The sequence below is a fragment of the Sparus aurata genome, chromosome 16, assembly GCF_900880675.1.
Source record: "Sparus aurata chromosome 16, fSpaAur1.1, whole genome shotgun sequence".
Lineage (NCBI taxonomy): Eukaryota > Metazoa > Chordata > Actinopteri > Spariformes > Sparidae > Sparus > Sparus aurata.
In genome coordinates this window covers 13,697,866-13,842,044 of record NC_044202.1, presented here as the reverse complement: position 1 = coordinate 13,842,044, position 144,179 = coordinate 13,697,866, and the positions used below count along the sequence as shown (strand labels likewise).

The 144,179-nt window shown below is 44.4% G+C and overlaps 3 protein-coding genes and 2 long non-coding RNA genes across 10 annotated transcripts; 2 read left to right on the top strand and 3 right to left on the bottom strand.

The window, feature by feature from the left end:
* Positions 1–43,002: 43,002 nt before the first annotated feature.
* On the bottom strand, positions 43,003–110,812 carry kif26ab (kinesin family member 26Ab). 4 transcript variants are annotated; one of them, XM_030391609.1, is made up of 16 exons: positions 110,308–110,812; positions 108,059–108,277; positions 82,403–82,876; positions 76,250–76,443; positions 58,926–59,109; positions 55,995–56,207; positions 54,919–55,012; positions 54,059–54,321; positions 52,960–53,143; positions 52,026–52,185; positions 51,514–51,676; positions 47,410–50,662; positions 46,611–46,804; positions 45,673–45,696; positions 45,191–45,341; positions 43,003–45,099 (listed from the first exon to the last, which is right to left on the bottom strand). In XM_030391609.1, exons 1-16 carry the CDS (start codon positions 110,440–110,442, stop codon positions 44,918–44,920), a joined length of 6,087 nt encoding a protein of 2,028 aa, XP_030247469.1. In that variant the 5' UTR covers positions 110,443–110,812; the 3' UTR covers positions 43,003–44,917. The 4 variants fall into 4 exon arrangements, with proteins under 4 accessions (XP_030247469.1, XP_030247470.1, XP_030247471.1 ...); XM_030391610.1 differs by lacking the exon at positions 110,308–110,812 and adding an exon at positions 108,491–108,759; XM_030391611.1 differs by lacking the exons at positions 76,250–76,443; positions 82,403–82,876; positions 108,059–108,277; positions 110,308–110,812 and adding an exon at positions 72,043–72,200.
* A 3,327-nt stretch (positions 110,813–114,139) lies between these two features.
* Positions 114,140–114,894, bottom strand: LOC115565990 (uncharacterized). The gene is made up of 2 exons (XR_003980930.1): positions 114,852–114,894; positions 114,140–114,689 (listed from the first exon to the last, which is right to left on the bottom strand). It is a non-coding gene; the product is annotated as an uncharacterized LOC115565990 (long non-coding RNA).
* Positions 114,895–115,479: 585 nt separating this feature from the next.
* On the bottom strand, positions 115,480–132,259 carry aspg (asparaginase homolog (S. cerevisiae)). Of its 3 annotated transcripts, XM_030443498.1 has the most exons (18): positions 131,653–132,259; positions 128,976–129,102; positions 127,996–128,031; positions 125,699–125,810; positions 125,478–125,603; positions 125,316–125,399; positions 124,639–124,765; positions 124,442–124,554; positions 123,069–123,254; positions 122,872–122,985; positions 122,654–122,773; positions 122,462–122,557; positions 121,263–121,426; positions 119,843–119,929; positions 118,969–119,068; positions 118,808–118,873; positions 118,626–118,676; positions 115,480–116,654 (listed from the first exon to the last, which is right to left on the bottom strand). In XM_030443498.1, the coding sequence occupies exons 1-18, from the start codon at positions 131,891–131,893 to the stop codon at positions 116,613–116,615; spliced, it is 1,992 nt and encodes a 663-aa protein (XP_030299358.1). In that variant the 5' UTR covers positions 131,894–132,259; the 3' UTR covers positions 115,480–116,612. The 3 variants fall into 3 exon arrangements, with proteins under 3 accessions (XP_030299358.1, XP_030299360.1, XP_030299359.1); XM_030443500.1 differs by lacking the exon at positions 118,626–118,676; XM_030443499.1 differs by lacking the exon at positions 127,996–128,031 and having other exon boundaries at positions 131,653–131,893.
* A 6-nt stretch (positions 132,260–132,265) lies between these two features.
* LOC115597516 (uncharacterized) lies at positions 132,266–134,313 on the top strand. The gene is made up of 2 exons (XR_003987114.1): positions 132,266–132,492; positions 133,823–134,313. It is a non-coding gene; the product is annotated as an uncharacterized LOC115597516 (long non-coding RNA).
* Positions 134,314–136,093: 1,780 nt separating this feature from the next.
* On the top strand, positions 136,094–138,715 carry arf6b (ADP-ribosylation factor 6b). The gene is made up of 2 exons (XM_030443501.1): positions 136,094–136,242; positions 136,488–138,715. Exon 2 carries the CDS (start codon positions 137,163–137,165, stop codon positions 137,688–137,690), a length of 528 nt encoding a protein of 175 aa, XP_030299361.1. The 5' UTR covers positions 136,094–136,242; positions 136,488–137,162; the 3' UTR covers positions 137,691–138,715.
* Positions 138,716–144,179: the final 5,464 nt, after the last annotated feature.

Here is a 144,179-nt window from a genome sequence, read left to right as displayed (position 1 = left end):
GAGAATGACAGAGGCCCAGCGTGGTGACCAAATTCACTGCGATGTTCCCGCTTCATTCCAGAGAGCTGCAACAATAGATAAGTACGGAGAGATAAAGAGGGAGACAGTGATACAGTGTATTCGCCTTAGGTGAGACACCTGTTACTGTCTTGACATGACAGAGAAAACAGAGATCAGAGAGGATGCTCAGGAGAATGGGCTTGTGCTCTGTGTGTGCATAGCTGAGCTTCCATTGCCGACACAGTTCGTCAGATATCGCCTCTGTTATTCCATGCACACACAAAAACAGTCAAGCAGATGCATGTGATCGCGCTTGCACAATACACACTCCTACACACACACACAGCGCCAGGGATGATCAGAAGCGTGGGCAAAGGTGCCTTTCACATCTCCTCTTGTGTAAATCGATAGGTTTACAAACAGCAGACAGAACACTCCTCATTTTTCCCTCCCGATCTTTCATTGATACAAGTGTTTCTATGGATGTCAGCTACTGCAAATAACAGAAACAGAAGAACCTGCTTGACACACAACCGAATCCTTGAGAGCGGGTAAATCAATGCTGGCAGCGATGGTAGAGTGAGCAGACATAGAATAGCGTCAGTGTCAGCTCGCTTCCATGTTTTGGTAAGACAATCCGTCTGACAAAGCACACTGATATCTGTAACACAAGTACACACGGACAAAATTTAATTGGCGCCTGTTGTCGGGGCGGAGTCGGTGCATGAATGGATGTTGTGATGGGCATACGCGTCCACTCCTACAGGGGATAGGGAGCAGAGAGTCAAAGAGCACACGTTTATGTGTGAGTGCATGGAGGTGGAGGGGATTAGCCTGACAACCTGATTAGCATGCAGGTGGAGTAGCGGCTTCAATGAATGCAGCAATATTTTGCAGCTACCCTCTGACAAGCAGGTGCCACTCAATCATGTGAGCCGATGCAATCCCTTTTACCCAAAGCACAGATGGTGCACCGCTGAAAAACGACTCCACCGCTGTTACACTAACAAAAAATCCACACAAACGCAGAACGGCGTATCTCATTCATTAAAGACAGGAGCTCACATCCGGCCTGGTAAAACAGTAAACCGCTCTGCACTGACATTAATAATGACATAAAACAGTAAGTAAACGAGTCCCCATGAAATTATATGTGTGTGAGAGTGTCCTATCAGCAGTTCTTAAGCTGCAGTAGTGTCCCCCATGCACCAGCACCTGATCTCTATGCTGCTGTTGCGTTGTGCCTTCAGGGGAGTTTTTTTTTTTTCGAGGGGTAGCCTTCATTCCCACCCTGCGGTCACACTCAATACGGTGACACCGAATGTGTCAGACTCTACTATCAAACTCCGGATAATTGTGTGGGCTCATGGAGAGCCAGCGCACGGAGTTTAAACTTGCCCACAGCACTGTCAGAACCAAAGTGGCAGAAAAAGAAGAGAAAAAGAGTGAAGACACTGAGTTTGCTGCCCTCAGGGAGTGGTATAAGGTTGCCTAATAGGTCCCTTGTTGAAGAGTATTTGATGGATTTTCTAGGGGTTTTATGATGTAGCATACAGCAGGAAGTCTGATGAACAAAATCACCTCTGCTTTGACAGTCTGGATCTGTTCTTTATGGTGCAGAGATCTGTAATGTGTTTCAGTAATGGGAAACACACAACAGACCATCTGAAAGTGACTCATGTTTGAGATTTATTTTGAAATGCTTGTGTATTTGTATCAGAGGCTTTTTTTTTTTGTGACCGCTTCCTAGATTGCAAACTGACACATCTCCCGACGCGCCGGCACAATCGAACACCTTCAGATGTCCTTTAATCCAGTTTATCATTATCGCCCCTCTCCCCTTTCTTTTCCTCTCCTTCACTCGTTTCCTGTCTCATCTCATCTGTGCCCAGAGCATGAAGTGACACCTGACCCGGCTGGTCCCCGAGGTTAACACCAAGCCTAATGACTTAGAAAAAAACTGACAGTACAATTCCAACCAATAAAAAACGGTGGAACGGGGGACGGTAATTGAAATTTCTAAAACAGAACGGGATCAGCAAAACGGAGGAAAAGACATTAAACACGGCACTCTTTTACTACGTGACAGAGAGTTTCTATCAGCAGCACTGCATCTGGCTGTCACGCAGTATTTACCGAAGAACCAATGACTGATCGGCTGTGCTGAGTCAAAACACACCATGCTGATGTGCGTTTCCATTACAAGTTTAATGGCGCTGAGATGCCCGCACCCAAGGTAGACCCTCTCCAGAGAGAGACGAAGCAGGTTGCAATGACATCCCGCAACCATGATGAAGTTCGATCTCTCTCTCAAAAAAGGGTGTTTTTAAGGTTTAAAGTTTAGTTTGCCTTTACCTGAATTTGCTTCTTCATAATGAAACATTTTAAATAATACAATTACTGGCAATCTTTATTGTAAAGAATTTTCATTAAACTAAATTAGTTTTTTGTTAGCAGCTATTCTTCGCTAACACTGCAGGGAGAAAGAGTATTTACAGCGTCCCCTTTGACCACTAGTCACAGCCGTGGACTGCTGCTGCTAACTCGAAACAGTCACATCGTTAGTTGGAGGAACACCTTCAACAGGCTGCTGTAATGGAGATGCAAATCCCTCGCGCAGAGCTGACGTGCCAAGTCAAAACAAGTCAAGCCAGCAGCGCATGTGTATGGAACAAGCCCCACAACTGTAAAGAGGCTGTGGTGCATCGTGAGAGAGCGATTTGCTTCCTTACTTGTCGCCTCCCAAACAACCAGGACACAGAAAAAAACAAAAATGTGCTTGCATTAAAGTCGAGCCAATGCTCTATACAGCTGTAGATAATTGGATATCATGACACAGCTTCAGCTTAGGTGTTGCAGGCTTTTGAGGCTGCATAAGGGACAGAAAAGGAGTGCTTCGTCTTACTGAGGGGAAAGAGGTCGAAACTCCAGCAACACTTGTATGATGCCAGAAACCTCTTCCCTGCTTCTACAGTGCCGATCATTATTGTCACGTTGATAATGATTTTTGACATCAGAAACATCTTCAGAAACTCTATAACACCATCACATTACACTGATATACGCTGCATTGAATTGATACACATTGTTACTGAAGTATCTGGTCAACACTAACCAAAATAACATCACATAATATAATATTCTGTCGATGTTTCCCAGCCCTACACTTTATTTCCTGATATTCTTACAATTGCAACACAGTTTCAAATTAAACCTCTCTGGATGGGAAGGGATTCGCCGTCTTGTCGCGGAGTAACTGCTTTAGTTTATAGTCCTGCCAGTATTTTTCGGATCCTGGGGGGCTCGCAGTAACATGCTGACACCATTTTATCCATTTAGTTGAAAATGAGAGGAGAGTGCCTTGCAGTTTTATGATCTTATCCCACTTGGCGAGATTTCTGTCGCTCCTGGTATGTCTAATGCCCAGGGCATGGAAAATAGAAAATATGCTCTGTGTGCTTTCCCTCGCTCTCTGTCTCACTCTCTCTCTGTGTGTATGTGTGTGTGCATGTGTGTTACAGTAACAAACACCTACACACTGAAATATTTGTCTGCACACTAAAATATTTGCGCGTGGGTGTTTGTAACCCCTGAGTGCTCGCCCTTTGCTTAGAAAAAAAAAAAAAAATAGCAAAGCTTCTGTGCTTGCCGTTCCTGTCATCCCGAGCCTCTCAGCTACGTTGTTTACCTCTTCCTGGTTTCTCTCTCCCTCCTGGACTGAACGGTCCGCTTTGTGCAGAGTGAGTCAGCAGGATCATAGGAAAAGGCAGGCTCCGGGTTGAGTGCTGGCTGCGTTTAGAGTCGGAGCCAAACCACGGCTCTATGATGAGTGACCTGTAAAGAGGAGATGACAGTCAGACACACATACAACCTACAGTCGCATACAAGCACACCGAAACCTTTCTGCCCTCATGTACCAGAACTCCAGCGGTAGTAAAAGCAGAAATATTTTGGAAAAAGTCATCCAAGGGTGTAGATACAATAGGTGTAGCAACAATCACGCCACTGGCATTAAACAAACATCTGTTTTAATTAATCTCCACTTTGTAGACCTTTCTGTGACCCTTAACATAAAAGAAATCCAGTCTTTTGTTTGTGTTTCTTAACAAGACTGGAATTAAACAGTAAAATTAGTATCAACCTATGTAACCAGACATCGTGAAAGGTACTACAAGTCAGTAGTGATGCAATGTAACAAAAGTAACTCAAGTACTTAAAGCGACGTTATGTAGAAGTTGGCATTGTGTGCAATCTGGAGCCCACCACAGTTCATAAAATCATAAAAATAGGTCAAAATGAGCTTCAACGCAAAAACTACAACTATAAAATCTATGATACATGATGCTAGTCAGTAGTAATAATATGACAGCCTCATGTAACACTTTCTGCACTGACTACTTGAACATTTCATGGTTTAAGCACATTTTGTTGATTATCCTAAGTGTTGCAGTAGTGCCTTGAATGAAGTAAAGGACCTGAATACTTCCTCCACTGCAAGTCACTGAATTGAATAAAAACTCAACAATCATGTGGAAGCTGTGTAAAGATCTGTCTTTACACAGCGCTCTGAAAAACTCATCCACAAGCGCAATTTGAAAGATGGGTGGTTGACGAGTCGCATTCCAAGGTTGTCACATACTAATGCTCTGGGTTGGCGGCTGGCCTGACCTACAAAACTCACCGCGTCAGTATTTTACGACCTTTTGAATTAAGCTCAACAATCAACTATCTTTCTCCAGAATCCCCCCCCCTTTATTTTTTTTTTGCACGCCTAAATGCAGTAATTATGGCAGCTTTTGTAGCTTTTTTCAGCATTTGTTACGGGAGTTAGGAAGAGAAAAAGCATTACCAGCTGTTAAAACCCCTCTAGTTAGCAGAATATGTGCTGCCTCTGGGTTTTACCGTAAACACGCACATCTGGAACCCCTTGGGTTCTTCTATACCATCGCACATATAACGACAGCCACACAAATGGGCACATAAACCGGTTGAGGCAAATTCGTTCATAGCATTAAACAAAAGGCCTCCGAAAGCTGCAGATAAACCGTATAGCCATGGGGTGGGAGATTGGGAGGGTGGTGGTGCTAAGAAAACAGCAGCGAGACAAAGAGAGGAGCAACACCAAAAGGCTCTGTGATTACATGTCATAACACACCATGCTGAAGACTGCGGGTGTCCTGCCAGAGTGTAAATCACTGCCTGTGCTCCCTTGGGCTTTCTCAAAGGTGACAGCTCCAGACCTTGTCTCACCCACTCCACCCCCCCACCCCCCCCATACACAGAAGTAGCCAAAATATAAACACTCTGAATAATAAATACAGAGGCAGGATGACAGTTACTGTAATCTCATACCTGTGCTGGCAGTTAATCAAAACTTCTCGCATATCATCATCACGCTGGAGGAGAGGAGGCTGTTTGAGGTGAACATATTACAGCCTCTCCGGGGTTTCTCACTGACAGTAATAATAACACACCCATCATGGAGTAAATTTGTTGATTTGAGTCTAATCTCTGCATTTGGCCTTTCACACCATGCACATGCTGCACTGGCAAGTCCGCGATGACAAACACAATAACGCGATTCAGCCGAAGGATCAGCAAGAAGAAAATCAAAGGGCACAGATAGTTTTCTGCCTTAGCGGGTCAAATGAACAACGTCAAAGGGCTGTGGTGAAGATTTTTTCTATTTTTCAAAACGAGGCAGATGCACAAAGCCACCACGAGACCCCCGAGACAACAGGCTCCGAATCCCTACTTCGCCACAATCATTTACTGCTGCGAGTGACAGTTCTGCTTTGTAACAGAAATGTATGTGCCTGTTTATCCTCCATCTGTGGTGGCATCTGTTTCATATTGTGCTCGCTCCTCTGTCTGCCAACGTTTGGCATCGACTCATTTCAAATGTTATTTTTATCTGAACACACAACGAGAATTAGGCGAGGCAGCCTATTTCTGTAGAACCAGATACATTTACACCGAAATTAGCGCCTACACATATGCAGGTTTTATTTTTTTAAATGCAGGTAAAAATAGGCAGCCGAGTCCTTTCCTATTGCCAGTAGACTGCTTTGTTTACTGGTGTTTCACATGAGCGTCATGAATGTGCCAGAAAAAGGAAACAGTGGGATTTTTTTTTGTGGCTCCTTTTTTTATTCTTCTTCAAAGCAGGTTACAGCAAAACACTGGAGAACACTGCATAAATATTAGCACTTCTGTTATAGCCGGCCGAAGTGGGAGCCGATAAACATCCATCAAAAAAGGGAAAGAATGTTTTTTGTACACTTTCCATCTAAAGACAATAGCCACATGTAAGTATGTGTTAGTGGGATTTTATATGTCAGAGTGTCTTGATAGCCACAGGTACTTACTGGCTCTGGCTCAAATGAGCAGGAAACTTAACACCTTGGTGAACACACACATATCCCCTAACTTTTAGTCAGCGTTGAGTTTGAAAGAGTCTGAAGTAAAAGATACTAAAAGTGTAACTGGCCTCCACCAGATGATTGCCAGCTTCCCAATTCGAAGGACAACTCTCATGGCTCACTCGTAATCTACCTCCATCATCAGCTCCAGAAAGAAAATATGCATTACACACCAGACAAGAAACAGAAAAGGCACACTTATTCACCGGCGAGGAAAAAAATAGTCTCCCTATTTTTAGCAGCTTTAACAGCCTTTTAAAAAAGCTTTGTGCAAAACTGTAATTACTTGACAAACTTTAATTATATTTATTAAAACGAAAGGTGAGGTTGACTGTCAGATACATGGCAAGCATGTGTTTGATCCGAGAGTTAATGAATGCCCTGTTCATCTCATTATTGAGTGTTTCTCTCAAAAGAAAAGAAAAGGACCGTCTTCATCTGTCAGTGTCAAGTGGAAGTGCACATGAAAATCACTTGTGCTAAAAGCCAGGGTCAGTGTGGACCTTATGTCTTCCACGTTCCATCTTCCACAAGGTCGAGATCCTGTCAAGTTCAGCGACCTCGGTCGAGGGTCAAGATTACGGTCACGGGATGCACAATGTGTCTTGGATGGATCTCCATCTGTGGACTGGATGTGAGAGGTCATGGACGAGACACTTTAGGTTTAATTTGATAATATTGTGCTTCTCTATGTGCAGCTTTCATTCAACTAGTTGCCTTGGATTGCAGCGTGGCAGGTCATGCGGTCATAAATTTCAATTCAAGACATAAACCTGTCCCATCAAGACCTTATGACTACTGTGTAGAGGTTATTTTTTTCCCCTCCTCTGCCTTCAAATTTCAACATAATTACATTTTAAATTCACTTTTTATTAAATGCAAATTGTTTATTTTATGCTTTACATATTTTACTAGGTTCAAAGCCGCACACCTTATTTCACCTGCTATCCCCAAGGCCCTGTTCACTCAAACATAAACATAGTAAAAAATCATTTTCTTTGATATGATGGCAGTCCTCTACATACATTCTGCCTTTAAGCATGGTCCAGATTGAAGAGTAATGGAGCCTATGAAATCAAAAGGTGTGCCAGCCATGCTAAAAGAATAAGAAGTGGGATTCACCACACACCATTTCACACATGGACCCCGAGCAGCTGGAGAATGAATGTCAGAGGTATGTGCTGTTCAAGAAAACCTATGCATTTATACGGGCTTAACCCTCGCTCAATACAGAGGGGGATGGTGCACTGTGCCAACCATGAAATTAACTATTTCTGAGACATATCGGCTTCACACCGATGGAGCTCTACACACCTGTGAGGCATCACAATCCAGCTGCATGAAAGCCCAATGTAAACAGACAGATCGTGGCAACAGTAGAGGTTAATCGATTTCAGATACAGCAAAGAGGGCAACCTCAAACATAGTTCATTCATTCATTCTAACTGAGCACAATCCATCCTTACGTGCACCAACCAGTGATATAAGCTGATTTTGTGGCATCTAAATGAAACCAATCAACTGGATCATCCCTTACAGCTTTCTTGCCACGGTAATGTAAATGTCACTTAAGTCTTCAAAAACAAATGCAGAAAATAGAGCATCCTGAATGAAATACATCCTGGATCATAAATGAGAGGTTATGAGTCTAGATTGTGATGGGTGTTAATATATAAATACAGCCTGAGGAATTATTCAACATTTTGGGAAAGGTCTGGGAGCTGGGTTTGCTGGCTTGTTTAGCTAGCTTATTATAAACACTGGAAACAGGGTTAAGCAGCTGGCCTTGTCCATCCAAAGGAACCAAATTTACCTAAAACCACCTCTATGAATGAGCCTGTTTGTTAAAGGGGGGGTACTGTCAGACTATTTCTTGGCTGGCATTTCCTGGTGTTTCAGCAGGTGCATGAAATGTAACAGACGGCTGGCCGTAGCTTAATATTTACGTACATGCATGAGCGGCCCAAACTTCTCATCCGACCCTGCAATCTATTGCAAGTTGGAAGTCGATCGTTCATAATAGGTACCCCTGACTTCCAGTCTTAATGCATCCGAGTGCATCTGCTCGGAAAAACTGATGCAGCAAACTGATGTTTGTATGGCAAGTCGCTCGGCTTGATCAGCACACTTTAAAAGAGGCAGGAAGAATAGGCTAGAACTGTATGCTCACAAAGACTTCTATCTAGCACAAATGGAAATGTAAACGGTGACTGCAATGTTGTTAACATCAGCAGCCAAAAGCTATATTGGATCAAAAGGTATTTCGCTTTCTTTCACTGTGTGGACTGCCATATTACCATGACGTCACATGTGCTTAAGTCAGTGAACTTGGGCATTGGTGGATCCCAAAATGTAAACCTATACCTTAAAAAGTATAGTGAGGCCTGTAGAATCAATAAGCTACAGTACAGTTTGCTGAAACAGTGGAAACTAGCCTTTCATCAAATTTTTTCCCCTCCCCTCCAATTTTTGGAGAGAGCCTGTGCTGACTCGCTGATGAAAATGAATTGTGAAGTGATGAAAATGAGAATCTGTAGTGAGTTTTTCAAACCTGTGCCGCGGGTCAAACAAAGGCCACATCACTGCAAACTCAATAACGAATGCTCTGATTTAAATAGATGCGCAGCACCAATTAACCAGAAAGTTTTCCTGTAACACAGAGGAAGTGACAGGAATGAGCCGGGCTTAGCTGCTCAGCCTTCCCCCTCATCTGTCACGCAGTCCTGCTGTGTGTTGCTGTTGTAGCACTTGATGTCATTACACTGCCGACAGAGTAAAGAGATGTGAAGCGGTCGGTTTTTACTATGCAAAGCTGTAAACCTATTTATGGTGACTTTCATGAGGCTCTTGCGACCCTGTCACTCTTTATCTGCTCGGCAGCCGACAGACCACAGCTCCGGCGCGACCTCTGATCTCCCTCATATTTGCTATTCCCAACCTTGTCTTTGAATTTTAAGTCCGGCTGGTGTCCAGGAAGTTGAGCGTTAGGTCTTTGAAGTTGGGGTTTAACTAATGCACAATAACAACCCTACTTCACTTTCAACTAATCATGCTCATTGTGGCCCAATTTTTCTATTAAGCTTTTGCACTACGGCCAGCAGACTGAGCTGGCTTCATTTGATAGCGTTCTGAAAGAAGCTACTCATTTATTTGGCCGTATCCTTGCAAATTTATAGACCGTAGCTGCAATGGTGTTATTGCTTACAAAGGTGACTAATGAGCATGGGGTGAGAAGTGAAACTTGTCATTAGAGTGAAGAATATGAGACGGGCACGCTAAGAGGGTCAAGCCTTGTGTGAAAGGAAACGGGGATGGTGATTGAAACTGCTGAGTAAAACTTGAGCTATGGGGTTGTGATTAAACTGAAAGGACAGACATTATGGCCCTCCTGTCATTTAACACCTTGATTGCATGTCTGCCATGTCCCTGTCAGACTGACTGCTCCATCAGAGGTCTTTGTCTGGTGAGAGCTCTCTTCCCTGGAGACCACAGAGGACAGGGGAAAAAAATTGGCCCATAAAAAATGTACAAAAAATATAATACCTCCATTCTGAGTTATTCCATAACCCTGTGAGCTTAAGTGACAGAGCCTGAATGTGACTGAAATCTTGATAGCTACTCCGATTATAAATCGCTTTATTACAGTTAATGTAGACTCTTGCAGATTTATTGAGTACATGTTACATTACATGGAAAAAATACATAAAAATGAATGTTTTGCATTAGCATGATCTATTTTATGATTCATTGCAGTGTTGCTTGTGTATGTATAGCACGTCAGTAGAATTTACGTTTTGTTCAGAAAGATAATCAAATGAACACAACACCACTCATGTTTGTAACCACCTTTTTAAATACACATGAAAGCTGCAAAATTCACATAATTCAAAAAACCTGTTGACTTTGAGGCAAGAGAAACAAAAGTGCAAATATGCAAAATTACCTCCAGGCTTGAGGACACGTTCCTGCAGCACTCCATTGGTTGAACAGTCTACCGCTCTGGTCCATCAGATACCACAATAACTAGAGGATGGATTGCCATAACGTTTCTTACAGACATTCATGCTCCCCAGAGAATGAATCCAAAAGACATCAATAAATGTCCAATACAAATACCTTCAAAACTATTGAAACACTTTCAGCCTTTGCTTGTTTTGTGCTAGTTAGCAAAGTTAGCATGCTAACATGCTATACTTCAATGTTAGTAATGGTAAACATTACTGTTAAACACGCATGCTTATTCAGCCTTGTGAGCATGTTAGCATGCTGATGTTAGCATGTTGTTTAAGCAGGGTGTACGGTGCTACTAGCTTGGGCTTTGAAGCCAATTAGACACACCGGCAAACCATGTAATTAAAACATAGTGTGTTGCACAGGGGTGCAAAAACTACCTTTCCGATTAGCTACTATTGAACTTGTTTCACTATCAGTATTTAATCCACTCTGTCCATTAACATTTGGAAAGTCTAGAAAAGCCACAGGTTCGAATATATTATGCCTATTGAAGTTAACAGAATGCTTAACTGGATTTTAGCTCTAGCCTGCATGCTCCATGCAGAACACACAATGTAGAAGATCTGGTTAATTTTATGCCTGGGAGGTTAAACTTTTTTGGCTTCATGCGACTCTGAGACACTTTCAAAAGGCATGAATGATGCTGTACCCAGTTGTCATTAAACATCCGTGGGCTTCGCTCACCATTAAGGATCAGAGTGCACAGATGTTTTTCCACCAGCAGTTGAGGCCTGACCAGAACAGAGGCTGAACTGATACAAAAATTACAGTTTTTGGTAAAGTATTCATGTACGATGGAGATTAAAAGCCCATTTTGAATTGAGTCAGGGAGCAAATTATGCCCAAATTGCTTCTCTTCGTAGTGCTTTCAATAAAATGCCTCACAAATTGGTAAAGGGTTATGGGGTGCCACATCAAAATGACAGAATAATTATGGCAAGGGCTATTTCATTGGTATAAAAAAGGACTCTGACTAGACAGAGGCCACACTCTCTGTGTGATGCAGCAGTTTCTATATTTTATAATGCATTCTCTCAAAATAATTGAGTATATAACAGCCTTTTTGAACATTTAAAAAACATTACAACCATAATTTATTGTACACTTTTGGGCTATATCTTCATTCTCTTTATCGTGAGTGTTCATAAAGCTCAGAAACCCCATTCTGGCCCCCGCCCAGGAGGTCTGGCCCATCCAGTGACCCCAGTGTTTCCCCCGTCAGACTAAACAATGATGCTGGGTCAGCTCCTCATGGCCCAAGACAGATGGCTGGCTCCTCTCTGTGGTCGCCACCATGGCCAAGGTCACCTCCCCTGCTTTCTGTGCACCTGCACCCTAACACTCCCATCATCTTTATTCCCGCAACACCTAGCACGCGCCGCTGCGCAAAAAACCCTTCCCCCAACCCCCCCTCCCATGTTAACAGAGGAGAAAATGAACCATTTAGATTCTGCTGATGTGTGTCACACCATGCTGAGGACTACATCCCACCTGCAAAAAATACCTGATATACAATGATGGAAATGGAAAAAAATACTCAGGTTAAAGACAATTTCATTCATTTTTTTAAGAGTTTATCAGCTGATTAATCTATGTTAACAGTTATTACTGAAGAGCTGCTTGCATTAATGAGGATATGATGCAGGATTGGCAAAAGAAGATAAAAGAGTGAAAGTGCAATGAAATCACACTGAAATAACACTAAATCACGACAAATGCCTCTCTTCAGCAGCCCAAATCAATTGGCACCTGTGCCATTCTAGAAAATGCTCCACAGCAGACCACTAGAGAGGGGGAGTGGTATTGATGAGAGGCTGTGATCCATGAGACAGGCTACCTGTCACCATCACAGGAGTCCCTCCCTCACCCATTCAATACAGCAGACCATCAGATCAATGTCCAGACACAGTCCTCCCCCCTGCAAAACTAATTATCTGAGCATTTTATACCACCAAGTCCCCTCCGCGCTTTGTTTATGCAGGGCTGCAATTAGTGAAATAGTCAATAAAAATCTGGGGGAGGTACCAGTGAGGGAGGAACAATAGCAGAAGGTGAGTGGGGGAGTTTCAGGAGAGCTGTCACTGCAAAAGCAGGACGCACCAAGGCAGGACGGAGTGTGTGTTGGGGCAGACGGTATACTTTGAATTTCACAACACGATCACGATCCAACACGGACTGTTCCTGTGAGTTTCTCACGAGTCCAAGTCCAAGTGAGGCGCCAAGCACTGTAGCATCGATTCCTCCAGAAGCATGATGCTGCTGGGTCTTTATATCACTCCAGCACGCACAATTAAGTTGCTGTGAATATTTATGACAGGTTTAAAGACATCTTTCTCAGTCCCCCAGGTGTCACAAAGAGGCTGTAATCAGAATTCAGAGGAGTCTCCTGCTCTCTGTCGATAGCCTGCTTGTCTACTGAGAGCTATAAAATCCACTCTGCTTCAAAAGGTCTGGTTAAGCAGCAGAGAGCCATGTTACAGCTGCAGCTCAGGTTATCACACCGCTAGTGCCACCAGTAACGCTGGATATACAAATAAAAAGTGTAGTTTTTCAAGTTGTTCAAAATGGTCGTTATTTCATGTTTTCTGTGCAATATAAGGTGCAACGTTTGATTGTAATTAGTAGCATTTATGTAAAACTTATATTGTTAAATACGGTCACAGATATCTTACATATCTATTTCTAGAGGCCAATTTTATCTATAAATATACATCCATATATAATTGTCACATATAATTAACTGCTCGTTTTATATTTTAATACTTGAGTATAATTATAGTCTCATGTCTTTCGATCAAACTGAAGTCTCCAGTTAATAGAAAAATGAGGGACAGTTGATCTGAATTCAACCAAAAAGACACACCCTTGCTTACTAAGTTTAGTTCAGTGCCAGTGTACAGCCTCCCTGTCCCAGAAGCAGCAATGTGCAACCAAATGAAGCACAAAGTCGACAACATCAAACTGCTGTTTCTTCAGACTGTTAATAACATTTGTTCATCTTTGAAACCTTTCAAACTAAAATTCTGGCCATATCCTATTTACTGGCCCTTTAATGTAAAGTGGTTGTCAGCAATTCTCAATTTACTATGAAGATGCATTTCATACCATCACAACTGTGTTGAACAAAATTGCTATTTATTATCTGTTTATACACCAACCCTCAATTGTGGGCAAATTGTAGTTGTTGACAAATACATCCATAAACACATATATCTGCTTATTTACTCCGTTATGAACCATTTATTAAATATTTCTAGACTTTTTATGAATGCTAAATAAGGGGACTTAACGAAAAGTGTTACCAAAACCATTTGGAGACATTAAGGGACATGAAACAGTCCATCCGAACACTAACATGACAGCGAGTTTTGCCTCCTCCGTGTGCCTGTGTGTGTGTGCGTTTTTGTATTTGTGTAACGCAGCAGGAGGGGGATAGCAAAAAGATTCAAATTGGACTTTTTTTCCACGGGGATACAATGATTGTTTCTGTTCACTGCAGGTCTAACGCCTACCATCTGTCAATAGAGCTATTCTGAGTCCGTCTGAAGCTCGCCCATGTGCTTGAAATTCTGGAGGCAGATTAACGTAGGGGAAACAGATCTGCTGCAGTCTCACCACAAATCCCGATTAGTATGTTCATCTGATAATTCAACGACAGTTGGCGTGTCACTGAACACCGTAATGCTTGTGCACGGTGAAACTGGAACTCTACTACGTGACGAAGCCAATAGATTTCCATGTTAACACTGGAGCAGTCAGCGTTTAATTTTCCTCCAGAGAGCTGCCAAGCAAGGGCCACCAGCTTGTAAAACCTAAAGGCCTGCACAACGCATATCTTTGAGCGCACTCTTATCTTTAATTAGATTAAGAACCTTGATTTCCCTCCGCTGAGCGTTGATTTCCTCCTGGTGCAATTAAGCCGGTCAAACGTGTGCACTGATGTGTTTGGTCACTGGCAGATGATCTATCCAGAGAGCATTGATCCCTGGCCATTGCGGCCAAGAGCATTCATCACCTCCATCAGAGGAGGGAAAACTCTTTAGATGATGCTAAAGTAATATTTACCAATACGGTGTGTTTATTGATGCTAATGATAAGAGTTCAATCTATGAGAATTGATAATTTGATTTCAGTTTCAGCCAAATCATGTAATTAGATTTGGATTTTTTCTCAATTAACATATTTGATGACCAGTTCCAGCCCTCATCCCTGTGGAAATAACCAACCTGCACCTGCAACTAAGATGCTGTGTCTACACAATTAAGACACACAACAATGAATACTTTGTTTTTTCGACTAGTCCTATCCACAAATGCAGAGTGGTGCTATTGATTCCCAGGAAATTTTGTGCATGGTTGGTGAACATTATAACTGCTCATGTAAGCATGTTAGTATTGTCACTGTGTGCATGATAGCTTGCTGATGTTAGCATTTAACTCATAGCACTACTGTGGCTTGGTACAGCCAGGCGGAGCTGCTAACATGGGACTGTGGGAGTGTGGTGGCTGTGGGCCTTATCTGTAACAGAGGTTATGTTGACTTAAATTTGAACTGCACTTGAGGGACAAGAATTTTTCTGATTATGTCCCTGGTTGACCAACAAAAAAGCTTCTTAATCTTCTATGAGCCTCTATGATATACAACAAGGTGTTTCGTGTGACAATGACCAGTGGTTTGATGCTTTAAAGGAATAGATATTTGAATCTATCTCATTGGCATTTAGAACTGGGAGAGGTGCCATGTTATAACAACCAAAAGACCTTTATACTGGTTTCTTTAATACTCTTGCGGTTATCCCACAACACTTTTAATTACAAAGCTTGCTTTCTTCTTGTAAGTAAAGCAAACAATCGGCCACACGCCAATCGCAATTTTCCAAAACAAAAACTTTGATCCCCCTCCCCCCATTTTTAATTGTTTCCTTTCATACATAGCGGGTAAACAGTGTGTGGCTAGCTGACTAACTTCCACCACCCTACAGGTATGCAGACAATTAGCAAAGCCTCTCTCTTTGGTATTATTCCCTGCAGCTGTTCTGCTGAGGGCAGGAGAGTGGCGGTGCCTTTTAATCAGCGCCGACGTAGGAAGCTCCCATGTGTGACCAAAGCCCCCCAGACAATCTGAAATGAGTCAAGAAAAATAAGAGTTTGTCCCATACTCTCCCACAATCCCTCTGCTCTCCTTCTCGTGCTTTCCCCCCACATTTCTCAGCCGTCCTCCAATTGCTCTGTGGCATTAGGTTGGCAACTCTCGCCTCAGCGTTATCTCCAGACAGCAGCCTTGGCAGCCAGAGCCCAAGTGTGGGAAACTCAAGATCCTGTCTCAAATGCAACCCTGGAACTGAGCCTTATCAAATGCCAGGTATGCCTCAGATGCCTCAAATAGGTTCAAAAACATCAAAACTCCCATACGAGTGCTTTAGACATCTGTGAGCAACTATCTTCTCATCCATCCATTTATCCCATCTTATTCACAGCCAGGATCATCAGGGCTGGAGCCTTTCCCGGCATAAACTGTGGGGAAAAGGCTGGTAAACAATCTGCGCAGGTCACTAGACCATCACAGCGACAACAAGTGCTACGTGTTTCCGTATTTGGTCGGGATTCACTTGCTCAAATTAGGATCCACAGAACAAATCGCAACAATAGTCTGGGTGTTTTTTTTTTCTTCTGTAATTTGTTTTGAAACCAAAACAAAGGGTTCCCCGGCTCAAACGGTTTCCTGACGTCCTCAGCACAGCAGAAGGATGCATCCTCCTCCCCTTATCTTAGAGGAAGATGCTCTTTGTTCTGAACACGGTGGTGAGAATCTTTGACAACATCAAAGACTTGCGGAGCGTTTCTCCAACCGGAGCGCTAATGAGAGACGACCATCCTGCACGGGTGTGATTATAGCAGCTTCATTAAGGGGTGAACTGATACCGTGCGCTCAGCTCTGGAACTGCCGCCTTTGGGAGCCTCTTTTCTTCCACACAACTCACATTCACTGAAGATCAGGTCTGTCAGCGATGAGTGACTGGGTTAAAACACTCCTCTGATGACTTTTGATCTTGTGAAGAAAACAATAATGAGTGGCTGCCATTGTAAAATCTTGAGACGATATGCAAGGGTGTTCAAAGAAGATTACATGTAAAATCAGTATCCTGCCAGAGCTGACAGAAACTTCCCGGTGCAAAAAAAAATTCTCCTCTGGGGTGAAAAGAGCCGGCGTGTGCAGCAGAGCTGTTTATCATTGCCTCGAGAGCCGCGGAGCTATTCACTCAAAACAGGGAGGAAGGGGAAAAACAAAAGAGACTCGGTTAGCATTACGTGACACAAAACATAAACCCCGACAAATCACCAGAAAACCAACTGAGAGCGAGAAAGAGGGGAAATGAGAACAACTTGACCCTGGAATTCACTCCTTCACCGAGGGACGCCAGCCAGAGTTTATTTCAGCAGCCACGTGTCACAGCACCTAGCCGCTGTATTTACAGCCCGGCCAACCTGCACTGATATTGTTATGGATTATTCTGTAAAATTGGTCTTTGTAATTTATCGTGGTTTATGGTTGGATTAATTGCTTGACCTTTTTGCTGTGTGTGTGGGAGTCGGTGTGTGAGAGAGAGAAGGGAAAAATGAAAAACTGGACATATTCATTCGGCAAATTGTGCCATTTCTACAAATCTAATCAGAAACAACCAGAAAATAGAATCTACAACAGACTCACTGACCCATATTGCCTGCTATACGGGCCCTCAGTAGAATCAGTTTAACAGATCTGACTCCACCTTTTGAAACACGAACCTCGATCTCCTCCCTCCTCTCTTGCTCTAAATGGGGGTGAATGGTTTAAAGCCTCCCTCCTCTTCTCCACCCTCTTCCAACCGTCACATAATTATTTGAGTTGCATTAGGTCTCCCATTAAAATTAGCAATGTTTTATGGTAATTCATCTCGGAAAAAACCCTGTTGCTTAGGGAGATAATTATCTCGATTATTCAGGCTCTCGTACCCAAGATGCATAGGGCACAGCCTTCCGTTTGCTCAGGGCGTTCTCACCCACAAGTGGAAATAATTGAAATGTGGCAGATGTTTAATTATTGCTATTTTAAATGCAGTAGATCTTAATGAAGAGTGTATCGTTTCGAACATTACCAAGTAAGATAATCACACATTACGTACATGCTGAGCGTAATTATTTTTTGTAGTAATCTAAACGTAGAACTGGTGAAATGATTATCAAGGAAAAAGGGTTCCTGTAAAGAGCAAAGAGAAAAAAGGGGGGGGGGGACATTAGCTTTACAAAGACAAAACCAAATATTACAGTAGCATAAAATACACAATATCATATGTGATGATGTATGGCATTTGCAACACCAAGGCAACATGATGGATCAGTGGGCAGCTCGGACCCCAAAGGAAACGTGCTGGCCCGATATGATCTGGGATTCTCTTAATAATGAGGGTAGGCACAAGGGCACCGGTCTCAAAGGACATCATCCATTATTCATCTGAAGATCTCATGAATTAACAATGAGATAATCTCACCATATATGTTTTACATCATAAACAGGAAAAACACTATTATCACCAATATTGTCTTATTTCCTCGCACGATTCCAATTCTAAATTGACAAGTACATGCCGCACAAAGGCAATATTAATATTTGATTTGATTGAGAAGCGGAGGGAAAGTCTTGTCAGATCAAATCAGTCATTTGAAATTAGAGATTAATTTGTACGACTGATTGTGATTGAAGAGGCAGAGAGGCTGCCCTCAGACGACAAAAACATCACCATTTTAAACACTAATTGACTCAAAACTACATCGCAGCTGGAGTCCTCAGAGGCAGATTTGTCTCAGGAATAAGTAACTAACGCCCATCACACGCTGAAAGGATAATCATCATAAGACCATAACCAACAATAAATTGATCCCACTAACAAGTACTGTCTGTGTAGACAAGGCGTAATATGGTTTATATCTCAAAAAGACATCACTGAGCCACACTGTATCTTGTTGGGGTTTTGGTTTTAGTTGTTTCCTGTTTTATTTTGGAAGATTTATCCACACGTGTGTTGTTGTGACTTTCCACTTCCTTTCTTTGTCCTTTTCCTGCCCTTTTTCTATACACTCCTCCTGTTTTTGTTTGTATTCATTAGCCCATTTGTGTATTTAGTCTTTCTTTTTTTTTCTTTCTGTTGGTTCGTCTGTTTTGTTCGTGTATCTCTTGCGTTTCTCGTCTGTTCCCTGCCAAGTCTTATCCTGTTTTGTCCGTGTTGGCTGCCTGTGTCCTTATGTTATCCTTGTTTGTACTTAGTTTAGTTGATCAGCTCTTGAGTTACTCCTGTTTTGTTATCGGCTCTTCTTGCCTGCCTTTTGTGACTTGTGCTTTGAATTTATGGACTACTTCTTCTCTTCATTAGAATCAGAATCAGTAATCCTTTAATGTCCCACAAACGGGGAATTAGTGCTTGACCGGTCTGCCTCTATTTTGTCTGCATTTGGACACTCAACTTTGTTTGCCACACCTTAACACACTGTACTGATGTGTTCCATTGTCAGACTGAATGTGGTTCTACAACCAGGATCCTGCTGCTGAAAATACCTGCGAGAACATCAAATGTGTACTCATCCGCTGCTGAAAATAGTCCCAGCCCCCACAATTTTCTCCCGCTTTACTAACATTTGCTGAAGACTACAATGCCCAGCTGTTTTCCGAAAAATGTTGTAGTCTGAAAATAAAAAACTTACATACTTGACCTGTTTTGTCTGTGGGAATAAAAGGGCTTTGTGCCGGTCAAAGTATTGAGACGTGTGCTGACACATTGTTGGTTTTGGACTTATTATGTGATTCGTTGAAAAGATGAATGATAGACGGAAGGGATATCTCCAGACCTTTACTTTAATCTCAGTTTTTAATACACGCATACTTCAGGTCACTAATAAAACAATCTCATCTTCATATTAATTAGCATTAAAGGACCCCACAAAGGTGTCCATCTGTCTTTGTGGTTGTGAGGGCAGATTGTTCTCACCCTATGGTCCACCTCTCACCCTCTGAGCCTCCCTCCTCTGAAGCGGGTCTTTTAATTAAAACATCGTAGTCGGACTGTACCATGTGTCCAACAGCCCCTCCTTCCCTCGCGAGCCCAGCATTGAGCCGAAGAGGATGCACAGGGCCTGCCCGGACAGAGATGTGATAAGAGTGGACATGATACAAGCCCATCACTGCAGGGTGGAGCGAGGACATGGAGATATGGCCGCGGTCCAGCTGTCCCTCCCTTAATGCCAGAAACACAGTCAGCACACAAGCAAACAAATAGGACATTTGACTAATTGCCGAATATTCATTGCAAGAGTCTAGGATGTAAGTTAGGAAAAATCTACACTATGGTAAGAAAATGTATCTTACTTTGACCAGCATAGATTTGTGCAGACTTTGCCACCGCTGCTCACTCGTCAGCCCATGAACAGGCGGAAGAACACAGCACCACTCATGTTTTACTGACATTTCAAATGGAGAGAGAGTGACAGCCACATGTGTGTGTGTGTGCGCCCTGCGGCTCTGTGAAACCTCTCGTGAAGAGGCAGCGCCCTGAATCAGTCACAAAAACAGCTTTAGTGCACATCTGTACGCTCTTGGTGTAAACATTTATAACAAGCTATCTGTGCAGTTATAGTGTTACATAATTCTTATCATGAATTTCAATTGGAGTTAATTAAGTCCTTAATCAAGGCCTTATTAGACAAGTCAATCCACAACCTGGGCCTATACTGGAGAGCCTGATGTTGTCATCAGTGGTGGAGGAAGTACTCAGATATGTAATCAGTCACATGCACTTCCCATGCGATAGACACATTCTCATGTTTGACATTCTATGGTTGTTAATACTAAAATAATGTTCTGTTAGTCCAGTAGTCCAGTGGTTGCCAGCCTACACAGTCACCAGAAAACTCTGGTGAAAACGATGGTGCCTTAGATGATTAATGGGAGAGAAAAAACAAAGTCCTGCTTTACAAATCTGTCTTCATTATTCTGACTTTTTCCTCTGCTCCGAGGGGAAACGTCTCTTTGGTGGAACTAACAACTCACAGACATCTGAAACATGCCAAGGGACCCCAACTACATCCTGTTTTATTGTAAGAGGTCACAAGCCAAAACTAATCTGGCTTCTTCTTGAACAATATTTTTTTAAGCTTATTGACGATTTTCGTTTTATGATTTGACTGTAAACTATAGCTATAGAAGGACCAGAAGTATAACGTGGCATAAAATGGAAATACAATTTTGAGGTATTTTCCTTAAGCGCACAGCACTTCAGTTAATGTAGTCAGGTACTTTCCACCACTGGCTTTCGACAGGGCTCGCAGTAACAGAATGAAAGTGCTTTTAAACAAACAGGTTTTCATACTAGGAGAGAGCAAACATCTCACTTGAAGGAAAGCAATCCAATGTTTCAATTAGTGCGCTGGGCCGAAGCCAAGAAATCTGGGAAGTCACCGAACGAGTGAGCTGGATGACATCATGATACTGGCATAACTGTGGTCGGTGCCGTTTAAGTGTGTTACAGGCAGGATCTCTCGCCTGGTGTGAATGTCCGCAATCCCTGAGCAAACCACTTCCCGACATGTGTCATTTCATTCCGCCAAATTACAGGAAGATTGGCATTTACATATAGTTGCTCAAATGCAAATTGTGCAGATAACTTCCACATATGTGTAAGCGTTACATGGCAAGTGCATACGGGACAAGATTTGTGTTCAGGTTTTTTCCCCGGAGAATGCAATTACCAACCAATTTACAACCCCCAGTTTCTCTATGCTGCATTTATCTTTAGCAAGGTGCACTTGTGTTGAAATGAAGCATGGCAATGGTCTCTGTTTATGAACACTATCAAAACACAGTGGAATTGTCTGCCATATGCTCCGACGTGCTCAGGTTGCCCATCAATATGACTTCAAATTAGAGAGAATTCATCCCTCGTGTTCCTGTTTGATTTGGGCTTTCACTCCGAGTCCACTTAGCTTCGACAGATTACGGCTAATTGGTGTTTTTTTTTCTTGCCGGGATGCTCGCCACATTGCCCGAGCATCTCTTATGCCTTGTTGTTTGAATGTCGACGAGACGTGCTTCCGTTCAGCTGTTAACATGCACACACGGCACTATGCTTAACACCAGGGCCCGTGGAATTGTTTTCCACTAATGCTTCTTTGGATGAGTAACCGAAGAGCAAGTGTAAATCTCCCGAAGTGGTGATATGTCTACAAACACTATTTAACAAAGCCTGATGAATATTCAGAGTTCTTTTGCCCAGGCGGGAAATCCCTATCAGCCATTTTACAAAGTATAGCACATAATTATGCCACCTCTAAAATGGAGATCTAACGCCCAGTCTTGTCTAATGCCCCCAAGCTTTTAATTAACTAAATTACTGCATACTTCTCCCTGCATTGATTACTGCTATGGGGATTGATTATTTCCACATACACACATTCGCAGAGCTGCTGCAGGTGTGAAAACTAGATCTAATGAGAAGAATCGTTGAAAATCATGACAAAATGAAAGTAAAATATAGACATTGTGCAGGCTGTGGGTTTCACCCGACTGCTTGACCTCATTTGCAAATGAAACGTATTACAGATTTTGCTGGTGGGGGCATAAATGTCCTCTAAGCGCAGACAGAGGACAGATGTCCGGCTGTAACCACAGCCCCTCTCCCTGATCGCTGTGGGGTAACACGCAGCCACAGATTACCTGTTTCTGACTGCAGCCACGGGGAGGAAAGCACGTTCACCCGACCTGTGCAGCTATTTCACTTGACACGTGTGAGAAGATGGGCAGGAGCCGCATCTGCAGTCCCTTTTATAAAGACGGACATTTTGAACCGGAGCGAAATTGCGAGGTTAAATCGAGTACGACTGTTTGCTTGGCAGCGTGCGGTGTGAGTGTGATCGTTCAGCAGCGTTTCTCCTAAATGTGGAGTTACTGATCAGACTGGTTCTTGTTTCAGCCTCACCTTGTTAAAATCCTTTACGGTTACTAGCATTTCTATGAGCTGAGTAATTTATCTCAGCCTTCAACCACACCTTAATTGAAAGGTAGTGATTAGACGGCAATTAATCAAATAGTCAGAGTGTTTCAGACTCAGGCTCGGAGGAAAAACATGTCAAGAGCAGATAATTTACACAAAGTAACGTGAATTTGATGGTTGCAGTTCCAATAAATGGATACCGTGAGGTTAATGTTTACTTCATGGTTTTCAAGGATTCAGATTATCATACAATATGAGACTCTGCCTGAGGCTTCCCTCGAGCGGGCTGCAGGGCCGGTGCTCTCTGAATTACTGTAACCGCATAAACGCACTTAAAGGCTAATTTTAAGACAAGCCCAAATAACAATTCAAAACCTGAATACATACAGGCACATACATGTTTGGTTTTTTTTTTTTCCCCCAACTGTAAAACTCCCACGAACCTACTGACTTTCCTCTTGCATCAGATGCTGGCACATCTATCCAGAAGCTTGCTGGCCATTCTTATTTTCACCCGCCAGAGCAAAAGTCACAGCTGTATCCGTGTGGCACCTTCGTGACATTAAGAAGAGGTGATTTGCAATCTCTCCACCACACTGACATTCAACAACATGGGCTCCATGTTATGATAGGATCTTTCTCTCTCTCTTTTTTTCCCTCTCCACCCCCCCTGCTTCCCCTCTTGGGCTCTCAGAGAGATGGTGCAGGCTGCGGCTGCCACAGCCCTGCTGTCAGACTGCCATAGCAGCATCTCTCTCCCCCTCTCAGCCCATGGGGTACAGCTGACAACACATGATCCTCTGAGCCAGACAGCCAGCTCGAGCACAGCAAGAGAGCCTTCAGCTAGTGCTGACATATTCCAGAGCCCATTTCAACAGATGGAGTTTTCACAGGTACCATTTGGGGTAAAATACCTCGCTTCAGGGTACAGCATCTGGTCCATCACAAATTGGATAGTGTACCCCGCCTAACCCCCCTTCTGCCACACATCTTCAACCCTTATCACCCAGTCCTTCCTTGCCTTTCTACTTCTCCATTATACATGATAGGTACTGTCCATCAGAACAAACACAGCACTCTTGTAGCCTTGCTGTGGAGAACACACACTGGTGAAGCATCCCTTTTCTGATTCATTTTCAGTCCACTTTCAGTCCTTAATCCCTCAATATTTAATGCACTAAGCATATCAAGCATTGCATCAACAGATACAATTCAGCCCCACTCTGATTTTTTTTTCTTCCCCAGCTAAGGTCTATGACATGAGTCAGTGTTAAATCTCATTTCCGCAGCAACTTGAGCCTCGTGGACCACTCCAAGTCTCCATCACTCACGCCGCGCTCAATAACCTTGGACTCATATTTCTCTGGCAGTGATTTAACGACTTGCAAAATTACATTGCGGTCGGGCGAGCCTGTGTTGATGTTGATATCTCTACTCTTTACTGTCCTGTGTCCTGTCAGTCCACTCCTGTTATTTATTGGGACTCACGCCATGACACACGAGCAACGCCCAATCGGCCATTCATCTCCCTGTTAAATAATACGTGCCAGGCCGGGTCCGGATCAGAGGAGCAAGGTGAACTATGAGGTTTTGAAAACTGCAGCGGATGAGTTACAGCTGTCGAGGAGTTCCTCTGAAGTTGTGCCACGGCGCGTCTTGCTAAGGCCTGACAGGCTGTAAAAAGAAATTTACACATGCGAGGCAGTTACTGTGGTTAGATTAGTGAGCTGCTTAATCCTGCTAGGTGGAATTTATGTGTTTTGTGTCACAGAACGCCACAGAATTACCGTCGTGTGTTGTAGGAACTGATGCAAATCCTGAGCTCAAGTATGAGAAAGCGCAGGAAGACAAGAGACAGACTTAATACTGTAGCCTAACTACCTTTTCACATTCTTTGTCTCATATGTCACAGAGAGGGCTAAATCGGAGGTTCTCTGAATAAAAACACAATTGTAGAGCGGGAGAAAATCAATATTTGAAGAGTCTCAGTCTGTGCATTTTAAGTAGCCTATGAGAGACGAAGCATGCATATTCCACTATGTCTGAATTATTAACAATTCTATGGTTTGCCTCCGTATTGTAGGAGAATTAAGTCAAGAATGTGAGCACTCATTCATATATGTTTGTTATTCATTTTATATGCTTGTTTACTTGCAGCTGGGACTGTATTGGCAAGACATCCTGGAGATATTTTACACAGCCAGAATAAACACGTGAATGAAAGCATACTCTTTGCTTATCTGAGAACAACAGTTGGGTTTACTGTAAATGTCAGCTACTCTGGGTGGATTCCTTCCAGTTGATCTCCCCAGTGACTCTTTATTTATTTACTCCTGCTAATCGTAATTCAGTCCACGCCACTCCTTCGCGGTAATTGCTACATACCGCACATTGCCGGTAATTAATTCGCAAAAAATGTGGTGGAGCAGCAAGAACACATTGCGGTATAGGTTACATAAATACTGCATGCACGCAATGATGCGTGTTTACACAGCGACATGCTGTGTGGGGGCCATTTTGAAGGACCCACCTTGCTGCAAACGCAGTTCCAGAGGAAAATCATTGCCCCCATCACGGGAGTTTCACTAGGGCCTGTAAAACCTCTCTTTTACAAAAATCGAATTTTACCATTCATTTAAATGGAGACTCGTAGCAAAATGCATCAACAATAAGTCGCTAAAGCCACTGAAGAGCTACAAAACTGAATTTCCTTCTTTTACTGAACATTGTTGAATGTGGATGTGTTATTTTGAGGTATGTGCCATGGGTGTGAATTAAACCTTGCAAAGAGGATAAAAGATGAGGCTGACAAAGCAGACTACCTTAATGGAAGTCACGATGGCACATTAGATTGGGCTTAAATGGGAATATGTGACAAAGAAAATCCCAGTATCACCACAAAATGGCCCTTGCTTTCTTTGTCACATCTGATGAACTTTTGATGGACAGCGGCAACAACGAGATTAACACTGATATGACAGCAAGACAATCATGGCAGACAAATGGCCAGTAATTCAATCACTGGTGCAGGGCATGTCATGTCAGCCAGTCTATTGACTCTGACAAGCTGCACGAGGTGCTGGCAGACTTATATTGACCCGAGGCACACAAAGTGCTGATGCATCGTTGTGTAAATTAGAATGAGACTGGTCTCCGTCACCTTTGACCAACAGCTTAGGAGAGGGGGACCTTAAAAGTCAAAGGAGGAGACGCTTAAGTAAAAGATTGTGCCACAACGAGAGTATATTTGTCACAGGCAGTCATGGTTTCTTCTTGGTTGCCAACGGTAACGGCAAAAAATGTAATTTCTTACACAAAAGCAAATGGCACAATGACTCATAATAGCACTATTCTGATACCTAGAGGAAGGGTTTAATTAAATAGGAGCTGAAAAAGGTTCCTGGACTAGAGGTGTTTGTGTTCTATAACTGCTGGATAATGCATCAGCCGAAGCCTCAAAATATTAAGGAGATGAGCAAGAATTATGTCCCACGTCCCTTCAGTTCCCATTCCCATCACAGCTCGGATGCATGCACAGCCGCACATCCAGATCCTATTCATTAAATAATTTGCGTCCGGCCGTGATGGACTTTGATTGAATTGATCCGGACGAGCCCGGTGGAGGAGAAAGACGATGGGCCGCAAGGTTTGGATCCGCTTCCACGCTGCGAGAGAATCTGTGTGTCCGGAGGATTTATCGAACACATTACAGCAGGAAGCAGAAACAAGCCTCCCTCAGCAGCATGACTAATGCCATTACAGAACAAAAACCCTAGTTTGTGTTTGGGTAATTACTGTTCGGACACAGTGATGGACAGAGTAAACACTGTTGATGAACGCCCACGCCCGTCCACCACGATGTGAATAAAACACACAGTGTCACTCAGGCTATTAATTTTAATGCCATCCAAGCCCTGTTGGTAATTAAAACATGTTTGTCATTTTTGTCTTCTTTTCCAGGGGCACAGTTGAGTCTGATATGCAAAGGTGCCCAAAAGGGATGCTCATCTCACACATACAATGTGTGTGAGTGTGTGCGTGAGTGTGTGCATAGGTGTGTGTGTGTGTGTGTGTGTGTGTGTATTATGGAGGGGAGGTGGGAGGGTAGGACTTAATCATGGAGAACTCTTAATTCCGTTTTCATACCTTTGTTCAAAGGCACAATCACAGACAGAATGGGAACTAACAAAGAAGAGTAAAGGGTGGGCGGGTACAAGAAGTGACAGACTGCACAATAAGCAGGGGGGCAGATGAAGATGGGTGAAGGTAGGTGGTGCTACCTGTGCCATGACACCTCCGCTGCACAGCTTGCATGAGGCAGGTGTTGGCAGCCTCAGGGGTTTGGACCGTCTTTCACCTTACTGTACATGATATTATTCCACCGCCCCGATGCATGCACAACTACGCAAACACCGCGCGCACAAACACGGGGCAAACAAGCGTACGCACACAAAGAACAGAGAGGTGGATGGGGGTGGAGGCACAGGCAGGGCGAGCCAAAGGAGAAGGCACGGCACAAAAAAGAAAAAAAAAAGCTGCTGCTGCTTGTGTAAATTGGCTGATGCTGCCTCCTCTTTGCCAGATTAACTCCACAGGGCAAGGAAGGGAAGGAGGGAGGGGAAGAGTGTGAGCGGGGGGCTGGGTTCAGTCCTTTCATCAAAGGCCCTTTCTCCCCCACCACTTCTCTTTCTTTCTCTGTGTGAGGGAGTGCCAACTCCAGAGTGGGCAATCCATTTTGCCATTGCGTGTCAAGAAGTAAAAAGTACATTGTCTTAGCTGGAAATCACACCTGGCAGAAATAACAAGCTCTGCCTCGAAACTCTTGCAAAACATTATGCATCAAGCACACACTTCCACATTCACATTTGTGCTTCGGTTTGGTCCAACGAAAACAGGCTGCAGAAATTTGCAACCCAGTGGATGCTCATGGAATAACAATGAATTAAATGCATCATCCTCTCCGCGCATTATTCTAATTCCAGCTTGTGTGTCCTGCGTTTGAGAGTGCTGTTTCCAGGCCCTACGGCCAGGATGTTTTAATCTCTTGTGCCTGGCCCGAGGCCATGAGGCCGACCCTCAACCCTGAGAGACAGGTCTGCTGACACTCCTCTGCTCTCTATTGTGAGGCTGTCACATCCCTCTCTCAAATCCTCAGCCCACTTCTGTCTTCTTCTCTCCCCAGAGTGGGTGTAATTACATTAAGGAGTCAATCCGTGCTCAACCTTCCTACACCAACATCTCCGTCCCGCTGCATATCTTAGCATTAGCTTTGCCATAATCCTAACCTAGGGCAATAATAATGACCTGTGTCCAAGGGGCCGCAGCGCATTAGCTCCGAAACAAGACTTCTTTCACCTCGTCCTGGAATAACACTTCGCTTCTGAAAAGATGCACTGATAAACTAAACTTGTCATGTTTTCTTCTCTTTCTTTAATCTGATTCAGCTTGTTGTCTGACCAAATATCTGCTAGAAATCAGTGTTTCTAGTTTCGTGAAAAGAAGAAGAGCTGCAGTATAATTCACAGCACGACATATAGCCTGGCAGGCAAAGTTATGACAAAGGCAGGTTTAAGTGGATGTCACTGAAAGATCTGAATATTAATCTTACTGTAAAAGACAAGTCAAAGGCAAAGAGAGGTGCACGCCTGCTCTTTATGGATAAATTATATCTTCATTCAATCCGGAGGGGTTGAAGTTCATCGAGCTAATCAGATTCGGGAATATTCACTCAGCTTCATAATTGCTTTAGCACCAAACCTGTAGTTGTAATCACATCAGTTGGTTAATATCAGCATTTGGCTACAGTTAATCCAATTCCATGTGAAGTGGGAAAGCATTGCTCCCAAAGTTGTCGTAATTGAGTTACGGGCTATCGTTTTCAGGAAAATTCATCCGGATTTCCACGGCTCTAAATGGGTGATTTGCTGGTGTGCAGAGTCCCTGAGGAAATCAGAGGACTGATCAGACATGAAACCGAAGTGACAAAAGAATTGCTGCACCAAAATAAAACATCAATCATGGTTTTTACAGCTGCCTTACAATGGAATATGTAGCATTAATCGGCTCTTCGTCGACGCTTCATTACAGAGGGGGCAGCTCGACAGAATATTTTAAGGAAAACAACGATAATACAACATTTGAAGTTAAATGAATTTTACATCTCAGCATCAATACTCATTTTGAAAAATTGGACGACAAAATTGGAATCCAATTCAGTCGTTCTCGCAGCTCTGATGTTTGAGGGAGGATCGTAGATCAGTCCCATACCTGTCCCTGTTTGAGTCTTGAGTGATGTTTTAATTTACGATGTTATAGATCAGGAAAAAAGGTTTCAAATCCATCACATTTTTCACTTCTCAAAGTGAAAATGCCCATTTTCAATGCAAAGCGAGGGCAGCTGAGGAAATACTGCTGTAACTGCTTCCACTTGTATGAATTATCTCCTGAAAGATCAAAGTGCTCCAGCCACATGTTCAATCATGTACAACCCCACTGAATAATTCTCCATAACTCCCATTGATTAGGAAGGAGAGATCAGTGCAGTGTACAGCGCCTTGCACTGCTACCGGAGAGCGAGAGAGGCTCCAGCACAGAGCTACAGTGTAGGGCACAATTCCGCTCTCCTCCTTACACATATGCATCAAAAGTATTTATCCACCCTCCGCCATTGCACGGGTGAAAACAATGAATTTTGCATGGCTTCCCCTCCAAAGACAAAAGTGCCAGGTTTGTGAAGAAGGCTGGTATTGTGGTGCCCCCCAGAATCCACTCCAGACCCCCCGCGTGGAACCCCCCGTCTGAAGTTACTTCGAGCAGAGAGGAGATGCCTGCCTGCCTCATCGAGGACCTGCTACTCCATATTCATGTGTGGATTTCAGGGGAAGACTCACTCATCAAACACAGCAAAAAGTCAAACTCAAAGCACCTCCTTTTTTGGATATGGGGGCCCGTTTGATGTTTGCAGGGGTGCACTGTCATGAAAAAAAAGAAAAGAAAACAGGCACAGCACTGTATTCTCTTTTGTGGTGCAGAGAATGAATCCCCCTGCAGTTAGTCCCTAATGTCCATACAAAAAAAAAGCAATTCAAGCACATAAAGGATCAGTGCGCTATATTTTTTATCCGTATGATTTTTGGTTATAGTTTTGCCAAATGCACAATACAAAAGGCAAGATAAGTGGCACACTGTAGTCTAGAGAAACAAACAATCCATTCTTCAAAGTTCCCCCAACAAAAACACAGTAGGGGTTAGGGTTAGTGACTGTGATACGAGGGGCCAATTCATTGGTTGCAATCTGTAACCTCACCACTGCATGCCATTAAATCCACCACACTGGACCTTTAAACAAAGGGCCCCGACACACATGACACCCTGCTGTTGGTGAGCGTCTGTGGCCCCAGTTGTCGCAGTGTGTCCGGCGCTGTTTGCACCAGTCCACCCTTGTTGCTTTTTTTGTTGACCAACACAGTGAAACGGCAGCGGATCTTGTGAGAGAAATCACACCGATTGGCTGTTCAGTTAAGTGAACCAGCACACGAGAAAAGACACAGAATAAGATTGGGGAAATGTCACCGTCGTGTCCATGATTTCACCCATTTACGCGTTTTCTCACCTCCGCCTCCTCACCAGTTCCATTTGCAACTTTTTTTTATCAGATATGTTCTCGGTCAAGAGTGGCTACATTAGCAAGAGGAGTGTGAAAATGATGATTGACTGAATTGCTCACGCTTCTTTATCATAATGGCTTGTATATCCGCCGTCTTGAGTCCTCCATTATTCCTTTTTGATTGAAGTGTAGTCTTTGTGATGCGTTCAGGTGCAGCCTTTTTTGGCAGAGACAAGGGAGACCTGAGGCGATGCAACTGTCGACCTTTGTTGTCGCTAGTTCTTTGATGACAGGTTGGTGTGTTGGTGTGTTTAAAGCCCCTGTACAGACTTTTCATTTAGTGTTGATTTTGGCGGCCCCGCTGGACGAAAGCGGTAGTGTTTTGCCGGAATGAAAACTGCATTTCCCATGAGCTCTAGCGCCCACTGTCGTGAAGACGTTTGTCTGGCCGGCGCGTGTAGATTTGTTTTGGAAACGTCGGAAAGACGACGTGACTTGCTTTGAAAACTTTTTTTTTTTAGCAGCTATCTGCAGCGTGCATATGGACGAGGTACTGTGTCTATTTGTATTTCTACTTAATATAAAATGCCGCCGGTGAAACAAAGTAATGCTGCTGTTGCACTGCAATTTCCCAGCTATATATATTACCCACGGTGCTACAGAGCTAGCGTTACAGCAAAGTCACAGTGATTGTGATGGATGTTTTGTTCTAAGTAAGAAACTGAATCATTTATAATGACAGAGGATATTACCGATGCATCGTTGCAGGTTGGCTGGGCTGATACACACAGCTGAAATGGATGCGTGATCTAAGACGTTTGTTGTCGTTTTCACGAGTGTAGTATCTAGAGCTAATCTAGTGGTAACGTTAGCCAGCTTTGCTGTAACAACATGAATTCATGTATTGCTGTAAACTACGTCCCGCATTACATTTCATAAATGAAATAAAATTTACAAACCTGTCTAGGAGGAATCGGGCAAATTCTGGATCCGACCCTCCCTTCAAGCCCCGCAACTCTCTCCATCTCTGGAAGGAATCGCCAATGTTTATCCGTGTTTAGCCCTAGCTCGATCGGATTCCCTCTTGGCCTTTCGTTGGTCTTCGGTTCGAATTCTTTTTCTTTTCTTTGTCTCATTATCAGCCATGACAAAAGTTTTAGCTCGGTTAGCACTGGCTAGCGTAGCAACAAAACAGCTATGCCGTATCCTGAATGTCGTCAGTTCCGGTCTGACTGCCGTAAATCTTTTCGTCAGTGGTCCGACCCGACCAGTGCCTTTCAGAGGTATAGAATTAGACTACTTAGAAAAAGCGTATCTTCACGCTGATGGGCTCATTTGCTGTTGTAGGTAACAGAGACACATCAGCAGAAAGCAGAGGCTTTTCTATATCCAGTTAAAAACTCCGTACAGGGGCTTTAAACCAATAAGAGCACAAAAAAAAAAAAAACACAAGGCACTGTGTAGATTTGGGAGATTTGGGTCGCTGTACATTGTGCAATGACAATAAAAAGGATTCTGATTCTGATAAACTAAAAAGTCCAGTTCATCAGATGGCAGGACACCTTGCAGCAGTTTATACTCATCTAAAATTAGACGCTAACCCCAAATTTGCTTTAAAGGGCTTTGTAATCTCTATACAATGCTACAATTGGCACATCTGCGGGGTACTATACATAGACAGGTTGGATGATGTTGCACTGCAGTGTTGCAAAGTTGAGCCAAGAGCAACTTTCTGATGGACAACCATTGTTTGTTTTTTTTCCCCCCAGCCCTCAGCGGCAGCTACCCCAGTCTCCTTGAAATAGAATGAGCCCGTGTTGCTTTTTTGACGCAGTGCCACTGTCGTTCCGAACGTGGCCTACGGATACGCAGGGTGTGCTCAAGTGAAAGACAAACCAAAGAAAACTACAGATGGTAAGAAGGTCTTTTAACGGGCAACAATAAGCATCGAGCATTTGTGTGTTTCGTGGCTGTGTGTGTGGTTTTGTCAGAAAGGGCGAGAGAGGACGAGGCCGGCTGCCAACAGCTTGTCAAAATGCCCTCAGTGCAGAGTCCAGCTGCTGATTGTGCCATTTACATCTATTTTGCTTTTACCCCAGCATGCTTTCCACAGAGAGAAGCTTTCTTTTCATGTAAAGAAATAGCTAGTCAAATGAGTTAGAACAAGGACATACGAATGTTCAGATGAATGCAAAGTATGCAGGCAAGGGACAAGATTTTGGTATCAGATGCATACGTTTATAGTCTGTTTAGAATTGGCCAGTCACATTAAACCGGAATTGTACGCAGGTAAACAGTCCCTTTGGCAAGCATAACAGATGGAACAAAGAGCCCATCAGCTATCATCTGATGATAATTTAGTGTTTGTGAAACAATCTGGACAGGGACATCGTCTTTCAACTCCAGTCTTGTGCCTCAAACTGCTTAACCTGCGATCCATAAAGTGCAGTAGTTTAACAAAAGTGGCTACTGATACTGGTTGAATATGTGCCCTCATTCTTTGCACAGAAAAGATGTCAGATCTTTTCTTCCCCGCGCTGAGAAAGGAGAGTCTTCTATGTCTATTGCAGCTGTGCATGAGTGCCTGTCAACATCTGAGCCAAGACAAACTGTGTGTGCATGCAACTGCACCCCGGCCCTGTCACATGAGAGGTTTGAGGCTGTTAACACTACCACACAACTGCAGAGTAATATAGCACGCAGTCAAATAGCCAAACAAGCAACTAACCAGGAACCCGGTGTTTCTCTCCCCGAGAATTGTTTGTCTTCTTGACTTCTGCCGGTTGTTATCGTGTTACATTCTTCGTCCGAGCATTTGGAGGTTTTATGGTGATGTGATTTATATGGGCTTGTGGCACGTTAATGATGCCAGGGAGCCTTGCCTGACATCCATATTCATGAACAACTGTGTTAGGGGAGCTGTGGAGATGGGAGGAGGAGGAGGGACCGCCGCACGTCCGCCAAAAGTCTCCCGAGCACAAAGTCTGGATGGTGGAGCTGCCGAGGCCTTGAGTTCACATGCCTGTAGGCACTGGCCCACCTGTTCATCCAGACTAGTCGCATTCCCAGAGAGAAGATCAATGCTTTTGGAGGAACAAAGAAACAACATGCTGAGATCTGGATATTTAATGTGCAGCTGCCAAACTTTAACCTCACACTGTGGCTGCTGGTATACAGATTACAGATTACAGAACAGTTGACAAAATCGTCGGCTCCAAATTATCAATGTAAGTGAAAATAGAGATAAACCTGGACTGTGGATGATCCATCGTTTAGATTACTGCTATTATTTAGATGGATTCTGGCACCAAATCACGGCTAATATGTATTTTCCCCGTTTGGCAGCAGTTCTTGTCACAAGAGGATCCGGCTTGCTGTATGCTGCGTTGAACAGGGCAGCAGGAAGCACAATGTGTGTGGATAAAAAAAGCCTTTCTGCTCCTTTTCCGACTGGCAATCCAGTCAGTTTGGCAGCCTAGCACCAGCTCTGTCTGCTTTCATGTTTCTAGTATAGACTAAATGTTTGAATCTGTTGTAGTGATTTGCAACTGTGAGGAAAACGTATCCAATGATCCAGTTCTCTTTGCAACAGCAGTGGCAACATTAATATCAACTGGAAAAGCTACAGCAGTAAAAGTCGTCCGTTGCCACTATAAATACTTAAATTTTTTTGCTATTTTATACTTCAGCTGCACTACATTTTAGAGGCAAATACTCTTTTACTCCATTACATTTATTTGATACTGTCACTCTTGTTACTACGTAGCTCGGGACTGTAATTGGATATAGAAACAAAAGAAAACATCCAATCCAATATTCAGTGCGGCCGATAATCTATCAACCCACAGTTTGGAGAAAATAATACATCTAAATATATGCATAATTTACTTACTTTTTTTATGCTAAAGTACATTTAATAGCAGATACTATTAAGAATTTAACTCAAGTACTACCTTCGTGAGTGACTTTCCCTTTAAGTCAAGTAATATTTTCACTACACAACAACTACACTCTGAGCTATAATTATATTGAAAAGACAGGACATGACACGTGCTGCTGTGTGGAGATGGAGCAGTAACACCTTGCAACCACCCTCTTGGTATGGTCACAACACATCCATCCAAAATAAGAAACCAGACTGACGGACACAAGGCTGCAGTTTGCAGTGCAGAGCAACTGCTTTTCGGATAGTAAGACACAACATCAGCCTGAATGCTTTCTGTCACCCGGCTGCATCTCATGGCAACAGACTGAAGTTACTGTATGACTTAATACTCAAAATCAGCATGTTAAGCAAGTCTCCCATAAACTCACGGACACCCCCAATATTCTTAACCTACATAAATGAACTGCTTTGTTAGAATCGCTGACTTATACATCACAGTATATAGTCGGTGATTATAATTCAGACGGGCTGCTGAAAAAGGGATGTGCACTGAAAGTGTGACTGTAAAACACTGTTATTAAACATTTGCCTATCCAAGTACTTAACTCCGAGGCGATTTAGAACCTCAATCCATTCTTGTCTATATCAGTGGAGAAGGCGGCAGGATTTCACGTCCTATTAGCGATCATGACCTAATCAATGAGCTGTGCCTTAAAACAGCTGACAGCTAATTACGAGGGCAGCTCTCTCTGTGTGCCATGCCATTCAGGTAACCAGCGGTAATTAAAGAGGAGGAAGAAATATCTGTTGGAGGCTGTTCCGAGCGCAGCAGAGGCGGCGCACAGAGAATTGCGTGGATACTCCAGGGTGAGGCCTAATTTGCTCCTGAGCAAATCAATAACCATTTCATTTCAGTTGCTATGGCACAACATATACTCAAAACACAATGGACATTACCTTGGGGAAATTGGCGCCAGGAATAATCTCACTGCCGCTATTTTGAACAATGTCTTGTTGCTTCATTTGAAAAAGCGAAAAGAATTGGGCTGAGCGTTGTCAAGGACATTATGTTTTGTTCCATCCTCAGAGGGGTTTCCGTGCAGTTTCATTACTGTAACAACAAGGACCACAGTCAAATTACTTTCTTGCACCGCAGTACACAATAAAAAAACATGCGCTTTTGATGTAAAAATGAGTCTCGCTATATGACAGCTTACCAAACAGCATCACACATTCTGTGATAACAATCATAAAAAAGGAGGCTCGGAGCTCGTCTCTGTGATTTTAATATCTTCGGGAATCTGCATAACTGTACAATCTTCCATATGGGGCTCCACAGAGAAATATAATCATAAAAGAAAATAATTAACAGGGTCCTCCTGTCGAATTAAACTCATCTATGAATCTTTTCATGTGCAGGGTTCTTTGCCCACAAACACACAGAACATTTTCTCATCATCTCCGTCACTCTCGTACTGTGTTTCAGCAGTCCTGTTCATTACCGCAGTGCTGAGAGGTCCAGCAGGGTGTGATGAGGATGCATGGGTGCCTTTCTGACGGGTCAAAGAGGTCGTAGTTTAAAGTGGACCAGATGAAAGCTGGGGGTTGTGAGTTCAGGCGGCCGAGTGACGACGTCGTTGACATGGAGCGACCGGTGGCGGTCCTACTTTCGGAGCTGTGGATGAGGGTCTTCATGTCAGCACAGGAGGGGGGTCAGTCAAGAATGTCCCATCATGGCTGAGCTCCACTTCAGAGTTTGTCACTGAAACTGAAACTGAACCTCCATGCTTCACATGCTTCACTTTCTCTAAAGCAGGAGCTAACAAGGAGCTAAAAAATTGCTGGCGATCATGAATCTGTTTGTAAAGTCTGGTCTGATTTTAAACTTTAGGGGGAAAAAATTTAATGATTTTTTGATTATTCATTTTTATATATATATATATATATATATATATATATACATATATATATATATATATATATATATATATATTACAATCAATAGCAGACAAATGGTTTCTATTATACCATGACTGTCAGATGAAATAAAGCACAAACCAGAAACAAGGAAGATTGATCCAGTCAATCAGTAATTCAGAGAACACATTTATTCCCCACCTTCTTTTGGCGATGAATGAATAGCAGTAAAAGAGAGAGGGGGATTGTAACAGCCTGCCAACTAACTCAAACAGGCAAACAGCAGGACGCGCGCTCCCCGCCAGACGAGCCGCCATCACGGCAACTGTTGCCACGGCGCAGAGCTGCCAGCCTACTTTTGATTAGCGAGCGTCTTTGGATGTGATTGGCTGCAGTATGAATGGCGAGGCAAATAAGGGTCTTAAATGTTGTGTAATTAACCTCTTCACTCGCACATATTCCACTTCAGACAGCGCAACTACTGACAGCCTCCTGTCAGCAACCTGCGCCAATCAAGCTCTAATGTGGGAGACAGAGAGAGGGAACACAAAGACAATATTTGGGCTGTCACCACTGTGGTGTGTCTGAAACTGTCTGTTGAGACAATGCACTGTATCTCAGTGTTGACAATGAAAGGGGGGCCACTCACCGGTGCAGTGGAAGAAGAAGAAAAAAAAATGCCTCACAGCTAAAATCATCATCATCTACATGTGTAAATGAAAACAGCACACACAATCAAAAGGTGTGAGTGAGGGGCAGGTGAACACAGGATGGGTAGAACAAGGCTTTGTCTGATTCGTGGATTAACCCAGAGGATGTACTATGACAGTCTGTTTATATTTTTGTATTCACGGTAAAAAAAATATGTAAACTGGGAATGCAACAATGCACTCACAATAATGTGAATTACAAGAAAAATACAAAAGAAGTGGGGCGGAACAAAACATGTACGAGCATTACTGCAAAATGTTCACTATACTGCAAGAGCATTAAGATCTGCCTTTGAAAAAGAGAAAATAGAGCCAAGCATACGATGCTGCAATGATTTCCAGTATACATTTTATGATGCGCATTAAGTCCACACGGTGTCCAATGGAGTGTTCTGACGAGGTTTGCCGCACATTACACGCTGCATCCTTTCAGGTGTTAGAAACCGGATCAGGTTTCTTCTTTAAATTTGCAATATCCGTCTACTTCACAACGATGCCAATTCCAGACAGCTTTGTTTGAAAAAGAAAAATTGCATGACGAATGCAGTTCCTCCTAGTTTCACTCCCTTTCAAACCCAATGCAAGCACTATCCAGAACAACGTCTTTATCGCAGGAGGCGCTGGTGCTCAAACTGCTTTTGTCTACAGGCGTCTACAACAACAACAACAACAACAACAAAAACATACTCCTTGTGGCAACTTTAACTTAGAATCTCATATCGAAATGATTTCCATCAGGTTGAGCAAATATTGTCCTTGTAACCAACAGCTACTTGGTTGTTTGTGCACAGAATGCCTGTATTCTGTTGACAGAAACAGTCAACTTGATCCAGGGCACGGTTTCTGTAAAACCCTCTTTGACAAGATGCACAAAATGACTCTATCTGGTTTAAAGAGGGACACAAAATTCTGCTTTTGCATTGAGGAAATCCATTTAATCTTATCTGTGGCCGTAACAGAGACCTGAAACCACATTAGCTTCATGAGTCACAGTTCCATCCAGGAATAGATGGACAGTGCAGTGATCTAACCACGGAAAAGGGACAGCATGTTAGAAACATGACTTACCAATCATGCTAAACTGAATATGAAATCCCCCTTCCATAGCAGGAGCTTTTAAACGCGCCCTGCAATCTTCTGATTAGAGTATCTCCCACACAGTCTTTCAACATGCAGTTACCAGGTGGTAATTTTTTCTGTAACTGAGAGTATGTCTATGGTTTCGCTAATGAAGAGGCACTGGAGGAGCATTTAGAAAATGTCTGAAGAGGGGATATCTCACCTCAGGGTTCAAAAATGTAATGTAAAGCTCCATTTTTCGCATAAGATTTCATTTAAATATGCATCATTGCAGTGAGTTACATACCTAATGCATGTCAACACAGCTAATTGCGTTTCCATTTCATCATGTTCGTTCTGACCGGTTCGGTCTGACTGGCTTCTACGACGTTACACATCTCGGTGTGTTAGTTTGTTAGTTTGACCCCTGATCGCCACACAGACCACAAAGCTTCCAGATTTGAAAGAGTGAGGGCCCGTTAGCTCGAGCCTTTTCCCCGTGTCCTTGGGCTCCGTGTCGGCTCAGTGGATCGGGGAGCCACCCTGTAGCCCCGGTGCTGCTGTCCACCAGATGGCTGCTGCTGTGAGCCAGCTAAGAGCCTGCCTGGTGGCCACTGAAACTTAAACGTAGAGGGGGCTCACGGTTATGAAGAAACGTCTTCAGACTAATTAAAAAGGTCTTTTTCATCACGCCCGCCCATCTGTTAAGAGAACACAACCTGATTGAATGGCTGGCTACTCAGTTTCACTGTGCAATTAACAGCAATATCTCAGAGAGCACTTTTTTTTTTTTTTTAGAAATGAATTATTTAGCCTCTTCCATGGGAATAATGAATTTTTTTATAGCCGGTGATCTCCTGAGTGCAATTTGCACATCTTTAAAAGAGCCTAAACCTTTAAAAAAAAAAAAAGACCTGCATAGTCGAACACAAAGTCATTAACCTGACTGTAGTGTACTGCAACCAACCCAACAATTGATGTAATCAAGGACTTTACACTGTCTATTTTTTTCTGCTCAATTGTGTAGAAACTCTTTTTTTAAAATCATGAATATTCATTGCTCATTAGCCCCTCGCATCAGTATTCTAAAAGCATTTTAAAACAGTGTTTCTAAACAAAGCCTTTATGTTAATCAGTGGTTGTCTACAAGCAATCCAAACCAAGGGACTACGAGACCAACAAGGTCAGTACGCGTGGTGCAGAAAGTTCTTCTCCACAACATCCTCTGACAAGGTCAATGCATTGTGTACAGACCAAACATGGTAAACTCACGACTGTTGCACGAACAACTCGCATTTCAAATCACATATACTGTAGTCAATTCTGGATTAGTGCTGCGCAGTGATTTGGAAAATGACATAACGCATTAAAAATGTAACGCCTCGTCTTGGCAACAACATAAAACATCCACCTCTCCTGTGACTCACCCGTCCACCAGCACTTTCAGACTACATAATAGCATGATACTGCCAGCTCACTGTCAGACTGCATGAGAGACTGGCTGTGTGTGTGTGCATTTTCATCACTTAGACACTCGTTACCTTGCCAGCTTGCAGGTCAACACACAACAGGCCGTTTGAACTCGTGACCCACATCCTGCTCCTCATTACAGTCCAAACCAGACAGGCTGGATGAGGTAATAACAAGGGAGATGATTCACATTACAGTTTGCACCGGTATGTTAAATTATTAGCCCTATATGGTCTACATCAATACTGTTTATAATGGCAACACTTGCTAGCTCCCCAGCCTCTCTTTGCCCTGATGCTTGCAATATTACACTCAGTAAACAAGGTTAAGTCTTCAGCGATGGATCATTTCAAGTTGTCTCTAAGAGGCTAATTAATTCACTCTCACATTCACGTTGGTTTGATTTACCGCCTGTAGCACTATCTCAGCCCGGTGGCATGTTGTTGGACTCATACAGTCATCCAAACTGAATTTACAGCGCAAGCCTACAGGACTGCACATCTTAAAGCTCCCCGTCATGGTGCAAAGTTCCTTCACACATGCAATCTGTTTTGAGGACGGAGATGTCAATGGTTACGACCTCCCTGAAGCACGACCGTGCAGGCAGAGAAGGGGACTGCGAGAGTGTGTGTGTGTGTGTGTGGTTTACATCTCGACTATAGCCTCTGATAATTTAAGGACTTTTCTCCACGCCAGCTTGTTTTAATTACTGAGAATAAGTGGCAGCATTTGGTCAGGTTTATGGGTCTTCTTCAAAGAGTGAGTTTGCTTCAGACGGACCAATCTGTGGGACTGCAGTGCTGTAAATCCAAAAGTGAGAAACTACTTCCACTCACAATGCCCCGGGCAGACACAGGCGGCCTAACATGGGCGGAGCGGGAGATAGAGGGGGTTCAAGAAGCCGGTTTTCCTCTAATATATCTGAAGTTACAATCAACATTTAATGTGACTGAAGACATGAGGTCATCCAGAATGACAATACCAAAGGAATTAAAAAATCAAAGTGCCTCTTTGAGCATTTGTTGGATTTAAAAGCCTTTCAAGTGTCAAAGGGGCAAAGACAGCTCATTACAATGATAACAAAAATGCGGGATGTAAAGAAAAGAAAGGATATCAAATGGACGGAGAGGTGGAGTGGATTTGGACGGCTTTGGATTGGGACTGAGCAGAGTTTCAACACAGGGCCACAGGGTCAGCGCTGGGTTGGGGTGAAAAACTCCTGACTTTTCAGTGAACTCATTTCTATTCTCATACAACACCCAACTCCCTGCTAATGATGAGAGCCCTGAGGCAATGTGAGCTGGGATATGGTGGGGGGGGGCTGACTGCACTCAGCGCAGTCTCAGCAGCCATCAGACGTCTGCAGCAGCCCAGGCCAACTGTTTCCACTCAGACACGACTTGTCAAAGGGCTTGAGCTGTCTGCCAAAACACAACAGGCTGAGGATTCAGTGAATACTAATTTAAAAAAAGTTTCATATATTTTATTGTTCACGTATGTTCACGTATGGCGGCACATTCGATTTGATTCTTCTGTAGGGTGATGTCGGCCCAGGACTGTCTCTTCTCCTCAAGGTGTCAAAGCCCGAGAGCAAAAATCACCCTGAGAATTAGATTTGAAACACGGCGACTAGCTGCTCTTTCCAGCCAGCCAGAATTAACCTCTCGTGCTTTTGATCAAAACAGAATTAACAGGGAGGAGGCAAGATGTTGTTGCTCAGCAGGGTTTGGTTTCTCGCCGAACACATTCACAGCGCTACAGTATAACACTCAACAGGACTTCATGTATCACACTGAGCAGAGGGCCCTCCTGATACACTGAGTAATTAATCACTCTGGACCTGCACCATCTCTTTTTATCTCACTTGCTATTTATCAAATTCAACGTTTTAACAGTTTTACCAATTTGCTTCTGTTGATTCAAGTGGGCAGAGGCAACTGGATGTCCTCCCCAACGAGGAAAGTCTAAATTTGTTTGGGATCCAGTGATACGTCAGTTTTTTCCCTACAATTATCAGGCTTAGGTGCAGCAACCAAGTCATTTCGGGCATCCCCTGAGTCACTATCAGTGTGGAAAGCATCCAAAATAAATAAATGCTCTTTTCCACATCTAATGGTTTTAGTTAGTCCACAGATTTCTTTAGCAAGTTTAATCATTACGCTTTTTGTGGTTTGTTTATTTTTTTAATCTGCTCTGGCTTTTCCATTATTTTTGTATATAATAAGGGTCCAAAATGATTGGATATTGCAAGACTGCCTATTGTCAACATGCATATTGGGGTCAGGCAATCAGTGTAACCTACAGGAGGCTAGTATATAGTAAGCTCTTGATTTGATGTTTAAAACTGCTACAGTATTAATCCTTAGGCCAAAGAATGAAATAATATAATGATTGCATGAACCAGCAGGCTACTGGTGTATTTTTGTGTGGTGAAATAGTATGAAATAATGTGGAAAATAGTTTAATTACTCTTGAGTGGTGCTCTAGTACGTCTGTCTTGGAAACGTTCAGCTTAATTAAACGTTGCACACAGGTGTTTTCAATCGCCACTTCTGATCAGACCTCTGCTCAGCCTTCGGACTGAAGTTGGACTGTCTGCGTGGCCTGCCAATACAAATGATAACGGTAAGATAGATGTCATTCAAGGCCCTTATATTAAATCGTTAATTTTAATGTCATTAGTGCCACCAAATTTGAAAGAATCATACTTTTACACTCACCTATAGCGGTGTCTAGCCATCTTGTTTTCCTATACATCCATCCATGAAGTCTCTGCTGCCCTCCTGAACAATGTTGGTGAATGTTACATTGTTTTGGTGCTCCCATAGTAGTTAAGTACATTTACTCAAATAACTTACTATACCTAAGTACAACTTTAGCTGCATGTTCCTTGGCAGATTTAGTTCAAAATATAATCATCAGATAAATTATGATCTACTAGTTCAGATTAAGATAAACTCTATTGACCCTTGAGGGGAAATTCACAAGCAACCCTGCAGACTAACTATACAAAGTAGTAGTAGATACAAAGTGTCAATAATTGTAATCCAATAATATAATATTCTGAAATGTGCCATTGTGCATCATGAGTGATTTAGCTTTTGATACATTTAGAGTATTCTGATGCTGATACTTTTGTGCTTTGACTTGTAATAGAGTATTTCTACACTGTGGTATTGCTTCTTTCACCTAAGTAGCCTCTAAGATCTAAGTACTTTTTGCTTCTACCCATACGCTACCACGCTGCATATAGTGTACCTCTTACCCATCCATAGAAGATGCTGTGTTCAATCCTATCGACTTCCATTTACTTTGACATGCAGTATTTAGGGAAACACAGGGTCTAACATGTCAGTTTACTGTGGTTAGCCTGATATTCAATTCAGAGTCAGAGTCAGAAACATTGTGGCTGTGTAGTGCAACTTCTTTTCATCATTTTGTGCACCAAATGAATTGAAAATAATATTGTTAGACTTTTTGCAATGCATACAATGCCATATAGATTACTTTATCATGTTTCAACTAAACTCAGGTAAACTTAATTGCAAAAATAAAATTAAGTTGTGTAAAAGTAAGAAAGCTACATTAATGTCAGTGTGTCATATACTGTATGTATTAATCAACATTTCATTTCTTATGTAGTTCAGGTTGTTGCTACCTTTTCAGCTGGCTGACTGATGTGGAGCTTAGTGATTAATTGACTGTTTGGATTTCCCAGTAAGATGAGAGACTTACAAACAGCTACATACAACTGAAATAATGTCAAGTTTTCCCTCTGATGTAGTCATCTGATCTATCACACCTCGGCTACCTGCTGTTTCTTCTTTGTGATAGTGTGGAGACAAACAATCCCATGAATGAATACAGAACATGTGAGCTCAGGAAAAACAATCAACTCTGGATCATCAGTAAGAAGAAACATTTTATTCACAGGTACTGTAAAAGTAAAACACAAGCTGCCGTATGATACATTTATACACAGGGTTTGAAAATCCTATACAAAAACAAAGATATTCGAAAATATGGGTTTTGATATGAAATATGACCTCACATATAATAATTTCTTGGAAAAAGGTCTCGGTTTGGTAATAGTTATTTAATTCATGAGCCTAAACCCACATTAGTGAAAACTGAAGTTATTGTAAAAAATTAGAATGGTAAAAATGGAGTAGAAATCATCCTTAAAAATGACTAAAAAATCTCATGCAGCATCTTGAGAGAGGGCCTGAGAGAGTACATCTTTGTAAAAGAAAAAGAAAACAAAGTCATATTTGTCATAGATATAGAAACAAACATACCAAAATACAACAAAGCCAGTTTGTTTTTCCATAACAATCATTTTCACCGATCATCTTTCCCCTCTCTGTGTCAGCCGTCTGATTCATAACAAGCACATTCTGGCAGCTACAAAGAGCTGATATCATGATTGATTTTCCAAAACAATGTCACCATCACTTGCCTTTTTTTATTCACTGCATCATTTCACAGAAAACCAACTATTCTTGAGTCTTTGTTTGAGACACCGGATCAACTTCGCTAATTTGCCTATTTAAAAAACAAAAAAAAACAAACAGGGGACAAAAGAGGACAAACTGTGTTTCTGCCCTTAAGTTATTATTGAGGTTTTTTTTTTACAGTAGTTGCAGTGAAAGTATTGGAATGCATAGAGGCTTTCTAGCGCTTGAAAAATACTGTAAAAGAGGCGAGTGGGCTGGTGCTATCTCATCTGTGCCTCTTTGTTTTTACAGTGTGTGGATTGATAGCACCCAGTCCAAGGCCATTTGGAGAGAAATTGGGCTCACTGATGAGCGCCGCTATCAGTGTAACCATTCATCATGCTATCCTCCTCGGCTTGTGTAGCGAGGGTTAACTCTCTCAGGGTTGCGCGACCACATACTGTACTGAGGCACCGGAGAGAATGGCTGAATCAAGAATAATCGCTCGCTATCCATCACAGTGGTCCTCTGATTGATATGTTTTGGCTTAATCTCTCATTTTCAGTGAGATAAACATGGGCAGGCGCAGCTTGAAAAAAAGCCCTCCGTCCCCCAACATAACTGCTGCTCTACCTTAGTGCATCCACTGAGACCCATTTTGATCAAGGCAACTGGAGGGAAAAAAAAAAACATTCACCCAAGCCCGCTAGCTCTCACAGGCCAGCTGGCAGGCGATGAGTGACGACAGCAAATGCAGTCCTTGATGAGATAACAAAGTCCAGTTTGGGAATCTAAAAACTACAGAACCAGAGAGTTAACATAAGGCGCAAGAGGCTGAATGAACATGGATAAAATGCTGACTGAGGTTTCAAACAAGAGAAAAGGCAAAATCTGGGAGCGCAATAACATTAGCTTATTGCTTTTTCTTTTTTACTCTTTATTTTTTTTCCCTTAAAAGGATATTTGTACACACCACATAATCATATAAATACACTATACAATGCAATATAAAATATTTTTTTCTTAAAAGCAATATGTTCAGGGTTTGCCTAGGTATGCTGAAGATACCTGCACCATATGAAAAATAATGACTCAAAACAAAAACAATAGAAAAGGCACTTCCAGGTGTTGTTCATTGACTCTTGAGTAAGTGATGGCCACCGCCTTGCCCGGCAGGCAAAAGCATTTGTGCTCGCATTTCATTTCTCTGCCGTTAAAAACATGTCCTGGGCAGCGAGGCACTGTAGATTTCCTCGGTTTTCATGCAAAGATCCACTCTCGTCCCGTCTCTGTCACTTGTTGCTCTTCGCCCCAGCGATACGTCTCGTCATCCTTTGTTCTCTCACTTCCTCGTTTCTCCACGTCGACTTTCTTTTCGTCCTCAGACTTCCACTTCACGCCGTCCCTCTGGAGCACCTGGTGTTGGCATGCTGATGTCAAAGCAGGTCACCATCATGACGCGGGACTTGCATAGATTGACACAGAACTCCAGCTCCTCTGTGGCCTGTGCCAAGGCCTCTAGATACTCTGGAGACTCTTTATCCAAATTCGGGTCCACATCAACTGTTGGAAAAGGGGAAATCAGTTTTTTACTCACATTTTAGCTTTTAAAATTTAGACATTAACTTAAATTAAAAGAACAACAGTCACTTACACTCTCCTATCCACTTGCTGGGCTCCATCATCAGTCGGACCTTGGTGTCTTCTAGCTCCTCCAACAACACTTCATGCTTCGCCCTCAGTTCATTTACTTGCTGTTGCCTTCTCTCCAGCATCTTCAGTTTACTGTTAAAATACTGCAGGCCCTGAGAGAGAAAGAGAGAGATCATTCATTAAAAAGACCTTCCTAAAGTTGCTTTGATAGATTAGTTGACTGAAGTACCAGAAAGTAAGCTGTCTTAAAACTGAAAAGTGAAATGGAAAATATGTTATAACTAAAGAAACCTATAGCTAACATCTTACTTGTATGTCTCGTTTTATAACCCTGCCCCTACAGAGTACAGGTTAGAGTTAAGCTTCTGATTTTGTGACATGAACATTTTTTTCTCCATTGTCTACTGGATTATAATTATGTTTATGCAAAACAGCCTGTTCTGCTAATAATTAAACCTGAGTCATCGTGAAAAATGAGCTCACCTTGTCAACATCCTGGAACGGTTGCTGGAGAAATTACAGGGGAAACAGATGGAACAAGTTAGCATGTGAAACAAGACAAAATATAGTTTCTCAACAATATGTTAATAAGCACAGAAACTGCAGACACAAGTGACTGACACACATGCAAAACATTTCAGCACTAATTTCGAGATATGGAGGATAAGTCGTGGGAAAGCTATTTTATTATTCAGACAGTGACTGCTGCGAGAGAGAGAGATCATTTTTTCCTAATTGAAAGTAAATCAAACCACCATCTCGCTGATTTAATATCTTCTCTTAACAAATCCCTGTCTGGCTGCGCTGAACTTAAGGGAGCAGTTAATGATCCACAGAAGAAGAGTCGGCTATAAAAAGCCATCAGGCGGCCGGCGAAGAGTGCTAGCGGTGAGCTGATTCGGGCTTGTGTTGGGCGCCCTCGCATTCATCACACATTCCCTGACCAATCTTCTCATACCATCTTCCTTTTCATTTTCACCTCTGCACATCACCAACGGCGTCTGCAGCTGCGAGGCCGAGTCATCGCTCATATCCAAACCAATTAACCCTCGTCAGTAATTGCCTTCCCGAACTCTTGACATTCCCGAGGCTCGCTGCCAAAATACCAAGCTCTGGGAATCTGGACACAGACACTTAAACTCCGGGATTTGCCACTGAGCTGACTAAAGGTCAGACGTCTGAGACATATTATTCCTGTCTTGTTCTTTAAAAAGAAACTGGGAAAAGTTGAGAGAAGACATTCCCACAAGTCAGTGTGGAACATCTTGAGTGTTTAAAGCAATAATGTCGCACATGCACAATATTGCTAAGGCTTAGCAAGTGGGATTCACAGGACCTTGACCCAGACGTCACATTATCTGCAACAAGTCCAACAAGATGAACTACCACGTAGAACAAGATGGGAGTGACCCTCTGCTCACCTCTGCGCTTTCCTCCAGACGTCGCCTCTGGAGCCGTTCCACATCGTCGATCTCGTACACCTTGATCTCAAAAGGCTCCTTCAACGGTCCTGACATTGGAGGCAAGTCCACCCACTGGCCTGCTGTGCTCGCCTTCTTCCCCAGGGAAGAAGTGTCTGGCAGGGGAGCTGGGATAAGCCGTCTTCTCTGGAAGCCTACAAAACCCAGGCACTAGTTACATTTGTGACATACAATGGTGGTATCTGCTGGAATCTACGAGTAAATATGTATGAGTCTCATTCTGAGATGTAAAGGGATGCAAGGCTTTACACAGGTTGGCAGAGGTGTGCTGATTGCATATTTATAAGTGTTGCATGAGTCACTATTTTGTAAATACGCAACCTGAATAAACTCAGTGTGCTGTTTAAATGCACACGTATTCAAATGGTTGCATATATAAAGCTGCAAAAAACCTGAACCAGGTCACTGCTGCTCATGTTCAATTCATCTTATTTGATTGCACTGTTCGAAGTCGTCTTGTCTGGGACATTCATTATTATTTTCCCATATACAGTATCTATGAATAATGTATGCTGCTGATTCAAGAGGAGCGAAAATCCAATGAAATACCAATTTGTGGATGTAATAAGAATGGATTCATAAAGTAAGAGGCTATGTAGCTAATTTCCTTGGAGAGGACATTCATATCTGGATGCTATTCCATCTCACAAGCACTTCTTTCTTCATGATATTTGTGAATATCACCTCCACCCACATTGGAACTTTTGTAAAAACCCAAACACCCAAAGTAGTTTCTCACCATTTGCTCTCTTTTTGGGATACTTGGAGCTTCTTGTTCTGCCCGAGGATGACATGCCGCTCTCGCTCATGGAGTCGTGGGCAGAGGAAGCACTGCCTGTGGCCTCGCTGTCACGGATCATGCTCTCATATCCGCTGCTGCCACCACTGTGGTAGAACAGAGCCGTGCGTCCCATAGCTGGAGGCAGCTCCCCGCTCAACACACTACTGTTGTCACTGCCGTGGCCACTGCTGTAGCGTTGAGGCCGTCTGGGTGCTGTAATTTTGCTGTATGGAGAGGGCAGCATGGCCATGGGGGATTTGTCATCACTCACATTTACCCCGCTGTCATTCCCACTGTCTGAATCTCCTGAACCTCTCATGTGTTTGCCCGATATGTTGCCTGTTGCCAGTTCACTTACACGGCTGTTTGCAGCCCTCATGGCCTGCTTTGTGCCCATAATTGTTCGTGGAGGCTTACTGCTGACAGCAGCGGTGGTTCGAGGAGCTGGCGTCCGTCCTGATGGAGGGAGGTTGGCATTGGTATTCCTGGTAACGGGAGCAGCCAAAGATTTGGTGGAGGAGCTCAGGCCCTTGGAGCTGTTGGCCGACAGTGACCGTGCCTTACTAGCATTGACTGCCCCTAATGCTCTGGGATTCACAGAAGCTTTTACCTGACCAGGTTTGTTAAGAGTTCCTCCACTTGGGGATGATGGGCAGGTAGCTATAGGAGAGCTGGATGAATTAGGAATACCAAATCTTGGAATGGATTTACTGGATTTTCCACTGCTGCTCCCCAGACTTGCTCCACTGTTCTCTCTACTGAGCGTAGCTCTGGAACCAGATAAGGACAGGCTTTCACACCTTTCCAAGGACATTTGACTGCCGTAATGCTGCCCAGCCTCGCCTCTGGCCCCTCTGGCCTTCAGGCTGGAGGTAACTTTGGCTGTGTTGAGGCTGGAGGTTTTGAAACCGAAAGAGTCTCCTCTGTGACGTACCTCAAGCTCATCCTCTGATACAGCTGCCCTTGCTCCAGAGGCCCTTCCTGCCTCCCCATATGCTGACTTTAAGGCACTTTGGGGCTGCAGGGTTTTAGTCTTATGGTCAAGACTGGACTTTCTCACTGGAGGTGGTGGAGGAGAGGTGCAGCCAGGTCTGGGGAGATTGCTCGCTTTCTGTGAGTTAGCCTTGTTGTTTTTACCCAAAGAGGAGAATTTAAGGTTCGTGGTAGATGCAATAATATCTTGGGCTGCCTTGTAGTCTGTGGTGGAATGGATGACCGGCACTGTTCCAAGGGTGGTGGCACCTCGTCTCAGCTGAGGCATTTTGCTGGGTGGATTCTTAATGGCTGACTTCTCACAGCCATCAACCACCCTCTGGGATGAGGTAGACCCCTGCGCCTTAGGAGGGCGAGGTACACTGTTGCTGTTGTTGGATGTTTTGCCAGAGGGGATACCAGTGGGGGGGTGTCTGAGAAATTTGCTGGTGCTGCTGGAGTCAGAAAACTGAGGTTCTGAGTGGTTGTCGTTGCGCTGCCAAGGATCATCCTGCCTCGCCTCTTGCCTTGGTGGCTCTCTACTGCTGCTGCTGCTACTGCTGCTACTATGTGAGATGGATGAGGTAGGTTTGATCTTCCTGGGAAGACTGGAGTGGACTATGGAGGGGCCATGTGGAAGTTGGGAGGAGCTAAGTGAGTGAGCTTTAGTTATTTTGGATGTGAATCTGAGGGAGCCTTTGGCTGATTCTGGAGACGGGGGGCACTTTGTCAAAGATATTTTGCTTGAGGCGGCACTGTCACTGTCTAGTTCAGAAAAACTAAATCCGCTGTCATTTAAGGAGTTCTTGGCATCTCTTGGAGAAGACACACAGTGGAACATATCCAGGGAATCGAAGTAAAAGGTGGCTTCTGGTCCCATATGTTTGGCCTGAGGGAGGAAGACGTCTGTAGAATGAGCCCCTTCACTCTCCAAAGTGCAGACACTGACCTCACTCAGCCAAGAGCTGATAGATGAACCCCTGCTGTCTATACACTCCATTGCTCCCTCCTGGAGAGGTGTTACTACCGCAACGTTCACCTCTGATCCTCCCACGGCTGACGTGTAGGCATCAAACTCATCATTAATGCTGCTGATGATGCTGACAGGTCGCGAACCAGAGGCCAGCGCCTGAAGGGAGCAGTCACTGTTAAAGCTGATAATGCTGGATGGCCGACCCTTGTCAACAAGGCTGCCTATAGACAGCTCCTCCACCACAGTGAACACCAGCTCATCCTCCCCATTCAGCTCCACAGGCTGCTGCAAGGTGACAGTGGCTCTCAGGATGTCCCGATCCAGACATCTTTCTCTCAAGGTAGAGCGCACCTGGCACACCTCCACTGGCGCTCTGAGTACAGGGGAATTGTAAGGATCCCTCTTTTTCATCGCTTGGTGGCTCATCCCTACAGGAGGCATTCTGGTGCTGGACCTTTCCTCGTGGTCTGTGTTTTCCTTGCAGGAGTCTCTCTGTTGAGAAGGAGGTGGGGCTGGTTTCGGCAAAGCTTTCTTGTTGAAGTAGACCTTCTCCCTCACCACAGGCTCAGAATTAGGTTTGTTGGTGCTAACTCTGCTCTCAGAAACCAAGGCTTTCTCACCATCAGCGCTGGTCCTGCATACATTTTGAACACTTTCTGATATTGGTGCAGGTATGCATTGCATCTTGGCACTGTCCACTTTAGATTTAGTGGTGGGACTGCCAGATGGTTGTGTGGCAACCGATTTAGGAGATTGTTTGGGTGACATACCCTCTTGGGTGTAAGAAGTATTTGCTACAGTCTTTGGTGAAACAGAGCCTTGGCTCTCCTTGGATATCTCAGTCTTAGGGCTAGCAGGATTTCGCTTTCCCTCTCCATCAAAGGCAGTGGGTTCTTCACTGCCATCAATACACTCAAGCCTCTCCTGCAGCTCAGCAAATGTGTTGCATTTAAAGAACTGGTCTCTGTCCAGTGGGCCCTCTCTTGCAGGCTTCTTCCTGTTGAGGGAGGGGATGATTGGAACAAAGGCAGGCGGGCCTTCATTATCACTGAGCTCTCTGTCCGAGATCGCAGTCCCCCCAGGGCCCACATAAATGACAGTATCACAAGACTGTTCACTGCTGGAGGAGTAGTCTGGGTCACTGAGCACTGCAGGCAGGTCTGGGTCCAGGGCTACCGTCCGAGGGTGGAAGGGCCTGAGGTGGGGCGGCCGGCGGGTCCTCCCCTCCTCACAGGAACTTTCCCCTCCAGATGAACTGGATGCATACTGCAAAACAGAGTTAAACCAGAAGCAAAGTTATTCTTTGGGTTTTGAAAATGATGTCATAAATGCAATTGTATCTTCTGAAAACATTAATGTACCAATCTTGTCATTGTACAGTACACATCCATTTCCTCCTAAGATTAATTTCTTAACAATTTCATGGGGAAATCAATCGTGGGGCAAATATTAATTCCTGTGAAACTACCAGTCGATATTTCTCTAAAGGTTAAAAGTGCACGTCAATAGACACACTGAAATTAATGTCAATAATACAAATTGCTGTATGTGGACTGCATTGTAATCATGCCTGGAACCAACAGTGAATAAATACATGCTGTCATACCACCTAATTATCTGGAGCATATATTTCCCTAATCCGGGGAGCATTACACTCTTCCTCGGGCAGTGGTATTGATTACATGATTAGGTGTTAAAGAGAGGAGAAAAACTAGTTGTGAGTTACTGCACTAATAATCTTCCATTTGGAGACGCATTCACACATTAATTTTGCTAATAGCTCCAAAATTACAGCAGCAAGACAAATGTAGGGACTAAAATCACGGCTTGAAATACAACGAATGAACTCCAAGTTTCACATGCACGTTAGAAATGTAATTGCTATGATAGGAACACATAAAATGATGTTTAATAACATTTACCCTGCATTTATCATTTCTAAACAATGGAGAATAAATGCAGCACAGTTCACGCAAGAATCATTATTCAGAAGCATAATTATTCAAGCTGCTAAATGCATATTGTTACATTTAAAACTACTGGTGGTACTGGATTATCCTACATCACTTGTTTATGAGTTTATCACTGCATATGTTTCAGCAGATTTATCACTGCACCTTAGATTTCTTCTTCCTCATGCGGTGGATGCGGGATGCCAGCTGGATCGTCGTGAGTGAGTCAGCGTAGTTGGCGGGGGAATCGGAGATATGGGCGATCATGGTGGTTCTGCAGTTGATGTTGCCAAGGGACTCCCTCAACAACATGGTCAGTTTGCTGTCCCTACAGGGTGAATTTACATTATTAGTAAACAGTGCAGTGATGTTTCGATATAGCAATAGCTGACATGATTGCAGGGGGTGCCATTTTGGATTCTCTGAACTGAAAAACACCCCCAAATCCCGAGTTATTAGTCTCATTACTCAGTCATTACCTGAGTAACTATAATGTAATTTTGAGCAACATCAGTGAAAGCTTTTATATGAGGCTAACTCAACAAACTAAATAGGCACACAGCAAACCTGAAAGACTGACAACACATGCAGGAACTTGCGTGAAACAATTACTTATAGATGCAACTTAACGGAAGCCAAAACACAGTCAAATCAAAACTAATGAAGGTGTTTCTTACCTGTAAGGTACATGTTTTGCTCCATTTGCCAAAGCCATGATGACATTTCCCAGTGCATTAAGAGAAAGACACAAGCCTCCCCCTCCGTCTCTGCTCTTACTCAGGACCTTCTCACAGCTCCCCAGGTCGATGAGGTGCAGCCTGCTCCGTCCGCCTGACACTGTGCCAAGGACAGAAGCAGAACCAGGTGAGCTCAGAACAGACACTCCCTCTCTGAAGTCACTTCCTCACGCACAGTGCCGTGATGACAGGAGGGGCCCAAAGTTCAGCCAAGACCAGACGGTTGACTGTCGGAGCTGTCTGATTTATTTATGAGTAAGATTCCCACACTGAAGTGATTCAAACTGCAGCCAGACCAGTGAACCCCCAACAGATGTGTAACTCATGGTAACTAGGAGGCTTCGCTGGTTAGACACATACAAAAATGAAAGTGGAACACGTACGCGGTCCCCTTCTGATGATTTAAAATACATCAAGTGGGAATAGGCTATCATTATAAAAATCACAGGGCTTCACGTTGTTATGTGGGTGATGTAATTGCACAAACAGCAACAAAACATTAAACTCCTGTCAGAGAGGCTTCAAATCATTCGCTCTTGGCCAAAGTGTAACATGCATACTAACAGATTTCTGCCTTACAGAGGCTACAACCAACTCATCCATAAACATTGCCTGTAAGAGCCTTTTCTGATGTTCTATTCATACAGTTTAGCCATCTAGCTCGCAACAAATCCACCTTTTGATTATTCAGTGTGAAACAGGGGTCACCTTTCGATGGCTATAATCAGGAGGGGAAATGTTGTGCTTATGTTTCACACATGCTAGATGATGTGTACAAGTGTGAAATTGAAAGAAAATGACCATTAGCAGTCATTAGCTTATTGCACAAATGTGAGGTAGCAAAGTGCAGATAAGGTAATCTGATGGTACTGACTTCCTCCCTTGCCGCTCTTCTCCATGCGGTACTGGTAAATGTGCAGCGTGAACAACATGTGGGAGTTGCGTCGATCCTCCTCATCTGCACTGGGCCTGCTGGTGCTGCGTGCGGCGATGGCGGCATCCAGGAAGAAGGCGGCTTTATCCGCCGTCGGGGCACGTAGCTCGCTCTGATTCTGGAGCTGCAGGGGGGGAGGAGGAGACAGAGAGCTGGGTTAGGGTGAGCAAAGGAGACCACATAGGGCTTGAGAAAGAGGACAGATGTGAAAAGGATACCGGGGAAGAGAGGATAGAGAAGAGATTGGGGAGCCAGTTAATTGGACCCCGGCACGCATTTCTTGCCCATTAGATTGGGTCTCGGGGGCAATTAAAACAGCAGATATGCACACAGAGGGAGGAGGATTAGGAGAGGTAATGGTGGAGCAGGAGGCAGGGGCACTTCCCTCACAGTGCATGTGATGATGGTGGTGATACAGAAAGAGAGGAGGGGAAAGGGGGGAAGGTAGAAGAGAGAGAAGGCTGGGTGGGGGGGGGGCATCATGAAGAGAGCCCACGTGTGGTGGCTGAGAGGAAGAGCAGGAAGGAGCTTCACAGACGTGCTCAGCCTTTGAAGTCAGAGTCCATACAGATCCCCAAAAAACAACATCTGACAGCAACACCTGTGAGTGCCTTCAAACCTACAGTCTCCCACCATCCCCCCAACAGCACTTCCATTGTGGTGGAAAGGGGCAGCGCTAACACACAGGTAATAGATGCTGATGGATGCTGACAAGGGAGTCAATACAAAGGTAAGAAGAAAGCCATCAATACCACAGATGGGTTTGGTGGTAATATAAAGCGAGGATTTCAGAAGCGGGTGAGATAGAGCGAGGCTGACGAGGAATTCCTGGGAGATGAAATAAAATACGCGCACACACACACACACACACACACACACAGGCACTCAAAAAGAAAGAAGTCAAACATCTTTGGGAGAGGAAGAGGAAGATCATAGCGAGAAAGAAATCAATACTCAGACAGACTAATACTCCATAACCCGCAGAGAGAATGAAAAAGGATCAGCGAACAAAGACAAGGTGAGATGGAGCGCTTCTCACCTGAGTGCCACAGATAGGATCCTCCCTCAGGTGGATGCCCGGGGACTGGCCGTCCTGCAGGCTGCCTGTTGACACCTCGGACAGAAGGTCCTTCAGCTCCTCGTCCTTCCCGAAGATTTCCACTGCAGATACTCGGACGGAGAAGCGCGTGCCCGTCTTCTCCTTGCGCTCATTGATGAGCTTGAAGAGCCAGGAAATGGCACAGGGCACGATGCCTAGGCTCTGAGTGGTGCTGTCTTTGCCAATCATGGTGTATGTCTTGCCTGGGGATGTGTGAAAGAGAGAGGGGGGATTGGAAATGGAAATATTGCCTTGTGTCTGGAAACCAGCTGCACTCACTATATGTTCAAACTAAAATTACTTCTTTCATTAAGCTGTCTGGAATGGGCAGGAAGTTGACAAAGGAATAGACCCTGACACTGGATATTTTCTGAGGGTTATTGTGTTTAACAGATGCTGATGAAAAAAATTAATAATGGTTGATGTGGGGCTGTGGAGGTGGTATCCACTACATGCCAAATAAAAAAAAGTGCTAATCCAAGAACCCATTCCAGAAGCAGTAATTCTGCTGAGAATTATAGGTAGTGGAAATAGCAGCACGAGGAGAGCGAGCCCTTCAGCCTAAGAGCACTGGGCAGGCCAATTACTAAGATTTTAATTACAGACTGAGCCCTGAAGCCTGGATGCAGCATTTTACCCCCACACCCCCACCCGCCCCAGACTCACTACCCATTCCTTGACTCACCCCAGTGCACCGCTAAGCCAATTGTGGACATCAAGTGTGGCTAACAAAGAGCATCGAGAGTTTTCTTTAGCTAACAAAGGCTCCCGTCTAATCTCTCGCCAGTGGAGGAGCTTACCGAGCTTGACTTGGCCGAAGCAGAAGATGCAGCCGTCTGCGCCGTTCACCACGGACTGGATGACCTCGGCTACTGTCCCTGAGCACACCTCAGCCTGTGGAAAAAAGACAGCCCCCTCGCAGTCAATTTACGGTTGAGCCGCATCCAAGAACCACTGTCGAGCAGGCACACCGAGAACAATGAATCCAAAAATGAAACCACATAAACCGGTTATTTGGTTTTGCTCACACCAAATCCCATTAATGGTTTCAGTATTTTTCATCACTCAGGAGCGCGTGCATTTGTGTGTGTTTGTGTGCGCTGCAACGCGTGGCTCATTTTTTGCAATCTGTTTCAGCATGGGTCCTCTGGGGCGAGGCTTCTGCAGCAGAGGCCCCTTCCCCATACATCACACAGCAAACAAGGCCTCTAACAGCAGAACAGCTTGCTGTTACCGTTAGCCACCAGCAGTGCCGTCCCAGCGGCGCAATCTAGCAGCTTGGCCTCGGCTCTGCAGCGGCAACATTTAGTCGGCGGCTTACTTAAGAAAATACTTGCTCCAAGTAGGTGGTGTGATAGAGGAGCTGAGACTGTCACCCGTCCTACACCGGTGATGACAATCTCCTCTGCTCTCGTGGCTATTTAGAGTTTACTGGGAAGATGTGGATACATGGATACAAACATTCCATTAAAAGGCAACGGTGTTTGTTTTAGTCAGTCAACAGAGCAGCACTGGTCTACTCCCATGTTACCACATAGTAAACATGTACATGACCCTTTGCCTTTGATCTCAGTGGGTATGCCTGCTGTAGGCTGCAGGGGTCTGAGGTCATATATAGCTGTCCAATGAAAGGAGAGGTTAGATATAACTGGTATGGATTCAAATCATTCCCCAGAGGACTTAAAAGGCCCAGCTGTTCGGCCCACACTGGTAAGAATGCCCTCTGACCCAAGACAGGCATTTTTCCTCTAAGCCCCTGACCACACCCTGCCACCATAAAGACATCCCTTTGCCCTTGAGAGGCTGAATTCCCACACGACACCTTAAAAAAAACACACACGCACACATATAGCACACATGTCCTGCTGGTGCTTACTTGTGAGGCATCCTGGGTAAAAACAGCATCGAAGGCGAATATCTTTGGGACGGCCACGGTGGCAGATCGCCTGTGTCCTGAACCGGAGTGTGGGCTGGAGGCGGGGTCGTAGAGGGTGAGCTGCTTCTTCCTGCTGTCCACTTTCAGGAATGACTGAGACTCGGAGGAGTCTGCAGCCTCCAGGGATGGACAGATACGCATCATCACTTTCACCTAAAGCACAGAGCGAAGAGGAAAAAAAAATGTTTAGAGAGTGAGAAAACATGAAAAATGGGGACGTGGGCTGAGCAGAGGGGTGTAGGAATGCATTTTACGTTCTAAGCTTAACATCCTTTACTTCCAGAGGACAGAGCAGAAATGTGCGGTGGGCATGTTCATGAACAGTTGAAGGCTGCCATGGAAACACTCAGTCTCACATTGACCGGCGAGCTCGATGGGTCAACACATCGCCTTAATGGTTTCAGCAAAAGGCAACAAGGTGCGTAAATGGCGGACATTAATGCGGTTGAAGCGCCATGCTGGGCGTGGTGGATTATCCCTCGAGCCGGGTTGTTTTTCTGGACCAGGAGCAGCTCACCAGCATGGGAGTGCAGGAGCATATGGCCCCCCTCTTATTCCACCCACTCACTCACTCTTCCCTCCTTCTCCTCCCTCTCCCCCTCTGTAGCCTGGAAAATGGCGGCTCCGCATTAGGAAAGCTGGATGGAAACACAGCCTGTTGCATTCTGGGGCTCAACATGCGTAAAGCGAGCTTACAGTCTTAGCACATTCCGCAGGTCGAGGTACAGTTCATCACACCCGCACCAGCAGCGCTAAAAAGGATGATGGCTCATATCTAAGGGTGTTGATTTGGCGCTGCTCTGACAAGCTCGCTCATGTCTAATGTTATTGCTGTGGTTACAGCGGTGAAGTCATCCTGCCGGTTGCGCGGAGTGGCACCTCTTACTAATAATACCAAATAAATTTCACCGATTACCTGTCATAATGATTCAAAGGCAAAAGAGGAGTAAATTCTCGCACACCTTTTACATCTGCGGTGGAAGATTTATTTAAAAAACGTTGACATTTTGGTCAAAAAGACCTTTCTCAAGACATTTCCTCACACATGTCTTGTCGTACCACACCCATATTACAATCACCTTCATTTGACATGCTGACAACTCTACTGCCTTACGATCCGATGGTCCGAAATATACCTCAACTGTATCTCCAAAGGCACTGCGCAGCAATATATCTTTGACTGACAGGAGACGCAAACGGCTCTTGGGATATGTATAGCAGTCTTTGGGCTCCCTGTCAACTCCCTGAGTGTTTAGTGTTACGCCTTACATAATATCAACTAAACAGATTCTATATCCTGCAGTGTATGTGATAGGGAACTCAATCCAGAGCCGTTTCAAAGCTCCTTGAGAAAGTACCTAAAACGCCTCTCGGGCATTGAAATAAAGACCCTCAAATATAGCTAACTGCCTTTCCTTTTTGAGAGAAGACTCTTTCGCGCAGCCTGGGACTCTCCACCCTCGCAACAGCTACACAAAAGGCCCATTCTTCCCCACACTAGTGTATAAATATTGCCACAGATCCTGGCACCAGCCCTGTGGAACAATGTCACTGGAAATCCCTTTCTTTCAGTGAGTGAATCCATCTTGGACTCCGCAGGCCAAGTGCAAGCTCTCTTTATACTCCACAGGGGGCTGTTATCGTGACTGACATGTGCATATGTTGAGTAAATTACATTTGCTATGACATTTAAACCGGGCTTCCACATGTGACGGCTGAGACTACCAGACAGAGGCTAGCAGGCGGGCTAATGTCTCAGTTTTATTTATGTTGGCGGAGATCAGATACTCGAGGCTATGAGAGGATTGGCTACACTATTTTCACACCTCAGACTGTGTGCTAATGGCCCCTGTTTCCCTGTCCCTTGATCCCCCCCAAAATCCATTAGTGTGGCTTGGCATTCCTCCATCAACTCAACTGTCTATGCCTGGAAGACCTGTGTCTGGGTCAAAAGTGGAAAAGTGGAAGTGACCCACATACGGCTGATGGAAACAAGACATTCACCCAAGTCGAGGTGGGTTGAATTAATAAGAAACAGATGCAGGCAAAGCTAAGGCTGTGTATGCTACTAAAAAATGTTATTGCAACTGTGATTCAACAGGCAAAAGACCGACAGGGACAAAGACACAGAAAGCACATTGATGTGTCTGCTTTAAAATAACAGAACCTGAGAATCTGGCCAGGAAGAGCATCATAAATCCTGAACTCCCTTTAAATCCAGCCCCTTAAGCTGCACAGATGTACGATACACCTCAGGTGTGGGCTTGAGGAGGCTTGTTAATAACACAGGTTTTTTATGAAGTCCGCGTGTCAATGGGAGATTTACAATATATGGCAGAATCTCAACCCGTCTGGATACCTGGCAACAGAGGCGAGCACTTCCTATCCAGGTGGGATCTAATCTTGTTAGGGGACTTCTTCTCTTGCTTTATAAATACAGGACGCCAGCTCAGACAAACAATACCCAATAAACCACAAAGGAAGAGCGACGTGTTTATACAGCTTTGTTTAATGACCATCCTATTGCTGCCAGCCCTGACTTTCATCATCGCTTAGCGTACCTAAAATGGAATCACACATCCTGCGGCTAGCGTGACCGCAGATTTGTGAATCATAGCTTTCGCTGTCTTTTCTGTATTCAGGCAGAGGAATGCTGGTTTCACAAACTGACTGAATTCATGACATTCCACGAGGCTTATCGGACTACATCTGCATGGACTGGACCAGACGGCACGCTACTTGTGGCCCAGTGTGTCGCCACCCTGCATTCTCCCCTTCAAATGGGGCTCTGTGTGCATCTGTGGTTGTGTAGGGGTGAGAGCATAGTCTGTGTGCATTATTGAGTCTTTGTGTATGCTGGTCTGCTCTCACCTTTCCCATCCCAGGGTTCTCTTTCACTTTGGACACGGCTCGGAGCAGGCATGGCGGGGCGGGGGGCGGCGAGACCTGCAGGATGCCGCTGAAGTTGGTGGGGTAAATGGAGGGCTCCTGCGGGTGGAGGAGAGAGGGCTGGTGCTTCTTCCGCTTGGAGGACAGATTCAGCTTCTGAGCTGCCCTGAAATAAAAACAAAAAGAAGACCTTTAGGTTGAAGCTAAACTGAGAAAACCAGCTGTCCATAAAGTTCATAGTATACATGAGTAAATCATTCGGCTCAGGCGATGTTTTCTTGCAGCATGGTGGCCAACCAAGACCTTATTGATTTTAAATGTCTAGCGTGACATTTTTTTATGGATGTGCTGCAAAGCCTTTCAGAAATCCTACTGTAGCATAAAGGTCAACGAGCTGCTTTTAGTTTCTCAAAGTAAAAAAAAAAAAAGGAGAGCAACACTATGAACATTTACCACTCACAAGAGCATAACACCTAAACTACTTCAATTTTTGCACCAGAAACTACAAAATCCATAAGATAAATGATCACCAGAAACACGGCTCCTCGTCTGTCAGGGACCAAATATAGGTTGTCATAGCAGCAAGGCACAGTAAATACATGCATTTATCTTGATCAAACACAAAACAACTGTCAGACATGACACGTTAGGACTGCTCAGATGCTGCCCTCTGGGATTGTCGTGTCTATCTCTGTTACTTAAGCTAAGCGATTATGACTGAGTATGTTCACCTGTCATTTAAGTCAAAGTGGAGTGGGTACTATATGTTGGGATCATTTACATTAGACAAGCTGGCCAGCACTAGATCTAGATAGCCCAAGCAGTTCTGCTGTGCTGGCACCAAACGGAACACTCTGCTGTAACCGAATCCAGCCTGTTTGACAGTCCTCTAATTAAAATCCACTGTCATCTCGGCCTCTTGTCTCCCAGACTCAGTGCTAAGCAGACATAGATTGGTCACAGGGCCAGCAGAGTGAGGCGCGTGCACCCCTTTCTGTCTAAAATTCCTGCAACTCAAAGGACGGCAGCAATATCTCTGCACAGCCTGCAGGGAATCTGGCCAGACTTTGAGTGGTTCCAGGTATGGCATCGCTTTGGATCAGCTAACACCGTACCTCAGCTGGAAATTCAGGGAGGTCAGGGAGGAAAGTAATACTCCGAGGAAATTTAAATGGTTTTCACTCAAGCAGTCGGATTTCAGAGAAACGCGGGGCAGACAAAGAAACGGTTGTCAATATGAAGGAAGGAGTGGCACGGAGAATGAAAAGAAAATTGGAGAGAGAGATTAAAAGATGAGAAATCTGCAGAGCAGGGGGTTTTTAGAGGTAGAGGAAGCAGAGCATGGGAAAAAGAGGAGGAAGGAGAGAGCAGAAAGGAGCAGATTCATGTGTGTCCTGGTGAGCAGCAGTTCCCTAATAGGCCAGCCTGAGCTCATTAGTCCAGCTCTGGACTCCTCCGGACAAGACTGGGTGGGCTACTGCCAAAAACACGAAACCCCCTCCTCCCTCCCCACGCGTCCTGGAGTGACAACTGCCCCCCCCCCCCACACACACCCCTCTCCACTGTACGCCCCCTGCAGCGACAGCCCAAGAGGACAATCAGGGAACACACTGCCGGCTGATGGAATAATTATTGCATCCAAGTAGGCTACAGGAGAAGGCTCTCCCCGGGGAGCTGCCTATGTGATAGCATGCGAGACGGATCGCGTGACAGGAAAAAAAAAAAAAATGAGATGGGATAGATGAATGTGAGATGGAAGGAAAGAAAAGGGGGAAACTACACCGGAGTACACGTGGCTGTGTGCGACTACGCGTGTGTGTGTGTGTGTGCCTGCGTGCCCGCATTTATGAGAGGCATCCGCAGCACATTCATTCAAGATAAATGTACACTGCTTCTCGCTCCCTCTCTCTCACCTCATTCTGTCTCTTTCCTCTTTTAGAAAAGAGATGAATCAAGCATCAGGAGTCACCATGAAGGAAGAAAAAAAAAGCCACTATACTGATTTATATTTGTCTTGACCAGCGAGGAGTGCTCGCAACCTAAAGCTGTAACCTTGAGGTTTTAATTCACGCTGCACAATGACGACCGGTGCACATGTGCTCTTCAATGGGAGGTGAGAAAAAGTGGGCGATATTGCTGCTTTTTCAGCACAGCCGCACGCACACAGGGGAATTAATTGCTTGTCACTTTCTCCCCCTCCCTCCTTCCCTCTCTGTTCCTCACTCCGCCTTGCCCAACTACATGATCAGTGAATGGGAAATAGGCGGCAAGGAGAGGCTCGGATTTCTACAGCTTGTCCACCTGTTCACTCCCGGTCTCCGTGCTAATGAAGCCGTTTCCCTGCACAACTTGTTCTACATGCTCAAACTCAAGCCGGAGTTCCGACTTCAAAGTCTGCTTTAAGTTTGTACAAAACGCTCTGTCACACAAACTGAACCCGAACGTTCGCTTCAACATGCAGCAGTGAGAAAAAAAACGCAGCCGTGGTGTACTTACAGCTCTTTCCAATCCATTATCTAGTTTGTGCTTATAGTCAAAAAACAGACAACTGACAGAGTTCAACTTTGGGGTCGATGTCTGTGTTGCCACTGTTCTCCATTACTCGCACATTTGATACGCTGGCACAGTCGCCGGGAAACAGAGCGAGGCGGGGCCACTCGCTAGTTGGGGCACAGGGGTCCTCTTTGCTCCGATCGCAATCATCGAGGTTCCACTTGATTTCACAGAGGTTTGTAAGAAGCTGGAGGGGCGGAGGGAGAACCAAGAGGAGGAGGAGGAGGCGGCAGCGTGGGCGTCATAGTAACTAAATGGAACAAGCGCCAGGTGGGGCAGGGTGGAGGTGGGCAGACAGGATGAGTGCCCTGCAGGGATAAAGCAGTAGGGTTCACAGTGAGGGGGCCAGGTAGCCCGGAGAGCTTCTTTAAGAGAAGCGCCTCCTCTATTCCAATAAAGCTCCTCTAACTCTTTCCATGCCTCCTCGCCAGGAAAAGTTCAGCGTCAGTTCAGAGATGCAAAAAACCCTGCAACAGATTTCCCACTCCTTCTTTCAAATCCAATCCAGCATTCATCCCACATGCAGCATGGTTGTCTCATTCAGTTAATCCACTGTGGCGCGTCTGCTGTGAGTGGCTTGCAGGTTTCCGATGCCCAGGTCCTTCCCGGAGTCGCCGCTGCTCACAGGCAGGAGGAGGGGGGGAGAGAATCAGCACGCATGGCCGGGCTGGAAGATTTCCTTGGGTGGCTGAGAATGAGGAGAATTCCTGCTCCTGTTCCGCCTCTCGGTCCTTCTCCTGCTATCGGAGAAATGCTGGCAGCTGTCCTGCCGTGTCTCTCTCTCTCTTGCTCCCTCTCTCTCTCTCTCGCTTGCTCTCTCTCTCTCTCTCTCACACACACACACACACACTCTCCCTGCCTCCCTCCTCTCTCTCCCTTTCTTTCCTCAGCCCAGCCCCTTTTTCCCTCCGACTGCCAGACGAGGTGTCAGCGCTCGATTGCTGGCTGCTCGCGGCGCAATTTGCGAGTACTCTTTCTCTCTCTACCCACACACACACACACACACACACTCTGTCTCATACAAACCCTAGCACACACACACACATGTATGCACCCCACCACACGTCACATGAATACTTAATGCATACAGGAGCCTTCTCTTCTTTTAGGGTCCCACACTTCAAACAGATTTGGTTAGTATGCCTACAGTGCATGCATGTATGAGCTTGAGTGTGCACGCTTGTGTGTGTGTGTTTGTGCGGGTAGAGAGCGCACACATTTGTATTTTTTTTTTCTTTGTTGAAGGATGTAATTAGCCAGATGAATGAGAGTGTTATTAATCATAAGGAGTGACGCACAGATAAGGATGGATATACTTAAGAGCAGAAAGACGGATTGCCTGAATGAGCGATGCTCCGGCTCAATCGGAGTGCTGAAAGTGATTAAAAAAAATTGAGCGCGAGCAAAGGGAGGGAAAAAGGGAGAGAGCGGTGGACAGACAATGAACAGATGACATCTTAAAAAAAGGCAGATTTATGCTGGCCAGCGTGGAGAGAGTGCAGCCAGTCAATGGTCAAGGGTAAAAAAGGGGAATGAAAGCATGTGAGTGGGCGAGCGGCAGGGCGAGAGTACCCTGTATTCCCTGGGCTTCCAATTTACCAGTAAGCCCTCTCAGCCCCCCGTCCAGCCAGTTCTTGTTTGAAAGGCTGCTGCTTTTGGCTGCAGAGTGCCTACTACTACAACACATCGGCAGACAGAGTGGGTGTGAGACTTGCCAGATGAAAGTGCATTCAGCGCACACACGCACACACACACAAGCTCTCTCTCCCTCCTCTCTCTCTCTCTCCGTTGGCTCTCTCCTTCTGACACAGTGCCCCTCACATGAACTCTGCTGGATTAAATTTGGAGGCTAAAAAAAAAAAAAAAAATAATAAGAAAATAAAAAATCTCCCTCCACTGCTATTTGGATAGCACGGCGTAGCAATAAAGCCGTTTGATATATCACATAACCTTTACCTTCCTCCTTGCCACAGCGAGCTTACCTCTGCTTTTTCTGCAGTGAATTCGCCTGAGGTGGGCTTATTTCCAGAGAGCAGGAACTGTGTCCTGAAGCGCTTCCGCTGAATCCCCTTTGAATCATGATTGGCAACAGAGTAGAAGACAATACTAATGTGGGCACCAGTGACAGTGCAGCCGGTCATTATTCCCATTGCGGCTGCACTCAGTGTAGTTTCAAAATGACATAACAATACGGACCAGCCACGGTCGGAGCTGCCCCGATAGCCTTTCAGCTCCATCACTGTCTCCTTGTGAACAGACCTCAGGGACAGATAACAACTGTAATATATATAAATGAGCCGAAGCAAGACAGATGTAAAAATCAAAGATGGCTCTCTGGGTGCCTTTTGTTCCAGAGAGGGCATCTAGATTCTGTCCTCACCTATAGAGGCAGCGGCAGTGAGGGAGGAGGGAGTGGAGGTCAGTGACGGTGGAGGAGCGTCACTCTGGCCAGCTGTCAATACCCGCTCCAGTCTCCTTTTCAAGCTTTGTCAAATTAACAAGAGAAATTCCTCGGCCCAGGAGAATCATTAGCTGCCGCACCCATTAGCTTGTTTGTGCAAATTTGTCTCCCAGCTCTTCAGGTAGCCTGTCTCTGTGGCTAATTACCCTGTTGGCCATATTTGCTATCTTTGACATTTCCTTTCTGTGATTCTCCTTTTTTTTCCCCCCCTTCCACTGACAAGATAAGGCTGCTCCGGCCATTCATGCAGGGATCAGATCGGTGGGACTGATACGAGACTGCTTTATCCCCCCCACAGTGAGTCTACCTCACACTGCTGCTGATTAGCGGGCCGGCATAGCTCCTCATGAATGGAGGTGGGAATACTGGGCTGCAGCCAGCCTCAACGCCATGCAATGATAATGACTACAGCACAATGAGTCGCTCTCTGCTGGGTGCATTCACTGTTTATCCTGACACCGTAGTGAAGGTATTTTCTGACATTTTTAGAGTAGAGAAGCTATGTTGTTGGTGTCGTGAGACAAACCCAAAATGCCAAATCAGCAGATGGTCGGATTGATTGGGCTGGATGTGAGTTGGTCTATGAGGTGAGGTGCTATGTTTTTAAGTCATACGATAATCAATAGGAAACCTCCCCAGAGCTAAAATCAGTACGCACTGTCTTATTGATGGGCTGCCCTTGACACGATCAAACAGCCTTCAGCCCCAAAGGTGTGTGTGTGTGTGTGTGTGTGTTTGGGGGGAATAACACCAACCAACTGAGCTCAACTGTTAAAGAAATACAGTGTTAGTTCAGTCGAAGCAGGAGCAGCAGGCTGAAGTGCAGACGGACACCGCTGCTGCACGGTTCCCCAAATTTGGCTCGGATTAAAACAAATCTGAATCTCTGGTCACCCATAGCCTGACCCGGCCGCTGCTCAGCTCCAGCGGTGATTAAGTCACCATGACATCAGCCCGTGAACACGCACAAACTCATATGGTGCACACACAAGAGGAGATGATGTCATACTCTGCCCACCGGCAGCCCTGGCAGCAAGAAGGCCCACCCAGATGAGATTTACTAGTGAGGTCAGGATGCTGATCATTAATGCCTCCACACTGTTAAATGGTTTTTTTTTCTGAGTCAAACCACTTGTAAAGACATTTCTGTATACATATGCATTACCTCAACACTCAAAGCTGAGAGGGTCACAAAGGGTGGGCTCTTAAAATAGCCAAAAAAGTATGTGGATTCAGGTTACCTGAGATGCACTGTTAGGCACATGTGGACAGTAAAAGAGAAACAGGCTGTTGAGTGGATGACAAAGCTGATCCTGTGTGGCGCTGAGGTTTAGTCTGGTAATGAGTCTGTCTCCTTTCTAAAGTCCCCCTGCAATCAAGGGACCACTGGCATAAACATTCATTTTGTTTTTTAATCACTTCCTCTCCCTTACCTAAATCACTCAAAACAACTAATGCCTGAGGCCGAAACATCCTGAATACAATGATTAATCCATGAATGCGAGGCAGCAAATGTTAATTCTGACAAAAATGTGCAGGTTTTCTTCAAAGACGCTGCTAAAAAAGCTCCCCACCTAGAAATATGGAAACAGACTTTCCCCTCCGTTCAATGTTGTTATCTTATCATTCAGATTACCATCAACCAGATCCCAGATCTTTCCAGTCGTTTTGAAAAATGTGTTTCCTCTCTCTCCCTCTGCAGCCTGAGATACATTAAAATGGAAGAGAGAACTAACAGGCTTATCAGACTGTCAGGTGAATCTTATCAATCCAAAGCTGAAGCTTTTTCACTGACTGCCAGCCTGTTTTTCGCTTCTGCTTGGCTGTTTTAATGATAGTCTGGGAGTAGAGCTTCTCTCTTGTGCTGGTTTACGCAACCAGCAGTTTGCAGGAAGTGGCCAAAACACCTCCAGGGTAGGATTTATACACTTCCTATAAATCCTCAGAAATAGATAAGTGGATCCTGGCTAAACCAGACAGCGATGGATGTGATGTCCAGTTAGCTGTGCAGCATCCTGCCTGGCACGTTCCAAACATATTGGACCAAGGCCTTTAAGAAAGTGCCTTTGTTCCAACAAGGTGTTCAACAAGCCTTTTGTTCCTGCACGGCGTCTGGCCTTGGACACAGAATACCAAATGGGGCATCATTTGTGCGCTGACTGCCGACAGCCCAAGGCTGCACACACATCTTCACTGCACCAATCCCCGGCCAATTAGATAAGGCCAAACACATTCATGTAACATCTGTGAGTACAATACGTTGTCATATAAAAGAAAATGTTCCCCCCCAAAAAAAGATGCCACTGACTTTTAATATGTCCCAGTGCAGAGTCAAAGAAAAGCTTTGCGTAGATAAAATCCTAAATTCTACCCGTGGTTTTCTAAACCTGTTCTGTCACGGTCTCCTCTGAACTCTTTTGAAACTGTTTGTGGACTGAGGTGGAAAACGAGGGATTAGGGCATCCTCCGGAGAATAGCTTGAATAACGGGGGATCATTTGAAGCAAAGGGGAAGAAAGAAAGGGAGCGCAAGTGGGGGAACGGGGAAGAAAGCAGCGCGGAGGCGAGGACGGCAATGACAAAATAACAAATTAGAGATCACTGAGATGGAGAAAGAACCTCCAAATACAGTCAGGAAGAGGAAGGAGGAAGGGAGGCAGAAAAGAAAGAGGCAGTGAGAGATGGAGCTGTGGGGTGTACAGCCAAGTCCTCTCTTCGATCAGTGGGCCTGGCTCCGTGCCAAGAAGTGCTGTCCATGAGGAGGTAAATCATTTTCAGCCTGAGAAAGAAACAGGGAAAAATGATCGTTGGGGCTATGCCACAGCCAGCTTGGAATTGCTTTATTCCCAAAGATGGGAATCCCCAGTCGGCCAAGAATAAATGGAACAGTTGGCGCCAAAAAGTGAAAAAACTCATCAATATTCAAGGAAGTCTGGTTTGTTGTTACAATGTTGAAGGCGTCAGTAGATTTAGGCGCTGGCTCACATCAACACGGAGGTAAAAGGCAACTTCGTAATCCATTTTGCTCTGATTTTGTCGTGAAATATCAAAGGAGCTATGTTAAGCGGATTTATCATCTGTGCCTTTGGACATCAGATCAAGAAGAAAAGGCTCGTGCCAACAGATTCTCACGTCCCAAAGGACAGTGCAAAGAAGCAAATCTGCATCTTTGCCAAGGTTAACCCCTTAATGATGGAGGAGGGAATACTCTTCCTCAAACCCTTACCCTGCGGTAACAGTGACATCCGGTGTTTTTGCGTTTAATACCCTGCCCACAGAGCACCCATCGCCCCAGTCACACACCCACCAATTCCCCAATCCCAGTGCTGAAAGGCCACAAAGCTTTCCTGCTAAGTGAGGGGCTTAAGGGGGGCTTAAGTCAAGCAAAGGAATGACACTTAAAAGTAAAAGTCAGTGGTTGTAATTCTATTTACAGTTCATTTTATTGTTCATCTATGGCCTTAACTAGCTTGAACATTAGGCCATGAAGAGGTGAACAAAGCATGGGCATCAGCTCTGCAGGACCCATTTGTTAGTCAATGAGAAAAAAGGGGCCAATTTAAGGCCCCTGGAGGAATGAATTGAAAATACCTGCAATGAGAGTCAAAAGGTCCTCAAAAGGAACATCTCTAACAATTGACCTCAACTTGTTTACAAGAGCCTTCCAGAAAACTGCAGCTTTGGGATGCGAGCGGCGGATAAAACGCTCAGCTATTACGTCAAAATTGGTTCAGGCAGCAAAAATAAAAGCCTTGGAAGAAAATTCACTTTTCAGCTGATGGGTGACAGACGATAATGAAGACATGCTCTTCCCTGCTCTGCAGACTGCAGCCCCCCACCCCTGGCACTGCTGACAAAGATTAACAGCTGCTTTCATCTCCTCCAGCGCAGCTTCTCTCCTGCTCCTGCAGACACTGCTCCAGGTATACTCTGCTACGCCTCTCTCCGAGGCCGCAGAGAGGCTGGAATAACTTCTCTCTCTCTCAATACACATGTTGAACTCTGATTCACCCGCCATCCCACCCACGTCTTCCCTTGAAAACCTCAGGAAAGCTGTTCTACTCTGGGCATGCACAGAAAGAGCTCCTGGCACTCACATCAAGTCATCACTGACTGAGTGACGTTTCCTGTCTCAAGAATCAGTTCAGCACACAATGGAGGCAGGATATTCGATATACAAGAGACAAATGACGATTATTATAAACATGAAATGCCTCCCTGATAAAATATAACGTCCCTTGAGATAAATACACAACACCATATCAGAACGGTGAGTAACTTAAGAGCACGACGAGTGTGGGAGAGACAGACGCCGGAGAAGAAAGCCAGCATACTTCTGCTCCACTTCTCGGCATCATTAATCACCCGCTGCCAGGGTAAGACACCTAGCGATTATTTATTTGCACTTCTCCACACAGAGGCTATCACAACAAACAGGCCCGCAGGCTGCTGGGAACATTTGGGAGTGATTAATCAGTGGGCCGTCCGGAGAGACAGAATGGAGGGGCAGGGGAGTCCTAACATGTGTTTCTTAATCTATCATCTATATTCAAGTCAATAGGCAAGCTAACCGAAACTAGAGGGGGTCCAAGTCAGGTGGAATGAGCTGTACTGTCAGCGAGACGATGGCAGATCTGGGAGCACACGATGAAATGACGTGTCTTTGAATGGAAGGAAGAGTCATCTCTTGGTGAACAAGTCACAGAAGTACAGGGGGGGTCAATAAGTCTGAGAGCACTCTTCAAAAATACCTCTATATTACATTTGTTTCAAATGTAATTCTTTTTTTTTATTACTAATGATAATATAGCTAAACAATTTAAGTGAAAAAGTTGAACCTTTGTAAAATATCCATGAATTTCTAAAGACAGCATGCACTTGAGCTGGCATAGACTCCACAGGTTGGTGCAAAACCAGATGATTCGTCATCCCAGCATGATTCGACAGTGATCAACAAAACTGAATGCCTGGCTTTCTCAGTCTTCAAGTGCCCCCATAAATGTTCAGGGGGTTGAGGTCAAGTGGAGGAAAGACCTTGACAGTCCGGACTCCTTGTTCTTCTTTGGTCTTGGGATATTAAATACTATTCATTGAGTATTTTTTTCAGAAAACCCACTTTTCACTCAATTGTTAAGCTGAAAAAAATGTATTACATTTGAAAAAACCATGCAAAATAAATGAATTCAAACTACTGGTCCCGGACCTTTTGACCCTACTGTGTATAAAAAAGAGAATACTAATCTAGCATCATGAGGACAATGTGTCTCTGAGAGCAACTAAGACGTTAGCGACTACAACCGCATTAACGCAAGTTAAGCAGTTTATCCTGTATCACACACCCTTAAAGTCAAACCCGCAAAAACACACACACACACAGAAACACTCAGTGGGCCACATAGAGCGTATGGGGATAATGGGATTTTGTAGCACACTGCAGCTGGCTCTCACGTGCTGGGTCGTGAACCGATTACGGGCAATAATCCTCTTCATTCACGACGATGATGTGCACGCCAAAAAGCGGCAGAAACACAGGGGAGATAAATCCTCTGTGCTGCTTTTAGTTTCAAGCAGCAGTTTTGCAACTGGACATGAAAAGGTCGGGGGTATAATATCCTACACAGAAACTCTTAATCTTTCCTAATTCTCCGCTAAGAAGTACATTGTGGTGCAAATATGATGTTGAATATGTACTAGAAGCACTATAATGCTGTCCCTGTGGTTGGTTGCACCAGTCCACATTTAAGCCAAGGGTTAATTTTGCACATTTGCAGATACAGTATGTTTCATCAGTCTCATAAATCCTTGGTTTTAATCCTCCACAGTTGCCATTGGACTGTCTTAACATTTTAAACCTCGCCCTCCAGCAGACATACTACCTTTTCATGATACTGACAGTGAAACATTTCATCAATTGAGGATGTGGGTGATGAGGTAAACACTAACCCACCTGTCCTGACAATGGCCTTATCCTCTGTGGTAATCTGAGCTCCGTCCCTAAGAGCTGGACCCCTCCTTTTTTACAAACACAAGGGTAGGGGTGCTGTTTCTGACAAACTAAAGCACCAGCATTGGGGGAAATCAATCCCCTACCACCACTGATTAAGCAGCTATTAGTTATTCATGTCGAATCCACGCTGAGGCCGAGCACTGAGGAGCAACGAAGCTTGAGGAAGCCCCCGCCAGGAGCCATCTTTGTTCCTCTGGATTGGGAGACATAAAGGCAGCTCATGGGAGCAGAGGCCACGGGCTCTCCTCTATGCATCTGCACACGAATGGGTCATAAAATTCCTCAACGCGTATTCCCTGCCACCAGCTACCGCGATTCTTATTCTGCGACACTCTCACACTGTGTCTCAACAACAATGCCGAGGTGACTGTAATGACAAAGATAATAGACTCGATTTGCATGACACCTTTCACTGAGGGACACTAAAGAGCTTTGGATGGCATCGCTCAGCCCCCACAGGCACGACGCATAATATCCATTCAACAGGACGGAGGCGCGATAACTAAACACTAATGCACTGATCGCGGAGGCCTGTGGGCAACTATCAGAGGAGTTATCCAGTCGAAGGAATGCCAGACGTGGGCAGGCGAACAGAGGTGGAAATGTATTGGTGCCGACCTCTCCTGCCCACACTCAACTAGTCGCACACAACCTGGCCTTTAAGATCATCCTCACCGACACACTAAGAGACAAAGGCAGCCCTGTGTGGGGTGACAAGTCTACAGGACAGAGGTCCGCGCTCCACATCCTCTCATTTCTCTACGTGTGAAAGGAATCTGTCAGTGCTTCCCCCCTCTCCCCACAGGGCTTAGTAAACGTGGACCCAGGGTGAGCGCACAGGCTTGAGTCAGCGCTTCGGCTCTTTGTTTGTCGGCCCCCCCCCTGCACGGCCCCCTGCAGGCTGTGTGAGTGGGCTAGACAGACTTCCTGACTCAGGGATTTATTCCGGGGGGGGGGGGGGAGGTTATCCCTCGTGCAGGCTTGGCAAACCCTCTGCTTTTCTTTTCTTTATCGCTGGAGCTGTTTGCCATTCATGATGACAGGCGCAAGAGATTTGGATGCTGCCCCATCACCCTGATGCTGCGAGGGCCACTGAACTATCACACCATGTTATCATGTCCCAGGGAGGAGCGAGACAACCGGAAAGAGGCCACAGGGAGAGAGCAGCGATTATGTGAAGCATCAAAATCAGCATTTCTGGCAGAACAGGCTCTTCTGTAGCACTTTTAGACGCGCATCGGAAACAATGATGTCTGTTATGTGAGAATCATTGAATATTACGAGTCAGACGGACGAGATGCCATGCATGAGGGTAGTGGGATGCATCTACCTGCTGGAGATGCCTACAGCTGGATATCCATCAACACCTCAGTCTTGACAGCGCATGACAGGCCTTGGATGGATTCACACCTGTGCTTATCTACAGGCTGCAGCCACTTCATGGCCTCAGCTGGTGCTGCCACTGTGCCTGCCGCTGCACTGGAGCAGCCATTAGTCCCATCTGCCCTGATTATTGCAGGAAAATGCCAGCTGGTGTTTTATCCAACAGCAAACAAAGAGAAATACCATAGAGCAGCTCAGCCATCCTGGCTACCACCCACTCAATACTTCTGACAAGCCATTCGCCGCCCTGGGCTTGTGTTGCTCAGATTCAACAGATTGATATGAGTCAATCCTCATTTGTAAGGCTCTGGAGGTAGCACTAGTATTAACACTGCGGCTCCACTGAGGCTGTTTCTCCTCAAAATGGAGCCAGCAGTATGTTTTCTGCCATGCTATACATTCTGCTCACACACTCACTTTGGCGGTGGAATCCATCTCGCTGTGGCTTGACAACAAAACCATTACCCTCTCACCTCCAGGGAGCAGACAGTCCAACTCCGACTGCACAGAACTGCACGTTCCACAGAGCAGAACAGAGAGCGAGTGAGAGAGAGAGAGAGAGAGGGGAAAGATACTGCAGCTCAGCGGACAGAATCAAAAACCGACACACAAACGTTTGGCTGCACGTACAAGACAAACGCAAGAGCATCACACTTCAGAGTTGGCTCACTGTTGCCTGTGTGCAACATAACTTACTTGACTCCCATGGTAGTGAATCCAATATTCTCCCCCGCAGACCTCCTGCTTCTGTCAGAGTGAAGCATCAGCCCGAGCATGCCTTCTGAATAACAACATTTACGAGTACATTCGTCCCACGTAGCTACCGTCCTGCTCCGTATCTTTATCCCCCTGCCATGTGGGCCACGTCCACTGTGCTCAGCAGCAGACCCCTCCGCTCCACATAATCTGCCCCGCCTATTAGTCAGTGGCAGAGATCCCTGCTGTCAATCACAGCACAGCCAACCAAACACAGCGCCATGCTGCTTTCTTTGTCTGCGTCAAGCCTCTCTGGAAGTTAGAAGTTATTTTCTTATTTGTTGTTTTGTTGATTCAGCTTTGCGATAATAAGCTTCCTTTTTTGTTACGCCTTCCCACCTGTTGATGTCTGCATTTGGGTCCTCACCTTTTTCCAAACTCTACCTGTAGTCATTCTTACAATAATCACATAAAAAAATGTTGTGATATTTGTTTTTTTTTGTCCATTACTGGCAAGTGTTTCTGAGAAGATTTGAAAATATCAACATCTATATTGTGTATCGCCATAGAGCCCATTGCAATCTTATTTCCGGCCATATCGCCCAGCCCTAATGGAAACTACACACTGAATGGACAATGGACTCCATCAAGTCATCCAACATGCGTTGCTCACAACAAGCACTCCTGAACCTGCAGTGCATCCACTTTGCAGCACGCAGGACTCATTATTGAAGAGATGCTCGTCCCTCCCTCCCACTAAATTATAGTCCAGCCCGGCAGAGAGGGCCATTTCAACTTCCTGATTTCCAATCTCCACTTTTGAAAGAAAAATCAGTCACATTTTATTCCCACAAGCTAATGACTTGTTTCTATGGTTACTCAGCCTGGGGGATGAAGGGCAGAACGAGTGCTGCTGACACAAAGGCAGGGCCTTGTGTGTGCGCAGGAGAACAGAGGCTAAATGGCCCTGCTACCACAATTACAGGAGGATTCCTTCTGCAGGATCACAGTCATTACAGCACAAACACTCACCTGGGCAGCAGCTGCGGGGCGGCGATGGACCGACCATAAAACCGCTTCCTCCTGACACTCCTCCAGGGCTGCATTCCAGCAAACAGCTGTCCGCCTGCCCCCGAAAAAAGCCTGCCCGCCAGCATGTGTGCCACCCCGAATCCTCTACCGACTTGTTGCATCTCCAAGGCCTTCTAAACTTTTCCAGTCATTACTCACATGTGTCTTCAGAGCGAGTGAATAATCCCTCTCATGAGGATGATTAGTGCAAGAAACATAAACAAGGGGCCAACAATAGACCGTGGAAAGTATCCACACAGAAACGAGCACACCGAGAAAAGTAGACTGTAAACTGAGCAGTCGAGTCCTGTCAGCAGTGCGCACCGGGAAATCCCACGGGCCCGCTGGGTAATAAACACACCGTCACAATCAGCAGGTGTTAATGGAACAGTAAGATGGGTGGAGGGATCTGCAAGGCGGCAGTTAGCCACAACGTCTTGCCCCTCGCTGTGAGCCCCGCCTGGTTTCATTACACAACGCTGTGTCAATACACTAATCATATGCTCTGTCACAAGGCAATCAGTGCTCAACGTGCTAGTCAGCTGAGCGCATGGCTCTAAATCCATTACCCCCACCCCCAGTTATATTCAGACACACACACACACACACACACACACACACACACACATAATGATATGCACACATGCACACACACACACATGCACACACCATCCGGTCGTAGTTTGACCCTTGGCTCTTCCTGTCTCCCTGCACTGTATGGTCGGACTAATTGCCAATTGGTCATTACTGACCCCGGGGTCATCTTTGTTTCAGGTTTTCATAATTGCAAGAGACAGGAAGCAGGAGGAAAAGAACGACTTAATAACTGGAGTTTCATGAAGATACATTCATTCATTGTGTGATCAAAGACTTTTTCTAGTTTCTATACACTCTGCTGCTGGTGCTTCCTCAAAACAAAAGTATGTGAATGTTTTTACCACATTTGAAGTCATTTAAAGGCACAATTAAGTAATTCAGGGGCACCGGTTATTATTTCTGAGGAGACACATTACCAGTGTATGCATAAAATGTACAAAAGTGTGTCTCTGACCTGCTGGTCTCTGCAGTTATCAAATCAACATTTATCCTAAAAGGATTTTTCAACTCAGTAGACATCTTAAATGAAACATATTAAATGCTTTTTCTAACCAGTTGAACGGTTCACTTATTTCCGCAATGAAAAATGAATGAATTGCTTTTGTTCTTCTCTCCGAGCAGCAGACTAGCTGCAGCAGCTCGACTCTAGCTAATTGCGTTCTAATTAAAATTTCATCTCTGAGTGGAACGGTGTTAGTGAATGTCAGACAAGTGTCTAAGGAGCCTTCTCCACTCCATCGGGGTAGAAACTGCTGTTTGGTTATTCTGCGCCAACATCCCGGGCTCTCAGGAGTCACACATGCATCCCACTAATTGTATCTTTCGAGAACAAAAAGGAATACTAATAAGATGCAAGTTTTTAATCAAGTCTAAAACATGAAGAACACTCATTCCTTTGCTTTTTCTATTTTTTTCAATTGCAGATTCCCGGGCAGAGAAAAAAAACAAGAGAACCTGTTGATTGATTCAATCAGTTCTGACTTTTGCAGACTTACATTTCAATCAGCAGCAATCCACAAAATGATGAAACAAAGACAACAACAAGATGATGATGATGATGATGATGATGGTATTCCTGTTGCAGGCAACAGCTGCAGAGGGTCAGGAAATGGGTGTGTGCTTCAAATCAAGCACAGTGCATCTCCACCACTCTTTTCTCTATCTGCGGGATGTGATGCTGTTCAAAGCTGGCCCATCATCATTGTGTTCCTCTGGGCCAAGTAAAACACCACATTCTTGGCAGCAAATTATCACTGGGATGAAATGAAAGGTGGAACCCTTTTACTGTACTTTCAACTACACCTCCTCTGCCCCACCAGGACCTACAGGGGAAATAACAAGTCCACCTCCCTCTTTTTTCCCTGCGCCTGGCTAGACTCGGCTCTCTGCACAACTCTTTTTGAGCTCAGGTCCAAAGAAAACATGGAGAACTAATAAATCAGTGTCAGGAATTAACCCTGTCTAGCAGAGGGCCGCACCTCGCTGTTGTTCACGTCTGTTCTTGTGACGGGAAGCGACACGCACAGGAAGTTGCATATGTAGTGGAGGATCTGGAATGTCCCCTTTGCCAAAAGAAGAGGCCTCATGGCCCCAACTGATATGCTCTGACCCTGCGAAAGCTGGCAAGACAAACTCCATTTCGGGGTGCTTGGAAAAGAGCTAAGCTCCACAGATCCCCCATGGGCTTCTGTCACACTCCACAAGTCCCTTCACCTCCCATGGTGCAGAGCTTCAATGGTCCTATGCATCACTCTTAGCCAGCTTCCCTTTTCGCCAACATTCATTACGGAGCAGCACTCCACAGAGAGTGGAGGCAGCGAATGTATGCACTGACCAGCCTGCCAGGGAATCTATCACTGACAATATAGCACATTGCAGCAGCCATCCACCCGCCTGGAGAGGGTGAAGTACTCTCCGGGGCAACAACAACACCAGAGCCAAGGAGGGCTGAGAAAGCCTGAGATACGCGGGGACCGAATGGCTTAACGGAAAATAAACAAGTTGCAAAATCTGAAGAGCTGTTTCGAGTTGAAGACGCTAAAATGATAAATATGGATTGTGGAGATGACCTGAGTAACGACACATGCGTATTGAGCTCTGTGTGACACTGTTTTAAATTTTATTTTTGATGATCAGCACTTCACTAAAACAAAGAAACAACGAAAAACACAAAACACACCAAACATGAAATACCTCAGCTCTAACTTAAGCCCCTTCGTGAGACACTCCCTCTTCATATCCAATTATGTAATTCTATTATCCATTCATGGGCACTGGTGCCTGTAACTAAAGGTTCATTTAGTCCCATGATGGTGCATATCCCAAGGCGATGCTACAACTCAACCGTGGCAAGAACAACATCTCCACGGTACAGGTGCCCCACATGGTAGTCAACACCGTGAACCTTTGACAGACATTCGAAGGGCGAGTCTGTGCATATCTCCTCCTTGCAAGCTCCCGCAAACGCTAAAAAACTTTGTTTAACAGCGCTCAATCTAATCTCCCTAGCTTTTGACACACTTGTCCAGGGCGTGCTTACCTGATGAAGAAGGAGGCTGCTGCAGATGAGGAGGTGGATGTGTTGGCGACGGGCGCTGGGAGTCCCGGTTGGCTGGAGCTCCTCAGTCGGCAGGGCGTCAGGGTGCTGCTGCTGGTGCTGCCGGTGGTCATGGTGGTGACTCGGGCCTCCGAGGCAGTGACGTCCCTGTCTGCCTCTCCCATCAAACCCTGGGCCTGTTAACACACAGATACGTAGATAAGGCCAAAACCATCCCTTACAACTTTTGCTGCTCCTGCCCACCTTCCTTCCACACCATTACTCCCCCTGTGCCACAGATGGACAGGCAGCTGCTGCAGCCAGCACCGGTTAGCGGGAGTCAGCAGTATGCACCACAGAGAGCTCCCTACAGAACAGCAAGGATGCCGCACCATTCATTGATTCTGGCAACACTCTTGAGGTTGCTCTGGCTGTAGCCCGCTGTAATTAAGTGATAACCAACATTTAATTAGTAATTAAATCACTAGCGATTTACTTCACCCTGCTCCAGATTATATCTATACCTCCATGGGTACTTTGGAACTTTGGTCATCAGGAATGAGGAACGCGTTAGAGTTATACTCGGACAATCAAGCCTCCGAGGGAGACAACAACAATGCAAGAAATTAGATTTCCATAGCTTAAATGTTAACAAGGTACAAAACTGTGGCCGCATAAGCACACACAGCTCCGGCAGCGAAGGAGGAAACTGAGGTGAGCTTCTGTAAAGATACACTGGATAAACCGCCTGTATGCCTTCCTATCTGTTCAGCAGGTTATTTAAAAACAGCCCACACAGTTTCATCATCGACACGATTCATAAATATACAATTCGGAGTTCTGCAAATCTACACAGTGCCCCATGTGTATGAAGTATGAATATGGCTGAACACAGGGTTACAGATGCACAGTCCACAAAATATGGAAACCATCCATACACTAAGCCTTCTAGCCATCTGTTTGTTTTCAGTTTGAAGCTAAAACTGGTGTAGCTTAGTGGACATGGTGCATAAAGGTTCATCTGGAGCTCTGGGGCCTGTAGTGGTTCACTGATTGCTCATAGACCTACTGAAGGAGTGCAAAGAGCTAATTATAAAAGCCAAAAGCCAACTCTGAGGCTATACGCTTCGGCTGGAGCCACCACAAACTGACAAAAGGTTAATCCTCACCAGAGCCACTAGTTTATCCTGCAAGACAATGATCAATAGCAGCTGACAAAAACCGGTTCTGTGGCTTTTCAGCGTCGGAAATTAAATAAATAAAGGCCAAAGTTTTCCTAAAAACATTTATAATACACTGACACATGAACATTGTGTAATCAGCAACGACCTTGAATGGAGCACAACAAAGTGCTGCAGCCTCAGTGCCATTTTGACAGGATATGTATTATAAACACAGTTCAGGCCCTCTGCATATTTACCACCTCAGTGTTTGCCCTGAATTCATGTTTGGCAACTAAAATAACATCCTTTACAATCTTTTTTTTTTGCAAGTGTGCGGCCTTCCATTATCTGCCATTTGTCAACACAGGCTGACAGCTGCACTATTTATATGCCAGGCCTGACATGTGAATGCTATATATCACGATGTGAGGACATATTCACATTCTGACATTCACATGAGAGGCTCGGCCCCTGCCCTGCAGAGTGTCACCACTGTCGACTCTACATGTGGTACAATGTGCTGCAAAAAGCGTACTGACCATTTATCAAACAGTGGTCCGGGGGCCTCATTACAGAACAAATGTCCTAACTGCTTGACCAATCTTCAATTATAGGAAAAATCCTATCATCCTATTACAGAGGTGATTCTTAACATTAATGTCAGCTTCTCCAACAGGCTTACATCAGCATTTGCTTCTCCAACGCACAAGTTCATGTTGTTCCTCATCCTCATGGACGGGGTCTATGCAATTCTATGTTTGAGTTTTTTTTACTTTTCTCCTAAATGCAGCAGGGAAGCAGGTTTTTCTGATATACACAAAATCCTAAAAGCCATCCTAAACTGAGACAAGATAAGATTTCAGATAGACGTTTCTGTAATGAGGCCCCTGTAGTGCATGTGCCTCATGAATTCCCACTTTCCCATCTCTTCCCCTTTGAGCTTGTTATCAGAGTTACGAATCACAGCCCTTGTTTTTGGAGGTCTGGTTTTGCTCTCTTGAGACTTCATCATGGAGGTTAAGTCAGATATCAAGCTGCGGTTGTGTGAAGTTATGGCCTGAGAGGCACACCATGGAAAAACTGGCTGCAAACTCAAATGAGCCAAATACAGATCCTTGTGCAGATGTCAGAGCGGAAAGCTTCGCACCATGCTGGTGTCGGTGACAGGTTAGGAACTCTGCACATACCAGGGAAGTAGACCCATTACACTTTGGCACGAAAGACGAGAGCACTTCACACGCAGCCGTACAGGAAGCTGATGTGTAAAGAACATCAGATCTGTCACCGATCGAGTCTGGGTAGTTTTAAACGGTTTAAAAATCAAGCGGCATACAGTTTCAGGACAAACTGCGGACTCAGTGACATGTGCATACACACTCAAGCACATCACGGTGCCTACCAAAGATTTTTATTCCCTCTGGTATTAAAACTGGAGACTTAAGCCCCTCAGCCAGGCTGCTCTCTGCAGCCTTGGACCTGGACTGGCCCTGATTCTGGCTGAAAAGTACAATCTATCCCCTGGTCAGGTAATTAGGCCGTGTCAGTAGAGCCATGTGTGCTCAGCCGTTTGCGCTGAGAGTTGGTAATGAGCTGGCCTTCCACCCTTTAACCCTCAGCCCTCCCTGATCCCTTTGCCTTGGTTTACCACTAGAATGAAAAGGGCCAGAAAAGGAGGGGGGGGGAGGGATACAAAGCAAGAGATTTGAACATAATGGAGAGAGTGAAGAAGACAATTGAAAGAGAGAAGAAGAGTTTGGGAAAGTGCTTCTGAGGTAAAAAGCGTAGGCCAGCACCCAATCAGCAGACTATCTTCTCCTCAGCCACTGAGAGTAGCCGGACTCCCCAGTGACCTACGATCCCAGCGGTCAACAGACGATTACTGCTGAAGTGAAATAGGCCTTGTGTTAATCTGGCTGTCGTGCTTGCATGGCCTCTCTAACCAACGGAAAACAACTGATGTGAGAATCGACTTCTAACAACACTGGAATCCTACAGTGCCCTCAGACACCCTGATATTTCGCTCCTGTCTATAAGAAAATACCGAAACACCAATGCCATTTCTTTTTTGATTTTTTTTCTCCTACTTTGGCAGGACTTTGAATTTTCCTTCCCTTCCCTCTCCGTATCCTTTTCTCCCCTGATCTTCGTCGCTCTCGGTGGCACACTGCCATGCAAGCCCAGCTGCACCAAAGAAGCAGCAGCCAAGATCATCTGCTGGGCTTCAAATTGGTGGCAACGGAGCAGGCCAGTGGCAGCAGGCAACCAGTGGGCCAATAACGGAAACCCTCGTGGGTCAAGAGCACTTGGACCCTGTAGATTAGCGCACATGTGGTTTTGAGTTTGTGAGCAAAGGGAGAAACGTAGATTTGGGAAAGTTCAGTTTCTTGTTCTGAATCGTCCACAGCACTGCTTGAAATGTTGTCTTCTGGATCACCTAAACTGCCAGTGGTTTCAAGAATTAGTTAAGCAGTTGGGCATTTGGAGCTGATCTAAGTTCGGGTTTTGCACCAGGTTCCTAGCAAAAGACCATCTCAACTACATTCACATGACCCATCGCCAGCCAATTACTAAGAGGGAGCAAGATAGTTCAATTCCAACAACCACAACCATTATTCCAGATGTTAAACAGAGCCTTTACCCTAATGGGAGATTCAAGGTGCCCTTTAATGGGCTGTGTGTGGGAGCGCCCCAGGCTCCCTGGTTAACACACTCTGAAGGATTTCGGTCTAACACGCACAACGTCTATGCCTGCTTCTTTGTCTGAACACCACTCCGTGCTTTCCCCACACAAAAAAAAGAAGAAAAAAAAACCAAGCGGGGATAATGAATTGAAGCTTTCGGCACAGCCTAACTCCCAGTCCTCGAGAGCGTGTGTGGGTTTTTGTCATTCTGAAGGATCTGGTTTTAATGAAAGAAACCAGCTTGAGAAAATAAAGCCCCATTTCTGCTGTGTCTGTAACTTCATGTCTTGAAGGGACATTTCTCTCTGTCGAACGAGGGCCCCGGCCTCAGCCAGCTATGTGGCATTGAGCAACTCATCCCAGCTCCGAGGGCCGCTAATTGCTTTTAGACACATAGATGGAGAACACAAGTCAGACTCTCCCTTCTGTGCCAGGCCGTTTGATTTGCCCTAGATTGCGTACATGCAGTTAAAAGCTTTTGATGGCCGCCCATAAACCATCGCCAAAGGCACTTGTTGACATTAAAGGGAGGAGTGAAAATCTGTCTTCAATTGTCGACCAGAAAGGAAGGAATAACACTGCCAAGACCCATAACAGACTGGAGTTATCAACACAGTTGGAAAAGAAATTTACAGTGTGTATATATATATATATATATAATATATATATATATATATAAAATGGGAAATATCAAAGTGCAAGGACTGGATAGTGTTAGCACATGCTGTTTGGTTTGTACACTGAGTCTGCCGGGTGAAGAATGTCACAGGGGTTTGTAAATGAGGTCTGAAGCCAGATGTCCCTGTCAATGCAGGAAGAGACGCACTAGTAAAAAAGACAGAATGAACAGAAATATGCTGTCTGATTCCAGAAACTTTTATTTTCATTTTCTATTAATCTGCTTTTTACTTTCATGACTGATCGATCGATCATTTAGTCCATAAAATGTCAAACAATTGTGAAAGAATGCCTGTTTCAATTTCCCAAAGCTCAAAGTGATTTCTTCTATTGTCCAATCAACAGTCAGAAACCCAAACACTCAATTTATGATCATTCATAACATAAAAATTTTAATTTTTGCTTACAAAATGACTGAAATGATCAATTGACTATCAAAATAGCTGGCAATTTATTTTCTTTTGAAAAACCAATCAATTTGTCGACTTATTGTTGCAACTCTATTAGAAATCATTGTCTGAAAAACGTGGGTTGAGATAAAAAAAAAAACTGCTTAATTGTACAAATAAGCAGAACAAACATGATACAGCATGATGAATACCCCGATGGTAAGGGCCTCTCCAGCTCTCTTAGACATCAAACAACGCACACACTAATGCTCATCCAACATGAGAAAAGAGAGTTACAGCGAGGTTGTGGGGTGGTCATTTGAAATGCCCTTGAGGAGGAGGTCAGCAGATTAGCGTTGCGATGACCTCTGACCTCAGATCACTCAGGCTCCATGACCGCTGAGGAATGAGAGGTCAGCACAAGAGTTCTGACTCACAGATTCTCTGCAGGGCTTCTTCATCTGTCTGTTGTGTAACTTACATCTTAGGTGTACCAGTGTTTATATGGATGGTATTTCTTGTGTATTGTAACCAGGGCGTCACTGGAAAAGAATGCTTCCTCATCATCATCATCATCATCATCATCTCCTACATTTACATGAACATTGCACATGTTTATGCATACAGATTCATCTGTTCTCTATACAATTTCTATTCTAGTTCATCTTATTTATCTTGAGTCCATTTAAAGTACATTTCTACTCTTTCTACACGCTGCTACTTTTTTCACCTTGTGCTGCTGAGTTAAATTTAATTTCCCCCACAGGCGATCAATAAAGGCACATCACATCCTTATGTTCTAAAATGTAACACCAAATCACAGTTTTAAAGGAAAAAAACACCTGCCTCAGCATGAACTTCGAACCTTACATGCTATGGATTGATACAAGGCTCACCACTGATCATATAATACGAGAAGTAGCATACATAACAGAAGCTCACAGATAACAATTAGAAAGACGAGAGAAGGATGAATGTGTGAACACAAAAGGCCTTTGGATCACTCTATCACTCATCCTCATTATCAATTTGCTCTAAAAACTCTTATTTCTCTTCAGATTCCAAGGCCAAGATGTAGATATGGCCCTCACAACTTAAAAAAGGAGCTAAAGTAGCTAGTCGTAGTTGTTGACTGCTCTTTGAATTTAGGCTCATGCTAATGTTACACTATTTTTAAATAGCATTAAATGAATAAAAAAGCATGCGATGTGATATAAAATGGAAAGGGACACATTCAAGACGTACCGGTCTAGGCTGAGGCAGGAAGTTGTTGACCCTGGAGATGCTCCACATGCCCTCGAGGTACTGCTGTGCCTGAATGGTGACAGTGCTCAAGGATCCACTGAGCTGCCCTCCTGCCACCGTCACCTGGACGCTTGTCTTTGGCCCTGAAGACACAGAGGGGCTCTGTGACCAGCCTGGTACCCTGTGCCTCTCGCCCAAAGGCAGCACAGAGTGGGCAGCTGGCTGACCTCTGGACAGCTGTTTTGCGTGGACACCGGAGGACACGGTGAATCTAGCAGGCTGCGGCAAGAGGGATGGAGCGGGCAGGGCGGCCATGTCTGAGCTAATGGTGAGGATGGGAGCGTGGAGCGTCTGCAAGGCCTCCCGCCTCAGTTGGTGGAGAGACGTGGCGCACACCTGGCAACAGCTGATGCCAGCTTCATTGCTCCCAGGTGTTTGGAGCTGCTCGAATAGGAAGGATGCATATCCAGGGTCCTGTGGAGCAAACGGACAGAAGAGAGAGGGTTTAACATGACTGCATGCCGTTGATCTCGAGCATATTTCACTATCTTTTCAAAGGATTTCCTGTATGTTGTTCACATTTTCCAGGCGCGTCAGTGGTCTGCAACCAGTGTGGTCCCTGACTGCCCTCCGGGACCCTCATTCCCTAATTCAACCACTTCCTCTTTTTTGGAATGGTTGTTTGTTTAGACTGAGATGCTTTGCCTGCATGCAACTTTAGACTGCTGATCAGGTCCACCAAACAATCTGAGAACAAACAAGCTATACGTGAGGAGACAACTCCGAAATAAGGCTTGGAGGGATTAGTCCAAGATCCCACAGAGGCATTCCTCACAACAACAAAAAAACAAGCAAAATGTGGCTTTTATTTATTTTGTGAAGAAACAAGAGGAGTGAGCAGATTTCAGCTTATTTCTGCTTCGAGAGACGATGTCCAGTGGAGAGTTTTGTCCTTTCACTTCATCTCTAAGTAGGCTCCCTAGGGTGTCCATCTCCGCTTGGGAGAAATGACAAAAGAAAACAACAGCTGAGGGGACTCTTGCGCCCCCAAAGCCATACATTTACATATGACAAGTGTCCCAGCATGAAAACATATGATGAGCCACCAAATGTGAAAATAAATACCTCCTCCAGGAAGCCAGAGGCACGCAGAGCTATCAGCGAGGGCGGAACATAACTTTCTCTTTGTTTTCAGTAAATAAACACGCGCACAAAGACGCACACAAACACACAGACAACACGGTCTCTTAAGAGGCATAAAGGGGCACCGGGCTTCTGCCCAGCGGAGTCGTGGCCTAAGACATGAGCCCACAGCCCGTACATAAATGTTTATGAGGCCTTTGCTCTGTGGAACCTCCGAGGTGATCAGGAGGAGTGAGGCGGCGGGGAAACAACAATCCTCTGCTCTAATGCAGTGCCACTTAATACAGCTAACCCAACAGACCTAGAGACCACAGAGGCAGGCCGAGGGACCCTAAATCTCCTCCTCGTGAAAGCAGCTCAATACAAAGATGACCCTTTCTCCGCGAACACGCGCAGAATTAAAAGTACGATCGTGCAAACCTTCCAGAAAAATCCCAGAGCATGGATAGAGAGCAGTTTAAGTCAATGCACCCTGCTGGGTAAGCATAATCTCCATCATCATCACTCTGTCATTTAAAGGACAGCGATGCAAAGGGTTGACCTGACGTTAACAGATTGGTCCCGGTTAATGATTTACTACGTTGGCTGCTTGCTTCACACATGGGCAGGCACGGACAGGATGCAAGCACATCTCAGAAAATACACTCAGGATGTAGAACACCCCATAAATCTCACAAAGAATAAGGAATGAGAAACGGGCTGACGGCTGGGTAACGGCAGATCAAGTGCAGTATGGCATCAGATCGGTATATCCCAACGAGGAATGGATTTAAATGTAAGAAGCTTATGCTGGAATATGATGCTATGATAGAGCTCTATACGCTGCTGGATCTCTGCTGTCGGATATTTATGCGAGAGAACGGGACAGTTCCGTTGAAATAAGATGAAACAGCCTGTGACAAATTGGAGTGGAACGCGATACAGAGCTGAAGAATGAAAACACCACTGGCTGCTATTTTCACAGTCTGGTCTGCCTTCACCTACATGCTTCTCAGACAGGAAATTGAAGCGAAGTCATAACCAGTCAACTCCGCCCTTCCATCACCCCTCACCCTTTACCCTCTCCAACCACCCCTCTACCCACCTCGGGGCACTGGTAGATGCAAGAAATCAATTTCCCTCTCTCTCGCCATGCATTGTTAGGTGTTGATTTAGGAGAGCTAATAAAAGGACACACAAAGCTGAGCCCATCTGCTATTCAGTTAGGATTCTGGAGGTTAGAGAGCGGGCTGCTCCTGTAAAGCTGTCTGTAAGCTTTATGCCCGGCGGAGTGAATAAAGGGTCAGGGCCACAAGGCTATGGAGGATGATGGTGGTGATGATGTTGGGGTTGCGGAGGAGAGTGATGTCGGTATGATGAAACAGAAGGCCACCGAATTCGTCTTTATATCATGGCTGGGTGGCCCTTAAAATAATATTGTGAGTTCGAGGGCTGTAGCATGATACACAAAATATATGTTGACATTTTGAAATCTCCCCAAAAGAACTTCATGAATGCTCTGCAACACTCTCAGACCAAATACCTCAATAGGTATATCTATATTTATCACAACAATACTAATCAAGACTATTGGTACTTCCGCAAATTATTAAAGGTGCAATATGCAAGAACTGGTGTCCTGTTGAAATCACAGTCGAAACAAACAGGGGGCATCCTATCACCGGTACTGACTGCTGTTAAAGTAGCTACTGTTAGCTATGCTAGCTCAGTTAGCCATGCAGCTAGTGATCCCGGCTGAGCACTCGGGGTCCCCTGGTGAGTGTTGATGGTTAAACCGCTAGCACAGGAATACTTGCCTAAAAGTCAGCATGTAGTGGCAGTCTTTCACAGCTCTTATGTCTGCGCTTAAGAGCTTGTGCATAAGCATAAAGTGGAAAAAAAAACATCTTATGCACGAGTGCTCCCAGCCCAGAAGCCATATTGTTTCTTTTATCATCCATATGATCTATTACTGGCAGGTGCAAGTGGGTTTGAATAGTAGCGCTGCTTCAGAGGAGCTTGTAATGTGCGGCATCAACACAAACCAAATGTTCAAAGCATTCCCGCTGGCGGCGAGGCGTGGAGCCACTACAGGGCTCTGACTCCTCCGGCCATTGTTCTGTGCGAGTGGGAGATGGTTTTGGTTTTTGACCCGAGGTCTGTCTACAGAGAGAGGCGAACTGCACGAGCGAGGATGGGAGGACAGAGAGAGAAAGAGAGAGAGGGAGGAGGAAGGTCGGGTTGTGGCCCTTGCCTGGAGGCTCGTGGGTGGTTGTGTTGGTTTACTGCCTGTCAGCACTGATCTTTATTAAACTCTGGGGACAAATGCAGTCAGATGCTATGGCCTTATTATGGAAAGGAGGTGTGCCGAGTACACTGGGGAGAAAAAAGCCCTGCCTGTGGAATGAGCCCTTCACGGTCCTTAGAGACCTAAGTTTGTCTCTGTCCCTGCACTAACTGTGATGAAATGCAGGGCAGCAGCAGCAGGAGAGACAGCCACCCAACTAACTGACTGTCTCGCTGGCCTGATGGAGAGTGTCATCACAGACAGCACATGCCCAGAGGCTGATGGAAACAAGCTCAGCCGTAACCACTTATGGATGAGGGGACAGCGCGAAAGCTGTGCATGATTTCTCTCCTGTGCCTCCTTAGGGCGCACACAGAACCGGGCAAAGTCCCACATTGGATCCTTCCTCAAATCACACCTCATTTACCTTGTCTCGTCAGCACACCTTTTCTCTAACCAGACAAAGTGTGACTGCCATCTGAATGTCTCTGCATTCATCATCTGATGGGCCTCTGCCGCGGAGCGCAAGGCCACATACACAAGCTGACTCAAATCAGTGGAAGGTTATACTGATTTGAAATGCATGAAGCCCCCTCGCCAGCCGAGAGACTTTTAGGCACGCTCCGTTGAAAGTAAAATACTCTGGGAAAGCATATTTTCTATTCCAGTTGAGCCCATCACACATTTCCCAGACATAAAGGCAGCACGTGACCCACTGCAGCAGCGGCAGAAAGAGAAATGGGGCAAAATTGTGCCAGCGTGTATCCATGATGACGAGAAAAAAAAAGCAAAGGTCTGACATTCTGGTGCTCGTCAACTCATATCTGAGTTGTTGGTTCGGATTGTTGAATGTGGCTTTCTTTTTCTTATTTCTAACATCAGTCACACTGCAAAAGATTCTCTCTATTCTTTGCTCCTCTGTGTTCATTGCGACGGTTCAGTAAACAGAAACAGAAACGCCAAAAAGACAATTTTAAGATCAAATTGTTCAGTCGGTCTTCCTTTCCCTCCCTTTCCAGGTTTTTTCCTTTATCATTCTACTAGCATGGAAACATTCCTCAAGTCGGAGTAACGCCATGCTGCTTTATATCCGTCCTCGCTCAACCCTCTTCTCACCAGCACCAGTCCTGTTTACACATTACAATTCTTAAGTACTTCCTATGACTGCATTTCTTGTAAAAAATCAAGACCACACAGCAGCTGCCAGATCTAATGCCCCTCCACCTCCTGGCTCTCCCTTCCTCTGCCTCCCTTTAAGGATGCGACCAAGCCTTCTCTGTTTACTCGGCCCGAGACAGTGTTGACCCTAACCACACACCGTCTCTAGAGGTCTCAAAGGGATTGGCCCCCCAATAAACCGCAGGAGCCCAGGCCCAGGTCCCGGGGTGAGGACGAGAGCTTCCGGCAGGCCTGCTTTCCCACAGGTAGCCCCGGCTCACTCTGACAGCCAAGCCGGAGAAAAACGAGCACAGCTGCTGGCCTTGCCCCGGGTGAGCACGGGGCATTAAGGCAGATTACATTCCCAGGATAAAAGCAACACATCCAGTGGTGTAATCCCTCTCGGCCCCCTGCTCCTTCTCAACTCTCACACCCGCATCCCAAGCCGGCCGACTCGACTCAGAACCCCCTGGAGGAGCGGAGGGCTGGAGGGTCTGTGACTCTGATTAGATACCAGGTCGAGCTTTTAGTGCAGCAGCAGATCTGGGCTACAGACCATAAAATTTAACCACTGCCTGCTCGGAGGCAGAGAAGACAATGACTCAGGATGTCACACTAGCATGCTATTTAGCTCTGTGGGAACGCCTCTGGTCGAACACCAAAATGGGACGGCTCACCGAATCACATCAACAGATGTTTTGCGCCTGTTTGCTGACTCGACAAGATTAAACAGACCTGTAATAAGACTTTCCCCCCAAACAAAGCGACGGTATCTGCAGCAACACAAGCACACTGTCATTACCTAGCTGATAATACTGCCGCGCCACTACAGGAATGAATCCATTCATCCTGTGTGTGTGTGTGTGTGTGTGTGTGTGTGTGTGTGTGTGTGTGTGTGTGTGTTGTGTCTGTGTTTGTGTGTGAGAAAAAAAGTCTGGCTGCTTCATTTTTCTGTCACTCTTTGGGGGTTTTATTGGAGCACAATGAGATCCCCATCAAATAATGATGAAATATCTCCGCCGCTCCCCCTGCATTCCTAATGTGAAATTTGGCTTTTGTCTGAGCGCGGATACATTTAGATTCTTATCCCATTATCTTAGCTTAAGCTTTTGTGAGAGATAATGGCAGCAAAAAATCGATTCCGCTCTTGCCTCTTTCCACTGGCTGCTGTCTCACCGCTCCATTTTTCTCTCTCCGACTCTCCTGTGAATTCAAGTGTTTCAAACTCGACAACTTTTGTGAATTGCGGGGAGAACCGCATGGTAAAGGGTGCGCGGGGCAGATAGTTGAATATGGATGCTTTGGGTTGGAAAACGCCCCGTGCACAGCGAAATACGAAGGGTGCTTTCACACCAAACTGGCTTGGTTCAATTAAAATGGACCCTCGCGTGTTTCCCCGCTTCCTGTGGTTCGCTCTGGTGGGTATGAAACCGGTCAGTCGATTCAATCAACCTGACATAAAGTCACGAGATAAACAACGCCATTTCTTAACTCTGCAAAAGTTTGTATTATCACATTCTTCAGAGATTGATGAGCTAAAATTACCTACGTTAAGACAAACTGCTTACTTACAAAGTCAACAACACATTACAATGAACAAACTTCCCCACTTTTCAGATCAAACAGAAGATTACCTTGTTTAGAGAGATCTGTGCATCAGTATTCCCTTAAATGAGCAGCCAAGGCTCCCCTGCGTCAAGCATCTGTTTCGTGTGGAGCTCACAGAGACAGATGTCGGTCTGTCTGCCCTGTGCGGTTTAGCCCTTTTTTTCCTCCCTTTAACTGTCAGTGAACTGCTGACAGAAAATGCAAATAGGCTTTAGGCCCTTGGTGACACCTTCGACACATGATAGCCCCACCTGTCCGGAGTGTCACAGTGACACATCCTCGAAAGAAACCTGCAAGATTTTCTACAAAATACAGTGTTTTTAGTAGAATACCCTGATAAGATCTAGTCTCGCTTTCTGATGTACGCTACTGTTAAAGCCGTCAAAACAGATGTCACCGTCCATCAAAAATAAAAAGGCTGTGGATGCTGCTGACCCTGAGGTTAAACACAGATAAAGTCAGATGTAATAACTCATGAGTCTTTGCCAAACCACCCGGCAACCATTAATGACCTCATATTATGACGAGACACCACTCCATATGGTCGACCCATTTATCAGGGCGTGAGTGCTTGTAGCTCCTCTTACTGAAGGCATACATGTTTTTACAAAAGTGTAATTACATGAAAGGTTCACTGAACCAGGCTTTAGAAGGAGAAAGGGACGAAACAGATGCGTGTGTGTGTGTGTGTGTTTGTGTGTGTGTGTGTGTGTGTGTGTGTGTGTGTGTGTGTGTCTCCTCTTGTGTGGCTGTCTCTTTACACCACACCCATCCATCACTCCAGCCTTTCGCCACTTGGCCAGTTAATTACCTTTTCCTGTTCACTCGCGCACATAAAGAAAACAAGCCTCTTTCAGACTGTTTGGACAGACTTCATTCTCTCTCTCCCCGCCCCCGCCCCCAAACATCTCTCTCTCTCTCCTCTGTAGACCCAAGGCGGCCTTCACTGTCTCAGCCCCGGATCCGTCGGCTTAGGCCGAGGTCAGGCTGTTCAGCGGGTCCGGCCGGGATACACCAGGTGGAGAAGCGGTGTGACTTTAGCAACTGCCAGAATGACGTCTTCATTGTACATCTGGTGGTGAATGATCGTTACGTCAACTCAATAAGGAACTGATTTCACAGTAAAGAATTATTGAGCCCTCCAAAGTTTTCTCAACAGTGACAAAAGCGCAAGATAATCTAAAATGATGAATATATAATAAAATGTTCCACCTCCTGCTCATTGCTGCTGCAGACTAAGTCAGACAGCAGCAGGGCTGCTTGTTATGCTGTCCTCACCAGGGACACACTGGATTGTATATGTACACTTCCACCAACAATTGTTCACTTTTAATTAGAATGGCTAATTTTTTGGCTCCGAGACGCTCTCAAGGTACTTTCTCTTTTTCCCCCAGCCGGGGCTCTGCTGTGGAAACGAACCATAATGAGTACATAATGAAAAATTCAACACACAAGCTGGATAGGCAGGAGCCAGGTGTTGCTGTAAACTACAGGTGAAAGCAAGGGCACGATGGGGGGAGGGGAGGGGCAGGTGGGGTGATGGGCTGGAGGTTGAAAAGAGGAGGAGCAGGATAAAAATCATCCGGCACATTCTCGGAATGAAAAACAGAGATTGTTATTCTCCTCTGAATCCTTTATTTTGCAAATTGGGACGCATGAGTCAAAAACGGACGACAACTCAAATGTGAAAGTTAAAGCGGAGCATTTGCGTTCGGCGTAGAAAATTTTACCACTCGTCCATATATTTCCAAAGTCCTCATTAGTGTGCAGAGTGAAACTGAAACAGTACTTCCAGCCATCCACTGGAGCTCGTTGAGAGATCTATTTCTGTCCTGGAGCCCACTTTAAAACACTCATTGCCGAGCAGAGGATCCTGATACAATAGTTCCTTCCAACAGCCCAAAGCACTACTTCACTTGTATTTCAAACCCCTATTCAGCCTATACACAGTGATGACAGCCACCTGCTTCTCCTCTGTCTGAGCTGTCACACCAAGAGAGCTGCACTCACTGCAGTTTGTCAGACGGGACAACTTCTCGTTCCAACCGGGGGGGGGATAGGCGCTCCCATCTCCCCGCCGTTTATTTAGAGAGAAAACAAACTGCTGCTGAAGCTCATGGCAGCCACGCGGAGGGTAGAGTGTGACATGCGGATAATGTGCACAAGAATGGTTAATTATGACGGAAAAAATGCAAAGGGAGTTACTCATGCTCAAACACTAGTAATTGCATATCTTCATCAGCATCCTCCAGACTCCATAATGGGGAAAAAAACAACCTCAGCCTACACATCAACAACATGATTAGAATTCATCATTTTTAGATCAACATTTAAACACTTTTTTCATGCCAAGCGGCGCGGTTGCCGTGCGCGCAAACATACGGATCTACCATATTAGCATACGGCCAGCATTTTTATATGGTTATCACGATATTTCACCCCTGACACCTCCCGCGAAAGTGCATAGCCACACAGAGCGGCGTGAAAGTGATGACGAGGTGAAATGTTGAGTGTCCTACAACAATTATTCTCTCCACTTTCCCCCTCAGTATGGACGGTGCGGTAATTATCCTGGCAGGCAGCCATATGGACAGATATTCAAGTTTTCTGTTGCTGCTGCCAGAGTTTCAGTCCACCTCCCACTCTCTCTCTATACATGGAGTGACTGTGTAGGTTCAGCCTGCGAGGAAAAGCCCCATAATGACACTCCGTAAGTGGTTATTGTCGAGCGTGGCACTTCTTTATTTGGAAGATATCTCAATTTTCACTTATCGGCCCGCGTGCCAGCGCGCATACGCAGGCAACAGGCTAACTTATTAGCATCACAAAGCTGCGAGGACTATAGGACGAGCTGAAGGTTAGTCCCCTCCATTTCGACTCCTCAACTGCGTTCATTACAGCAAAGCGCAAATCACCCTGAGCCAAGGTGAGCCTTGCTAAGCGTCCCTATCCCATCCACTCCCAGCCTGCGGAGCATTATCTCAGAGAGTGACATGCTTTGTGTCTGACAAAGCTGCTGCGTGTCGGCAGAACAATAGAGCGGCAGAGTTTGCGAGTGGCGGAGCTGTTCTGGTGCAACAGCCAAGTGTAGGTACAGCAGCGAGAGAGAGGGGGAATACTAATTTATCATGAAAGATGTCATTACCATGCCAATGACTTCTCAGAGAACACAATTATCACTAATAATAGAAATTTAAACATCAGCCCAGGGCATTCAGCCAGGAGGGGTTGTATTATTGGAAAACTGTTGTCTGTTTATGAGAACCAGATACTGAAGGCTGGTGAGGGTACTGGTAGAAAAAAACACACTGAGATAAGCACTAACCATTATCTGTTTTTTCTTTTTGTTTTTTTTTCTTCTCTTTGCTAATTGAGACGTCTAGACACATTCAGTTGAACATCAGCGAGATAAGGAAGTCGGCTGAACTATCTCTGCGGAGAATAGTGCACACTAATCCACTTACTGAGTCTGACGGATTTTCATTCACTATCCTAGAAAATGCCTGGCTTATCGAAATGTTTTCACATGCACATTTTGCCACTTTGTCTTTTAGGAACAATGGCATCTCGCAAATGGCCTTGCGGCCTCTGACAAGAGGCAACTCCAACCATTTCACTTATTATTCAAATCAGTTGGTGAGGATTGGTGTTTCCTTTACTTAACTGGTAAAAAAAAAACATGAAATTCCACTTTATTTCAGAATTTTAAAAAACCAGTGTGTAGGAGTCATTGGAATCTACTGACAGAAATGGAATATAGTATTTATAAATGTCATGTTTGCGTTAGCGTATACCCAGATATAACTAAGAATTTCCATGTTTTCATAACCTTAAAATAAGCCTTTAGCATCTACAGAGGTCAGCAGTTCAGATACTTCGCAGGGTAAGTAAAGACTTCGACCTGATGGTGGCGTTACAAGTCAGTGTGATTCATCCACTGGGAACCATGAATCTCTGCACATCACTTTATGGCAATGCGCCCAGTAGTTGCTAACATATTTCACTAACAGCCAAAGAGGGAATGCCAGGGGATCAACAAAGTCAATGAGATACATCCTCTGGGAAAGTCTGTGCAAAATGCCATGACAATACATCCAATAATTGTTGAGGTATTTTAGTCTGGGAGACAAATGCTCAGGAACATTCCAGCAGACAGGAGAAAGCAGACCAATTTGCGAAGGCTTTGTAACTTATGTTAAAACGAGCCTCTACACGACTAAGAGGTTGGACAAATCACCATCTAAGGAGACACGACTCAACAGCAGGAGACTGCCAATCCACCCTTTTCACAGCACGAGCTATCACAAAACAGGGAGCGAGTTACAAAACACGACTCTATACAACAACTCTATTTCCATGTCAGGGACGCCAACATGGGCGGACAAGGACATGGCTGCTGTCACTCCGCATCGTGAAATGAAGAGATAACCTTGGAGTTGTTGGCGGCTTTGAGTTCTGAGTTCCTGGCTTGATACATTCTTCTGGGGTTTTTTTTTCGTTTTTTTTCTGGCGGCTTGTATGAAATGTCACAACACAGCAGGGCTCAGCGAGAGTTTAGGAATTCATCATGATGGAGAAACAAGCAATCCTCGGAGAAATGGAAGGAAGTGGCAGGTTCGCAGCTGAATGGCGTGTTCCGGAGCCGCGCTGCAAGGACGGAACATGTCAAACAAAGTGAAAAAGAGAAAAGTCTGCAGTGAGAGTCCTACTTGTTGGCTCAAGGATGGTGTTCATCTGAGTCTGTCTGTCTGCATAAGCCCTGAGCGATGTGCTTTAATTGCACTTAAGAGCATGAGAACCACACAGTTAAGAGCAGTTAAATAACAACAGTCACTTAAGTAGGGGAGACGGATGCAGACTAATGGATCTTTTATATATTTATGAATGTAGAATGGAAAAGTAGCTAGAGGTATCATTAAGGTGGGGGGGTGTAAAACTTTATATATGGCTCATATTTCTTTGTTTGTATGAAGTAGATTGAAACAAAGGGAAGCTATTATGTCATGTCAGACTGAATCTTAAGCTACATCTGGGCCTTTTTCAGCTGCAAACACACACACACACACACACACACACACACGCACACACAGTCATACGTAAAGAGGGTCTGGGGATGCAAAAGCATGCCCGCTCCATGCTCGGGGTTTGATTGTGGGACTCAGGGGTCAAAGGGTAACTAATTGTGCGACGCATGGGGGTCAGCATCGGCACGGCCTTCTGCCAGAGCCCTGGAACACCACCTGAAGGTCTGTCAAGAAAGACAAATGAACTCCGACCTCCCTGCTGATGACATCGACCCCGGTCAGCAGCCGTGCGCCATATCTTAATCTGGGTCACGGCGACAGGAGCAGACCAAACGCTGCTGCTCCAGACGCGACGTGCTGAAGGAGCTATTGCTGATGTTTACCTGCCCGGTCTGGTGTTCAGTCACTCATCAAATATCAAAAGTAAAACAAGAATTCTCCACAAGGTCAAACTTGGCGACTGAAGTGACTCCGGAGAGTCTGTGGTGTGCGCACAACCTGCTGGGACAACAAAAGCAGAAAAGCCTGCTTGCGCGGTGCAATCCGGCTGATCTGACAATAGCATTCTTGTGTAAGCAGCTCTTTCTTTTTAAGAGACCCCATAAAAGGCTAAACTTAGCTCTGCCTTCAAACTCTCGGAATTCCACAAGAGCAACTCTCAGTTTTTACACGGCGGCTTCCCTAAGCAGAGCCGAGCGGGAGATGGTTATCATTTTTCAACAGTCAATAATTAGCTGACTCGCTAATCAGCTGTTTGTGCAGCGTGCCTGTCCGTGCCTTCTCATTTCGCTGTGTCACAGCAGACGCCGGGGCTTTTACCTGCCATGCCATCAGTAATCCACCGCCTGAACCGCACTGATAGCTGACTCTACTGTCTGGAATGTACTCCTCACAGTTGAGTCCCATAAAAGAGCACTTATCAGGTTGACTATGCGCACGTGTGTGTGTGTGTGTGTGTGTGTGTGTGTGTGTGTGTGTGTGTGTGTGTATGTGTGTGTGTACCATCCTGTTGTAAGGATTAACAAATATGTGCGATGGATGGTCACAATCGCAGGACAACTCCAGCCTCATGGAAAAGGTATTGTGATGGAGGTCTCGGGATCATCCAAAGAAAAGGAGTGTCTCGCTTTCATGATTAACAAAATGTCAAAAAGGATTTCCCTTCCTAAACAGAGACTACAATCCAATGCGAGGCTGCCAGCCAAGGGGACACGGCCAGATGGGACGTCTCTCCTCTGCCGCACTGTTTTGGAGACAAAAATGACCCGGACCTGTGTCAACAGCTGGGGAAAGCATCCCTCGCTGTGCTTTGTGAAAGTGATAAAAATAACGCCATGAAGGATCCCGCTGCGGGTTACGCCCTGGACGGGTCTGTTTTTCCTGGCCAGGAGGGTCACTGTCAGGCAGAGCTGGACCTCCAGCCAACACACATCAAGGCAGCGCTTTCCTAGCCTCCATTCTCGCCCCTGTCCTTTCCTGTTTTGACAGGAAACAGGAGATGATAACACAGGCACACAAACAAGCAGAGATTGCCTCCGACCTGCTGCCATGCTGTCCTCGTGTGGCGGTGGACTTCTGTTTTCTTTAGCGGGCCTCGTGCCCAAACATAAAAAAAAACAACACGTTCGCCGTCTAATGCAAACACGGACACCAGGCCACTGTGACGCACATGCATGCGGACACACCTGACACACACATCGCCTACACACCTGTCCCCATGCCAAGCTTGAATAGCCTCTTCAGAACCTGGCACTGTCTTCTGTGTGTCTAGCACTTCCTCGCAGGCTCCCAGCAGCGTGCCAGCATGGCGTCACACACAGGGACGCAATAAAACGGACCACCAAAGTCACGGACACAAGGCTGAAAGAAGAGAGATGAAAGCTGCGGTCGCCACGGGGAACCAAGCATGCGCTGCGGAGGTGAGCCGTGGAGCAATGTCAATACCTAGCAGAGAGAGGGAGAGGAAAGGGAGGCATCGGGGGAATCGTCTCTTGTCCAAGGCTCTTTTTTTGGAATGTGGGCCTTTTATGTTGTCAGGAAGCACACCACGGTGAGACACAACAAGTGGAGTGACGGGGCCATTAGAGAGGCTTTGTTGTTGGTGAGAGAAGCTCAAAGGGACGGTTCACTTTGATTGCCCTCTCTGATCCCCCACTAGCCTTTGTTTATGAGCTAATTAAGTATTGTTTAGCGGCTGCAGGAGCCTCGAGCCCTCCGTCCCCAGAGCACCACCATGACTTTCAATGGCTACTGTAGGGCTTTTACAGCACCCTCTATAACTTAACAACTCCAGCTGGAATCTCTTTCTGAACTCTTTTCCTCATATGGGAACCAACCTCCGATGAACCCTAAAAGCGAATGTGCATGCAAGTGCATAAAAGAGACGGAAACCGCACAAATCAGGTATAGTCCGACGGGTCAAGCGCAGTTCAAATGTGGTCTGCAGTGGCCGCGTCTGTGGGAGTTCAAGTGTGCCCTGCTTTCACCCTTCAACCCCACGCTGCAGCCAAAACAGCCTCTCACTCACAAAGAGATGAAGACATAAATGCCCAGCGTGGGACGAGGGGAGGCCGAGGGGTCAGCGAATGGACAGAATAGGGAGGAGGGGGGGAGCATAGTCTCGCTAGATGAATGTGGTAATGACCGTGTGACAGCGGTGAACACATGTTGTTGAAGGGCTGCTCACACAGACAGCTTTATAAAAAATCTAACACTAGGTAAACTGAGTACAGTTTACTCAAGTACTGTGCCTAAATACGTAATACATACTAAATTTCCGCTACTTTATACACCCACTTCACTTTATACAGACAAACATTCTTTTCATCACACTGCATGTATCTGATAACTTTAGTTACTAGTTACTTTGCAGACTCAGATTTTTCTTTGTTAATGAGTCATTACTATCAGTGTTGTACCCAAAAGTCATAGTTGAGTCATAGTTAACTTGTGTGATCTATTCATTATTTCTGAACAGCTCATGAACTCAACCCAAAGGTCAGCATTGCTTTGTCTGACCAAGTCCTCCCCTGGAAACCAGCACACTGCTTCAACGTCAAACTCAAACGGACACAACCTTTAAAACACTGCATGTAAATAAAACCACACATTTAAGTTGGACCACATAATAGTTTTACGGCCGGCCAGCTGTCTGGACTTGCAGCGGACATAGGAGAATGACCCCCGGGTTTTGAGAGTTTCGGCTCTAATGAGCTGCTGAGTCGCTGCTCCCGGAGGAGCCAAGGGGGAGGTGGGTTCGGACGCAGAAGAGGGTCAGAGGACTGAACAGTAGCATCCACTCCCGACAAGTTATGCAGGAATTCGCCATGGCCAAAGACACAGGTGTGCTCCCCGAGAGCTTCCCTCCCTCTCAACGGGCATCTGAGGGAGGGAAGCATTTTTGCGTCGCACAGACACGTTCAAAGGCATTCCAGCAATGTTTTTTTTCTGTTTGATGCATACATTTAGAGCAGTAAACAACGGCTACTATCTATCATGTCGAGCACTTCGAAACACCCCAAAACACTAGAGCGGCAATGATTGATAGGTTAGTTGTCAACTTTTATATTCATTGCAAACTATTCTGATAATCTTTTAATCGGTTTGACTAATTTTTTAAGGAAAACAGTCATTCTCAGATTGAAGCTTGTGAAATGAAATGTGAAAATATTTTCTGCTTTCCTTACTCTTCTATGACAGACAGTAAACCAAAAGCTTTGGGTTGTGGACAAAGCAAGACATTTGGGAATATCATCTTGGGCGCTAACCAGCGTCTTTCACCATTTTCTCGACCATGACAATAATTGCTAGTCGCAGCTCCATGAAGCGCCAGAAAGTAGGCGGCTCCCAACGACAGCAAATCTGTCTAGCGGCCTCCAGTTAGGCCAAAGATACTTCCATGAATAATCTGTACACATACACACACATACTTGTCCACACTCTCTCACAGGCTTGTTCTCACACTCGGCATGGGAGTCGGCCACTTAGCTGGGGGTCCACTCTGCCCAGCAAGGCCCAGGCAGCGAGTTCCCAGAACAGCGAGGAATAGATGGGCTTTTATGGGCGATGCCGAGCTGATACTGGGAAGCAAACGCAGAGGATGGAGAGGCAGTTTGGGACTCATAAACAGAGAGGTTTAAGTTTAAGTGCCCAACACACACGAAGGAGATAAAACAGCCCAGAGCTCTTCAGCAGAGAGAGTGACATCATAAAATGGAGCGGCCGTAACAAGAGGGGAAGCATAAAGGACAGATCTATTAATGGGAGCTGGTTCATGGGAGAGAAGCAGGGGAAGGTTTACCCCACGTGCATCCGCCGGGAGTGATGACAAGCTCAAGATGGCATCAATCCTCAGGATGGTATATCTCTGCCGATCTGAATGTAAATTAATTATCCTCATTTAGACTTTTTTTCTGAACACCAATGACCTCCTTGAAGTAAATGTGCTCACTTCATGTGGAAGACCGGGAGCACAAGAGGACACACGAGGACCGGGGGAACAGGGACAGGAGCACAGGAGATGTGTGGACAGGAAGAGACGGACCCACAAAGAGTGACGGATCAACTCAGGCCTGAATACAAACTAAAATAACGAGGGGAATGAGGTAGAGAGACATGCTGGGAACAGGGCAGTGCTGAAGAGGTCGAGGGGACAAAGGTGTGGGGGGAAAATTAGGCTGGGGTTAAAATCAGGCACTGATACCACAATGTACCTCAGTCATTGCTGCTTTTGGAACCACCTCAAAGGTTTTCCCAAAAGTGCCGAAATCCACGAGTAACAGCCCTCACCTGCCAATCAACCGCAAACAATACCCCTACTGTACCTTGATTGACTTATTTCTGGTGAAAATCCATTATGAAAATCCATACAGCTGAGGCTGACCTTTTCATGCGTTCCGCCAATCGAGAAACTCGGCGACGCACAGTTTTCAATGGGAAAAAAAGCAACTTCTGCTGCCATTTTGCAGAACGCACTGCCATGCTATTTCCTTTAAAATGTCAGCGGGCAAATTGCAAAGTCAAGTCGTTCAATAATGAAAGAAAAATGCACACCGAAACACACACTTTCCACTTCCTCTACCCTTCCCCTGCTTCTGACTACAGCAGGGGTACCAACGTGCAAAATCTGAGATAAATATTGGATGATAAAACAACACAAGCCGCTTACAGCCAATAAGTGAGTGTAATATAGTTTAACAGTAGGATAAGTGCTATGATATAAGCGCCCATCCAGTAGCAAGTCAGAAAACAGCAGGGCGAAAATCACAGCTAAAGAGAGCTTGTATTCTCATCTTATACACCCTAAAGCGCAAGCCTGCTGAGTACCAGAGTAATGGCACCGGCTGGTCACCTTCTCCATCACCTTCTACATTAACTAGACCACCACCAGCCCTGTGTGCCGGGATGAGGATAAAACACGGGCTGTAATAATGCAATCATAAATTGGTAGCAGTTAAGTTCAGAAAGATGGATGACTTCTGCGGCAAAGTGGAAAGGATGGAGCGACTCCGAAAGTGCTTTATCTCTTTTCTTTTTCCCCTGGTACTTACACGCACATTCACACATCATCAATACACACACACTCATCCTCGCTCACAGGGGCTGGACACTCAAGCATGAAATGAACATGAGCGGCGTGAACTTTGACTGGCATTTTCACGCCGCGCCGGGATTTATGGTGCACTATATACGTATCAGAACGAGCCCCCGACGATAAAGAATAGCCCAGCGCATAGCTGGGAAAGCCCAGCAGGACGGGTTAACACAAGCCACCTACCAATCACAACACAACCCCATCACGATCCATCTACTGTTGCGCAAACACAAATAGAATCACATGGGGATGTATGCATACCGTCACCAGGGCACATATACAGAAATACGACATGAAAGCACACTGGTGCACTCACATAGCAGGAGCACAACACAACCACACTTTACTACTGTGGGTCACTGAGAGGCTCCTTGGACATGTTGGCTTTACATGAATGTCAAAATGCAGCCAGTGCTTTCAACCACTGTTGATGCACTGGGATATCCTACGACAGGTGATGATCATATTGTTTATTTTTGTCCACAGGAGCAGCCAGAATCAACAAAAATGAACGTTTCTTTTAACTGCTTTAGACAACTACATGCAAAAAATTGTTGTTCACTTTGCAAAAGTAAGAGAAAAATGAAAAGTCTTGAAGTGATTTGCTGCTAGCACTTTGACGTCGGTTGTTCACAGAGGGGGGTGGCTCATTCCCTCTAAGCATTTATCACAGATTTCACAAACCTCTAACATCCAACACTTAACATCTGCCAAAGAGGAAAACAAACAAGGCCAATGTCAAGTCCAACTCAGGCACCGCACTCCGCTGATCCACTGTTTGCTGTGAGCACGGGAGCCACGCCCAAACAGCCCCAGAGTTTGCTGTCTGCATATCCATCTTGGCAAGGATACACAGCGCTGGCATTCTCTTTCAGCACATTGCTATAAGCCAGGCGATTTGTCTGCTACCACAAGGCCCGCTGTCAATTGAGCGCGTTTTATGGAGCCAGCAGGAGATTACCTCCAACTTGGTGCTCCTCGATGTCTGTGCGCCGCCTTCAAAATTTATCTCAACAACTATGTTTTTCCAATACTCTGAATCAGACTCAATAATGGACTGCAGTCTGCCCGGATCTAGCGCGTCTCACTGCACCGTGACATATGGAGTCGGGCGGTAGGAGCCCCGAGATAGCATAAAACAAACATATACATACTCAGAATCACACTGAGGCGGCAGGCCCCTAAATTAACCAGTCAAACTGATTCATTCCCTCTGGTTACACTTCTTGTTGCATTTGTGTTCTTTGCTCGTTGACATTTTCTGCTTTTGTTGCTCCGTTCCCATGCTGGCAGACCTGCGCTGTGCTGTAACACATCACCCTGTCAGCCCAGACTGCGGAGCCATTGTTTCATTTCAGTCTGGCTCAGTGTAACACATGATCCTTCGGCAAACAGCAGCAAGCCCATTCAGACAAGTGCTATTATGCATGGCAATCATCCTTCAAACGCACCAACAATGAGAAAACAGCTTACTAATACAGGTGATGTCACAATCACGGCCTTACCTGGTGTTTTACTTTAAAGGATTCTGTAAAAATGACTGTTAATAAAACAAAAAAAAAGGCCCAGGCCTCTCTTTTGATAGCTCGGTAAATACACAAAATACTGCCAGCTAGCACCTTTCGAGTTCATTCTGTGAAACCACAACTTGTTTATTTTACATGAACAATGACAAATGGGTGTTTTGTGAAATAAGAGTGTTTCACAAAGTGCCAGAGAAAGTATCACTGTGTTACTGTTTCTCACACATTGAGGCCAATACCATTCCTTTGTACAGAATACATCTCTTTAAATGCATCACACCAATTCAGCAACATTTTAGAAAAGATCTAGGAAAAAGCTAAGACGGTCAGCCGAGCGTGAAGCTCCTTGTCCTCTGGTTATTGCCTTCTCATCAGCTCATTATAATGAAATGGTGCAGCTGGTCTCCTAAGTCGCACACTTTGATTGAACGTCTTTACTGAATAGCGGTTTGGGATAATAGGTCGGCTTTACATATTTGACTTTAATGAATGAGAGAGGCACTGCAACCTTTACAATAAGTGAAGGCGGCAGAGTTAATTCCTGGGTCTGAGCTGCTCTAAATAGCTCGTCTCACCTCGACAGGTAACTGAGGGAACATCTGGACGGCTCTCTGCAGACGTTATAGTGGCATGCGGCCACACTGGGAAGGGCCAGATGGCCAGGAGAGGACACATTCAGGTAAACTCTGTCCATATGTGTGTGCGTGTCTGAGCTCACGCATGAGTTCACCTCAGTGCACGTGCCTGTGTATGTAGATTATGTGTGCGTGTTTTAGTGCCGAGGAGCCTCAGTCAGCTCCTGTTTCATCTCTGCAGTCAGCAGCGTAGTGCAGACGTAAGGAATGGCAGTTATTCCAGGTGGAGCATTCCTCATCCTCCACTAACGGATTCCTTCACTATCCGCCTGATGAAAGCCGATGAGCATCAGCCCTTTTTCCGCAGCTCATTTTCCATCCAGACCCATCAACCCTTGCATCTGCACACCCTGAACCCATTTCCTGCACTCTGCCTCGCAGCAATTTACCCTTGCAATCGGCGATAAGTAACAGACCGGCCAGCAACAATTGGGGTCAATTCACTTTCAGCTCGCCAAATTAAAGATGTAAAGTGAAACTGCAGCAGACACGGTGGAGATGTGGCCTTCATTCCAGAGCTGCCTGAAGGTTAGAAAAAAGGGTTTCGTCCAGTCAGAGTCAACCCCTTTGAAAAGCAAGACCAGCTGTGAAAATCTGCAGGCAGGAAAGTGAATGAGGAACTCTTCACGCTCCCTTAACTACCGACGGAGTTGTTCCACCGTCCACATTATAAGCACTGTGGCTGCAATGTGCAGCTTCCAAGTGGAGATAAAGGCTGGAAAATAAAAGAAATGAAGGAATTTTTCTTCAAAGGCAACGAAAAAAGGGAACCAAATGAGTCCTTTGTACCCTGCCATAGTTTGCTTGTTGCCTACTAGTGGCAATAGGATCAGAATTTCATGCAAGTGCCAAATGATGATCAATTTTCCATAAAATAAGTGTTAAAGGTGCAATATGTAAGAATTTGCCTCCTGTCAAATTCATACTCAAAACAAACAGGGGGCAGCGTATCATCAGAGTGCTCAGTTAGCTCAGTTAGCTGTGCAGCTAGGGGTTCAGACTCGGAGCTCGGGGACCAGGGGGGTGTTAGTGTTGACACCACTAGCACAACAGCTTTGGACCGGGACAGGCTAGCTGGTTAGCATGCTGGCTTCAGTTGATATCTCTGCATAATAATAACATAGATATCAAAATGTTAATAATGCTATTTAGTCACATTCTGTTGATAGTTTTAGTAGATGTGTTAATGTCTTCAACAAAATTTGCCGAACCATGAATGAGCTGGGATTCAAAAGTAGCAAGCAGAAACATAGAGAGAAAATAAATCATGCATAGAAATCAGAAATTCTGACGCAAGATGCATCGATGATCGTTTTATTATTGCATCGTAGCCCTCTGGAAAAAAGTCGGATCGAATCATGGGCTGCCGAGAGAGTTCCACCGCTAACAGTCAATGTCATAGAAGTGAACACAATGCATGCAAATGTTCCATGTGACAAGGTGGCTGTCAGCTGAAGAGTGAATGAATGGAGCTGCGGAAACTTGAGGTGAGGTGGCAGTGAACAGCTGCATGTCGCCGAGGCTCACAGATACACTGCAGCACGGTAGCGCCGTGACTGATGTCTGTGGTCTGCGGACCACTTGACACCAGATTATTGCTCTGCTGTTTAATACAGCCACATGCCATAAAGCAGAAGTCACACTGCACACAGGGATGAAGCAGGAGAGGGGGGGGGGGGGACACCTCAGCCCAGAGTCTCCTCTATTCTCCCCTCTCGTCTCTCATCTCCTCCCAGGCTCTCTGGAGTGCATGCACTGCTGAGCAGGCACACAGGCACGCAACACACACATCACAGTGAGCCTCGGGGGCTCAGGTGCTTAGAGGTGAATAGAATAATATAGTCATGCTCTGTTTTAACTCCACGTTAGCTCAAGTTTCACAACCAGAGGGTTTTTTTTTCACACACTCTTTTTTTTTCATTATCCTTCCCACCATCCGTCTGCCAGTCACTCCGTCCTGTCGTCTGCCCTCCTACAGCGAATCTATGGCAGCCTACACCTGTTTCAGCCCAGGTTGGCCCCCTGAAACCCAAACCCACCATAAAGACTGGGAGAACTGACAGAAAGGTCAGAGGTCAGTCAACAAAGGCCTGAGACTCGCCTGAGAAACAGTAGCCAGGTAGGTTGACCTGCAGCTACTGACAAGCGCCCACTTTTCACTGTCTTCCCTGAACCGTTTCTCTCTCACTGACGTGTAAACACACACTCATCTACACACAGTATACTATTATCAACAAAGCATTGTTCCTGCCGGCTACTTGGCCATGACAACCAAACACTTCTTCTCTGACAGTTTACAAATCCTCAAGTGGGCACGCAGGCATAGAATGCTTTAGAAAAATAGGTGGAAAGCAGGCACCATACAGTGAATACATGAGATTCGTATACATACACACAAATGACCGTGTAGAGAGAAGTGTTTATTTCACACCGAGCTACATCAGACAAACTCATACCGCACAATGTCACCAACTTTTTGGCCAGGAAACATTTGTGGCATGACGTAAGGTTGATTAATTTCCTTTCTTCAGTGCTTCAGGGAACAGAATCTGATTTGTAACAATCGCATCGGATCCACTAACAACTCTGCGCTTGCGGTGGATCATGGGTCAAATGAGGAACAATGCCCAAACAAATCAAACATGAATCCGAATGAGCTATTTGTGGGAATTACGGGAGCCATAATTTATGAATTCAACATGAAAAAACTGGCAGAAGGCCTCATGGTGAAAATTAATTCCTGCAGCCGCATTCATTGTCAGACTCACTCACACACACACACACACACACACACACACACCATCCATAATAGGCTTGGACACATTGTGCATACATCAGCGGTGCGTGATATACATGATTCGCTGGCGGTTTGCTCTTTCTCTGTCTCCCAAATGTAACTACATTACACCTTTTTCTTCATGCTGACCTAGTCAGTTTTTTAAATCCTAAATTCAGTTCGTACATATCCAGAAGGCACAGGTTATCAGAAAGGTGAGGCCTGGCTGCGACTGACCTCAACCTCCAATCTCCAAGCTCTCAAAGCCCTGCAGGACGTTCTCTGTTAATCATTCAGCGTATTCACTAGGTCCAAGACTGCTTAAGTGTATTCATAGGCCTCAGTATTTATGAGTGGGTGTTAACACTGCTGACTTTATCTCTGACCTGCAGTCTCTGCAACATACCATACCCCAATATAGGCCTATGTGCTCTGGAACTGCACTGCAAAGACTTAACATATATCCATGTTCCAGCCTCTTGTTTTACGTATCAGTAACTAATGGCACACAATAAAGTGCATGCCTCCAACAAGGCCCAGCAGTCTGATGTTGTACTCACTAAAAGATACCAGCAACCTAAATACTCCAACTTTTTCAACAAGATTAATGCATTATTCCCTGAGACATTAATGTAAATGTCGAGTAACTCTCTATCTGATTGTGTTAATAAAGAAAGTGAGAAGAAAGTCCTGGATCGGTCCCTTGATGTTGATGGGGTATATTCTGGGCCATGACCTGTCCTTCATCCAAGTTTTGTGGAAAACTGTTCAGTAGTTTTTGTGTAAATCAGGCAACAAACCAACAAATCAGTTAACCAACAAATGGACACGGGCAAAAACCATAACCTCCTTAGCCTTATTCCCATTCTCTCAGAGAGTTAGATGAAAAGATTGTCATCAGTCTTACGTATGGATGCTTAACAGGCTTATGCAGCTTCAGCTAACATGCAATTGATTTAGCTAGCGGCTAGCCTTGCACATTGCAATTTGAATTAAAGTTGTGACTGCAACTGACCAAGATGAAGAACAGTGCATAACCATCCATGACACCTCAACCTCACCTTCAACTGTAGAGGTGCTAGTAGCAAGCTAACTTTAGCTGCTGCCCAGACACCCCCTTTGACAGTGGTGTCCATCCTTACGCAAATTAGTGTATTCCTTTAACCTGAGCAACAAGGCACCACCCCATCAGGCTCCCGTTCCCCCTGACTGTCATGTTTCCCATGGATCGGCGAATACAATTAAGGTTAGCCCTTTCAAATAAATACCCAAGATATCAAGTGACAGAGCTCCTTTCTAAGCTGTGACTGAGGGGCTTGAGCTGCTCCGGCGTGGCCACGGGCGAGGAATTATGGTCCTTACAGGTCACGGCCTGTTGTTGTCACTGACACCCGCTTGGTTATTTCATGAGATGGTCGGTGGCATGGGCACAAAAAACACTGTCCTCTCATTACATCTCATCAGCACACACTACCAAAACGTGAAGTACCCCGCAGACTTACAGAGAGCAGTTTATGAGCTGAGGCTGGCTCTGATCCAGCTGCATGGTCCTGTCTGCCTGTGTCGACAGCGCCTCTGATTACAGCAAGACGCTCACTGCTATCTTTGAAGCCGAGGTAGCAGTGATCATCTTTCTTTGCATCGCACCTCACCCAGCCACCCTGTCCAGCCACAATAAGAGCAGCCTACAATTATTGAATCCAGACTGTCTGCCGTTCACTATTGAAGTCGTCGCTTACCGTGCTGTGGGTTTTAATCATGCAAATTAAGCAGGTGAATTCCCCTGATGAGATCAAATCTGGAGGTTGTCAGTGTCTGCTCCTGCTTGTACTTTGAGCAGAGGGCATTTTTCCTCCCAGAGTTTTTTAAATCATCCGCTGGTCTGAAGGCGGCTGGAGCTTAAGGCTGTTCGCTCAAGGGCATTAATTTCAGCAAAGTTAATTTGGGGTTGAGCCCTTCAACACAGTGTCATAAAATATTAATAATTAGAAAAGCATTGCAAACGAGGTGTATAGAGGGCGATGTGCAGTTGAAACAGTTTGAAAAAGTTGTCAAACTCTGCTCCCCCTGAAATAAAGCAAGCAACTTACGGGCAGGAAGCATGAAATGTTTGAAATGTTGAATTGCTCTCAGTGGATGTAGATGCACAAAGAAATAATTTGTCATCTTGAGTTTTCTAATGCTGGCTGGGTGGTTTCTGTGTAAAAATAGGAAGAAGTAGAAGTAGAAGTTGCCAATTATCACCTAGGAAAAAGGGAAAAGGCCTTTATTTGCCTACATTTCTTGCAGGCTGAGTGTAAGCAGTTTCCTTTAGACCCAAACAGGAAAACACAAGAGCTGTCTGGGAGGCCTCAGTGTGTGTGAACAGTGAACTTTCCCTCCAGTCGGCTTCGTGTATAAAAACACATTCGCTCTACCCAAACTCTCTTCCTTGAATTTTTATCTACTCGCTGCTACTACTGTATTCAAACAATAAGTCTACAGGCAGGGGTGACGGGGGATAGGCTGTCTGGGGACCGAGCCGACTTCCTCCGCACAAAAAAAAAACGGATGGGGAGGGAGGGGAAGCGGGACCTCGGGTAAACAGTCTCCGCTCTCGATTTTTTCCCATGACGACCGCAGACACAACACTGGCCGGACCCTGGCAGGTAGCTTGATCCCAGACACACACGGGGCCACCTGAGTCGCCCCGTTGACCTTATTCCCTCTGTGGAGGAAGCAATTTGGAAGCGATCATCCGTGACTGCGTCCATCCTATGAGGGCCCCGACAGGTGGGCAAAGACAATGGGTTTATTATCCCTCGGCTGGAGCAGCCCATACCATAACCCTGGTACAATAAGAGCACCCTGCCATCACCGTTTGCCACCCCAAAATTAAGGCCCAATTTAGCCGTCAACAAGTGCAAAATGGGGGGGAAATGGGCTGCTCCCATCTACAGAGCACCTGGTGAAGGCCGCAAAGTGCTGCTGGAGGGTCCCGCACTAAAAAGGGGAGGTCAGTTCCCATGGCAGGTAATGGCACTTTGCGGTAGGTTTAATGTGTTTACGGGGTGAACTCACCTGATACCTGAACATAGATCTGATAGGCTCGGAACAAAGATTTAGACCACACATGCAGATGTCTCAAACAAGGAGCCCAGGTGCTCCAGAAATGCCCCCTTGTCTACCTGCTCAGGGTGCTGTGGGATTCTGGGGTGAACCTTGAAGAGCTGTAATCCAACCCCGACTTCTCTCTCTAAAACGGGACAACAAAGGAGAACCGACCCGAGGGGGCAAACCCAGCCCGCCACAACAACAGCAGCGGTCTCAGGGCCTATATTTAACAGCGGTGGGAATTGTGGGAGCAGCCGCACAGGAACACTTTCAATGCACGGCGAAGGTCGACTGGGACTCCGACTTCCTCCTCAGTCTCCAACGTGAGCGGCTCGCTCATTTCAACTCCCTCGACCACCCCCACACCCAGCAGCAAAATAAAGAGATAAGCATTGTTTGGCTAAACAATGGGCCACTTTCAAAGTCTCAAAAGCTTCCATTTTCACATCCAAGGCCAGCATTTGAAGTCGAGCATGCCAATAAACAACTTTACAGAAGGATGGTGAGAGCCTTCTCAGTACTATTATAAACCATGGAGAGGATCAGATTCCATTGCCCAGAGATATCAGCGTTAAGAGCAGGTGCAGGTGTGCAGGAAAAGCCAGGAGACTATGTGGTGCCACAGCAAGGAGCTCAGACTGAAAGGCTGCTGCCAAAGCTGACACATATGGACTTTGTGAACCTGATTTTAACTATTTTCTAACAAGAAATACAGTAAAAAAAAAAAAAAAGCAAAGAAACTCAGGTGATCACAGTACTTATAACTTGAAGGTGTAAATAACTGCAAAAGAAAGCTTGAATTTGAAGCTAAAATAGTGTTAAGATTATCAAACCAACCTTTAATGAGTTCTGGTCAGCCAGGGCCAGGGCTTGCTTCTTCAGCTCATTGACTTTCTTCTGACATTGCTGGCAGAAGCCTCCCTTCTCCTCCGACTCGGAGATGGAAACCGACCCGGCGCCCTCGGGAGGAGGCCGGCTGCTGCACCGCGCGTCCTCCGCAGAGTGAAGCCTCTTTCTGGGGGTTACCGGAGACTCTCCGCTCGGACATCCCTCCACCTTCAGCACAAAGAAAAGAGTTTGGTTAACTTCGATTGTGAGAATGACGACAGGTCACACCTCCAGTGCGTGCAAGTGCGAATGAAACTTTGTTCTACCGCGAACTGTTTGCACCTGTCCAAGTGCGCACCGAGGGGATGTTGTGCGTCTTTTTTTACGTTGAGTGAAAACAATCCTGTTCAAACACTTGATCGTGTGCAGTGAGACACTTACAGTGAACATGCGGTCGTTGCGGTCCCCTCCATCAGGAGCTGCACTGCACCCGAATGAGCTCATTCTCCCAGATCAAGGTTTCACCTTTAGGAGAACGTCTTCGTCAAACTCAAAAGGTTTCGCGGCAAAAAAAAACGCGAGACAGAGCCATAGGCTAGACTGGAGACTTGGCTGAGGGTTACCGGTCATCTGTCAGACTGTACTGGACCAGTAGCCTCTGATGGTTCGAAGGCAACTGGTGAGTGTGTGCCATAAGTTTACAGCGGAGGAGTTTTGGTACAGGAGCGCGCTCAGCGGTGCGCAGGAGGCGGTGTTACTCCTGGAGAGGGAGGGCTGAGGAAAAGTTTTCCTGCGTAGGATGGGGGGACTAAACAGGGGAGCTGGGGGCTGTTATTATGCCTTAAAGCACTCTGTATTGACTGTGTGGTGAACAGTGATATATTAGTCTACTGATAAAACCTCATAATAAGTACTTTCTCCTTCTTTTTCTCTTGTTTTAAAGTGGGGAAATTATCCTACACACTGCTCTGAATCCAGCTCAGTGGAGCTGTGTGATGTCAGACCCCAGACTGTGACTTTTTTATGGCTGCATTAATGGATTCAATCAAATGACAGTTCTTTGGACTTTTTACGCATTATTTTACGAACATTTACCCACAATTCCACCTTAAATTTTTGGAATCTCTTTGATCTCCATATGGATCAGGTGTTTATTCAGGGGTCAATAGGTTTAAAGGTCAGATGCCTCTCCTCTTGATGATCATAGGTTGAAAACTGAATGTACATCTTCAGAAAATGATGAATTTATGTACCCATTCTGTTCTCTGCGTTGGTTTCACGTCACATTCAACACATTCCGCCTCAATCAAAGGTGGCTCAGTTGAGTTCAAGGTACCCAGCCCCTAAAGCGATGATTAAATGATCCATCGGACCACCGCTCAGAGACTAAATATATCATTTCCTTTATGAGGTTTCAGTTTCAGCTGGTTCAGCAACTGTTGCCTCTCCTCTCAGAGCGCAGCACTCTGCGCACCTGCGTGTTGTTGGTGTCTGGCGCCATCGTCTGGCCAAAACGCAGAGCAGCGTCTCTCAAACTGGGAGGGTTTTTTGGCTACCAGAGTTAAATATTTAATTGGTAAACTTTAAATATTTCATGTGGATGATGTAAGCGACAGTATCCTCCGCGGTTTCTTTTTTTTTTTTTTCTGCCCTCAAACGACCCATTTAGAGACACTCAGTCTTTTGTCTTCTGGTTTGTACAACTCATACCGCACTGAAGACGGTGTGACGGGCTGAAATTGAAAGCATATGAGCTCAAATACGTCTTATACTGTCGTTAAAGCCGCTTTCGAGCAACAATATTCTTTGCGTATCTAAAAGATACGCACATTTGTGTAAGGATAAAAAAGCAGAATTCATGATAAGTCACAAATCTTCAGATAATCCGCAAATGCTCCCACCAGGACTTGACATTTAATTATTCGAATTCCGTTAAAAACTTTGGGAGGTTCTTTTTTTCCAACATACGCGCGGAGCGATGGTTCAAGAGAATAAAAGTTGATCGTTGATTTGCTGCACAATCTTGCTAAAGTGTTCAAAGAGACAAACTCGAGATGAGTGAGATCCCCTGCTGAGTTTAAAGAGCTAGAGATGGGATTGAGGATGCTGCGAGGTGCTGTTCAAGGTCCTGAACAACGGACAGGAGCCGTCACATCCCGTCCGTCTCCTGACCATTTCACATTTATTTTAATATGACAGAACTGGTAAGATTTTTATTTAAAAAAAATTTTTAAACAGGTGTTTCAGGATAGTCTTACCCTTGTTTTCCTCTTCAGTAGGTGACTTGTAAATCCAAATATGATGTCGGAGTCAACGAAGATCGTCCCCAGGTCTATGACGCCGGGGTTGGGCTTCCCAGCTCCGGGAGACCCCGGTGAGTTTGGCAAAGCCATGTGGGCTGCGCGTGTGTCGCCTAGAGAATCCTCCACTCCTCGGGAAACCTATCTGATTTGTGTATCCATCTAAATCATCTCTCTGGTACCTCCGCGCAAAAAGATCCACCACCAGGCGTTTTAATCCGGACATCCAGTGACTCACGGTGAGCGCTCCTGGCACGTGTGCGTAAAACCGCCTCTCAGATTTCCAGTGGTCCGAGAAGACAATAAAGCGGTACAATCCATCAGGTGCGCGAGACAAATGGTTTAAATCCGGTGAAAGACTTTTTTTTTTCTGAAGCCACCCTGAGGCTGCTCGTGTCTGATCTTTGAGCGCTGCAGGTCTGAGAGCGGAGGAGCACCTTGTGCGTCTGCGGCTCTGTGCTCTCCAGCCCCCACCACGCTCTCTCTCTCTCTCTCTCTCTCTCTCTCTCTCTCTCTCTCTCTCTCACTCCCCCATCTCCCCCTCTTTTTTTTCTCTCTCTCTGTCACTCACTCACTCAGCCATCATCTCTCTCTCTCTCTCTCTCTCTCTCTCTCTCTCTCTCTCTCTCTCTCTCTCAGTCCCCCCTGTCAGACACTGATGACCTGCTCTCCCATCTGATGTGCTTGTGCGTCGTTGTCAGCCGCTCCCCCCCACCCCACAACGACAATTCTGGCCATAACCCCCTAATGACAGATCCCCTCTAATAATCCCATAATATTCATGTGGGGACTCAGTAATGACCTCATCGCAGCTTACTTTGTGCTCTCTCTCTCTTCTATATAATGTCCCTGCAGGATGTTTCTGTATTTGAGTGCATTTTCAAGAAGGAGACACCTGATTTCTTGTGATGATGAAGCCAAACTGTAGTGAGGTTTTTCAAATGAAAGGAAAACTGATTTGATTTTGATTGATTTTAATATCCTTTATTTATGTATTTATTCTTTTTATCACAGGCTGTATAAAACATTGAATCAATCAAAATCTGCTTTGAAATAATCACACACTGAATAAAGCTCTCTTGCGACCTCCGAGCGACTTGATCATTCGAGGTGTTTGTGGCCGCTGGTGCTAAATAATGCATCTGATGTCTAAAAGTCAGTAAGATCTCATGATTGCGAATCAATACTCAATGAATAGCCTTCACCATGTCCAGGCTGAGGGTAGTTATCCCACAGACTGAATGGAAGAGACCAGCAGGTAGCTGCATGAAGCCATTATGTCGATGCCATTAGGCTGACTGTGCAGTATGAAAGACAATGTGAACACACAGATTCAGTCTTGGTCTCAGTCTGTCAGTTCATTTCCAATGTATGCACATGGAGCAGCAGAGAGACAGACTGTAGTGGTGATGTCATCCACAGAAGGCGAACAGTGGGACAGTGTGACAGCACCCACAGTGATTTCACTCAGACACGGGCATGTTTCCTGATTCACAGCTGGTCACTGCATTCAAATAAGACTCATTTTAATTGTGACAACTCCAAAAAAAAAAAAAAAGAATCTGTGCCATCAGCGTCTCCAGTAAGTCAGTGGTTTTGGATTGTGTTTTAGTATTGCATGCACTCCTGTAACGTTGAAGGACAGATTTTATGAAAGTGGTCAAAATACAAGCCACCAAGGTTTGATATCCTGACTTTTTCCCTGGTGGGGGTCAAGCTTTAAAAAAAAAGAAAATAAAAAAAACTGTATCCTACATTTCCCATGATGCATTATTACCCCTTGCCCACAGTCTTGAACACATGCAGGCTGTCCTCTTTTTTTTATTGAATCATGTTCAGACCATACAGTTCTTTTCAAACAAAGATATAAACTAATAAACATTATTTTTCAAAGTAAAACACATCTCGATTATAAACAAAGATGACACAAAAAACAGTAAAAACATAAATACAAACAAAATAAACATAACACAATCACGAGTACGCTGATTTTGAAGTGTGAAATAGGTGTAATGCTTCTTTAAAGATGTTAAAAATTCCATGATTTAAAGATTACTAGACTTTTTGTTATTCATCTTGCTGCGCTAGGTACTTACGTTATCCCGAATGTTTCCAACAGTGTTCAAACCCAGAGAAATCTTCAATCAGCTGAAGGTAACGGTGTGTTTCATTCCATTGCCTGTCTCTTAAACTTCAGAGTAACGCAAGATGATAGATCAGACAGTGAGGAAGGAAGGAGGCAAACATAACATGAATAAAACCTGAAAACATCCCCTCGCTTGTGAATATTTCTTGCATGGGTCACGTCACACAGATTTTCATCTGTCATAGTGGTGGTTGTTTGACAGTGAAGACAATAACTCCCATGATCCCCCGCTCCTTCTGATGTAATCAAACTACATATTTTTGTTTACATCGTTTTGATTGAGAGACCCCTGGTGGCAAAAATGACAAACTGGACCTTTAAGTGAAAAGTCAGCGGAACATCTATGATATCTATATTTAGGGTGGATTCTCCCTTTAGTCACTTGATGATTATGATTCAGCCCAGATGTCCCTCAAAAAGATTGTATTTAAACTCTCATGTTTGCAATAATAGGGAAAACATATTGTTTGTGTTAATGTTTTGAAACTTCAAGGTTGAAGGTGAGCAGGACAAAGAGAAGTCTGAGGGGTGTTGACAGTTTTTATTATTATTATTATTATTATTTTCCAGCAGGTCGGAGACAGTTAAAAAAAAATATTATTAAAGAAAAGAAGATAGACTCTCATGCAACAATGACAGCTGAGCAGAAGGGGGGGGGGGGGTAAATAATAAATATTCTAGGGATGAATAAATTATTTTTGATCTCATACAAACACCTCACACACACGCACAGAGAGAGAAAGAGAGAGAGACGCACACACAGACACACATACACACACACACACACACACACACACACACACACACACACTTTTGGTGATAAGGGGGAGGCAGGGCTTGTCAGCAAACCGATAATTACAATCCATAGTAAAGATGATTTACCACGTCCGTCACACTGCTCTCCCCTCTGGAGGGGGTCTGGCCGGGTTGGGTGTCCACCCCCTCTCCCCCGGGCCGCTGATGAAATTCCGAGGACAAGGGGTGTGGTGGTGGTGATGGGGGTCCCCTGGGACCGGATGTACTGCTACATCTGCTGCCCTCGCTCACGCGCGCACGGTGAAATGGCTGTGGGCATCTCATTAATGCTTGTCCCGCGTCTTATCCCCTCCGCCCGGGAGACCTCTGCAGCCGCTCCTCCCGGTGCGCGGCCGGGCTTTGTGAGAAGCGTTTAGCAAATATTGATAGTTCTTGGCGCATGGAGGAGATCAAAGTAGGGAGGAGAAGAAGGGGGCTGTCTGAAAAGGAGAGGGGGAATAATCGGTGCACAGTGCTTTCATGAATGATTTATGCGGTATAAAGTAGCCTGTACCTTTGGGGAAGTGGAGGGGGGGATTTTCTTTGCTGGAGTTGTGTCAGATTTTGAGTCTTTAGCTCAGGTTTTTCCCATAAAGTGCTCCCAAAAATAAAAGATGTGGATGGAAACGAGTGCGTTTAGAATACTGGATAATGAATCCTGGACACGTCTTTAAACAAGATACATGCAGAGATAGGTGACCCAGTGACCCCAAAATAGCCAGTTTCAGATGGGAAGTGACGGCAAATATGTTTTTTTGCCATATTTAACATAGCCGAAAGTTTCAGTACTTTGGACAGCGACTATCCAACCGCAGATTCACGATCCATCATCCCCCACAGGACTCGACAGAGACAAATGAATTTTTATTGGCTTGTTTTAATCAGTACTTCTGAACAGTAAAGCAGCAACCAAAAAAAAAAACAAAAAAAAGGACAGGAGAGCTGTTAAAAACTTTGACTGTGTGCCAGCAGAATGAAATTACTGGAGCCTGATGATTTTTACAGCTTTCCATGGTTTTCTGGACTGCAGTTGTAACACAAGGGGGCACAATGAGAGTGGAATGACAAGAGAGAGACATTCAGGGAACACATAGAAGCAGAGGAAATCAAACACTTGGAGTTAAGTCATCATAAAAAGAAAGTCATGCCTTGAGAGGTGTCCGCCTTTCTCAGTAAAGGATCCATTCAAAGGTAGTGTTTCCCCATGCGGATAGCATTTGTCTGACTGGTCAAGTGGTCCTAAACATTTCACAATTTTCTCAAAGAACTGTTGAACTGTTGAGAACCACTTAATCAGAGAGACACTTCTTCTTCTTCTTCTTCTTCTTCTTCTTCTTCTTCTTCTTCTTCTTCTTCTTGGCAAAATCCATCAAACTTCACTTCACCACAGTTGACTCCGCTGGTGAAAGAACAGAAAGAAGTAAAAAACAAATGTTTTTTAAAAAAGCAGCAGCAGCTAGGATTAGTTTCTTGGCACCAACTGTAAGACAGCGAACGCATCAAGGCAACAGACACAGAGGAGCCTAAGAGAGAGAACAGGCTGTGTGTCAAGAGTGCTTACCTGGAGAAGGTGAGGAGCTCTGTCCTTGTGCGAATGTGCTTTCTCGGTGTCATCCCTGCTCAGAGTGACTGACTGCACAGTTGAGAGCTCTTTATATAGTGTTTTTTGGGGCTAGGTCCATACAAGCCTCTCATTCAAGGAGGAATGAGGCCCATGCTGGTCTAACCGGATGAGCTGGGTTCCACCAGCAAGGAGCACGACAGGGCAGCCGCCCTCGAGACAGAGATAGCAAATACCAGCCAATGCAGGCTAAGAAGTCACATGGACGTATGGGGTTTTAATGTCACCCAACCTTTGTGTCATTTCTGGTGAATTTACCCTGCAGTCAGTACAAAAAAAGGTGTTGGATAACCTTCACATTAAAAGTTTGATGTATTCCTCCTCGAGGCCTGCTGCTGCAGTCACAATCCAATTATTATTCTGAACACATTTCTTGAGAGAACACAAAGGAACCGTGCTCACTAAGAGAAATGACCTCCACCAATTGGCTGGATGTGCACTAATTCATACAGAGAACCATGTCAAATGGGAAATTGCTCGTGAATCTTCAGCCAGGAGGAGCACGGGCACGGTTTCAATGTGAGTTTCAGGGTTCGGTTCGACACAGAAGCAATCACTGGAGACAGTGTGTTGAAACAAAAGATTTATTTCTGTTGCTTGAGAAGGGCCCATCACACGCATACACACAGACACATACGCACACACACACACACACACCCTTTTCTTTACATTTTTTTGAATACAACAAAGACAGTACAGACATTAACACAAACAGGACCACACATTTCAAGTTGTCTCAAAGTCGATTGCACTTTAAAGTCACGTGTCATCACAGAAGATTCCATCATAGATAACGTTAAAGTATACACAAGTGACCTGTTTGTTTTAAAAAGTAAATCATGTCGAACAACATTTAACAGCATGTGCACATAATTGTCATTTGTTCTGCCGAGGATACAACAGAAACTGCAGCTTTATCTCCGTTTCCATTTGAAAAGGGGAGATGAGTGACTCTTCCAGCTCGACAATCAGCGAGTGGAACAGGCTGGATGAGTCTGAAGGGCGACTGCAGGTTTTTGTTGTACCTGTTTAAGCAGACGGAAATGAAAAACCTCCACTTCAGGGGCAGAGGCATACGTGGACTAGTGCTACAATTCGACAGGATGCATGACTTGATGAATTTACAGACTCTCATTGTAAAAATAAGCATAAAAATAGAGATCACCCTGTAGTTCCAGATATCGCTGATATATTGCTTTAGCAAGAGACAACAGTACTTTATAAAGTAATGTCACAGCAGTAGTCAGAGTTCTTTAACTCTTTTGGTAAGTTATAAAATAAAGATTTAACCACAGTCATCCACTGTTGAAGGTTTCAGCATTCTTAGTTAAAACAGCTCAGGTTCAGCCTGAATTCCCTGATTACACGTGTATGTTCTACATACTTGGTGATAAAAGCACTGGATTCAAATATTCAGGATGATAACGTTCCCTCAAACATGTACTTCTGTACAACAATCAAAAATATACGTACACATAGTGTTTTTTTAAGCACTGCGCATTCAAATCAGAGGCTACACAACGTTGTGCTGTTAGTGGGTTTGGAGGGAAAGACTGCAGGCATTGATGGCTGTAAATGCTACACAGATATACGTATTCAAAGCGAGAGTGACTGTGAGATTCAGCAGGACGGTGGATGCCGTGTAGAGGACGATTTAAGGGTGAACTGGACGCAAACTGAGGACGGTTTCTGTTGGTCGGCTCACACTGCTTCAGGACAGGCGGTGAACTCAATCACTCCACTCTGCAGGACCGAGACAAAGACAGACAGGATTAGTACGGAGCATTGGAGAGGTGAGAGACGTTTCGGTGCTCTTGACTAGAAGTGTGCACACACAATCACAAACACACGGGTACACATGCCGGTCAGCCTTGTTTAAAGCAGGCTGCACAGGTTTAGCAGTTCAGGGCATTTGAACTAAAGGTAAAAAGGTCTGAGGCAAGTTTAGCTCCTACGGTGACAGCTAAGCCCTAGTTTTGTTTTGGATTTTTATATTTATAGAATACGTTAATAAAACGGAGACAAATTAGGAAATCCTCACATTTGAAAAGCTGGAACCAGTGCAGCACATGTTGCTTTGACTTTGATTTGATCGAATTGCTCAGACAAACAATCAATTTATCACATTAAGTCCACTATAGACCTTTAAAAAACTTTTTTAGAAACTCCTTTTTAGAAACGTACTAATGAACAACCAGATTACCAGCTTTTCTCATACGTCCACCTTTTGAAATCTCTTTTAATTCATTTGGCTGCACTCTCCAGCAGAGGCCTTTGTGTGTGGCGTCGGGTGTTCTCATGCTGTCTGCGCAGGTTTTTCTCCAGGTGTTGGGTGAATTGGCAGCTCTAGATTGCCTGTAGCTGTGAATGTGTTGTGTGTGTGTGTATATATATATATATATATACACATGGTATGTTTGCTATTGTTCCATCATAGAATGTAACACTGGCAAGGAGTGTGACTTGCTGTTTGCTCAGCGCATGCACTTCCAAAAACGTTGGGCAGGACAAAAATTGACAGATCGATAGATAATAGGCACAAGATGACATACACAAAGATAAAGGGGAGCCAAAGCAGCCATGAGAGAGAGGATCTCAGAGACAGATCGCAAGCATGCCCCACCCATCACGGAGGGGAAAACCACTCATCACTTTCCATTGATTTTGTGTTGCGTGAAGGTGGCTCATACACTTTAATTCATCTGTGTTTGTTTGTAAAAGGTATTATTTTTTGCATGTGGTGTGTTCAGGAGGTCTTCCAAATTTAGAAACAAATCATTTTGTGATGATATTGCTTTGCTGTAATTTGTTTAACTCACTCAAGTCATTTGCCAACTTACAGAGCAATGAGTTAGATTACAGATTTCTTTTTTGTTGCAACGAGAAACGCGTTAGTTTTGCAATTCTGATCTCCAATCTAGTGTAATTTTCAAATAAATAATCCATCCCTGTTCCTTTGGCGTCCACAAAGTACAAAAAAAAAAGAAAATCTCAGATGCCTTTGCACCAAAAAAGAATACACAATATATTAAGTTGCTGGGCTATGCGCACACCTGGTGACAATAGATTTTATGATTTGTAATCAAAATTAACGATTGATGAAGAGCTGTTAAATGCATAGAGTCTCTGTCATCCTGCAGAGTTAAAGGGGGTTTTCAGTTTCAATAAACAAAAGTACCCTAGAGTCACTTTTCCCAGCGGGTAACCCTGTCACGTAATGAATTACTTTTAAATAGCAGTAATCAGCAGTAAGTTGTGTTCTAAAGTACCGCTACTCAACAATGGCTATTGGTGAATTTGCTAGCTTGATTGTAACGTCGTACAAAATCCGCGTGGTATAATTTGCTATCCAAATGTTTGCAAAATTATTTCTTTCTACATTTAACCAACTTCTGGAGCTTAAAACCACAACGCTGGCCATGAGAGACCTCCTATGAATCTGTAGTTAACAGAATAAATGGCTGGCTGAAGCCAAAAAGTGACAGTTGTGCCTGATTCATCACACATCACAATAAGAGAATGAGTACACCACAGCTAGGAAATGAAATGTGTACATTTTTACAGACATTTTGGTCGGTTTCATATTGTGGTGCTAACTGTTTTCCCTCCTGGTGGCCGTGGTTTTCAGAGTGTGACATGTTGCGCTCTGTCTCTATGGCCAATATGGGACAAGCACAGAAACTAGGAGACACACATTCACCAAATCTCATTTACCTCATCATCATCATCATATTCATCATACTCATTAAAGTCACCAAATACTGTCTGAAATTAAACAAGACAAACATGTCATTGAGAGGAAATTATAAACAGAGAATTAAACAAAAGCATATTGAATTAATCTGTTTGACATGAAAGAATGAGATACATGCAGCAGCTAGAAGAGATCAAATCACCTTGGATTTAGTGCTCATGAGTTGGACTAAAAAGGCCACCACATCTTTTTTGCCAACAGCCTTGGCCTGTGAAGAAGGACATGGGTCAAACAACAGGAAGTGGTTTTATTTTATGGACTCATAAGTGTTTTTCAAGTGGAACCCGACTCTCTAGAACGCACCACTTGAATGGCCGTCTGTCCGTCATAGCCTGGTTTACTCAGATCTGCTCCGGCGACGTTCCAGATTTCCAGGCCCTCCAGGTCACCGCTGGCTGCCAGGCTGACACACAGGATTTGACAGTTATTATTACTGCAAAGATCTCTATTTACCAAAATCAGTACAGAGTGCCACAGGGATGATGTACTGTTTCAGGACTACCAGGAAGTTAGCAATGCCTTGGGCCCCCTCTACAATATAAGGTGTATGGGAGTATTTTTTTAAATTGGATTTTGGATTATTGCAGAAAACAAGATGACGTATTTTATGTCACAGATTAAAACATGAAAATCTTTTATTTCAGTCATCCAACCAAAAAACCCACTGACTTCAAAACGAGGGAAGCAAATTGCAAATATGCAACAGCATCGTCTGGTTTTAGGACTCATTCCTGCAGCACTGTTATTGATACATTAAACAGACACAATGGGAGAAGGTTGTTTTGAAAAGACCTCGCCAACACATTAAGAAAAAAAAGCCGGGCTTCATGACGCAGATGTTTTTTGCCTTACCATAATAGCAATCTGTCATTCTTATTGTACCTCAAGGCAGGTGTGTTTCTGAAACTGCAAATCGGAACCGTCTTGACAAAACCTGTTGAGTGTCTCGGGCAGATAACTAACAGGGGCCACAGAGTGTGTTGTATACCTGCCGACACCAGTGATGCAAAACAGATCTGAAGCTATGCTGCCAGGGGACATTCCTACGGTTTGTGTAACAGCGGGGCGACTGGTTGTACCGGTGTCAGCTATGCAGGATGGGTCACTGTGGATGGCTGTGAATTGGCGACAGTATATGTGCACGATTGTTTGAAGACATGCTTTTTGTGTGTCTCACCTGCACAGCTCTGTTCCTGCTTCCTCGAGCTTGTTTCTGGAGAAGTGGGCCCCAGTCTTTCTCAGCAGCTGCACAACATCCTTGTGCCTGAGTTAGTTAGAGGACATGCAATGAAGTCATATATCTATTACTGTTTATATCAGCTGACACTGTAATCATCAAAGGATCATTTGGATATAATGTTATTCTTAACATGTTAATTTAATGCCTTGGGTTCTAGACTTTCAAATGTGGACTATTAGTGACAGAGTCAGCGTGGCAGCGACTGGAGTTTGGCATGTGAGAACACGTTCCTTATGCCCACAAAGAGTCACCCACGCAGGAGTCACCTGCAGTGACACCCGTGGTGACAGGCAGTTAACAACAAAACAAAAAGCCCTGAAATTGCCCTACACTGAGTTTACAAAAAAAAGGAACTAGGCTTGCTGAGCAATAAAGATTCAATTTGCGGTTTAATTGTTTAAAGGAATGCGGAGTTACAAGGAGAAGGACTTAGAAGACTTCCTGTCAAGCGTTTAGAAGCCAGTATCTCTCATCTGTGAAACTGGGAGCAGGTTGGTAAGACTGGTTTAGAGACACTCCCCATATTTGCCGTTTAACCCTTCTCTGTAGGTTTCTGCCACTCCTTATAAGGGCATCCAACTGTAGCAATTAAGAAATGACGCATCACAGCAACTCCAGATGTATGACTAAGCGCCAGTTCATTAAATGCTTTTAGGAGGACATACAACTAAATCTAAATCTAATGTTGTGTTGCACCAATAACGAGGTAAAAAAAAAAATACATTAAGAGAGAGCAGAGCAAGCCCAGGTGTGTGGCATAGGAAGTGTTACAACAGGTGTAAGCGCCCCAATACGTCCCTCCGCCATGACAAAAGGAAACAGGTCCACACTTGCAGTGCCAACCGTTAAAATAGGACAACAGCCATTTGGCACGGCCTCCACACATACAACGTTTTCACCCTGAGGCTCAACATAAAAAACTGGAAACATTAAGCACGGGCTTCTCCCTCATAGACATTTAGAGCAATGTCAACGAATGACGAAAATTAAAAAATAAACAGCTATGGTAAAAATAAACACCGTCTGAACTGTCAGATGACAATTAGCCTAATTAGTTTATAATTATTGCCTGGCCTCTAAACTCCATTATGAGTTGCTCCATTGGTTTCAACCCCCCTCCGACAACCGCTGCACCCTTGCTGTCACTTAAGCAGAGCCAGATTCCCTACCTTGCAGCAGCTCATTTAATGAAGTCGCCTCTATAGCTGCTATTAACAACATGTTTTACCAGCAAACACTTAATGGTCGCTAATGGCCAAAAGGGGGACTTTAAGTGTTTGCAACTTCATAAATGGCCTTTTGCTTTAATAGGCAGAGAAAAAACAAACACATCAGCCCGTTATTGTTTGAGTCTTACCTGAAGCGTACAGCGTTGCACAGGGGTGTGTCCCCATAACGATCTTTAGCATAGACTGACGCTCCATTAATCAGTAAGTATTGCACCATATTCAGATGGCCCTCACAGGCGGCGATATGCAGGGGTGTCCGTCCGTCATAGTCGCCCAGACACAAATTACTCCCCTGTGATGAAAGAAAACATGCGTGTACTTCATCTCAAGGCTGTCAAAAGTATTGATAAATTTAAATCCAAGGCTGCAGGTTAATAGAAGAAAAAAAGTCATCCTATTATATGAGCTGAGGACCTTTTTTTTTTCTTTTTGCCTTGCTTTACCTGGAGCTTTAAGGATATGTCTGATGGGTAGAGACATTGTAATTTTTTTCTTACAGTCAGCACATCTGGAATAAAATAAAAGGACAAAAAGTATAACCTGATATAGTTTTTCCTCTGTGACATAGACTTCCGTTGTCATTCAAAAAACCCAGCAATGAGCCACACACTGGGTGACACGCGGGTTGACTACAATGACGCTACAGTGTCGGGCTGTTTCAGGAAATAACCAAGACTTTTAAATTAATCTTTATGTTTTCCACATGCTTTTAACAGAAATTACGGGAATGGAGTGCCACGGAAAGCATAGGGAAGTTGAGGGGTAGATTAACACATTGTTGGGATCTGTTTTTTTATGGGATGTTCTAATAGCAACAATAATATATATTAACACAAGCCTTTTTTGTAATGAAGAGTGCAATTTCTTGTCTTGTATTACTGTTCGGCAGCACTTGTAGAACAGAAGCAACAACCAAATAAAGGAGGAGTAGGGGGATAAATGAAAATTAGTACTTTAGATAAACCCCTGCTCACCAGTCAAGCCACATAAAAATATGTACATGTGACTCCCAAGCTCGTTCTAGGCCTGCCTTACCAGTCTCGCCTCATGTTTTGCTTGGCAGTGTGAATGACCCTGAGCATTTTTTTCTGTGGCAAACCACCAGTGGGAGAGGTTTACCCGGGGGCGTTGACCGCACAAAACAAACAGATAAGATGGTTCAAATGCTGTTTGGCTGGCATAAAGGTTAATCTCCGAGTTGTGTTTCAAGGGTCTCTGAAGGCTGATGCATCAGACATCTCACAGGTTTGGGAATAAAAGGGTTATTACATTATCAACAAACAATTTGACATACAGAACATGTGGAAGAGACCATAGGGTTCTTTACCATTTCCTTTAGGGCTTCTAAGGCCTCCACGTCTCCGATCTTGGCAGCAGCACATGCCAGTGGGGGGGTCAGGGCATCACGGATGGCTTCGAGCTCCTGCAGACACCACAGGTTTTTAGAAAAACTGCTACTTGTCTGAATGTATAATGACTGAAGCTCTTTTACTATTGTTAAACTTGAAGTGCCACTAACCTCCTTGCAGCTGATGCTCAGAGATTTGGCGATGACCTGGATGAAACGGCTGTCACTCAGATTCAGCTTGGCTCCTGCCAAGTCGGCACTCATCTCACCTCGGAGGTTCTGACTCATCATCTGGACAGAAGAACATATGCACCTGTGCTTCACTTTTTTGCTTATGATAATAAGTGAGTTCCTGTTACTCGATATCATTTTTGAATGCAGACACTAACCTTTTTCTTGGCAGCTATATCAAGGTCTTTCTTGGCCAGTACGTAGGACAGCTTTGACAGAGCCGCCTCTGGCGTCATGTCTCCACCTGCTATCAGCCCAGCATCCATCAACACCTGGGACAGTCAAAGGAATATGTGATTTGAATGATTCTTCAAAAATGTCACGTTCGATATTGACTTGTAGTTGACTAGCACACCTTGCCGGTGTTGTAAGACGCTGACACGGTCCCCCTCAGACACTGGGTGCAGTTTATGATGATGACACCAGAGTCAGTGGCCTTCTTCAGCTCTTCCAGCAGGTCAGGTCGGTTATCGGGGGCATTGCCACTACCATAGGTCTCCAGGACCACACCTTCCATGGGTGGCTGCAGGAAAGCCCTCACCTGGAGACAGATAAAATAAAGATTCACACTGCAAACTCTGAAAGATCATGGCCAACTAAACTGGCTGCTGAACCGTGCAGAATCAAATTGAGGAATTAGTATTCCATGTTATTTTCCTGCGGCATCTCTCCCTCCAATGCACGAGTCCATCCACTCTCCTAAAAGCCCATCTGGTGCCTTCTATGCAACCAGCATCTCAGTCACTGGTTGGCTGGCACCAGGAGGCCCTATACTACATCATTAGCCATGGCATATGACTAGAATGGCAGATGACTGAAATGGCAGGAAGGAGAGCAATTAATCTGAAGGTGTTAGCATGCATAAAGTCACTTGGCACGACCAAGGCAGTTACCGTAAAATGTGAGAAGAAGGTGACATTAAAAGTGCCAGGTTCAGTCAGTATTTTTTGATGCGATAAGCAGTTTTGACGAGAAATGTTTGACAGCAGATTACCAATGAAGCTCTAGTACAGCAGGGAGCACACGGGGGCCCTGTGCCTAATCAAAACTCTGCCTCGTAAAGGCACTTAAATGCTGTAAGGAAGTCTTGATAGCCGAGCTGGGCAGTAGGAGCAGATTGAGACAGTAAAGTCAGCTTCCCAGCATCCTCTGCAGGGGAGGGGGGGGCGGCTAAATGTTACAGTATCTACGCCAATCCTCCCTTTTTTACAGGGTGATTGGTCATGGCCCATAACTCCCTCTCATCTTTCTCTGGGCTGAGCTTTGATGGCAGTTTACATGAGCGCGAAGGTAACCGACGACGGGTGATAGCACAATTAAATTAAAGTTAACTATATTTTACTGCAGTTCGACAGAACTACAGATTGGAGCAGTCATTTACCTCTGAAGAACATATTTTTAATTACATTTTAATACATTGAGAGGGCAAACATTTTCGGCATGCTGGTTAAACTTTAAGTATTTTCTGCCTTCATCATTTGACTAAATACAATCTGGTGTTGATTTGAAATTGTGCAATTACCCAAAAATAATGGAATGACATCAGATTGCACTTGTGAGGCAAAGTGTTCCTTTTTTTTCCTAAGATCATGTAACTAATTATATTCAAAACCACGAACACTTTTGATGTATCATTCAAATATTTTAACTATGTACTCATGTGTAACATGACTGTGAAAGAGACAGAATAAAACGTCTGTGGTCCGGTTCAGGGGCTGAACAACTCACAGTAGCAGCAGTGATTCCTGGGAAAAGCCGAAGCAGGCCCACATTCCTGTTCAGCTCGGTGCTGACTTGAAACTTTGCTGTGGTGTTTGCCCTCCACACTGTATCCCAGTTGACTGAAAAGGAAAAGATGGAGAGACAGATTTAAAGAAGGACTCTTCTCAAGAATAGTCACAAAAACACTAACAGCACTGATTTACTTGTAATATCCACTTCAGCGATGGCCAGAGGAGCCAAGTTAGGAGAGTTGAAGGCATTGAAACTCCCCGTATCCACCTTGGTCACACGATTCCCTCTGTAGAGTTTGTTATAGAAATACAGGCACACCTGAACAGAGACAAAGATTTAACATATAAATAGAAACATGTGTACATAAGTCAAAAGACGTTTGTCAAAACTGATTATCAAATGGAAAATCAGGCCGTTTTTGTACAATGATTAAATACAAAGGACACAACTGTCGTGTCTGCACTTTGGGTATAAATTGATAGATAACACATTGTTCTACCTGTTCTGTGATCATTGTGTGGTATTGCGAAACACTGTCGTTAGCGAGCAATCTCATCAGACAAGTTGCCTTTGTTACCTCCTGACGCCCGTCTTTGCAGGACATGCCACATTTTCTCCACGCATTACGAATATATGGGTTTAAAATATTATCAGATTATTTTCATTGGTTCATTTAGAATTCATTTCATTTTTCATTTATCCACTTCACACATAAAATCTTAAAGCCACAACTGGTGGTCAGCTACAGCCTCAATTTCTACTCAGCCCCTGACCCTGATTTTTCCTTCTTTAAAGCTGCCAAATGTAATTTCTCTTATCACCTTATACCAAAGAGAGCAGAATGTATTTCCCATCTCCATTTCCTCACCTCAGGAATCACAAACTGGCCCGCAATCAGCAGCGCCCCCAGCAAGTTGTCTCTGCCATCATTCCTCATCTCATAGATGGGCACCTGAAGGAAGAGAGTAAATTACTTCTAAAGCATTTTGGTCGTTTTGTTTGTCAGACCCCTGAGGACAGCGGCTCTTACCTGTGAGCCGGTGAGAATGATGGGTTTGCCCAAATGTTCACACATGAAGGACAGGGCAGAGGCCGTGTAAGCCATAGTGTCTGTGCCGTGCAGGATCACAAAACCATCAAAGTTTTCATAGTTTTTCTAGAGACAGACAAGAAAAAAGGTTCATCAGAATGGCAGAATCAAATAAAATGTTCCCCAACATATTATATCAACATAGATCCAGCAGCAAGTACCTCAATGTCCTTTCCAATTCTACCCCAGTCTTCTGTAGTCATATTGGAGGAGTCCAGCAAAGGGTTGTACTCTATTACAGTATATATTATCCTCTTATTGTCTTTGCTTAGCCTGGAAGAGAGAGGGAGAGGTTTATCTATGAGATTCTATCATTATATACACAGGTTAATTATCATATCTACAGAAACCAAAGCAGAACAAAAGCAGCCCAAAGTGAATCAGTGGTTTTAGTCTTTATTAGTTCACTCCAAAACTAATTAAGGACACACGGTTAAACAAATGATTACCATCTTCACAGATGAGTGTTAGTCTTCATTGTGCTCACTTAACAAAGTTCTGGTTAAGTGTGAAAAGTGAGTTTAAAGAAGGGTAGGGGAATGCTAAAACTGAGCTGACTTTATGAAGCGAGGCAAAGTCTATTTAGCCGGGCCTTCTGTCTCGGCAGCAGGGTGCCAGAACCTGTTTCAGACAAACGGAGAGGTTTAAAGCGTAGAAGGGAGGGGCATGGCAGGCGTACAGCAAGTGCTACACTTTCAAATGTGCCATTTTCCCTTTCCACTGTCAAATCCTAATGTTCTGTGGCGCTTTATCACTGTGTATTGTAAATACAGGCAAAGCTGAGGGGAATTCAGGTGGCTGATTATATATAACTTGACGGTTATTTGATGAGACATTCCAGGCTAGAGTAAAAAAAAAAACCTGTGTTTCTTTTTCATTTAAAAACAAGCCTTGCATGAATTTATGTCGCCTCCGAGTGGAGTTTAACTTCCATGGCCCCACCTGAGACTGGCCAAACAGCCATGGAAAGATTTTCTTTCTTAATCTCCCTTTTAAAGAGACAGGGTGGGACATCCCCCACATTACCATGGGGCAGCCTTATAACACGGAGATAGGAGCTGAATGGAACAGCAGGGGGACGAGCAAGCAAGCCCCAGTCCACCCAACCAGGGGTCCTGCACACATTCTTCTAATTGGCCCCAAGTCCACACGCGACCCTTAAACATATGTTGTTGATAATCTTAAAGCCAAAGTGCCACAAGGAAACACTATTCAAATCACCAATTATTCATCTTTCTGGCAATGTACCCTAAGGTGGAGCAAAGCTACACATTAGCATACCGGTGCTAAGATGCCTCATAGCTTAAGAATAATGAATATCTTTAAGTGTGTGTGTGTGTGTGTGTGTGTGTGTGTGTGTGTGTGTGTGTGTGTCTGTATGTGTACGTGTAAGTGTTGGAGGTGGGGCGCGAATGGCCTTGTGGCACTGCCTCTCGTCACCCCATGAATAAAGCTTTTCAATAAATCAATAAACTAATTCCCTCCTTCAGCATAGGCTGGGCATACCATCAACAGTATGCCCATTAGACTTGCGTATGAGTCCACTTCAGGTGATTTTAACGCTACACAAGCGAAAGGATGAGCAAATATTAAAATGTAAACCTACAAAAAATATTAGTAAATTCAACAAGAACATGCTCAGATATTCATATAAAAAATGCAGTTGAATATCATGTTAGCAAAGGCTACATTATCGTCTCTGTCATTTTATGTAGTTCTCATCATGTTCAAGTGTTGCATTTTTTTATGCAGTATGAACAAGAAAACAAACTGGTTTGCGGCTGCAGATTTCTAAAAGAAAAAAATGGCTGAAATAAAATGCAGCAAGTACTCGACATATCAGCAAAGTTCAGAGCTGCGAGCCCGACCTCCAATGCTCCTGTGCTTTTGGAGAGTAATGGGGTCTTTTTGGGGGGTAAAATAATGTCCCCTGAATTTAATTTATATCCCGTCTCCCTGCAGTTTAAACGCACTGAGTTTCTCCAAAGGCACCCAGTCCTTAGTGAAGGTTCCTTGGGTGGAAACGTGGGTAATTAAGACCCCACAGAGACTGCTGATCAGCTGGGAGGCCAGTCGCGAGCTCTGCTCTTACCGCTCCACAGCACATGCACAAGACAATATGGATCAAACATGCGGTAGGGTAGGTTAGCCTTGCTGTTCCTAGCAGGCCGTAAGCAGCTACTCACAAACTAAACCTCCAAGAAACAGCAGGTTATCCCAGCTGGGATACAAATTAAATCGGCTATCTAGTTGATGACAGAGGTGACATTAGCAGGCAATACACAGCTCCATGCTCCTGTGTCCTCCCTGGTATTTTCTCCTATTGCCAAAAGGCCACGTCGGCATGCACTTCCTGTCATGCAAGCACACCCTAACATTCGGTCTCTAGGACAGCAGAGTAATTATAATACTCTCAAGCTCACTGCAAGCACACACAACACTAGAACTGCAACAGCACCCATGATGTAGATTCTCAGAATGATGTGTTATTTTCCTGTTAAAGCAACAAAAGGAATGTGGGGTTATTAAAACAATTACTAGGAGGAGTGGGAGTTGTTTCCATTTAGTTTGTGCCTCTTATAGTATGATATTATATGAAGACCACGACACAAATTGTACTCAGAGTAATAAAGATGTAGTGATGATTATAAAGGTGAAGATTTAATTTGTTTAAACATGATTTAGCTTATACAACCAACTGTTTTTGCAAAATATCTGACAAGCCTATGTATTATTAGTAGAACTGATATGATTCAGGCCTGGGTTAGCTTTCTAAGACAATAACCTTACTTTAGATTAAGTGGTACATATTCTCACTATGAGGACAGGTGGTCCTTTAAGCCGAATATGGGATATAATAGGCTTTCTTAAGAATATTTGATTATTTATTAACAATAATTGTTTCATTATAAATGCAGTGATTTAAAAAGTCAACACTTTCTGCATCTGTGATCCCTACTAGTGCAAACTAGTAAATGTGTTTAAATGGAATAGTTTTTTAAGCTGACTTGAAACAATTATATGTTTTTTAAACATCTATAGAATAAGTATATTGTTCCCTTTGAAACTTTGCTTTAAACAAAACCTAAACAGCTATTACAACAGACTAGGGCTGCAACCACAAGTTATTTTCATTATCAATCAATAAAAGCTATCCATAAATCTTTCATTTCGCTGAACCTGGTTTAAAAGTGTCAGAAAATGGTGAGAAATGTCCCTCAGTGTTTCTTTCCTAAAGCCTCAGATGAACCTCTCAGGAAAAGCAGTAAATAAACTAGAAAATAATAACATTTAGGAGGCAGGAATCAGAGGAGTTTGACTCTTTACACTCACACTAAACAAGATCATGCAAATATGAGGAGCAGAAAAGAAAAAGAATCTTATTGTCGTATTCCTTATCAAAGTTGAAGCTGTATGAGGAATTCTGGGAGCACTTACGGCAGGACCAGGGTGTTGTCAGACCCGTAGTAGTTATACAGGCAGGTCTGCTGGGCATACAGCTCATCGTGGATGATGGGCAACTTGCGCAGGCTCTGCACAAACGCATTGGCTTTTGGGGCAAGCACTGTAGATTATACAGTAGAAATAGGAAAAGTGGTTATTGCATTATTTCATAGATTTCCCTTGGTGGAATACCTGTGAACCAGCAACAATTTGGGAGAAAAGTACAGTCAACACCACACAGCAGTCTCATACTGAACCCTAGTGGTAGATGTAGGACATTGCATCATTGCAGAGGCTGAAAAGGATGCCAGTCTTACACACATTAAGTTAGGAAGTTTCAGGCCATTGAACTGAGTACATTTATAAAGTCTTTACGCAAAAGTGAAGACCTTTGTTTGGGATGATGAATTTCTAGAAAAAATGTCCTCACATATGAAGACAGACAGAATGGAGAGAAAAGACTGTCATGGTCAATCACGACCAGCGCACACAAAGTAAACATATGCCATTAGGTCCAAGGTGGACTCAGGTCATGTTCCAGTCACCTCAGTCATTTCCATATGCCACGACAAACAGTGGCCACAATATTTAACTAGGGACTGACGTTGTTGAACTGGCAGATCGATATCCTGTATGATCCCAGTGTCTTCAAAGTCCGTGTAAAGCGGCAAAAAAATTGTGTTATGAGTTTGTCACACCAAAGAAACATGTATCATTGACCACTGAGCCAAATTTGAAAGATTAAAAAAATTGTTAAGTATATAAAATTAGGTCTCTAAATCATGGAAAAACAAGCACTTAGCACATAGTAACAGTGAGAGACGTCATGATATGTGTGGGCTACACATCCACATCAGCATACTTGTCAAAGCTCCAGTCCGGAGTTAGAGAAAAGCCTGCAATTATGATAAGATTTGATTACACAGCACTGTCAAAGCAATGCTGCCTTATAAGGTGAGTAAACACCACAGAGTACACAAGAGGGAGCCTTTTACCACAGGAGGTGAAATATTGATGGATGGCCCTGGAGAAGTGTTGTTCTGGCTTAAACCCAGTGATGGAATGGAACTGAGTACATTCACTCAAGTATTGAACTTAAACACAATTTTGATGTACTTGTACCCAATTTGATAAGTTAGGTTACCAGTTATTTTACAATTTGGATGCTGCATCACAGCCAAAGTAGGTGCATTTTTTAAATCATTTTATTGTCAATATACTAAATATTTACACTGAGATCGTTTATAGAACACGGCCATGGAGGAGCAAAATAACAGCAGGTCTGCCTGCCAAAAAACATTGCCAAATGCCCAAATTTTATCTTAGAGCTTCAGGAAGCATCCCCCCCCCCATAGATTGGTTATCTGTTTAACAACATAACAATGGGCTGATGATTGAGAGGGCACACATTTGCGGCATGCTGGTTAAACTTCAAGTATTTCCTGCCTTCATCATTTGACTAAATACAATCTGGCGTTGATTTGAAATTGTTCAATTACCCAAAAATAATGAAATGACATCAGATTGCACTTGATAGACAAAGTGTTCCTTTTTTCTCTAAGATCATGTAACTAATTATAATCAAAACCACCAACACTTTTGATGTATCATTCAAATATTTTAACTATTTGCTCATGTGTAACATGACTGTGACAGAGTCATGCACTAGGAGGTAAAATAGGTCAGAGATACTAAATCTGCTAACATAGATAGATTCAAGCTCTCCATACGAGTTTTACGCAAACAGCTAGCTTTGCCTTGGCTTGATTCGTCAGACATGTGTTCTGTAGAAATATCTACAGTAGCTTTGAATATCTAGGTTGCAGAGACGGCAGAGCTGTCTTCACTATCCTTACCCAGGATACGTATGACCTCCTGTTGTATGGAGACAGAATGACCTGGGAGAATCGTAGTTTTCTCCCACAGTATGTATGTAGTAAGTAGCAGAGAACGAAAACACTCAAGTAATGTACAAGTCCCTCTAAATTGTACTTAGCATATGTACTTAGTTACATTCTATCACTCTGTATAACTGACTCTTAAATTGTGCTTTTGATACTGAAGTACATTTAATATCAGATACCTTTACACAATCACTTTTCAGATGGGCAACTTTCCCTTTTACTTTGGTGAACTGGTAACTATTAGTGTGGCTTATGGGTACTTTGTGTAACACTGCTTTTAGCTGAAGCTGTCGGGACCTTTGAATGTCAACGAAGTTCACTCCAATGCTCCATGCACACTGCCTTCAAGTCAACATCTAGTTTAGTTATTCATTGAAAGAACCTGGGGTGCTGCTCCAGCTGCTGCTGTTTTTCAGCATGGCATCTCTCTCACAGATTTACCAACTGTCATTCATTTAGCTGGCCATGCTGATGTAATGATTCATTTTTCCATTTAAAACTAGCTGTCACGCGAGGGCGCTTTGTGGACACCAGTGTTGCTCCACGGAGCTAACAGACCTATAACGTTATATCTCCCAGCATGGTCTGTGTTGTTAATCTGCCTGCAGGACTATTTTAGGACGCGCCTGCTGTCGTCACGTGGGGCTTACTCCGTGCCTAATGGTAACACGAGAACAACACGACGTCTATCGACACGCTACCTGCTGTCCACTCAGGCTGCTAACACCAAAAACAACGGTACAGTGCGTGCAGTTAACCGCAGCTACCGTTGTCATGAAGTGTCATCCCGATGGTCCCTCCGGTGTTGATGACGAGGACTCGCGCCTCCGCGGCCGCGGGGGAGACCAGCGGCTCGATAAGGTCCAGCGAGTTGCAGCTCGACAACTTTCTCATGCGGGTCGGGTGCAGCTGAATGCTTCGCGGAGGACCGACATCATTCCCTTCTGCCAGGTCCAACTGTGGCTGTGACAAAGCCCGAGCGAGCGGCGTGAGGTTATAGTCCGCCATGATGACTTGAGAGGTGGTGATGATGATCGGAGCCGCTACTGCCACTTTAAAGAGCGCTTCTTCTTCTTCTTCTTCTTCTTCTTCTTCTTCTTCGTTTTCTCCTCCTTCCCCCTCTTCTTCTTCTTCTTCTTCTTCTTCTTCTTCTTCTAAGTGTTCAAACCACGGTTGTCTTTGAGCACCCTGACACACGTGTTAAAATCAGAAAGGCTGCTTCTATTCCCAGCCATGTGCGGGAGGGAAAAAAACTGTCTCGAAATCAATCTTTTCAATGAACTATGTTTTTAATTCAGCCTGCATGACTCTTCCTCATGTAGGAGGACCCCTGTTGACAGCGTTGTCCTTCAGACGATGGTGGACAGTATCCTAGCTGACGTCACTGGTGTGGGCGCGGCCTGAAGTGCCGGATACAGTAAATTCCTCGGCACTGATGCAATAACACTGCTGAAATTGATACATCATAATGTATTTCAATAATATGCACTGCACTGAAATACTATGTATTTGCATGCAGCCGCCTTGGAGGCTGTGAAAAGGGCACTTTGTCGTTTTGGAGAAGAAATTCAAACTCAGACTGTTTTGATATTTACAACATTGATAAGGTAATTGTACAATTGTAGAAATATTTATTGTTTTCCATAACTGAATAAATAAGAAACTAAGGTCACCAGAGCGCTGGTTGAAGCTAGAAAGGTGGCAGGGTCCGCCACATGTAAACGGTGTTGTCCTTTAAGGTCGGTTTGTTTATTCGGTCATGAAAACGAGGACAGTTTGTTTACTTTGTTCGTTTAGGCATACAAACATCAGTAAATGAAGATCTTTCTCCTCTGGTTAAAATGACTTCCCCACACTGCACGGCTGTGAATCATCAAACCCAACTGCATGTGAAATAAGTGATAGTTCATACATTTAGCAACAATACGTTCTATAACAACAAGTGCACAATGTCCGTGTAAAGGCTGGTCCTCATAAAGTCTTTGTGCATGGTGTTTCATGCAGTCGTTTTTTTGTTGACATGTGGAAGCTCATCTTTGCATGTCTTAACTCTTCAAGCAAAGTGTCCTTAATTTGAAGAAAAGATGCTACACATTATCTCTAACACACTCAAAGTGAACAGAACTCTTAAATAATCTAATCCTACATTCAATGACCACGAGAAATAAAACACAGGCTTACTGTTATGCCCGATCTCTTGCAGTGTTAGTGTTTGATATAGTTTATAAATTCTGAATTTCTTATCCTATTTAAGGCATATTTGACCCACTGTCCCTTTGACCATTTTGTGAGAGTTATCTGCAATATTGTAGTATTATGTTACAATGCAAAGTTTAACTGTCAGCATTTCATATTGGTTAAAAAATATCAGCTATTAAATCAATTCTGCCTTCTTCTAGTTAACCTGATTTGACGTAGTTAAAGATATAACATTAGTTGATTACATAACATTATGGGATTTAACAAATGAGTCTGGTATGAATTTAAAAAAATGAAATGTGAAAGTTGTTTACTCTGTGTTCCACAATAAGAAATGGAAATTTACAGAAGTCTTTCACTTTGATATGACTCTACATTGTAAGGGAAAGTAAAAACTAAGAAAAAAAGAAAACAAACTAGCTGGGTTTGTTTGCATGATTCTTTTAATCATTGTAATTTATAGTTCTGAGTTCCAGCAACTTGTAATGCTCATTTATACCAAAGAATACGAATGGAGCATGTTACAGTGGCCTCTCTGTGTAAAAGGAACACTGAAAACGTTCTGCCAAACAGCAAACCTGCTCATCCAGTTCTAGGAGCATATTAATATCCAAATGCTCGGTTCAAATGAACTCATGAAGTCACAAGAAACCTGACAGACTGTGTGGCCACACTGTGCCATTAAGAAATCTTACTCTGAGGCTCTTCCACAAAATGTGCAATTTATTTTTTTTGCAGGGGAAGTCCCAAGAAACACCTGTACCACCATTTTCAACTGCTATCAAACTTTACAAAAAGATGTTGAAAGACAAGATAATATCCATCAACATTTTGACAACAAGAAACATAAAATCAAAACTGGAGCATCCAGAGCATGTGACAAAAAGAAGTTCTTATGTATTAATAACTCAACAAATGTGAAAAGCATGTCTCAGCATGTTTCACTGGGGGGAAAAATACCAAGCCTTGCTAGTGATTGACTGGTTTGATATATATAGGGCAATGACACAGAAGCACACACATTTGCGTGGTTTCTAGCAGTTTGGTGTTAATAGCACAACTGGTTTATTGTGGCTATTAGCACGTCTCAAATCAAGTCCACACTGAACACACCTGTCTGTTATGTGGCACCAAATGGCCGGAGTGGTTCGGTCAAATCAACTGAAATTGAAATAAGGTGCTGATAAGAACCACCCAATAAACATTCAGCTCAGACTGTATTAAAACTATTGGTAAATCAATGTTATTTTTTGCATTTCTGATGTCACTTGATCAGATGTGTTGGTAACTGGGTGACATACACCACGTTTAAATGTTTGACAACGTGGTATAACTTTATGATAATGGTACAAATCATAAAATTAATTGATATACGGACAAATATAGCTCAATTCCAGTCACATTCAACTTTATTTCAACCGGCGTATACTGCTCAGCCACTCTTTAAAGCAGGTCAGTATCTACTTGGTTTATTTTTTTTTTTATCAAATTGGTCATCGTAGAGATGCAAAAGTTTGCAAAAGTGTACATAAAAACAGTTAAATGTAAATGAAATCCAGCAAACTGTAATCAATTAATTACTATTCCAAGTGGTGTGAACTAATCACATGAATTCATAGTGACTTGATCATTTGTTAAAGGTGATCATCAGAAATTCAGGCATTAAATCATAATGAAGTATACAGTAGTTAAGTATGTTACTAATACCATAATTATAGCCTTGATTAGTTTGATGAGAAGACCATTTCCACGTTTAACTCTTCTCCTTTTCATAAGAAAATATTGTAGGCTACACACACCAGCTTCACCCAGTGCTTAAAATGCTGCAACATATTATCAAACTTTTAACAGTGAAAGTATTTGACCAAATGTTCATTAGTGTTTGCAGATAAAGTCTGATTGACATCCCTACCACTAACAGACACTGATGAAGCATGCAAAAAGGAGATGTATCGAATGACTGTACAGGAGACTGACAAACTCTGAACTGTGTGGGTGTGTACAGATTACGTGGAACAGAGCCAATGCAGTATGGCGTTTCACCAGTGCTTTTCCTGCTATGACAAGTCAGAATTTCTGCTGCACATGATGTCACTGATTGTAGATTGTCATGCATGTATTTATTAAGATTGCATCTGACATTATATTGAACTTGCTTTAAAAGACGTGCCCAGTGCACGTTATTTATAGCGTGCTTTCACCACACAAATCATAGCTTTCTTGAATAACCCTACTTTCATGTTATTACATGCCTGGGCACAGAAAATGTAGAAGAAGCCAAGGGCAGTTTCCATGTTGAAAAATCTTTATCTGCAACAGGTTTATTCACTGCTTGGGTCTGTAAAGACCACAGGGGGAGGCTAGGATTTGATATTTCGCAGCTTTAAGAACAGCCTGCATGATCTGATATGAAGATTGACTTATTTTGGAAGTCTTTTCTGCAACTGGTTCATGCTCATAGGCCTGTATGCATGTGAAATACTGTTGGTAATTCATTAGAGTTGATTTGTTGTGTTAGACATTTTCGTTTGGTCGATTTTTTTTAAATGAAAGTGTGATTTTCTGGATAGAAATAACAGTGAAATATTCAAAAAATAATGTGGCAGCCTAGTGCAGTAGCACCAAATAGATACAAGGGGGCGACATTACCATTTACAAAAACACTGTAGGGAGTCACTAATCAAATGGAAACATTAGATCAAGAAAATTGTAGTCATGCTTCGTATTTCCATTAATATGTAAATAAAAACGTGTGATCATACCAAAGAAACCTAAAAGGAAGTACTCGTGTCTTTAGTGGGCACAGTTCTGAAATTAAATATAAAATTATTATTAACATTCTGACAGTAATTACAGTTAATGCAAAAGGTTAACTAGAAATCAAATGGTGTAAAAAGAAGTAACGTCGCATTTTTATTTCATTTAGTTTGGGTATTTCATTGTTATTCCTACGAGGACGTGGTTGCCCCAGACAGTGAGAGCTGCACTGAGCAGCAGCAGCAGCAGCAGCAGAAGCAGCTTGAATGAAGTAGACGGGAGGAAGTGGCGGTTAATGCAGCTCCACACCTTTCCGGTGTAGCAGCACTGCGACCAGCTCGACTTAAAGGAGAAAGGCGAGAGCTGGGTGTATTTATCGAGACAGGAGGGGGAGAAAGGAGGTAAATTACTTGTTTTTCAATTAAACGTTCAGTTCAGAAGGATGTGAGCGAAGCATTTAGTCACAGTAGCGCGTATTTTTGTATTCAAATGTGAGCAGTTTGTAACAGCTAATCTAGTTAGCTCAAGGCTAGCTCTCAAGGCAACTAGCTAGCTGGTTGTTAGCTCGCTAGCATTCTTTTAGCAGCCATGAGCGGTAGCCTGCTAATTTGGCATGTCTGACCCTCCTCCTAAATCTCTTTTTCAGGGGGACAAGAAGTGGAGTTTAATGAGTGGATACATGCGCTGCTGAGTCACCGAGGGTTTTTTATTTCGAAGACGTCCCGCCCAGCACGGTGAAGTTACCCGGCGCGACGCTTGATGGACTAGCCGCAGAAAGCTGATTTTTCTCCTCCGGTAGCCGTGAAGAGAACAAGGGCGCACCCGATGAGGAGGACCGTCAGGCACAAACACCAGGAGGAATTTACAAGTACCGCGGTTTTTTCTGGGGCCTTGTGAGCACACCGTGTCGGCTCTCTGCAGCTTTTTAATCACCACGGCCTGGCTTTTGTCGCGCAGTTTCACGTTGATTTGGGCAACAGAATGAACGTCCTGCAACAGCTGCTGCCAAGTTCTTAGTGTTAACTGTGCCATGTTGTGTGCAGGCCCTGCAAACACTGTGATACTCTGAACAGCACTTCACAGGACGCACAGACTCGAGCAAAAAAAAAAAAAAGTCCACAAGTACTGTGTGTTAGGTTTTAACATGAGTGTGCATTTTTGACTTTTTTTCACCCCTCTCTTCATATGCTCATCACTGAGTCATGTGTTCACAAGTAAGCCCATGAACTGAAGTTATAGTCGCAGCGAATAATCATCAGCACTGTATCGGACATTTTTTTTTTCTCTGTAGGAACAAAATATTTATGCATAAGGGCTCAAGATGGGGAAAATGCTCTCAAAGATATTCGGCAACAAGGAGATGAGAATATTAATGCTCGGACTTGACGCTGCTGGAAAGACAACAATCCTTTACAAACTCAAACTCGGACAGTCTGTCACCACGATCCCCACAGTCGGCTTCAATGTGGAGACTGTCACCTACAAAAACGTCAAGTTCAACGTGTGGGATGTTGGAGGCCAAGATAAGATTCGCCCTCTGTGGCGACACTACTACACGGGCACCCAGGGGTTAATTTTCGTGGTTGATTGCGCGGACAGGGATCGCATCGACGAGGCGAGGCAGGAACTTCACCGCATCATCAATGACCGGGAGATGAGGGATGCCATCATCTTGATATTCGCCAATAAGCAAGACCTTCCGGACGCCATGAAGCCGCATGAGATCCAGGAGAAGCTCGGATTGACCCGCATCAGAGATAGGAATTGGTATGTTCAGCCCTCCTGTGCGACCACAGGTGATGGACTGTATGAGGGCTTGACATGGCTAACATCGAATTACAAATCTTAATGATTGAGTGCAGACTGTTTTAGGTCGAAACTATAATAACGTTGCAAGTAACAAAATAACTTCTCAAAATGAGTATGGTTAAGAAAAAAGTTGATTATCTCCCGTTTATTTTTAATACTACGTTTACCCCATGACTAATTTATCTTAAACTGGGTTTGCTGGCTTCAAGTTTTGCTTGTACTCTGTAGCAGGCCTGTATCACATTCATTATTTTGGGGCTTGCTTGATGAATATTGAATTAATTGGGCCTAATGCTAAAGCCACAGAGAACACCGTCTTTGCCTATTCTGTTCCCTATTTTATATTATTTTTCTAATGAAGCTGAAGTTTGTATCCTCATTCTTGGACTAAAGCTTGTTTCAAGGTTCTCCGGTCTCTGTTGCATTGGAACTTTTTTTTTTTCTTCTAAGGTGAGATCTTTACTTTCATGTAGCCTACAGTGAAGGACTTTGGCATTGTTTAAACACAGTACTGTGATGAAAAGTATTTCTTCTCAATGGTATTGACTGAAAATATTCACCATTGCTTACATTTCATTGTCATCAGAAAAAAACAGACATGTTTTGTTACCCTCCCAATCCCCTTATGTGGGCCATATAGTTTACTGATTGACCTTTTGTGTCGCGTCTTGATACCTAATTGTGCTGAATATTCAACAAATAGGCCTCCAGTAACTCTTTAAAACATGCTTGTCGGGATGCATCTTTAATTTTGGGTAACACGTAGTCAGTTGACTCAATCTTTCCAAAGGAATGTCATTCAGCTCTGAGCTCTCTCAATCTGATACCACAGTTGATTAGTCTCAGTATTGGGACATTATATGATAGCCTATATCTGTAGCATGAGTACGAAAGTACTGTAACCCTACATCAGAGTCCATCTGTCGTGCAGTCAGAGGGAGCTGTGTACCTGGTGAAATGTTGAAGACACCCTGCGGTGCAGCTCTTACTCCTCTTTTGACTGGGGGAACCATGTACAGAACAATGTCATTGTAATGTCTTATTAAAAAAGTGATTTTAAATCTGTTATGTCTGGTTTTTTGGAGTTTATTTCAAGGATTTAAAGGCAGCTTGTGTGATTAGGTCTGTAATATTAAGCCACTTTAAGTTTGGCAAAAGTCCAAAAGAGAAACTTTTACTTAAAAAGTAGCAGAGCTTCATAAATGAACACTGGTTCTAAAGGAAAAACAACTCTGGGAAAGTTCGAAGAATTCTCATAGTTCAAAGCAGAAGTCTGTATTTTTAATACTCTCCTGGGTTTTGGTGCCATGTGGCAGATTCTTCATAAAGGGTTTATGTCCACCCTCAGACTAAGTTGCTGGCCTCAGTTCACTTGCCAGTAAAATGGGAAAATGTACAAAACAGGAAGTCCGACTGCTGGTCTTTTTGGAGCAACAACAGAGCCACATGATAGTTTGCATGAGAGTCGGAGGGCCACCGGAGATATACAGCTGAATTGTGAATTCTTTTTGAATGTTGCGTGTTGGTCGTGAGCCATGGTTGAGTTGATGCTGAGCTGTCAGCTGTAACTTCCTGAGTTTGCTTTTGGTTGGGACTGGTATTAATACGTGACTCTCAGTTGTATTTATTCAGTGAGTACAAAGTCTGATACAGGGCTGGTGTTGAGAAATTCAAAGGCAACGTGTATAGGATAAAAACAAAAGAGTGAGTAAGACTGTTCTGTGCTTCTCGAGTGAAATGACAGTTTACCAGTAAGAGTGTATGAGTAACCTGTGAGGAGTTGCTATTGAAACCTTTAATGACACTTTTCAAGGCAAGAAGCCACCTGCCACTGTGTGTTTAACTCTTTCCACATAAGTATGAGCAGAGTGTTGTAACAATACAACCCTAGTCTGTGTGTATTCATATAGTCATGTGATCTCCATCTGATCTACATAGTTTCCAATGTGATGAAATGTTAATACCTGCTAGCAGGGACGGAAGATGAGGCTCTCATCCTTTGTAAATTTACCCTTTTCTACCCTGCCAAAATAATGACCTAATTTAATTCTTGCTGCGACTGAACCGTCATTTCTTCCACACTTGAGACTGTATAACTCCATCACATTTTAATTGCTAAAAGTACTCCTTTTAAAGTTGAATTTGTCAGTTCAGAGTCTGAGACAGACACCACTGAGGAGGAATGTTTCAAAAGCTGATTAACAAGAGTGTGTTTTCACTCCTGACAAAGACAGGATTGATTGTGACAAATGGTCTGACTGCTGTGTTTAGGGCTACAAAAGATTACTTAGTATTATTCTGTAGATTTTGAAGGATTTTTCCACTCGGCACACTGAAGGGCACTGTGTCTTTGCCAGTGTTGCACACATCCACATAAAAACTGGCACTATGGCAGCTGCTCAAGAAAGCACAGAGTTTGCGTTTTTTTTTTCTTTGCATTTACAAGAATAGGATGCACACTCCCTCTCGCAAGAACACAAGTAAAGTATTTGCAGCGTTCACTGACACTCGGCCACTGTATCCTTGGGCATCCACAGGCATTTGGCTGGTGGCATTTGCTGGGTGGAAAAAAGAAACTAACGCTTAGCAAGTTGCTGTGGAGGCCTCAGGATGTTTGCTTTAGCACCACAGAGGTTTCCGTCAGACAGGTCAGGTGACACAGATAGATATGACTCCACCGCTACAGAAGATGTTTCACACAACCCACACACCTCTTGCAGTTGTGATTTAAACGCTCCAGCAAAAGAATAAAAAGGATCAATAACTGAAATTATGCAAGTGAAGAGCATCCGAGCGTCTGAGGGTATGTGTACATACTTGCTGTCAGTAAGGGCTCGGTCAAGGGCCTCCATTAGACGCTGATGGCGGTTTAATTGGGCTGTAATGGCCACTTTGGTTCCCACCACTTCATTACAACCATATGATCTTCACAGCTTTATTGGTAACACTGGAGCCCTCAGGGCAAAGACAGAGACTGTAAGCAAGTTTTATGACCTCCCTCCTCTGTAAAGATGAGACCTCCTGGCCTTTCGGACAACTCCCTCCGTGCTCAGCTGGAATTCCTTGCAATTCCTGAGAGGAAAGGTTAGGAATGGGTCTCAGGTCATGGAAGGAAGCTCATTACTAAGTGTTAGAGGTCTTGAGTTTCAGTCTGGCTGGCAAAGGTGCGGGTAGAACATGGCTGTGTTCAACAGGTTGATTTGGAGCACGTGGTTCATATCTCGCTGGTGTCGTAATCCGTGACTGAAATTCTTCCACTGGTTTGCATGAGAATGTGTGTGACAGTTACGTCTTAGGCGGCCAGCGCGCCTGTTTGTTGGTGCAGTTCCTATGGCGACGGCCTGATGGGACCTCTGCCAGTGTGGCCTAGTGTTTTTGGTATCGCATAGGTGGCTCACTGTGCCGCAAGTTTCCAGTCATTTCCTCTGTCCTTCACGAAAAGGGGAAGAGTGGGAAGAAATCGAAAGAGAGCAAAGTTCTGCAATGTTGAAACCCACATTCTCCCCCTCGCTTTTGTTGCACTGACAACTCGGCCCTTCATTAGTCAACTTGACAAAGATTTAAAACAGCTCCGGAATAGCTGTGGTGAGTTGTGTTACAGCTGCACTCCTGACACGCCTATAGCCTGAGTTTTGTTTGTGGTTTTCAGGGGTGTGGTCTGTCTTCCTCGCTTGTCTTCACTTCCTCTTAGCTCCCAGCTGCGCGGTAACATGTACGCAGGTAGCTCTGACACGATAGTGATCTGACCGTGGGTTGTGAAAATAGTCATCTCTGGCTCAGCGCTGGCCCACAGTTAAACAGCCACACCCGGCTGAATAATCGCTGTAGGATTTGTGTACATGCAGACACAAGCGTTCTCGAAGGCCGTCATTAAAGTGGTTTATTTATCTGCCAAATGTAGGAGGAAACACCTATTCTGAGCTTAGGTCAGCAGCTCCCCAAGGACTGTAAAACGGCCTCTTTGGTTATGAAATTTCTCTCTGTCCTCGGGTTAAGTCCTCCTCGAGTGAGCCACCGAATAATGAACTCACGCAGAGCTCAGAAAACAGGTCCGGAAGTGGCTGGAAGTTGTTTCAGGTTTCCTGCTGAGGTTAACATGCTTGAATGCCAAGCTCAAATGCAAGAAGCCCTGGTTGCCTTTTCACACACAAAGTCTTAGCTATCTATACTGCAGGTGTGGCTTTGTCTTGACGGCAGGTGCTCGGCTCATGATATGAACGCTATGGTTTTTTAACAGGGGCTCTGCTGTGTTATAGGCCTGCTGAATAAAGTTGAAAATGTGGGGCTGTGTAGTCCAAGGTGCACTCTGGGCACAGGTCCAAAACACATTCCATTCATATCTGCAGCTGAAGGTTACTTGCTGTGGTGAAATTACAAATTCAGAGAACCAGAAAATTGTTGTGAAGCGTTGAAAGTCCACAAGACATAACCAATTTGTGTTTTAATGGAAAGATCAAGTGCTCATACGAGCATTAACTACATAATTTTAGGCACTAAGCGTGCAGTTGTTTTGGTACAGTTTTGCTGGCCTATAATCAAGTTTGTTTTTTCCACTTTAAAAACCATCCAATCTAAGACCCATTACATTTTCTGAGCCTCAGGGCTTCTATTTATATTCCATTATGTGAAAACCTGAAATTTGTCCACATGGCTCCTCTTGAGAATTGCAGGATGTTTAGCGCAGCTGTGTGAGACTGTGGACCAGTTTGTCCCTGGACTCGTGCGCTGTGTTTTTCCAGCTGTATCACAGAGAGTGTAAAGGGGATCATAGCTGAGAGTCTTGCCTTTAGATGTAAGCAGTGTAGAAAATAAAAGGGGGCGGGGGGGGGGGGGGGTTAGGCGTTATAGATGGTGCTGCAGTCTCTTAGCTGCAAGGCACAGAAAGCTAAGTGCGTCTGTTTCTGAAGCAAAAATGAAATCAATTGTTTTGACCCATGGCTCATTCATGCAGCACACAGACCACTGACCTTTGCCATGTGGCGCCTCTCATTTGGCTTTTACATAACCTCCTCAACACTCACAGACACACTTTAAGTCAGGAGTCATTCACCCAGCATCAGTATCCACCAGCCGCATGCATTCACTCACAGCCTCCGCACGCACACACTGGCTGACAGAATGATGAAGATCCATGCAAAGCAACCTCAAAGGCTTCCTTCAGCCGCTTGCCAACACCACTGTCACACTCCACGACTGACTACATCTGTGTATCTGACAAGATCGCTGTAATTACAGAGGAGTCAGTGTTTCGGGTGACAGTGCGTCTGGATTAGACAACAGTTTGGGGGCCTGGGAGGAAATCTCAGATCTTTGGCGAGTCAGGCGCTGCTGCCTACACTCATACACACAGTCCAGATTCAGAGTAGTGAGAGGTAATGACTCAGGGAAACGCTACACACACACAGGCATGCTGCTCCCCTCCCTTCTGCAACTCTCCCCTTGGTGCTGGGCCGCCACACATCCTAATGATGACAAATACATCATTGCACTAGAATGCTGTAGGGACAGCAGTCACAGGCAGTCAAGTCACGATGAAACCTGTGCTGTTTTGGAGGACGGGATCAATACACTGTTATGTTTTTACTGGTACCGCATGAGAGTCAATCCCTCTTATACATGAAGATTATTATAACAGTTTTTAACCTAAAAAACTGCCTGAAAAGATGGAATTTATGTGTTTTTGTCACACGATTGTCATATCTTATCATTTCAATCCTTAAGATTCAGACTTTTTCTGGTAACACTACAATAAGGTACACAAAAATGTGAGTAGTTACCAGGGAGCAGCACCTGATAATTAATGAATCCTTAATGGGTACTTCATGAATAACTGTGATCCAAGTACAGTACAGTAAATTATCAACATATTGATAAATCATTTGTTAATGATTAGTTGATAATTAATGTCAACAAATTATTTTAAAAATGATAGTACCTATAGATCTACCTATATATCTATAGAGCTCGTATAAAGGTGCAGATAAAAGTATCTCTTTTCCTTAAAAACGTTACAATGATTGTGAATTAAAGGAGCACTGTGTAGTTTTATGGGAGAAATTCACACTCAGCATTGAAATATTTACAGTATTCTCGAGGTAATGGTATAAACTCAGATCTATTTGTTTTTTTTCTTAACTGAATAAACGAGCTGTGCTCAGAGGAAGACAAGGTCCTCAGAGCGCTGTTGGAAGCTAGAAAGGTGGCAGGGTCCGCCAAATATAAACAAAGTGAAACAGTATGAAATAGTGTTGTCCTTGAAGGTCAGTGCCTCCCAGTCTTTTCTCTAGTAACTCATCATTATCTACTATATAGTCCTCGACTCACAGGGATTCAGGAATTACTCATTAATGTTACATTATCAGGTCTTTCTTTAGTAGCTACCCAAAGTTTTGTGTTCCCCCTTTTCCTCTCAAGTTCTGATATTACAGTATTAACAGGAATGGAAGAAGGGGGGCAAACGTTCTCAATATTCTCACAGTTCTGGATTTGAGTCCCCTCTCAACTGCAGCACAGCTGTCTTAACAGCACC

Coding starts and splice junctions, on each gene's coding strand:
- kif26ab (XM_030391609.1), bottom strand. CDS start 110,442: ATGGCTTTGCCAAACTCACCGGGGTCTCCCGGAGCTGGGAAGCCCAAC. Junction 50,663..51,513: donor TGAGGAAGAAGAAATCTAAG/GTGCAGTGATAA, acceptor TCTGTTTTGCAG/TATGCATCCAGTTCATCTGG. Junction 45,697..46,610: donor GTCTGGAGGAAAGCGCAGAG/GTGAGCAGAGGG, acceptor TAATTTCTCCAG/CAACCGTTCCAGGATGTTGA.
- aspg (XM_030443498.1), bottom strand. CDS start 131,893: ATGGCGGACTATAACCTCACGCCGCTCGCTCGGGCTTTGTCACAGCCA. Junction 128,032..128,975: donor GACAACACCCTGGTCCTGCC/GTAAGTGCTCCC, acceptor TTGCTTTAACAG/GAAAATAACACATCATTCTG. Junction 122,986..123,068: donor CGTCTTACAACACCGGCAAG/GTGTGCTAGTCA, acceptor TGACTGTCCCAG/GTGTTGATGGATGCTGGGCT.
- arf6b (XM_030443501.1), top strand. CDS start 137,163: ATGGGGAAAATGCTCTCAAAGATATTCGGCAACAAGGAGATGAGAATA.